The 144179-nt window shown below is 40.7% G+C and overlaps 1 protein-coding gene across 1 annotated transcript; it reads right to left on the reverse strand.

The window, feature by feature from the left end:
- Positions 1-39765: 39765 nt before the first annotated feature.
- LOC147434166 (lysine-tRNA ligase) lies at positions 39766-88083 on the reverse strand. Its single transcript, XM_086490742.1, has 6 exons — positions 87547-88083; positions 86835-86984; positions 50447-50705; positions 50114-50332; positions 49897-50039; positions 39766-40485 (listed from the first exon to the last, which is right to left on the reverse strand). Exons 1-6 carry the CDS (start codon positions 87913-87915, stop codon positions 40186-40188), a joined length of 1440 nt encoding a protein of 479 aa, XP_086346868.1. The 5' UTR covers positions 87916-88083; the 3' UTR covers positions 39766-40185.
- Positions 88084-144179: the final 56096 nt, after the last annotated feature.

The following is a 144179-nucleotide window of genomic DNA, read 5'->3' on the forward strand; positions in this document are numbered from 1 at the left end:
AACATATTGGTGAGAACTAGAAGAGAATCATGGAAAGCCAAATGGGATAAAATGAAAGCAAAGAGGATAAAGGAGAAAACAACTTTAGAAATAGAATTGAACCAAATAAAAGAATTGCTTAGACAAGAGCAAGATAGCAAGAAAAATGCAAAGGGACATGAAGAATCAAAGACTGACTCAGGTGGATTGATCGTCAACAACACTATACGAGCAAAAGAACTGAGTGCAGGGATAGAGAGAACCCAATGCCTAGAAGAAGAGGTAAAACAAAATTTCTAATGTTTACAAAATCTAGAGATTGTGTTAATGATAAATTTTTAGGGATATTCTCTAAATCCAGGATCCTCAACCCTTATATAGACTTATAATAGTCTTCAAATGGACAGAGGAGTGTGAAGAGTCATTTCAAAAGTTGAAGAAAGCACTCACATACACTCCAATTACTGTATTCAAAGCACCTAATTGGGAAAAGATCTTTCATGTTCACATGGATTCTTTCATTTGGTATAGGATGCATCTTGGCTCATCCAAGAGAAGGAAATATGGATTTCCTAGTCTATTATGTCAGTAGATAGCTTAGCAAGACCAAAAAGAACTACACATCAAGTGGAAATTTACTTTGTGAAACAATGCTATTGTTATTATGTATTGCGGCTCAAAGTAGATTGGAACGATCGTCCCACTACGGGAGGCGTCAGCAAAGGACGCCCGGTCGAGAAGATTCATGCACCAAAAGCCAATCAATAAGGCCCTCCTCTCAAAAGAGATTACACAATTTTTCTAAAGAAACCGCAGTCATTGAGTAGCTCACAACCCAAGGTGTGGATTTGGCAAGTCAAGGAGAGACCCTGGCCATGTTGCACGCTCGTATAGCAGAGCTACAAAGAAAGTTGGCATGGTACGAGAGGCAAGATATGGGCCTATAATCGAAGAAGAGATAGGCAATGTGGGTCCAAGTGATTCATTCAAAAATTTAGAATTTCATGTATTTGATCTTTTACGGGATCCAGCCTATGATTTAAATTAAATCTCCCAAACAATAATGACCTCTTTTTGTATCTTAAAGTAACTAAAACCTATTTTTGATATGTAAAACTCTATTTGTTGGAACAAATAAACATGTTGGATGTTGTTGCAATTGTGTAAGTTTTATTCTCTCTCCCTCCCTCTTTCCAACAATGATAGAAAGAAGATGGAGAGAAAGAGAGACAATGAGAGAGAGAGAGAGAGAGAGAGAGAGAGAGAGAGAGAGAGAGAGGGAGGGAGAGGGAGAGAGAGGAGAAGAGAGAGAGATTGTGAAGCTAAACTCTACACAGCTTTTGCATCACAAATTTAATTGAGAATATAGTACAAACTTTATAGCTTATTCATCAACTCAATCACAAGTACCATGTCATCAATTTCTTTGACATCTGAAAATTCCATATCAATATCTTCTAGGTTCCATTCCATTTCATCATCAGAGTTGAGCTCATTTGCAATTGCTTCATGTGTTTGAAAGCGTTCAAAGCTTTCTTCATTGTCATGTGTGGCTAACTTTGCTGGCTTATGCATAAGTTGCATGTTACAAAATACATACACCAAGTTTGCAACTCGTTTAGGACTTAATCAATTTTGTTTTTTAGTATGCACAAAAGAAAATGAAGACCAATTTTTTTCACAACTACCACTTGAGGCGGCAACAAAGAATGCTCTCACAGCCACATGTTTGAAGTTCCACTTTTTATCGACCATACTTTTTCCACCAAACTGGTGCGTTCATCCTCTTGATAGCCTCTATATACCAAGGATCCCTAAACATTCCTTCTCTACTAGTATGCATCGTCTTCTGTGTGTATGCCACCTATCCATCCACAGTGCCTAGTAGTTGGCCACACACTCGCTTAAAATCACTGATCACTTTATTGTTTGAAGATTGATTGTGCATTCGGAACTTGGGATCTAAGATGAACCCTACTCCATGTAAAGGAGTATGCAGTTTCTCCCATCGTCTTTTGACAAACGACATCATCATGGCTTTCTCTTTTCCTGCATAATATGTACAGTCTTTTAACTTGCAAGAGTCTTCATGCATGTACCAGAAAACCCATCCAAATATAGAGACTTCTTTGTCCACTAATCGTATCAGATGAGTGAAGGGTTATGTGACAGTAACAATTTTGTCTACATTTCTCCAAAAAATAGGAGAGTTTTACGAGATGATAGAATTTGGAAACAACAGGTTTATACTTGGGATATTTATCGAGCCAAATGTCCATCTTCTATCTACCATTGTTTCAACAAGGGCTGCTTTAACCTGCTGTAGTGTAGAGAGAACGTAACACGCTGTCGCAAAACAAGTCACACAAGAAATTTGTAAATTTTTTGTTGGGTACTTTGTTTTAAATAAAGCGTAAGAAAATAAATGCTCTCTTATAAAATTCACCAAGTGGTTTGCATCTAGAAGAGTTTGCTTAATAGAAGGACCTTTTCCAAAGTCCTTTAAGAGCACATTCAAAGTGTGAACAACGCATGGAACCCATGTAATCTCTGGATACTTTGCTTCAATTGATTTTCCAAATGCTTTGTAGTTAGATGCATTATCTCTAACAATGGTTGTCACAGTTTAGATCCCTCTACTCTTCTAATCGAACGCTCATATACACTAGTAAGATATCCACTCTTTCAAGGATGTGTCGATCGCTTCAAGAAAGATGGAACCTCTTGGACAAATCAACATCACATTGATCAATGGTTTCTTCTGACAATTTTTCCAACCATCTAGAGCAATTGTGCATCCATACTGTGATACATAATTGAGAGTTGTGCGCTTTAAAATATTCTCTGATGTAGTTTTCACTTTATCTAAATATTTTGTACGCATCTTATTCTAATCAGGTACCACAAAACCCCTCTTTGTTGTGCTCATTAAAGCATCTTTAAGGATAGGATTTGAATGACATTAAAAGGAATTCCACATGAAAAAAATTCTTGCACACCACTTAACATGGAGTTCAAGCAGCCATTGTTTATCAAATGCTTGATGCAAAGTAGAACCACTTGGTGCAGGTTCTCCTCCAGTCCTTGCTTCACTTTGGCTTATGTTAGCTAAGATTGCAGTAGGATTAGAGCTACAATCCGCAGCAAAGGATGAATGAAAACCTCCTTGACCTTGAGGAGCGGTCGAGGGAGGATTTTGACCATTCTCAAGTGTCATCTCCACGTCCCTAGCCATAGATGGAGCCATCATTTTGGGACCTCCCTTTTTTTTGCCCTCAAGATGTGCTCTCCTTTCCCTGAGTGTCCCATTCAAGAAATTTTTCTGCAATACCTCTTGGTGGGGTTTTGCAAGCTGCCACGTTTCCAGGAATTTTGAACACGTGTTCTTTTATCCTGTGAGCATTTTCGCTAAAACTATGGCCGCAGGTCTTACACCTGAACTTTAATGTATCTTTCCACTGACCACTTCATCTACGTAGTTCCACTTATATCCTTTCACCATCTTCTTAAGATCTGCAAACTCAAGTAGGACTAATTACTAAATACACATCTAAAATTAAACTCTTATACCACTTACATTACTTTATTCGCCATCATTTTCAAATAAAACATAAATTTTCAACCTCTTTAAATTATAAATATTAAATTTAAATTTTTTTTCAAGTATGAACTTTCACTCTATACTTGAATCGTGATAAATAAATCGGTTAATCTATCTCAATAACTTCCAAGTGTGAGCAAACTCTACACAAAGCTAGATACCTTTAGAAATAGTTGTTGAATTACCTCCAAGTGTGAGTGTAACTCCACACATGACAAGTAATCAAAATTCACTACTTATCTAAATCTCTTCTAGGTGTGAGAATACATCTACCCAAAGCAAGAGATTATTATTTAATCTACCTAAATTTTATGTAGTGTGAGTATTACTCTACACATGGCAGAAAATCATTAGATAAATCTAACCTAATTTAGTTCCAAGTGTGAACATAATTCAACACACAACAAGTAACTCCTAAATTTAACTATCTAACTTAAGTTACTTCGAAGTGTCAACATAGTTCAAGACAAAGAAAATAATTGCTAACTTTAACTATCTTAAATCACTTCCAAGTGTGAGTTTCCTCTACACAAGGCAAATAAGCACTAACCACTTTACTTAATTTACCTCCCAGTGTAAAATATACTTCACACAGAGCAGATAAATTTTAAACTCAAAACTCCATAGCCTAACAAAAACTACATTTAACTAATTTTACTTTTTATTCTATGCTCTAACTTTTTACTAAAAAGAATATATAACTAAATTTTAAAAAAATTTAATTATTATCTTTTATGTTGTAAAGCTCACCTATAGATGAGATAAGGGGGAACAGAGATCAATAGAATGAGGAAAATAGTCCGTTTTCACAGTATACAATTGACTATATTTTGATCAAAATTCTAAGAAATTATACGGTACGGTGTTTTGGTTGAAGTGGCACCGTATAATACGGTTGAATAAAGATAGGTGTCGTATAATACACCCATTTAAAGTGTATTATGCATACACCGTATAACGTACAACTTAGTTTGCCACCAAACTTCATGAGAAGCATCAACATACCTTCGATAATCAAGACATGTGGTCAAACATCAAGAAAAGTCACTATCGGAGCATCAGGACGCTTTCAGAGCGACAAAGTGTCATAAAGGACATCTATAAGCCCAAAGGCTACACCAACAGCATGGAAAGATGCCCCATAGCATCTACAAGCTTAGGTGATCAAGCTCAAGTGAAATCATTGTGAAAAGTCATCTCCAAGAGAGGAAATCAACTTTAGAGTCTAAAGTACCAAATAGGGAATTTCTAAGCTAAACTAATAAATTTTAAAGTTGAACCAGAGCTAAAAGGCTTAGGGCACTAACACAAATCTTCCCCATGCATTGAAACCAAAAATTTGCATCCGAGACATCATACAGGTATGATGTCTAGAGAGCCTTTTTACACATGAAAATGCTAAACTTTTCACACTAGCCTCTTCATCATGCTCATTACAGCTCACATACCAAGTCTCATGCAAATTGGACCACATAAATCCACCATTTGGTCAAAAACTGCTAAGTTGGTGTCCTCAGTAAAAGCATGGTCTTATCCATAGGAAAAATGCTCCAAACTCAGTGAAACTTGAAACAAGGCATGCAGATAGCATATAAAACCTACCCAAATGCTCACATTTCAATTTTCAAAGAATAGACATTATACATGTATGATGTCTAGACATGTCAAATAGTGACTCTATAAGCATTTTGACTATCTAGAATTCAATATCATGTCACATATAGCCTCTACACCAAATTTGGGCATGTTTGGACATGTTCTGGTCAATATACACCTCATTTTACAAGTTCAAGTGTCGAAAACACCTTTTATGGCCTTGGGAACATGACCACTTTATGGCCTTTTATGGCCTTGGGAACATGACCACTTATCCAAATTCAAATCTAAACACATCAGATTGATGCACACATCATGAGAAACCTATACATCAAGTTTCAGCCAAAAATTTCAACCTATACATCATACACGTTGATGTCTAGACCCCTTAATGTGACATGTTGCAGGGTTCTTGAGATCTCTAGTGCCTTTATCACATCTTTATTAGCTTGCCAACAAATGTTTGTCATATCATTTGACCTATTTTCACCCATATGAAGGAAATATAAGTGTACAAATCTCATTCTTAACTTTTGGCATCCATGTTCAAACTCAATTTCAATTTTGATGCTATAGGCACTATACACATGTTGTGGACATCCTATCATATGAGTTTCAAGATATTTGTAGACAAGAGACACCATACACGTATAATGTCCCACAATTGGCCCACAATGCCAAATTTGTCATTTGGATTGGTTTTGACCTATCAAATGCCCTTACCATATGCTCATGAGTCCATGCACCAAGCTTCAACTCATTTGAACCCCATATATCCCAATTCTAGCCATTCTACCATTTTAGAGTCTGAAAAGAGCTCCTATTGCAAAATCTTTTTCATTACATGTTCAAATCCAATTCCAGGCATATGTGTGTGACGTACATGATATGAGTCTTACAAGTTGGTGAGCGAGTTTTTTTGAGCAACGAGAAAAACAAGCGAGTCCCTCAATAAAGTTATTTGTGAACTAAAGAGATTTTCAAAAGCGATAAGAGAAAATCAATTTTTATAGGAGTCGTCCCTAGTCCACGAAACATTGGGGGTGCACTATTTGAAATGTAAAGAGGAGGGAGTGGTCCGCATCTATGAAATAAAAACATGATATAAGTATCCCACTACAAGAAAAAAAAAAGACATCAATCATCAAGTTAACTTTTGTCATTGAAATGTGAACAAGCTTCAAAGTAGTTTCTTGCCCAGTTTCTTCTCGCCCCTATGCCTTATTGTAAGTGCCTTCCTTGCTTTCTTCTAGGCCTCATCCATGAGCACTCAAAGACCCTCCTACGATGCGGATATGAGGATTTGATTATGTCACCAAGTGCTTCAGTCTAACAATGTCTTTGAAGGTCGCAGCTCCTCTATGCCTGAAAGAAGGTTGGATGGCTATTGTCCTCGCATTGTTATCTCTCTTCTCACAAAACTACATTCTATCATCAAGTCCTCTTATGTCCTCAATCTCTATCCCTCCCCCCTCAGGACTCTCAATCTTCTCATCATCTAGTAAGACCACATGACTCTCAATCTTTGTCTCGTATAGACCTTGAAGGTGATATTTGGAGGTGATTGCATTTGGACTAAGAGAGATACATAGTCTAGCAAAGAGAGCTGCTTGTGGCTCTTGGCACAAGGGTTGCATGTGTAATGTAACTCTAATCCAACTCATACTCTCTATTTTCCTCTTGACAATCCTTCAACTTGAGTACATTAATCTTCATTGTCTTCAACACATAGAACATACACTCTAAAGATTCATGCCATAAAAAATGATTTCTTGCCCTGACAATAAATGGCATGGACTTACTTGATTAAAAGGGGGGGGGGGCATGGGCCTACTAGAGCAAGGATGTGGGGATGGTGACAACCAAAGGTCGTTGGTTAGGTTCTCTTGCAAGTCAACCACTGCAAGATTTTGGCCCACTACATTTGGTTTATTGGCAAATATTCCTTGTCAAGTACTTTTTTCCGATTATTTTCTTAGTCCCTTAAATTTCTTTATTCCTCCTACGTAGTTGCATTATTATGTAGGAGAGAGAATGGGAGTCGAACAGATCTTCTATCCTAAAGTTTCCCTCAAATGACCTCTAAAAGGATTCATTGATGGACACACGATTATCTTTGGTTCAATTGCTCTAGTCATATTTTCCTGGAATATATGGGCACTTCACCTGTGCAACAATGACAAACATATGAATGCAAGTCCACAGCATTCCACTACAATTGTGCAATTTCATCTAAGGTTGTGAAACTCCAACAAAACCCTTACCATGTAGGAACCAGTTCACGCTGCATAGATTGGTTTGAAGTGGTTTCCTGGTCGTAGGAAGGCTGCTAAAGCCAGTTTTATTTTTTTAAAAGCAAAAAATCTTGGCATACACATCATTGCATAGTTTTGTTGAACCCGCTCTTATTGTTCCACATCAACGCGGACTGGTTTTGATAGCTTCCTGGCAGGGGCTTTGGACAAGTGGCTTTCCATGTTAACACTCAACTCCTTTCTCTTTCTCGACTAACATCTGCTACGCAACTGTCAACAACACACAAGGTACTGCAAATTAGAGTGAGTTGAAGGGCAAGCGACGGAATGAGTACAGTAAGCTGACCAACGAACGTTGCTGGCGGACAAAGCAATATAACTCACTAGTGACGATAATTATGCTGAGTAGCGGCAGTCACTTGTTGATTAAGATAGTGAGGTCGGATTTCAGAAGGTCTAAGGGAGGGTTCAAATTAAGCACTAGTGCAACAGTGGTTAAATATCGGACTGTCTCACTACACGAAAGTCACAATGAGCTACTTAGTCGATGAGAAGTATAATCGTGCACACTCCAAGGAGGTTTAATCACAAAATGGTTTGAACACTCCAGTAGCTCAAACATCCCGTGTAGGCAAGCTGGTTAGAGCAAAGCTCTTGCTAAGTGCAAGTCTCGGCCCATGCAGTCGACATGGGCAAACAACCTTTTGAATTGATCAAACATTTCTTATGTTTAATCATTTGTACTAACCAGGTGACCTGGTGGAGACGGCCTGCCATGTCATCTAGCAATCCGATATCTATCTCAACCCCATCGATGCTGAGGGCGGGCAAGAGGGGACTACCTTGTACTAATACACAATTGTCATGCAAAGGAATCGGCAGATCGTGGCATTGGGAAAAGGTCAAGGAAATTGAATGCCAGGATAGGAATGAAATTTTCATGAAAAGGTGTACATAGCCTAGGGGCAGTCAAGATAGTGTTATGAGGGTGTGAGGACGTGATTGAATTATTGAAATCATGGAAGAGATCTGCCACAAGCACGCAAGCAAAGAATTTATGAATATATATATATATATATATAGAGAGAGAGAGAGAGAGAGAGAGAGAGAGACTCGTCTGCACAAGTAGCTGCTAGTATTGCACGGCTCGATACACATAGACACACCTTGTACAATTAAATTGACGTTACATTATATTTTTTAGTCTACATATGTATAAATATGTCGTCACTCATGTGCCAATGGCATCATTGTCTGAGATCGAGATGGAGAGAGAGAGAGAGAGAGAGAGAGAGAGAGAGAGAGAGAGAGAGAGAGAGAGAGTAAGGTTTTCAGTTTCTGAAACCTTAAAGATTTTATAAAGCTTAATCAAACTGATATGATTATTGAAAAAGCAATGTAGAATTGTTTGACAGTGGCAAATATTGGTATTTTTGGAATCTTAAGCATAGCAAACCCCGGGCTAGAAATTTTCAGAACAGAATTCCAATAAAATCTGGAAAAGTTACGGGCTCTGAAAGGTTACACTATGAATTTAATTAGTTCAGTAAAATTGGATGGTTTCAATAATTATTATTAATAAAGACTTTCTTATCCTAAGATTCTAGAAATTACTGATATTTCCAATTTTCATCATTAAAAATCAATGAAATTAGTAAAAATCGATTTTGGAGGGCTGTGTGGAGCTGTGGGGAACCTGCTCGGGACTAGATTAAGCAGCAGGGGACGTTTTTGGAGCTGTAGGGCTGCTTGGGATGCAAGTTATTGCCATTTTACAGCCTGTGAGAGCTTGTGAGTGCCCAGCCTAGAAATATGAAACTTGCTTCACAATTTCGGACAGACTAGGAACCTTGGCATACTCTCTCTCATCTAGAGAGACCGCTACGCAGAAATCACTAGAGATCAAGCTCTAGTTGGTTAATTAAATGCTAATTAGCCTAATCCTTCTTAATTAGCAAAGTTAGGTTAACCTATTTTCTTAATAAATGAAAGATTAATCCTATGTATACTCAAAAATCCTCTCTTAATTAAATATTCTCTGCTGATTATTGTGATTAAGCTTAGGGATATTAAGAAAATTAATTATTATATCATATTAGGGTTGAATTTATCCATTTTAACCATAAATTAATGGGAATTATAGTAATTAAGTTTAGAATAAGTTCAGATAATTATCACAAATGTGTTAGACTGTCAATAAGCTAGGAAAACTATCTTATAATTTTTGGAGTAATTTTCATAATTAATTAAGCAGAATTACATAGTTTTTTAGAGAAGAATAAGGTGGAAAATAATCAAATGGATTCAAAATGTTTAAAGATAATTATCAAAGATTAATTACATCTTAGAAAACCCGTGATAATTATGTTGACCTCAGATAATCAATTTACCTAATTATCTTAGCAGAATTACACTATTTTTGGGAGAAATTAAATGGAGGAAATTAGCAAATTGCTTTGAAATGCTTTGAGTTATCTATCAAATGTTAATCACATTCTAGGGAACCATAATAATTATGTTAACCTTAGATAATTAATTTACTTAATTATCTTAGCAGAACTACACTATTTTTAAAAGAAATTAAAAAGGGGAAATTAGCAAATTGATTCAAAATGCTTTGAGTTATTTATCAAAGCTTAATCACGTCTTAAGGAACCCATCATAATTATGTTAACCTCAGATAATTAATTTACCTAGTTATCTTAGCAGAATTACATAATTTTTGGGGAAAAATAAAAGGGGAAAATTATCAAACTGATTCAAAATGCTTTGATTTATTCATCAGAGGTTAATTGCATCTTAGAAAACTCGTGATAATTATGTTAATCTCAGAAAATTAATTTACCTGATTATCTTAGCAGAATTACATAATTTTGGAGAGAAATTAAAAGAGGAAAATTAGAAAATTGATTCAAAATGCTTTGAAATATTTATGAAAGGTTAATCGCATCTTAGGAAACCCGTGATAATTATGTGAACCAGAGATAATTAGTTTACCAAATTATCTTGGCAGAATTAAGTTGTTTTAAGACAAATTAAAATGGGGAAATTAGTAAATTAATCCAAAAATCTTTGAGATGATTATTAGAGAAAAATTACATTTTAAATAACCTGTGATAATTATCTTAACAACAAATAATTATTTTAGATAATTATCATAGTAGAAAAACATTATTATTGAGGGTAAATTAACAGGGGAAATTAGTAAATCATGTGCTATGATTACATGCTATTTATTAGAGCACAATTTTAGGATAAAGAGGCCATGATAATTATTTCAAGGTTAGAAAAATAGTATGGGTATTTATCCAAGTGAAATTATACTAATTCTAGCTTAAAACTAAAGGGAAAAATTAGTAAATCATGCTATATGAATACATGCTATTTATTAGAGCTATATTACATGATGAAAAGGGTGTGATAATTATTTCAAGGTTAGAAACTTAGTATAGATATTTATCTAAGTCAAAATATACTATTTTGGGTTCAAATTTAAAGGGAAAAATTAGTAAATCAGATTATATGATTACATCCTATTTATGAAAGTTAGATTACATAACAAAGAGGCCATGATAATTATTTCAAGGCTAAAAAAGTAGTATAGGTATTTATTTAAGTCAAATTATCCTAATTTTAGATGAAAATTGAAGATGGAAATTATATAATTAAGCTAAAAAATAATAAGATAATTACCAGAGGTCAAAAATATTCTTATCTACTTGTGGTAATTATATCATAGTTAATTAGTGAGGTGAGAAATTATAGTTGACCAAAAGTCCTATTTTTAGCAAAAGATTAATTAAAATAAATAGACTTTGTGGTCAAACGTTTTTAAGAAAATTATAGTAAGTGTAAACCTATGATATCAAGTTGAAGAAATTAAATTTTTAAGAGAAAATAAATAGAATAAATATTAAGCCCAAAATAAGTAGATTCCAAGCTTAAAAGTCGATGGAAAAATTAGGAAAAAGATATAGAAAATTATAAGAAAATTAGGAGAGCTTAGAAACCCCTTAGGGAAGCGATGGAAAAGGTTATCATGCCTATATAGACAAATAAGAAATTACTAGGTCAAGAATTTACCAATTACGACTATAAATTTAACCTTGGATGACCTTGGATGGGTTATAGTTGAATACAAAGGTTAAGTTTAGATTTTGAATTATTTACCTAATGGTTAGACGTCCTTTTTATAAGGATAAGAAGTTATGGCACCTAAAAGGACCGAACCCAATCCTACATCTGATGATGACGGCAGAACTCTAAAAAGAACTACAGCGTCACACGACGATGAAGCTAGGCCTAGTAGTAGGCCTATAGAGGAGAGTCTTCAGGAGCCAGCGCAGCAGCGGATGGCCGATCAGTCTCAAGTGGGTTTCCCATTATTCAGTTAAGTCTTTAAACAGTTTAAGTTCTTTTATAAGTTAGCATTGCATACGTAAGGAGTGAGAGAATCAGAAAAGGAATAATTGACCGAAAACGGAAGGTACATTCCAACGTGCATTTGTTTATAATGTAGGAAAGAATTGTTTGGGTTAAAATTGGTTGAATTAGGAAAGATATGATTGATCATCCTTAAGCCAGCTTGTCTCAAGACACCTCCGACTCCTTGGTATATTTTGATGATAATGATGGCTTTCCAGACACGGATACGTGGGTTGCCCCCATGAACGTTGATTTTCTACTCCGTGTCATGTCTTGATGTTTCTACATAAGCTAGGATGCCAATTTTTTAATCCTAGGGGAGCCGCCCGGTTGTATGGGCAACTGGTTTGGTGTATGGGCACCCGGAACCTTGGGTGGGGGTTTATCCACTCCGGATTGTGAATAAGGAATGGGTGCCGTCTTTTCACCCTTAGGTGGTCTTGAGACAAGAAGAGTACTAGTCATGGTTATTATGGACAATGTTTTTATTGACAGTACCATGTCTTAAGTTTAAAGATGTCTGTTTGCTAAAAGAATGTTTTCAATACTGTTTTCAAGGGTTGTTTTAATAAAACCCTGTTATGAAGGATAAAAGGAATCATTTTTTAATTGTGATAAGAACGTGGTAGTAATTAAAAAATAAAAGAATCGTGTGTAAGTGTGGGGTGGTAAGTGGAGATTGACTAAGGTTGTCAATCATGGACGGGTGGACCTGATTAGTCAGGTAACTATCCATCCCTACGCACTAAAAACATTTAGAAAACTTCTCCCCTTGGAAGAGGAGTCCACCAGCGGCAGCTGTGCCCTCACATATGTTTGGGGGGGGGGGGGGGGGGGGGAAGCATTGGTTGAGGATACCTTAGCCCAATTTGTGGAAGTTATAGGGCCAAAATAGTCTTTTGGGCTATTAATACGTTGTCCCGTTTCCGCTGCGCAACAGGACTAGGTCTTCTTCTAAGGCTATAGACCCAAGCCATTGTCAATGGTAAAGGTCTACTCCTTGGATTTTTCTTGTTTAGAGACTGTGATTTTTTATCAGACCTAGAGACTTGTCAAGGATTCCATCCGATCTTGGTATAGGCGGGTTGGGGATCTTACAAGTGGTATCAGAGCGTGTGTTAATTAAAGTCTTGGACCTAGAGAAAAGTTTAAGGTATTAGGTTGAAATAAGTGATCTCTGACAAATTTAAATTAAAGACATATTTAATTGGAAAGAGGGAGAGAAAGAAAGACAGAGAATTATCCCCATCTTTGCAGGAAGATTTCCATCAGGCCTACTGCAAATCCATGGATTTTAACACTAGGTTTATGAGAGCTTGCCTATCCCGACACTATTCAATGCAAAAAAGCGTAATGAAATGGCTAGATAAGATATTTTCTCCTTCCACTTGGAGGATCAGCTGGTCAAGATCCGGTGGAATTTTTTTCATCGATGCGGGAGAGTTAGAAGGTTTAGAACTAAATATAAAGAGACTCAAATGGGCCAAAGATCTTCAAGTGATTGAAGTATACTTTTTCGTTGGAACGGAGAATCCAGAGGAAACCCTTGTAATAGATGATGTCCAAGTATCACAAAATCAGTGGATGTTTGATCAAGTGTCTAAAGTAATCTACCCATGTAGAATTAGACCCATAGGTGTAGGCCCTAGTTTTAATGGACCAAAAGATGTTGTATATTTTGATCCTATATCTGATCCACCCAAAGTCCACAAGATTCTAGTATAGGGTTGTCGTCACCCTTGTACATAGTAGGAAGAGCAAGAGGAGCAAGAGCTTATGCAATCATGGGAGAACCAACCTTATGAATGAGGAAGATAAAAGAGCCACTCTCTTGGCCATAGTTAGCAATCCTAGAGCTTTGTAAACCACTATAAATCAATAATGTGAAAAAATTGAGTTACTTATATATTATAATGGTATACATGATTTTCTTCTCCAAAATTACTTAATGAATCTAAAGTTAAGTTAGTATTCAATCAAGAAATTAAGGGTAGATCTAGCAAATGATAAAGAGATTCTCGTTAGAAAGGAAAATTTCGAATCTTAGAAATGAAGTAGTTATCAAGAAACCAACTCACATTCTTGTGCACACGATAACCTTCCTTGGAAAATGACCTAGATATGAAAGTATTAAGGTACGAGATTAATAGGAAGCCAAAAAGAACTCTTGGTATGATACTTGTTAAAACCCTTTACATATTGTTGGTCAACCAGGTTAGAGCACAGAGGGGGTACCTCTGGTGCAATGGTGGGAGCTTGTGCCAAACGCAGATTGCTCAGAATGGCAAGAACACGCCAAGCGCGTTCAGATTGGCAAAGCTGAAATACATGATACTTGTCGAACGCTAATTGCTCTGAATGGTCAGTTAGACCGGCGCATTCATGTTGACAAGATGGATATATGGATCTTTTATGGATTTGATTTAACCTGGTTTTTGAAATGATACGAATGGTTTGTAAAGGTTTTTAAGATGGGCTCAACACTAAGAGTTTCTTGAGGAAAAATTGGCTAGCAAGTAACTCCAACCAGAAACTAGAAAGAACTCTTAGAGTAATCAATAACATTTGGTAAAGTGGAAAGGTTATCCCTTCGAAGATGCCACTTGGGAGGATGAATTTCTCTTCTCAAAGATTTTTTCAATTTTGGTTGAGATGAGGGCATCTCAAATTCTTAAGTTGGGGTGATTGTAAGGTTTCCAGTTTCTGAAACCTTAAAGATTGTATAAAGCTTAATCAAACTGATATGATTATTGAAAAAGCAATGTAGAATTGTCCGACCGTGGCAAATATTGGTATTTTTGGAATCTTAAGCATAGCAAACCCCAGGCTAGAAATTTTCAGAATAGAATTCCGATAAAATCTGGAAAAGTTACCGGCTTTGAACGGTTACACTATGAATTTAATTAGTTAAGTAAAATTGGATGGTTTCAATAATTATTATTAATAAAGACTTTCTTATCCTAAGGTTCTAGAAATTACTAATATTTTCAATTTTCATCATTAAAAATCAATGAAATTAGTAAAAATCGATTTTGGAGGGCTGTGTGGAGTTGTGGGGAACCTGCCCAGGACTAGATTTAGCAGCAGGGAACGTTTTTGGAGCTGTAGGGCTGCTTGGGATGCAAGTTACTGCCATTTTATAGCCTGTGAGAGCTTGTGAGTGCCCAAAAACCTATAAATATGACCCTTGCTTCACAATTTCGGACAGACTCGGAGCCTTGGCACACTCTCTCTCATCTAGAGAGACCGCTACGCAGAAATCACTAGAGATCAATCTCTAGTTGGTTAATTAAACGATAATTAGCCTAATCCTTCTTAATTAGCAAAGTTGGATTAACCTATTTTCTTAATAATTAAAGATTAATCCTATGTATACTCAAAAATCCTCTCTTAATTAAATATTCTCTGTTGTTTGACAACCTTTTCATCCAAATTTTTGCGTTGTGTTTGTGCCACAAAGTATATGCCCAACAGCCAAAAACACGCATGTGCTCAATAGAAGGCTCTCTATCATGCCATTCTTCATATGGAGTAATAAACTACAAAGCTTTCATAGGACACCTGTTAAGTACATAAGTGTCACACATGATGGCCTTAAGCCAAAAAAAATGCAGCAAAGCTTGACTTTTGACCATACATCCTGTCATTTTCGTAAGTGACGTGTTTTTTGTCTCAGCAACACCATTTGTTTGAGGTGTATAAGACACTGTACATTGGTGTTTTATCCCACAACTAGCCAAAAATGCCTTAAATTCATGAGACATATACTCCCCCCCCGATCGGAATGTAGGGTGCCCATAGTACAATTCGAGACATTTTCAACCATAGCCAAAAATTGTTTGAAGCACATAAAAACTTTGGACTTCACTTTAATTGCCCAAGGACGGAGTTTTCATGGGCCCACAAACATTACTATGCACAAGCTGCAACCTGGATGTGGCCCTAACTGAACCATCCTTTGGAAACTTCAAACGCTGCATCTTTTTCAAAATACAGCCTTCACAAACATGTTGGACAGGTGCTTCAAGAGGCAGTAAAGAAGCAACCATATGAGATTTTTGCAAACGTAGCAAACTAGCAAAATTCAGATGTCCAAAACGTGCATGCCAAAGTTTTGAATTTGAAATAGCCTTAGAATCCACAACTGCATTTGCAAAATTCTTTCCACACTTGTCATACAAAGGTATCTTATACAGCCCAGGGCATAAAATGCCAGATGCAACAATTTTATCACCAAAACTTGGATCATGTACAGTACATCTGACATCCACAAATTTGACTACAAGACCAAGTCTAGCAAGTGCAGATACAGACAAAAGATTCTTCTTGATCCCAGGTACATAAAGTGCATCAGCAAGTGTGAAAGGACTACCATTTGCAATAGTAAGCACAATCTTTCCAACACCCTGAACCGAATAAGAGGCATTGTTGGCACAAGTAACTGAATTCCCACGAGGGACAAACTCAAGAGAGGTGAACAAATCACGATGTGAGGTAATGTGCTTTGTAGCACCATTGTCAAAATACCACACATGTGAATCTGCAGCAATTGACATGCATGCATCATGGACAGCAGGATTATAGTTACACTCTCCACTAGAAGCCCATTCTACATCAACATCAACATCACAATCTCCTTTCACAAAAGACTCAACAATAGCTGCATTTGTAGTGGAACCAACATTTTGCAGTGGAGCAAGCCTCTTTCTTCTTTGCCTCTTTGGCCTTCAACTTAGAACACTGCTTGATCAAGTGATGATTAGCTTTACAATAATGGCAATGCATCTTGTTTTTTCCCTTATCACCAAAATTTCCAGATGAATTGCTCCCAGCAAAAGCATTAGGAACATGTGATTTTCCACTCGTAGAAGAACCATGAGAAGTGGTTTCATTACTGTTACCACCTTTTCTCTAAGTAGCAATAAAGTCATGTTCAGTTGCATGTTGTCTAGTCTTGTTTTTTCTGGAAAGTGATTCTTGCAATAGCAATGTGCATAATGCATCAAACTTGATAAATTTAGGATTCCCTTGGGTCATAAGTCTCCAAGTACTAGCGAAAGTCTGGTCAAATTTTGGCAAAGCATCAAGAACAGTCTGCACAAGGGAACTGTTTGAAATGACTTCACCTACAGAAATAAGTTTCTCATTAATATGCTTGACACCAGCAAGGAAAGTGTCCATATCATCTTCCTCATGCATAATCTTCGACTCCAGCACTTTACACAGTAATGCAATTTTAGCCTCATTGTGACTTGCATAAAAACCACCTTGAATATCCCAAGCTTGTTTTGTAGATTTCACGAATGTGAGGAGTAATAATGTGCTTCACATACAACACAATCAATGCATGAGCATGTGCATCTTTTACATCCACAACGAGCTTGCTTAGTTGTAGGCAAAACAACTCTAATAGCTGCAATCCTTGTAGCAAGACCTGCAATATCCTCAACATCACCTACATCCTCAAAATTAGGAGGTACATCAATGCCCTACACAATATTCTAGAACCCCTTCAACACGAGAACATGTTGCATCATATAAACCCACATAGGGTAATTGTCCCCATCCAATCTGTCCTCAATAGCAAACATCTTGAACACATTTGTGTTTTTGTCAGCCATGGTAAATGTTACACTTGATGTGAAAAATGCCCAAAAAGAGGAGAAACAAAACAAGAACAACATGTGCTATATAGCACAAACCGTAGAAGACTGTAAGAGACCTGTTATGCAAAAACCAGCACTGACAAAAATTTTGCACAAAATAACAAAATAGCCTACACAGTACTGTCTGTAGTGTGAATGAAGGCCAAAATGAGACCAATATTTTTGTCAACCTACGAATGCTTGTCAAAGCTCAGTGAAATTGGAGAAAGTGAGCAGATGTGTGATGGAGTTGTTGGCGACTAAGCCAGGGAGGATGAAACTTGCTCTGAAACCAATTGTTGGAATTAGGGTTGCAGGAAAACACACACATCTTGGAGAAGACGTAGGAAGCTCAAGGCACACAACCGAGAGTGTATTGCTTAGTGTGCAATGGAAAGATTGATAGCCCTAGAATGATGGGCGTATATATAATGCACGGAGGAAAAAACCTCCTAAAGAAGGAAAAAATGCCCCGGCGGTCCTAAGTGTGTTCATACACATCACTACCACATGTATATGGTAACAACACCTAGCATTGGGCGAAAAACTCAACAAGACCATGGAAATCTAGGAAAGCTAGAATGAAAGCTAGGAAGGAACGAGAACAAACTTCCTTAGAAGACGAAATGAACGGGAACCCCTAATGTAGCACCAATTCCTGACAGAGTTGAAATTCCCAAGAGAGCTAGTTTGGGAGGATCCATACTCGTAGCAAAAGTCAACAAGCCATTAAACTCCCTCCTTAAAGCTTATGAAAAGCACAGCTCAAAAACAATCAAACCAAAGAGCAAAGGTGGATGATACATCCCCTACGTGGAACTTGAAAATAAAAGACTGAAATGTGTTAGAAAATGATTCAACCAGCCCAAGCATTCCTAGAACCACTAGTTGGAAAACTTGAGGATGTGATCCCCATTCCGCAGCACCAATAATCCCACAAAAATAGGAACAAATAAAGCTAGATCCTAGCCATGAGCACAGATTAAAGCGTAAGGATCCAGCATTAGAACCAAGGATATTACCTAATACCACGGATAACTCTTTTGAGGGATTTCACTTAGCTATACCAAAGGGTTGTAGAGAAATAGAAGGTCTCGACAACTATGGAAGCAAGTCAGAGAGGCCAATGAAGCCAGTGAGCTAAGCAAACATGTAAACCATACCAACTGCGACGAAAGAGGAGTGTTTCTTCCACTAATAGAGGAATTTGAGGTTGGATCCCAAATGAATCTAGAAGTGCAATCATATTAGGGAAATCAAGGATCTGTACAATCTATGGACAATGAGCCCCATTCATTACAAATGCTATCGTCTCATATAGGAGATCACGAGGCCAAGTCACATATTGCTGCAATCCCATCACAACGACTGGCTTCCAAGAAAGGCATTGACTTTAAAGGGCTAATAGACATATTGTCAACACCTGTGACATGCACAATAACGCTAGCTCAGCTGCTACAAATACGACCAAACATGTGGATGATGGTAGGAAATTGTCTAGAAAAATCTGGTGGAAAGGATCCTTCATCACAGATTCAAGAAGGGGTCTAGGAAATCAAAAAACCGCACCTCACTACCAGACCGGTATCGCTGAACAAATTCATGAATATTGTGAAGGAGAAGATGGCAATATGACTCTTCTTGTGGAATTTTAGGGTGTCACCACCATGGAAATTCTTGACAATGGAGTGGGGGTAGCCATTGCTACAAGAGAAACATGGAAAAAATGGGGAAAAACGGCTTTAAGAGCAACAAAAATGAAACTGCAGCTTGCAGATGGGTATATGGAGAAACCCCTAGGGCTTCTAGAGAAAGTAATTGTTACCTCTTGCAGAATTGAATATGAGCATACATTTGTTGTTGTCGATTTTGGCAAGAAGAACAACAATGACATCATATTGGAAAGTCCATTCATGAGACAACTAAAAATGGTCTAGGATTGGGGGTATGACCATATCTACCTAAGAAACATGGAGACAACAACCAGGATTAACCTAAAGGACCATAGTTACAACGATGTAACCAAAAAATTGGTTGAGGAGTTTGATTTAGCTACATTGGTAGGATCTGAACTTCTAGCTTGGTTAGGTAAGCCCAAGCAACTATGGATGTGCAGAGCTTCATAATGTGCGAGCTTAAAGAGAGAAGAGTGTGTTTTAGAAGGGGTTTTAGAAGACAAAGATTACATCCCAGAGACCTTCCCACAAGAAGAATTAGAGCCTCTAGGATGGGAACACATTTTGGCAACCCTCAATGTTTGGACCATGGCTGATGGTCCCACAACCAAGTTTTGTGACAAGGATGGCTATGATGTGATCCCATATTACATGTCAATGTAGTTGAGGAAGAGGAAGTGAATCAAGCCTCAAAAAAATCCAAAATAGAAAAATAGAATGAGGACGGGGAGAAAGAGTTATTTTATGACTCTTCAAAGCAATTCAAGTGTGAGAATGACGTGGATGAAAAATTCTCAGACAACCTAAGCAACCAACAAGAAACCATAATGGATGTCATGTTTTATGGTTTTCCAAATCAAAAACCTAGATGACAACAATGCTATACAGAGAAGAAATCCTTAAACATGGCCATAAGAAATCCAATACCGAGATTAAGAGGGAAAACACAATTTTTTATGCTTGTAAATGTAAAAGATTGAATAAAAGACAAAATCTTGGGTCAGTTCACAAAAGCATGAGACACAAGAACAAAAGAGAGTGCTGGGAGCTAGAGAAAGCCAGCTCAAAAGTTTTTTGGCCAAAAGATAATGCCAAATTTCTTTACAGCATATATCATCCCTGACTCTTCTCGTTTCGTGGTAGTGTAATTCCTTTTCACACTGTTTAGCTGTTGGGTAGCATAGCAGACTAGGAAATCCATTTTTCTTCTCCTTGTTGACCTAAGATACAACCTATAGCAAATGCCAAGGTGTCAATGTGAACATGGGATATTTTATCCCAATCCGGTGCCTTGAGTGATGGGGACGATATAAGCGCTTTCTTGAGTTCAGAAAATGACTCCTCGCACTCCTTTGTCCAATCAAAGACAACTATCAACCTGTATAAGGGGTGTGCAATGACAACATCTTATCAAGATCCGTAGAGATACCATTCTCCAAGACAATGTGTCCCAAGATTCTACCTTATCTTACCAAACCAGTTGTCCAAATTAACCATGCAGGGTGGCAGTAGACTCTACACACCAAGGGAAATCAAAGGGTATCATTATTGCTAAAATTGGGCACAGATGGCATGTACCACGGTTGTTGCCACATGACTAGGAAATTGCACTTGAGCCAGGCAAGTTGACAAACTATAGCATGTTGTCGTTCCAAAGAAGCCATTTTAAGAGAAGGATGCAAAAATAAAGTCATAAAGCATATCAAAAAGTCAAAAGTTCCAACTTAACCCTAGAAGGACCAAGTCAGAAGGAGTCCAGAAACTTTTTTAGGCCTATTTTGAAGTTTTAGGTGTCCAATTTGATCGTGCATAGCATGGATGGGATCAAGGAGAGGTGAACATAAAAAATATGGGGGAAAATGTCAGATTTGGCACAGATGACACCTACCGTGATTGTTTCCACTTGTCATATTTTGGGGTTACTTTGACAAGCAAACCACATATACAAAGCCTGACAAAAATTTAGCCTCTACATTCCACAAATTAGTACCACAACACAAGCATACGCTTGTAGCAATGGCTGAGAAAAAGTAGTGGGCTAAACCATCTGGCATCCCACACCTTGAGGGAGCCAAATTCTTAACCAAAATTGCATTTTGCTGAATCGAAGAGCAAGACTCACTAGAAGATACCCCGAACTCAAATGAATGGGCAGAAAGAGTACGGCAACCAAGAACCAAGAAGGGGGCATCACCATCCACATATGCATGACCCACCAAAGCTAAAAGGACAACTCAACCATAATATGTGAGAGACAAAGGGGGTCAACAGCTCCAAGTCAGTCAGATCATAGACTGAGATCATAGACTGACAAAGAGAAGATTGAGCTCCAACAATTGGATCTGACTACTCAAGAAAGGAAGCCAATGTTGGTGTATACTAGAAGGGTAGATAAAAGAGAACAAAATGCCAAGGCTGAGCAAGAAAAGAAGATGAAAGCACAAGGAGAGAGGAAATAAAAACAAAGAGAGGCCTTCTAAAAGAAGAAGAGATGCAAAGAAGACTAGAAAGGAAGAGCAGACCCAAAACCTATCGGATATAATGAGGGTCAATATTAAAGAACAAATTGGCCAGACATCAAAAAGACCAACAAAAGAAGAAGCGGAAGGGGAGGAACCAAAAAGAATGAAGACTCAAGATCAGCCTGAAGAAGATACATCCACAAGGGAACAAAGAACATAAAGAAATTTGCACCGACAACAACCTGTTGAGACCACTACAGGAGAAGAAGCTATGGATCACGACAATGTCATAGATATGATGGGTCATATCTACCAACAGGAGGAACATGCAAGGCAAGGTCAAAAACATGAGAGCACAACAAGTAGAACCCAAAATATCAAGCCCTGTGTCTACAAACCTAGTTAACATGGAATCTTCACCTACCAATGCAGGATTTCAATTAGAAAAATCAATCCAAGACACCCTAGAAAGCATGAAGGAGTATACTCCATATGGACCCCTCATCAAAGAAGGACAAGCCAGAAGGACCATCCAAGATTTGTTAGCAGCAGGTTACAGCCAAGAAGAGGCTTGGGCTGCGGTAGAACTACCCTGTTCCTTCTTAAAAGAACCCAATGCAGAGCCGAAAACACCCTAGCAGACAACAGGTGAAAATGATCAATCAGAGGGCTTGCAAAAAACACAAGAAAATCCCATGACGATTGATCAAGAACAGGGCTTAAAATGTGAACATGTACAAGATAGAGTGAACCAGCCTGAAGGCTTGCTAAAATGCAAGAAACCTTGGGATGATTGGTTCACCAACTTTATCAAAATCCCAACAATAACAGGTGAACCATGCACTTCAAAAGATATAGGAAATTTGGAGTAAATACCAGAGGGCATGGCTGAAGTCCTTGCCCAAATATTCTCTTAAAGCGACCCCACATGAAGAGAAACTAGTGCAAGGGATCAAGGCTTTCTCTCCATCAAAAATTACACTTATCAAGAAAAGTGAGGGCAAGGAGTCCATACCTGAAACCACTACCGAGATGACACAAGCTACTATTCAAGGGCCAATCATCAACAAATCAGTGTCTAGTATGGCCAAAGCAGCACTAATATCTAAGCTATATAAGGATTTAAACAAAGAGATCAAACAAATAACTCTCAGGCATGAAAGGGAAGAAGAAAACAACGCGGATCTCAGCTTAGCAATGGTCAGCATACAAGAAGAGATGGACAAAACCAGGAATGAAAACAAGGATTTGGTCACGGCCAACACTCTCTTAGTAGAAGATCTCCACCAAAGGGACTCCCAGTTAGAGCATGTGAGCGGAGAGCTGGCCAAATATAAAGAAATGTATGAAAAAGAGAAGATGTTCAGGCAGGTACAAGTAGGCAGGTACAAGAGGGCATAGTGCAAAGCAGTAGCTTGCCTTGGCTTGGAGCAAAAGGAAAAGCAATACCAACAGGCCCATCAAAGTGCTAAGGAATCTATAGCATTAGATCAGAAGCAAAGGATCTCACTCAATGTATTAAAAGGTCAAATAGCTAATTAGAATCGACAGCCACAAGCATTCACAGAAAATCCATTTCTCATTCCAACAAGCAGTTTTGAGAAAATTGATATCTATAAACAGAAGATAACATATTTACAAAAGGCCTTGGAAGTTTCTCAAACAACAAATTACTTTAGAATTAGCTCTACACACCAAGAGCAAGGCCATGGCAGAAGAAAGTAGAGAAAAGGACGAAAGCATCCAGATGTTGCGATGAAGGAAGTGGAGGAGTTGAGGAAACAATTGTTAACAGTAAAGCAATTCCAAGACCTCCCACCTAGAGAGAAAGGACCCTTGGAAACAGGGTATGAGTTCAAGCAAACAAAAGAGGAAACAGAGCAAGAGGACAGGCAATATGAAGGCCTGGTAGATGTGAGTACTTCAATTGAACCCCACAAATTTACTCAAGAGTACTCACATCTACCAAAGGAGTATTGGACAGTGACTAAGGAAGTTGTGGGCAAGAAACTCCCCTACCACCATCATCTATTACAATCTAGATCTAGGTCATCTAGTGTGTTTAAGTGCTCTTTTTGTGTTGTTAATGGTCTTTTAAGTGAAACTAAGCATGGACAGAGATTAGTCAGCCTTAGAAGGATCCAAATGACCCCTCATTTATCATTTTTGGTAGTTGAGAGGTGGCACTAGCTGCGGTTGCTCATCTATCCTATTGTGACATTTGTAGGTTTTAGTCTTGGGAACCTATTGCCTATAGCCTAGAGTCCCCCAATCTCAAGTTTCATGTCATTTGGAGTTCAATTGAACCCTATACGACCATTTGAGTGTTAGTTAGACCACACAAGAGACTTAGGCATTTTCTACTTGATTGCTTTCTTGCTTGAGAGTGACACCTTTCTCCTCAATGCTTTGTCGTTTGGGCATTGCATTCAACGTTTCCATGCACTAGTTGGGTCAGCGACATCCTCGGATTGATATAATTATGTTGGTTTGAGTTCTCGCTAGGTTACATCGTCCGATTGCGGCGGTCCACCAATACCAAGCTTGTGGACATGACAAGCTTCACATTGCTAAAGCTATCTCACACTTCCAAAAACAAGGTTGGGCATGACAAGCTTCAAGAAATTGATGTACCATATGTCCAAAATACCATAGCTAGTCATGGAGATTCCACTAACTTTAAAATATGTGGGGACACACATTGGCCACTTACAACAAATCTCTCATTTTTGAGATCTCATTTTCCTACCATCTAGCTTGAAGAAAAAGTTTGGTGGTGGGGTTAGCATCATGAGATCAATTTCTTGTCTGATGTTGGACAATGGCCAGTCATCCTCTATTTGCGACAAGAATGGCTCACATCCTTCACATATAAGATTTAGCTCGACAAAAGTGCTATTTTGTGTATCTTGATTGATACTAATCCACATTCTAGCATGCATTCTCCATCGTTGATACCTAAATAGAAAGCAAGGTGTTTGACTCCCTATGAAGTACCTGAGAAGAATATGGATAATTAGAGCATCAAAAAATGTAGCAAATATGCCTACTAAAATAGCATTTACTTGCCTAGGAACAGCATCCATTGAGGAAGCCCGACATTGTATTGTGTCCATTTCTAATGATGTCTTGCATTGCCAACTCTTGCCTAAGGCCTTGCACGACCAGTCTTCACTTGGACTCTTTATTATGTAAATACATCTAGTTTTATGTAGGCCAGCACATGACTTGAAGATGCTCGCAAAAATAGAAATTGGAATGTGCCAGCTCAAATGCACATTCCTAGAACATGTTCTTGGATTCATGGCATTGAGTATGTATGTACATAGCTTATGAGTATAGCTACGTTGGATGGGAAGGCTAGATGGAGGCCACTCTAGACTTTATAACTTTGGTATGGGCAAGAGCTCCAAAACACCATAGACTTGCTTTTCCTTGGGCAAAATGTATTTAGAACTGTAGAAGAAAATCATGTCATTTGCGAGTTTTTGTGAATACTTTCATTCATAAATGAGCTTGCCAATGTCAGTATAGAATACTTACAATATACATGTGAAGCATTCTACACTCTACCATTCAATACAGTCAGAGGGATAAACCCCTGCAAGGACAAAGAAGTTCAACATTAAGCAAATCAATAAGTCAAATTCACAAAAAAAAGTTCACTTTATCATAGACTTACTATTGGGCATGCAAAGTTGCACTTGTGTTTTGGGATGCAAATGTATGTCCTTATGTAAGAATACATGTTGTATTAGTGCTTCATTTAAGAATCAAGATCCAATATCTTGGCACCTAATAGCTAGTATTCTCCCCTTCCAATGCTTTTTCAAATTCAACACATCTCGAGCATGCACTTTGATTGTCCCCTTTTGACTGGAATGGATGGAGACCCAATCATAGCAATGTAAGGTTTTTATTTTCCATTCACCTTTATCATCTTTTTTATTTTTAAGCTCCATAGATGTTACCTCTGACCTTCTCTCCATAACTAAATCAAATTTACAAAAAAATCCCTACCTTTTGATTAAAAACATGGAACATACCTAGTGTGTTTGAATAACATAATTGATGCAAATAACCTACGAAGAATCAACGAGAGGCTATAACTAGCAGTTTGCAAATGCCAACCTACTAGAGGTCAGTGTTGGAGGTGTCAAGCATCAAGAGGTATGTCAAGTTTGGCAAGAACACAGCTTTTCCCTTTGATGAAGGGGACATGTTTCCAGGTTATATGGGAGCACTTGAAGGCCACATTATGACCTTTGTACAAGTCTCTCTCTCTCTCTCTCTCTCTCTCTCTCTCTCTCTCTCTCTCTCTCTCTCTCTCTCTCTCTCTCTCTCTCTCTCTCTCTCTCTCTCTCTCTCTCTCTCCCACGACAACCATGTCTTTCATGGCTGCCTCTCCATCCCGTCAAAAGCCATCAAAGAAAAACAAATCATGGAGGTGGAGTCAAAAATTTTGAAAACAATCATATGCTTCAGCTTGTGACATGGTTTTACAGGAAGATTTGTGTTACTATGGTCAAAGAAACTGAATTGAGTATTCAACAACCATCTATTGAAGAGGAAGAAGAATGTATAGCATTGCAAGCTCATTATGAGTCCTCAAGTGCAAAGGAAAATTATGCTCAATGGTTGGCAACATGGACACAAGAGGGAAGTAGATGGCTACCAAGGTAAAAAATTTTGAAGGATCCTTGCACCAAAAACATATTTTTGTATGGGACTACTTCCCCATTGGAGTTAGCTAAGATGTCTTTACTATGTAAAATGATGGCATGTTATATAGGTGCTGATATACGCTACCTTGTGGTTTTAAATCTCTCATCTTGATAGGGGCCACTTTCTACCAACTTTGTTACAAAAAAAGAGACCCATATGGCAAATAGAACAAAGTCTTGAGTTGTAGGAGTCGTGATAGAGTCATTAGTCAATTTGTATGTTTGGCAGATACATGTAACTCTTTCCATAATCTTATATGAAGGACTTGAAAGCTATGTAGTTTGTAAAGAGATGTGCATTGTGTTTGTTTGAGTGCTTTCTTTTTTGTGTGTGAGTGTGAGTGAGTGAGTGTGTGTAGTCGTTTTAACTTATATAATAAGACATAATTGAACTTTTACATTCAAAAAATAGCTAGCTTCAGAGAAAAGGAAAAAATTAGTACAAAAAAAAACTCAGGGTTAGAATTACTCTTGTACATGCCATATGATAATGAAGCCTCATTATAGTATACAATGATAGTGATCGAATAAAGAATTACTTCCCAAGTGGTAGGAGTAGGTATACTATCTGATAGACAATAGCTTTAAGCCAAAAAAAAAATCCAAGAAAGGATAGAGTCCTCACTTGCATTCATCCAAACAAGACAACAGATTTGTTAGCCTTGGATGTGTATTACAGGTATTAATGGACTATATCAGTTATTATCCATGTCCAACTTACAACTCTTTTTAACTTAAAACCATTGTCCATAGTGTTTCTGTCTTTTAGCTCTTCAGTTTTTTACAAAAAAGATTATTATCTCATTTATAGGCAGTAATTGTATATATGGTTTCTATATAGCCCAATGTTCTATAGATATTTAGCCTATATATCAATTTGATCAAAAGGCCATTACCCCTTTTGATCCAAGTGTCCTACTTTAACCCATAGGTTAGTTTTTCAAATTTTGTTTTGCCATATTTTTAGGCCAAAAATTCCTAAGTGTCATAAAGCATAAAGTAAACTTTTTAACAACTTGAGATAGGCACCATAGCATTAATTTTGGCTTAAGTATAAACCAAAACTTGCAAGCCCACATGGGCATATCCAATCCAACTTACCTCTTTCAGTATGTGATTTGATAGAGCAAGAAATCACCAATTTCCATGAAAATGACTTTAAAAATTACATTTTTTAAGCAGCAAATTAGCCGGATATGATCTATTATCAGTCCAAATTCCCCACATCTTCTTTCTTAGAATAGTCGTCCTTCGGGGCCATCTTAACCAGTTAGTAAGTTACAAAGGGGAAAAAGAGAACCTAATTTATTAGCTATATTTATCAAGATACATGACAATACCTCAAAAAGATCTTCTTTTTGGTGTTCACCCACGGCATAACATAGCCCCAGGATTATGATTATGCAAGAAAATCTATAAGCCTTACCTAAAAAATATTACACAAGCTAAACGACTGTTTTTTAGTCTTCGTCTACAATGATGAAACCACCAATATCCAATCATAAAAGAACCAAAAAACAGCGTGATTAGTTAATAAATTACAAGGTTTGTAAACACCTCAATGAACAATACCAATATTGCAAGCCACATATATTTTTTTTTTCCACCATTAACCACCCTCAGTATGTGGTCGCTATACGATATCAAAAAAAAATCAATCGGTATCTGCTTGGTTTAGCAAAATAATAATAACCCATCCTTTTTTATGCTCGGTATGCAATTGCGGTACAATAAGAAAAACTTTTTCAACAGTCAATCGGTTCATGCATAGTATCTAGCATGATATTTCAACAAAAAGCAGTAAAAAGCCAGTCGGTAGTTGTGCAAATAGCAGACAATACCAAGGAACATGACTGACCCATGTTGGTAGTTCAACAACCTCCCTTGAGGCACAGTATCAAAGCTCTCACACCTTTCACATGCAAAGATGTAATACCCACAGACTAACTGAGAGGCTTAAAGCGCCCTCACCTTTATATAGTACATTTGAGTTGCTCAGCAATAGTAGACACCCCACAATCTATTTCATTATTGGCTAGAAGTACCCAAGCGGCTTCATGGCCAATCCTGGTCTCGTACTCAGTTATGAGATGGAGAGAGGAGATGCACTCAGTATGTTGCGGTGTGTAGTCAAGCAAGACAAATAGAGCAAGGGCATGGACAAGCTAGGTCCTGCAGCATATGAAGTTGACAAGGCAAAGGTGATGATTGACCTTAAAGGGCCAATTGATGAAGAAGATCTTGATGATGCTAGGATTGATTGCATTGTAGGTGTGGAAGTGAGCATGGAGCCCAAGATGGAAGAGTTTTCCAAGCAGCAGGTATGTTCCATGGTGGATGAAGTGGAATCCCAGGTTGTGGACTCATCCAAGCTTCCCAAAGAGGTGCATGAGTCCTAGTTAAAAGGTCTACTTATGAGTGCAGCACTGCAATGTGTTATCCGTCAGATACGGGGTTCTCTTGAGGAGATCTTTGCTTTACATGGTTGGGAGGGAGGGTCAGATGATGTGCTGGTAGAGTTGAATATGTTTGTGGAACAAGATGGTATGCATGGTGGTGCTCTTTTTGAAGCACGAAGGAGGCAGGGTGATGCTTGGAGGGGTGCAAAGGTGTTATGGGCTTATTGTGTGCATGGATGGCCACGTGCTTTGGTACAATACTATTGGAGATTTTTGCAGACGGATGGAAGTAAGCAAAGTCAGGTATTTGGTCTATGAGGTCATACTATGCAGGGGGGGTCGAGAAAACCACTTGAGGGTTGATAACAGAAAGCAGGAATAGGGCTTTGTACATATGGTTGTGGTTTTTCTTGTTTGCTCACAGTGTTTGCTAGTTTTGCAAATTCTAGGCAAATAAAGGCTTTTCTTTTGTTGAACTTAAATGTTAAACAAGGGGGTTGGACCATGATGGTGCAGTTAAAGTTGGCCGGTGCTACAAAGAGTGCATTGTGAGGTTGTCTGGGTTCTCAAGGGCATGCCAAAGTGATTGAGCAGCTGGGAAGATCAAGAGCAGGCAAGAGGCAGTGGATATGTACGCTTTATGTGGTTTTCAGGGCCAAAATTCTCTACTATGGTGCCTATCAAGGTGGAAGTTTGAAGGGTGCCAAAGGTGGCCCTCAGGATGGTCTACAGGCTGGTCCAGATAGTTCCTCAAACGGAGCAACGGGGTGAAGGTTATGGCCACTTGAAGTTCAAAGTGGTTTTCTCATCTATACTGAATTGGACAATTGAAAATTATGGGTCAAAGGTAAAGTGTGTGCATGGGCCTGAAGTGCTCGCCTTACGGTGCATGTCAGTCTTTTTGGATTGGCAATCAGGGCTCGAACGACCAAGATATGATCAGTTGAAGTTCCATCACGGGCAAGTTATGTGCCACTTTGACCGCCTCAATAGATGTTCCATATGGGGTTTTTGTAGCCTTGCCAGGGTTTGTATGAGAGCTATGTTGTATATGAAGGCCATAGAAATCAACAACACGTCAATGGAAGTCCGGATCGTGGTGGAGATATGCAAGATTGAAATCGGTGTCAGTTACCGGTAGGGTGGTGTCATATGAATTTTGTAAGATTTGGGGCCTTGGATTACAGGTTCGGGAATATCAGAATGTGGTGCGAATTCAAGGGATCAAAGCGAGGGACTGGAGCTTTCAAGTGTTTTTTGCATCTTGATGATTGGAGCATTAGCCAAAAAATGGAAAGCATAGGAATTGTGGGGGGGCGGGGGGCGGGGGGGGGGGGGGGGGGGGGGGATCTTTTGATGGTTTTTTAAAGAGCTTTTGGAGGCCTTGGAGGGTTGGGTGAAGTTGAGTACGCCATGTGGAACCTAGGTACAATCCCACATGTGCGGCTTTGGTGCAAAATCTTGTGGTATTTCTAGTGGGAGGTGAACCCTCATAAGCCAAGCAAGTGAGGAGCTTGGAGCTCCTTGGCCATGGTGCATGATGCGGGCATTTCTGCAGGGGAACCTGGCAGCAATTTTGGGCGAGGACGGTGTTGGAGGCCATTGATGGCATGGAGATGGGGATGATGATGTGGAATCTTGGCGGGGAAGTTGTTCCCACGGCGCCCAAGGACCCAATTTTCTTTTAGAGGGAAGAGAGGAGTCCCACATAGCCTTGTCACGAGGGTGTGACAACCCCTCTGTGGAGGTGCCTCACATGGGGGCATGGAGTCCAAGTAAAGACGAAGTTAGAGGGATTGTTCTCATGTAAGGAAGCTAAAAAAAGGGTTTGACTAAAATAGGAAAGTGCTAAAATTGGCATGCACACCCTATAAGGGTAATTTTTTTGTAGTTTGGAGGGGCTCTTCAACAAGGAGGAGACTCTGCACAGAGGGGAACCCAACGAGGGTTGCCAAAGTTGTTTTTGCTCACCAAGGTTGTGCCAAAAATTTGTGAGGGCGGATTGCATCCCTCTTGTGTAGCAAAAACAATGCTTGTACATGGTTTTTGAAGCAAACGGAAGCTATTCATTGCCAATTTTTGTGTCATCTTTTCCCCCATTCCCCCTCTCCAATGCATCAAGGGTAGGACTTGTGCTCCTACGTGCACGGACCCTCATGTGTAATAGAAAGGCCTATCGACATCCACTCACTAGAGAGCCGGTGAGATAACAATCTTGGTCTCTTTGTTTATATGTCACAACCAAAAACCTTGTAACTAACTCACTCATTCTCTGAGTTATTTTAAATGTTTATGCAGGTACTTGATTTACCATGTGTCTCTGGTATCGTGTTGGGCATCCCGTGCCGTGCTATGATAGAGAGGCAGGGTAGAGATTGTTAAAAGGTTGTTTCCACAGCGGACTGTAGGTACATGATGGATGATTGTGTCTTCCCCACAAAGATTGATAGTGTTATTGCTAGAGGCACAGCAAAGAGGTCTTCTTTGTTCTTTCAGTAAGACTAGTTTGATGTATGACACTAGTCAATGATGTGGTACATTTTTGTTTGCAATACGTTCTTAGTTGACTTTTTTATATGGTCAGGTGGTTGTTGGCTACATTTACATAGCCTTACAACTATGTTTTGGACTTAATTGCGGGTGTGGTGGTCTAGGCCGAGCTTGTGCAGAAGATATGAGGCATTGCATGTAGTAGATGATGTGCTCTATGAACGATGTTTGTCCAACGTGGAATGTGGACCAATGATATGGGGAAAAATTTCTTTTGGAGATTTCTCTAGACATTGCAATTTGATGTTATGATTTATGTGTTTTATGTACTTGGTGGCCATATGACATGGACATGGCATTTTGGTGATTGTGTAGTATGAGATGCATGACACAATAGCACTTGGAATGTAGTTCGGTTTTGAGGATTCTTAAGTTGATATAGTTTGGTTTTGATTCCTAGGATAATATAGACGTAGCTAGGGCATGAAAAAATATAAACTGGCCCATTTTTCCCTCTCTACAAAGCCATTTTTTTGAGAGCAATATGGCACTATGCATTGGTGTTTTATCCCACGACTAGCTAGGAATGCTTTGTACTCTTTAGACATATGCCCCTCTCCCCTTGGATCAGAACAGAGAATGTCCACACTAGAACTAGATAAATTTTCAGCCATAGGCAAAAAACTTTTGCCGGAGCAGGGAGCAAGGGAGGAGGCAAGTGGGAGCAGGAGCACACACACACACACACACACACACAGAGTCACGTGCGCACTTCACTTGCACTATGTGGACATGTTCTACCACAGTCTAGCATGATCCAGTAGCTTAGGACTGAGCGTGGCACCTTTGTGAGCCTCTAGAAGAACGTGCATGTCCAGGCCAGTCACTGTTGCATTACCCTCTCTTGCACAGGATAGCATTTCATCATGCAGGCATTTTACCGCGTGAACCACCTCTTATAGGTCATATTAATAAGTGACTTTGAGGATTCTTGAGTTGATTTGGTAGGGTGCTCTCTCTATACATCGCATTTTTATGTTTTAATTTCTATGTTTTGTGTACATGGTGGCCACATGATGTGTACATGGAATTTTGGTAATCGTGTTACTAGATTATGTGATTCAAGGTTTACTATGTAGTATGATATTCATGTCACAATACCACTTGGAAGTTTGTTAGTGCTTAAGTTTACATTTCCTCAAGCATAGACTTGCAGGCATGTCATATATAATCGTTTGGTGATTGGAGGAATGCACTATCCAGTATAGACTTTTCTCTTATCACATTGATATTTTAAGAAATCATTATTGTAATGCAATCGTTCAAAAGCTCAAAAAACAAGTTTCAATTGCAAAAGCTCGAATGCTCAAGCTCACAAATATAAAACCCCCTTCATGGAGCTACATGGAGGTTCTATTGCAACCTCTAAGCAACAAAGAAAAGAATCTAGTATCTCATGAAGTTGTCCCTACTTCTAGCCTTTTGTGAAGAGCAAACAAGAAGCATGGAATCAATCACCAAAGCAGAGGCACTCTTTGATGATGAAGAGTCATCAAAAGCTACCATTAGTTGGATATACAAGTGATTTTGTAATTGATTGGAGTGACATAAGCTACATTTGTGCTGAGGATTTTGGGATCTCCAACGAGCTTTTAGATGTGGTATCCAATGGAGCACATCTCATAGGAGATTAGGACATCGAAGAGGATGATATATGTCCAAATTGTGAGCGGCATGTGGAGGTGTATCATGTTCCAAATTGGTATGTTGCTGTGAGGAGGTATATCCGGTAATAGACTTTGTGGGGACTAATAGATATGCATTTTTTGAGTTCATGTGTCGAGGAGGAGGAAACTTCCACAAGTGCACTCAAAAGAGAAAGCATTGGTTTGCAAGCTAGTAGAAGATCTACCAAAGCAAGGGGTTGGCGACTCGAGGAGTAAGTGGTGATAGAGATTGAATCTTTAGTAGAAGAAATATCTTCTAAAAAGGATTTGGTGTTTGTACATGAGCTTGCAGATGAGAACTTTGTTGCTCCTTTTGTAGATTTAGAGCTTTTGAATGTGTCTGATGGAAAGGAGAATAGGGCTATGGATGATGAATGGGGCTTTGACGAACTTGATGCTCAAATTGACCCTTCCTTTGAGATTTATGTAAACAAATCTCTTAACAAGATTTAGGCTATGAAAGTCTTATCTATTCTTCATGAGTCTGAGGAGCAATAAATGTAGCAATCAATGTTAAAAGACACCTCTCTATGCACTCATGAGGTCGAGGAAATCCATCAAGGACATATCTCCCTCATATAGGGTATATGCTCTCATGGGGTGATTGTACTTTACAATGGGCTTATGATAGCCTTGCAGGTATAGTTTATGGCATTCAAATGGATAGCATAGCATGTATGTGTACCTTGTTTTCATATTCATGTTTTTGTTTTAGGCCTTCCTGTTCAAAATACATGCCAAAAAAGCATTTGTATTTTGTTTGGGATCCAAGAGGATATTGCTCTTTAAGCTGGGAGGTCGAGAGTTGTCCTTTTGATAAAGGCTCGGCTCTTTTTATAGTGTCTAATAAGTGGAGGCAATAGAAGTGGAGGTGCTTTTTGAGCTAGTTTTAGTGTATGGTCTTTTTTTCATGTCTTCATAGCTTGGTATATAAAATATTCCACAAATTTCTTTACAGCATGTGTACATAGTTGCTATCAACTAGATATTTGACAGGTGTTACATAGCCATAAGGCATCATTATGTGTCGAAAAGATACCTACAACCTATTAGCTTGCTATTTGATAGCAATTATCTTGCCATAGCTATCAAGCAGCTACTATCTCACTAGTAGATACTAGGTAATTTTTAGATGTAAATGCTAACACATAGCTACCTAGTAGCTATGAGGCTCTAACACATAACTATTTGATAGCAATTGTTATCACAATCAATCTTCAATAGAAATCTAATGGCTATCAAATATTGATGTGTTAGGTACCTAGTTCTATCATATAGCTAGAAGATAGCTATTCGACTACTATTACATGGCCACTATTTGGCAATAGATATATCGGAAAGCTATCAACTATTTATCTACCACTTACCTCCACAACATCAAATTCACAACATGCATGTGATATTGCCAATAGACGAATCGGATTTGTGAGGTAGTCCTTCCACTCTATTCTTTTTCGACATAAGTTCTTTTTTTCAGGGGACACACGAGTCTCAACAGTCCAAAAGTTGACCACCAAATCCTTTACCTTTTGAGGTATGTGGCTTCTTTGAAGCGTCCAATGACATGTGGAAAAAAACAATGTGGAGTTGTCATGTTTCTAGAGTAGCCAATATCTTACTCCATATAAGTTCCTTCTATGAATGGATACTAGCTTGGAGGCAACATTGACATTAAGCCTCCTGATTCATCTAGTTCTTTGGATTTTATGAGCATCATCATGGTAGACCTCTTTGAGGCATTTTTCGTCCTCAGTTCTCGTGGATTCTTCAAGATTTGTAGTGTGTTGCAAATATTTTCTATGAACATGTCTAAACATGGCGTTGGTGCCCTGTTGATTTGAAAATCTTTTAGTAATGGATGTTGAATTAATTGATTGAAGGTGTATATTTTACTATCTATGTCCATTCCATTTGTTCCTTGAATAATATATCTCACAATCTTTGGCTATCTTTGCTCTTGTGACATCATCAACGTGCTTTTGCTTTCGTTGTTTTCTTTTGATTTTGACTCTTTTCTCCCTCTTGGGTTGTGATTATAGTCCCTAATGAGGTTGTGCTTTTGGGATGGGAATCAATTCACCTGTGGCATACAAGTGTGATCGCATATAGCTAAATGCCCAATTTTCAGTACTTAAAAAGAGAGGGAGAGAGAGTAGAACCAGCAAATAATCAGAACTCCCGACAAGGAAGAACAAATCCCCGAGAATCGCATGAAAGTCAACCTCAAAGGCCTCGTCTATAGAGAAACCCTGCTACAAGAAGGCCGATGATGTGAACGTTTTCAAACCGGGTATACTTTCAATATTGTCCTCAAAGAGCCTCAGCGTCTTCAAAGCAACTTCCCGCTCCAATAGCAGATAGATCCCCAAGGCCACTGACTAAGAGAGCTATTCCAGTTATTGGACTAGTACCTGATATTTATGGCATGAACCTCTTCCAATCATGCAATTTTTACCATTTCTTCTTTTTAGCTGGAAAGAGGAAGATGAAAAATGAGTTAGATATACATAGGAATGGTGATGAAGAGGCTATCATCTTAATAGATACACCCTTAGGATAATCAAAGAGCCACTCAAAAAAGTATTAAACATACTAGTGCATTAACATTCTAATTTCCTCAAGTATAATGAAGTTTACAAAAAAGATAAGAAAGCTCTATGAGCAGTTGTTCATGAAAGTTCTAGAACTCTACATGGAGTGCCTCTTCATATGGTGTATCTTCCTTTGTTGTTTGGCAAGTGAGCTATTTATTGCTTGCTAAGCACACAAGAGAGAATGCTCAGTCCTTGCTAAGATAGAGAGGGAGTAGAACAAAGCTCTCAATTCTTGCCTGACAAAGAGAGAGAGAGAGAGAGAGAGAGAGAGAGAGAGAGGAGTGGGAAAAATGGGGGCTATTACGTTGTGATGAGTTTTTGTGGAATAGTGCGGAGCACCCTAAAGACTTTGAGAGATGTTTTTTAGTGATCTTAGACATGTTAAATGTAAATAAAACATGCTTGTACGATGTTTATGAAGCCGATGTATGCCAGTTGTCTCGATGCATGTGGGCCAATTGAGCCAAGTACACACTTTTGTTGTTTTTGTACATAGAAGTGTCCAGACTTTGAAGAGTGAGAAATTACTTCAAAATATAAAGAAAGCTGAAACTTTTATCAACTTTGGATCGTGAGTGAGTTGGGGTTTTCAACAGTGAAGAAGAAAGCCTCTGTCGATGTAGTCTGTGGTGATGCATGAGGGATTGTGTAGTTGAGGTGTCCACGCACGTGTGTGTGTGTGTGTGTGTGTGTGTACATGCGCGGGCACGTGCATATGCAAGGGCTTGAAGCTTTGATTGAAGAGTGTGTCCCTCATCAAGAAAGCCACTAACATGGGTGGTGGCCTATGCAATTTCACCCCTCTTCTTGTTTTTTGGTGATGGAAGCTGCATGAAGCGGAGCTCCCTTGTATGCATGTGTCTGCGGCTATGTTGGACAGTGAAAGACTTTTGTTATCGTTGCAAATGGGAGAGTGTTTCTCCATGTTCCCCATGGTTTTTTTAGCTTTTTTTTTAAACATTGTGAGTTTTGTGTAGCGCTTGATCGGGATCTTTTTTTATGGGTTTATGTGCACTGTTGGAAGCGACTATGGAATCCCATCTCGTATATGCAAGGGCTATTGAGATAGTGTGAGTCTGTGGTTTTAATGATCAAAAGTGTAAAGGTTTTTTTCTTGGTTTTTGTTGAGTTCTTTTGTGAATTTGTGAGTAGATCTCGGCCCACATCTTCTTGTGAGAGCTAATTTTCTAATCCTCATCTATCTTGTGAAAACGGAGGTGCTATAGAGGCCACCTCCAAGTCCTTCACATGTTTTGGTGTCCCCCTTTTACTAAGGATATATTTTGGCTCTTTGATTGAGGTTTGAATCCTATAGGTAAGAGGGAAATTAAAATTGGTGAGAGCATCTACAATGGATGATGGATGTGATGTGCGTTGTGAAGAATCTTCACTTAAGTATGAGAATGCATGATCTACAAGACTCTCATGCTATTCTTGCTATGGTTGATGAAGACCTTGTCTCTACATATGGGTTGTTTGCGGAGCCGCCCATGGTTGTTACTAGTGATGAAAGTGCTTGTGCTACACATATGATGTTTTGGTGTCCCATGACTCTTTTGATGAAGTGCAAGTGGAATTATTTGATGATTATTAATATCGCATTTGTATGCATGAGATGATGTCACATGAAGATTTTGTGTTTACGTTTGGCTTGTTTAATGAGGTAGATAATATTTCTCTAGTGATATTGGGCATAAAGATGAAGAGCCTACATCCATCAAGAATTTTGATATGGTGAATGTTCTTATGTCTAGATGCCAAAAAAAAAAAAAAAATCTATGAGAAATGATGTTGGTGTGGATGGTGAGAGACAAGGCTTTGATGATAGTTTGCCTCTAGTTATGCCAAGCAAGGATTATATGTATTGTGTCATGAGTGATTGTGTCTTGATGTTTCTGTGATGAGGATATTGGGTACCTTGAAAAATATTTTGATGCATCCTTACCATGTGTTTATGATTGTCAAGCCAATAGCTTATCAGAGAAGAATAGCTTTGATTGATATTGCTATGGACATGGAAGCCAAGCTGTTCTATGGTCCCTATTTTATGATGCGATGCATGATAGATATGTGGAGAGGTATAAAGCTGATATATTTTGGTAAAAAAGGTATGCAATCCTATGTGTTTGATAGAGGTAAGTGGTATATCCTTGATATGATGAGTACATGCGTTTTAGCTTCAAGAGAGGTAGCTCTTGGTATACCATGTGTATGGTTGTTAAATGAAGCATGTAAATGGATGGTGAGAGAAGCCACACTTTTGGGTGCTTGTGATGAGCAATGATGCCTTCTTACGATGCAAACTATATAGATTGATTAGTTGATGCTAGAGGATGTACATGAAATACTTGAAAGTGTTCCATGCTTGTTGACGGGACAATATAAGACATGTTTTTGCGGAATGGTACAGACCACCTAAAGACTTTGAGAGATGTTTTTTAATAATCTTAGATCCCTTGGATGTAAATAAAGCAACTATGTACAAAGTTTACGAAGGCGGTGTATGCCAATTGTATCTACGCATGCGGGCCAATTGAGCGAGGTACATAGTTTTGTTGTTTTTTACATAGGAATGTCCAAACTTCAAAGAGTGAGCAATTGCTTTAAAAATATGAAGAAAGCTGAAACTTTAATCAACTATGGATCAAGAGTGAGTTCGGGTTTTCAACTGTGAAGAAGAAAGCCTCTATTGTTGTAGCCTACGGTGGTGCATAGGGGTTGTGTAGTCAAGGTGTTCGTGTCTAAGTTGAGATTTTCAGATGTGAAGAAGAAAGCCTCTGTTGTTGCAACCTTCGGAGGTGCATGGGGGTTGTGTAGTCGAGGTGCCCGTGCGTGTGACAAGGCCTAGAGCTTTGATTGGAGAGAGTGTCTCTCATCAAGAAGGCCATTACCATGGGTGGTGACCTATATACTTTAACCCCTCTTCTTATTTTTTTGGTGATGGAAGTTGCATAAAGAGAAGCTCCCTTGTACACTATGTCTACAACTCAAGTTTGATAAGGAAAGCCCTTTGTTATCGTTGTGAATGGGAGAGTGCTTCCCATGTCCACCACGGTTTTTTCCGAGTAATGTGGTTGAACATCATGAGTTCTGTATAGCTTTTGATTGAGATGGTTTTGGATGGGTTTATGGAGCTTCATCTTGCATATGCAAGGGCTATTGAGATGGTGTAAGATTATGGTTTTTATCACCAAGTTTTTCTTGTTTTTTTTTCAAAATTTAATGGTTTTTTCTTTTTGGCTTCCTTGAAGCCAATTGCTCATAGCTGGAGCTGATGGGAAACTAGTCAAGTGTAATTAGGGTTTTGTGTTTGCAAGGGCTAGCAAATTTGTGAGTGGAGATCGGCTCACATCTTGTGAGAGATAATTTCCTATTCCTCATCTATCTTGAAAATGGAGGTGTTATAAAGACCACCCCCAAATCCTTCACAACGTATCCATTCAAAAGAAATGTTTTTGAAACATTTTACTTCTCAACTATTTAGAAAACTTTTACACTCCCCTAATAGCTACGTCTCAGACACTCATGCTTCCACCCTACAATCTTTTCAAAGGATAGCCCACAAGTAAAACATCCTGAACGGGCCACGATACAAAGTTCTGCATCCCCAATGTTTGCCACTAGTATCCTAGCATGCCATATAAAGTTGCAAATCAAGAGCCTGCGTAACCGCATCAAGCTATAGTCCAGCATATCGTCACCTCTTTACAAGGATGAAGGTGCAGCATGCAATACAAAAACTAGAAGAGCATGATGCACATGTTAATGATATCTTGCACTAGCATCAGCTCCATGGTGGGAGATAGTAGGTGAGGTATTATCCCAAGCAATGACTTTCCTTCAGAGAGTAAATGACCTCCTTTGAGATAAATACCCACGACTTGCATTGACATCCATGCAATTCGAAGCCAAGGGAGAGGACCAGTACTGGTAACACAAATGAGCTCCTTCAAATCCTACGTAATATGCATATTAGTGGATTACCCCCTTTCTGAGTACAATTCGCATTGCCAACACTCAGGTCTCACCAGATCAGAGTTGAACCGCGAACATAGTGAGATGGGATATTAAGCATTCATATGCCTGTCACTTTTTGGTTACTGAAGGTACTGGTAGATACCATGTATGAAACATCTTGGATAATACCGACACTAGGCAACTTTAGAAAGCGAATACAATCATTACAACTAAATTAGAGTACAAAAAACACATTCCTTTTGAGGTCTACATTCTTAAATAATCCACTATTCCTGATTTACATGCTCTTCCATCATCCATGAGATTATTTAAAATACACAATTGCACCCTCCCGAGCTTAGCAGCAATAAAAGACTCTGCTTCTGGCTAACCATCAAACTCTAGGAAACCTCGCCAATTCAGAGGGGGGTGGGGTGATGGCGGTGGTTACCATCTGGCATGCCACATTAGGTTCCTTGGTAAACCAGCACACGGGCCTGGAGGTCGAGAGCCTAACTCCTGGATTTGTTATCTCCCATTAAATAGACATTATGCCAGTTCTGGCAATATAGACTTTATATCTCTGACATCCAGCCAGGTGCCCAATGGTGTGATCCCAGAGCTATAGAAACACGTAACATCAAAAAAGAGAGACTCAACGCTTCTTACTAGAGACTGTCTTTTTAACAGCACCCACAGAAACCAAGAACTCGTCCAGGGAAGACAAGGTTTTCATATCATCCGGAGGAAAATAGCTGGCGGCCTTGCCCAATAATGAGGATAAAGAAAACTCAAAAGCCGAAGGCAACTGTCTATCCTCGCCAATAAGTTCATTGAGAAAAGCAAAGGCTGCCTTAAAATCAGACGGACCTGCAGCTACAGGTCCGTCAAAATGGCAAGGTATGATTCGCTTAAAGGGCCAATCTCTTGCGATGCTATCGACCCACAACCTGACCTGTACATAATAACTTAGCGTCAGAAAGTAAACCATCAAACTAAAAAGGTCTATAAAACTTGCACAAATAATGCCAACAAGCGACACAAATATACCTAATATACCATCAAGGTTCAAAATTAATTAGTAATTAGGAAGTCTACTGGTAACATAGAGAATAAATTACCATATTCTGACAATACCACGCTCTATGAGCTCTCCCGAAGATTGTGTCGCCCCACAAACACTCACACCTCAATCTGAGAAAGTGAGCCAAGAGGGTGAAAGCGATGCTGCCCAGGATGTTGAAGCCTGCTCTGATACCAATTGTTGGAAATACTACTGCAAGAATGCACGCAAGGATGGAGAAGATGAAGGAAAAGCTCATAGCACACAATACGGGAAATAGTATTACCAGTGTGCTAATACAAAAGATAAGGCTTACCCTAGAGTGATGGCCGTATGTACAAGCCAGAGGGCAAAAACCTCCTAGCGAGGTATTCACTGCTCTTAGTCAGGTTTTGATTGGTGGCAGGGCCCGAGATTTGAAATTGACGAGATCTGTCAAGCAGGGCTGCTCATTTGCACCCTTCTTGATTTTGTTATTTGTGGAGGCTTTGAGAAGCTATCTCAAGGCTTAGGACATTCGGCTAGGAGTTACAGAAGCCTCTACAAGAGGAATTGTTGGATGCACACTTTGCTGATGACACTGCATGGTATTTAGAGGGCCAGGAGGCCAATCAGAGGAGAGGCCAGTAAGCTCTTGAGAATTTTTTTACAGCTTCGAATACGTTGATCAAATGGGTGCAAGACAGTTGCATGTTAGATTAATAAAGCATCCACTAACTAACCAGTCCCCTAGCGAGGGCTTCAGATGCATTGCCCCCAGGACAGAAGTGTGATAACAAGCATCACGAACAACTCAAATACTTGTAATTGGGCCTAGACTAAGAAAAACAGAGAGCGTAGCACGATTCACAGTGCCTCTCTGTGTGTTATTCTACCAAAAATTGAGGAATTAGAAGGGATTTTACCAAAAAAATGAGACTCCTTGAAAATATCTCATGAGTTTCAAGAACTAATTCACTTTAGATGTGCAGAGTCAAAATTCTAACGACTTAAAGATCATCAATTGTATCAGACTGCTCTGCTTGGATAAGCTCTATAAGTGATCTTCGACATAAAATGGTTGATGGCATGTGTTCCTTTATACTATGAGGTGGAGACCACCTTAAACTGTATCCGAATACTTTTCTGCTTGGATAAGCTCTGTTAGTGAGCTTTGACATAGTATGGATGGACAATCGCATCCAAAGAGACATCAGTTGGGACATGGCCCTTTAATGACATTTCTGACACCATGGATGTGCCAATCAACTCATTTCATCGTAGTGTATTGTGCGTAAATAAAGTAACAAATCACGAGAAGATGTCATGTGCTTGGTAGCAATGTTGTCAATGATCCAGTCACCCTCCGAGACCAGAGGAATCTGAACCTGGGAACCATTCCTTCTAGATCCACAGCACTCTGATCCTGAGAATCCTGCACAATGGGCACCGTCGCTGAAGAAGAATCTTAGGGTATCATCTCCGATAGACAAAGGCTAACGATTTTGCTGTTGTCAAATCTTCTCCTGTGCAAGTAGGACATTTTCTCCAGTAATGACCCTTATCCCACAATGATAGCAATGTCTATGTGACTTAAAAGCTTCTTGGTCAACACTTGTCTTCGAAGTACTTGACCCTCCCTGTTGTCCAACCTTCTAATTCCTTTATTGATTCCTCTGTTAAGCGTATCAACCATAGCTTTAGTTGAAGATGTATGTCTAGCTGCAACGCCTATATCTTGAGACTTGTTGATATGCTCCCTCATGGAGTTCGCTTGAGCTGGATTCACTGTAGCCAGCTTGCAAAGGAACACGCGTCATAGGAGTATGATACTCATAGATAGAGGGAAAAGTTGGCATCTTCATTGGGTTTTGAGATACCTCAGTGGTATTTCGACCCTTGAGAAACTTTGAGATGAATCACCTTTCATACCTCCTCCATCCATGGTAGCTGGAGCACGTCGCGAACCCACCTCCCCCAAATCAACATTAAATCTGAGATACGAATTACCAACCAGCCAACCATCTTACACCGGACCGCCTAATAATGGTCCAAATCGTCATAGACACACAATCAAGATGACCACCCCAAATATCTAAAGATGCAGCCAATACGTTTCCACTCCAACCTTCCTGCCACCACATTAGATCCTCAAAAATGCGTACGGAAGATAACAAACCAGATCGAATGCAACATTGGCAATGAGTCTCCTCTTTTTAGACGCTACACAGGCACGGCAAAGACGTATTAACATGATCAGAAGTAAACCCACGGTCAAACCTCTCCCGATGCACCAAACACGTTACAGCGCAAACTCCAAGACCTGTTCAAAAGTGGAACTCTCATGCTATGTCTGAGAACCACCAACTGGACAGCCAGATCACGGATGAGACAGATTCAAGGGAACTCCTCATGGACAGACTCGACACAAACCTCCACTGGTCCCCCTCTAATACAAAAAAGTTAATGAAAGAGACATCTCCATGATGAGCATACGGCCATAAGTCACCCGACTACTGGCTGAAAATTATCGGCAAAGGACAAAAGTACAAAGTAACAAAGTATTTGGGTATGAATGCACATCTTTATGCTCAGGGAAGTACAATCATGAAGTGCATCAAGCTGACTAGCTCCATCCTATGTAAAACTGCATGTGTAAGATCTGGTACATGGGTAGTTGAGGTGTAAGGGCTGCACGTATAATCATGGTTGGGTCTACAGCATCTGAGCAAAACTCTCTTGGGCTGCCTGCTGATGGTGAGCCTGGATCTCCTAGATCTATATGCGATGGAGTCTCAAATCTTTGTATCCTACAGCTGGGGCATCCCCCGGCTCTTACCGTCTCAGCCTGCTGTAGGGTGATCCCTCTCTATGTGAGTGTGACGGGCTGTCACAAATCAACCCTAAAAGTGAGGTGCATAACACAAATCAGCCCTAAAAGTGGGGTGCCCTTCTTTTTATAAGCCAAGGGATTGCATAAGTGAAAAACCAAAGGTCGGACGGTTGAAAAGCCAAAGGTCGAACAAATGAAAAGTCAAAGGTCATACAAAAAAGGCTAAATGAAAAGCCAAAGGTTGGACAATTGAAAAGCCAAGGGTCAGGGACGTCCAAAAGGCTAGGCTAGTACCTATATAAAGACCTCTTGGAGGCATTGGTAACTATCATCACTTTTTGGACGATCTCTCTCTTTGAGCATTTGTGAAGACGACCAAGGCTTTGAGCTTTCATGAAGACGATGAAGGCTTGAGCACTTGTGAAGATCAAGAAGGCCTTGAGCACTCGTGACAACAACTTGTAATGGCCATCTTTTGCAATATAAAAGAAATACCTTTGGGAGCGCTCGTCTTCATGGCCAACGTTTCTAGGGAAGGAACTCCCCCTTCCTATGTCTCCTGTGTTGGTTTCTCTACAGATTGGTCTCATAGGTTATTTTGGCCTTTTGAAAACGTTAATGTAACATTTCATATCTCTCTCAATCTCTCTCTCTCTCTCTCTCTCTCTCTCTCTCTTGTTCTTTTGTCTCAGGTTGTCCTCCCCTGGGCGAGGGGCGGCCCTGTGGGAGGGCGTTTGGATGTAGCCCTGTCCTACAGACAAGCCCACAGACAAGGAGTTCATCGCCGGCAGCAGGTCGTGGTCTCGCGAGTCCACAGGCTCTCTGCTAGGGTTTCGACAATGTCTTGGTGGCCTCCGCATGTTGCAGCCTTGCTCCACAGGCAGTAAGGGTTGGGGTTGGGGCTCTCAACAGGGTCTCAATAGGAGTGCAGGTTGCGACCTTGCTCCACAGGCAACAAGGGTTGGGGTTGAGGCTCTCAGCAAGAGGTCGTGGCCTCTATAGGCCCGCCTGTAGCAGGTCGTCAGGGCTTTATCTTGCTATGCAAAGAGTCTGCAGAGAGGGCACACGATGTCTTGAGCAATTACAAAGGTTTCCTTTGACATTTGCACATTCTCTTTGTTTTCTCAAAACCGTCATTGGTTCCTCTCTACCTCCCCAAGCATAGGGATGACTACCCCAAAGGCCCCTTCCAAAACACAATCGAGTTTTGCAACGGTGCTAGCAACCCCTAGCAAATTCGATCGCATCACTCAGCTTCAAGCAGCTCTCGATCGAGTCTTGGAAGAGAACTTTGAACTCAAATCTCATCTCAGCAAATTAGAAGAACGGTTCAATTCTATAGTTGACCTCACCACCGACAAGGTAAAGGAGGTTGAGGCTAAGGCTAGCCAAGCTCGCTCAACAACCATCGCCCAAGTGAAGACTTGTATAACGAAGGAACTTCAAGAAGATAATGCCCTCAAGGTCCACATCGGTGGGCTCCCCTCGCAGTGGTGCACCGTTGAGGACACCCTTGAAGAGGCAATCACCAAACTCAACGACATTATTGAGTGAGTCAACATCAAGCCAGAGACCGTCGCTTGGATCAATGATACACATCAACATGTGCGTCCCAAGCATTGTGTCCTTACTTTCAAGAACCAAGAGGAGCAGGTGAAGCTTCTACGTCAATCCCGCCTCCTCAAAGGAACCAAGCTTGGATTACTGAGGAGTTGACCATGAATCAACTTCAAATTAAAAAGGACGAGCTCAAGAAGATGTCTAAAACCCGCAAATAGGGTAAATGGGCAGTCTATCAAGGCAGTAAAACTATCATCCAGGAGTTTCGAACTTCAAAAGGGGCTCTCCCCTCAACTGCTCCCCATTAGGTTTTGTTCCTTTCTTTTATCCTCCCAATGGACCCTCAGTCCTTTAATTGATATGTATCTCATGTCTTCACGTATAAGCATGCCGCTGTAAAGTTTTGTACCCGGTCCCATGGGTCATATTTGACCTCCGTGGACGATAATACAATCTCTCTCTCTCTCTCTCTCTCTCTCTCTCTCTCTCTCTCTCTCTCTCTCTCTCTCTCGCTCCAAGTTGTAATGTCTACTATTGTCATTCACCATTTGTCTTAACATTCAGAAAGGTTTCATGGGTGGTTGTAGTGTTATTCCCTCGCCGGATCCATCTTGCACACAAACTCACACCTAAACATACGTAGTGAGCGGACATCTGACTCACCTCCCAGCCATAGAGCCAATATGGGCTCACCCTCGAGCCTGGGAGCCTGCAGCCAAACGGGTTAGCCTCTACCCCAAGAGTTGGTGTCCCATACCACCAAGCCCACCCCAGTACATGTGTGCGGGTAGAGCTGCCAAGGGGCCTTGAGTCCAAGTGTGGTGATCACACAACATACCCTCACAAATGAGACTCAAGTCCTATTTTATCGATGTTGGTGAAATAACGAGCACCTGAGAGTGGATCCATAAGGTCATCCATGCGAGGCAACACATACTTATTCTTGACGGTGACCATATTGAGACCTTTGTAATCCACGCAGAAGCGCATTCCTTCGTCCTTCTTTTTGGCGAGAAGAACCGGAGCACCCCAGGGAGACTTACTAGGTTTAATAAAACCTTTGGCAATCTCGTCTTCCTCTTTTGGGCTGAACCTATAAGGTTGCCGAAAGACGGGATGGCTACCAGGCAAAAGCTCTATCTTATGATCAAGATCAGGCCCACAAGATGGTGGAAGCCCATCTAGTAAATCCGACGGAGAGACGTCCGCAAATTCAACCAAAACAGAATCCAAATAACGCTTAACAGTTACATCATCATTAGACAGAGACTCGGGAGTTTCCAATGCAGTAACGCGGAGAAGATCATGTGGGCCAAGCACAATCTTATTAACGCGACAACCCGGGCAGCTACATGCATTAACATGACAAATCTCTGAATCAAAAGAAGACAAAGTACCTGGATTATCGATGGCGCTTACCAAAGTATTCGCTTGTCCATGTGGCATGTTTTGTGAATGAACCCCTTGTCTAGTATGGTCGAGAAGTGCTCATTGCAATACATCTTTGGGGCAGAGGTTGTCTAGGTGCGATCCATGTCTCTCTGATGTAGAGCTGCCATAGATCCTCTCTTAGTATTGTGTTCCTCTAACTATGTGAGAGTTGGATGAGGGTGTGTCCGAGTGGTATTAGAAGAGTCGTAACCTATTCATGTCTGTCCATATGCTCCAAACCACTCTCTCACCTGCGAGTACCAAGCATCCTGCTCATCGAACTCTAAAGTCTGTCTGGAGACCTACAAGGCTCTGCGTATGAGTCTATTTGATGGCATCTCTCTCATCCTTTGAATGAGGCAAACTGTCAGGAAAACTACTCCACCCTTTGAATGGGTGGACTAGCTAACTTTGCTTGAATAATGTCATGTGGTGTTCATGTGGTCTTAAGAGCTTGTTGCCAAACAAGCGCAATATCATACATATTTGTGGTCTCTCAATGTGTCCATGAGGTGGCTGATAGTCGGGGAGCCCATATTGCTACAGCATACATCAAAAAGCTCGCATGACCAAAGTGTCGAAGAGCCACCCCTTGGTGCGGGGTGTGCCTGATGACATCTCCTCTCTAACATGGCCAAAGCCGCATATCGTCTAATGAGTCTATCCGGATTCCGTAGCCGCCCTTGCTATGCTGAAGCGCCTGGGTGGGCTAGCAAAGGTGACTCCCAAGTATACATAGGACTCCACCACCTCTACCTATCTACCTGCAGCCATAAAGACTCCTGACTGCCTTGGAAGTATGAAAGATCATGACCTTGGTTTTCCCAAGGTTCACTGTCAACCCTCTGTGTACAAAAGTCGTCAAGAGCCTCCAGGTGTCGCTATAAGACTTCCTTTGATTCAAAGATCAAAATAATGTTGTCAGCGTAAAGCATGATATGTACTAGGGTACCTCCACAATCTGCACCTCGCCATCAACTCGTAGTATGTAATCTGAGATCTCATCAGTGTCGATCTTGGAGAGTGGGCATCCTTGCTTCACAGAAATGGTGCTAGTAATAGGGTCTGATAAGCCTCCGGGGTAGCGTACTCTCCCTCTCACCTACTCATAAAAAGCATACATAGCCCAAACATCTGGCCTGAAAGAGCCTCTCACGTGGAACTATATGTCAAATGCTTTGTGGAAGTCCACAAATGGCAGTCTAGTCTCTTTACCCCCGCGTTTGCCCCATCAATGAGGCAGCGCAGAACGAAGATGTGATCTATAGTAGAGAAGGCTCGTCCAAAACCTGCCTGGCCGGGGGCTCTCAATCCCCCTTTCTCTGCATATGAGCTAAGCTCTGTTTCAAGTACTGCTCCATAGAGTTTGGCCATGGTGTGGCCAATCATGTTGGTCCGGTGATTCCCTGGGTTCAAGGTGTTGCCACACTTGTGGATAGGCACAATAGTGTGTCTAGACCACTCGTTTGAGAAGCGCTCCGTCAAAGCCCTATTGAAGATGTGTGCAATCAATGAGACTATGGTGTTAGCTGTGTTAAGAAGGTGCTCACTTTGTAATTCTGTGTAGTTTAAGCAGATCTGCCGTGTTGTAGTCAGAGTATGGCTCATATTACCATATCCGTGGTGAAAAGTGGAGATGGGGGGGGGGGGGGGGGGGGGAGAGAGAGAGAGAGAGAGAGAGAGAGAGAGAGAGAGAGAGTATGGAGCCACCAAACTATGGTTGCATATAAGAACATTCAAGCGACACAATCATTTGAGGATGCCCTAAATTCAAATGGGTGTCCCCTGCCCTCTATCTTCAAAGGAGCAGGGTGGTCGCCTGACTTATCCTAGAAACCCCATAGGGTACAAATTTTGACCAAAGCTGGCCCTCACTGGAGACGAACCAAGAAAAAAAATAAAATATAGCCTTTAGGCCTTGGGCTACTATTATTTCTTTTTTGTTGTCCTTCCTTGCACCGACCCTTTTACTATACCCTGTTCCCTGTCCCATTCTATGCTTCAACGGCTAGGTCACTAATTTAATGTTCAAATCGTCCTCTACTGTTAACCCTCACGGCTCACGGACACCCTATCACCTACGACGGATGTTGTAACCTACAGCGGACATTGTATTATTTATTTGGTAGAGTCAGGTACCGGGCTTGTCGGTCCAATAGGAAAAGGGTAAGAGTGATCGCCGATGAGAGGCGCACTCTAACTGGAACATTCAAGGGATTAGTTGGCTAAGCATGGGCGCCCAAGTGTGAATGGGGCGAGCTCATATAAAAGTCAACTAAACCTAAAATTCACTCATTCTCTCATTTGTGCAATAGAAGAGTGCTCTTGCTCCATCTCCATCTCCATCTCCATCTTCTTCTTCTTCTTCTTCACCTCCTTGTGTGTGTGTGTATGTGTGAGAGAGTGAGAGAGAGAGAGAGAGAGAGAGAGAGAGAGTGTGTGTGTGTGCGATCGAGCATTGCGGCGGCACGGCGGCGGTGAGGCGGTTGAGCGCGGCGTAGCAGCGTCTCCTTCTTCTTCGCGGCAAGGAATCCTCCACGAAGCAAGCGTAGAGCGGTGAGTGACACACCATCGCCTTCTTTGAGCTTACTAGTTTAGGCTTGTTGTGTGCTTGGAGCCATTTGTGGCTCGCACACGGTGTATCGGCAAGTTCCTTGCATTGACACGTGCGACATACGCCCACATCTACATGCAGTTTAGTTAAAGCCTCTCTTGCTTTCTATATATGTTAAGACCAGATTATCCGACTTGAAGCTCTATACAAGTAGGGGTATTGCCCTAAAAAGCCAAGGCTTGGGCATGACTAGACTACCACCCTCTGAACATTATCTTGAATGTATAAGTGGGTGCTCTCAAAAGTTGCTTGACATATTTTTAGTCTTTCTTTTTGCCCATGAAACCGTTCCTACATGTTTGTGAAGCCAGCCTGGTTCATTAAGGCTCCAAATGCCTGGCATTGTCTTGAGTAGGCCAATCTTGAGCAGGCCCTGAGAGCATCCCAAGCTTGCACAAAAGACACGTGTAAAAGTAAGACCTGAGACAACTAACTGAAAATCCAGCTCTAAGCCAGGTTTGCCAAAGACCAAATCTCGCATGACCAAATCTCTCAATGGACATGCAATTTCCAGTACAAAACACATCCTGTACCCACACCTTGCTTGAAGAGGTAGTTTTCTAAAAACAAGCTGCTACCCCTCCTAGCTTAAGTCATGGACTTCTGGATACTGCTTCACAGGGAGTAGAAGTTCCACAGTCATTTCTGCATGCCACTCACTACCCGCAAATTCCGATACAAAGGCCTGTAGCATCATCAGCTGAAATACTCTATACTTAAACAAGCATTATCAAGCAGCCCTCTTAGGGTATCCCCTTGCTCAAAATTTTCATGCTCATTCCCATGTATATATGCAACTGGGACTTTTTGATAATAAGTATACATGTTGCTTCATATTTTGACAACCTAAAGCATTAAAAAAAGAGAGATTGAGTTTGATAATCACCTTCTCTGGGACTTTGTTAAAAACAAGAGTTTTAATGATAGGTGAGACAATAAGTTTTTGAGACATTTGTGCAAATGACTTTTTGGGCTCCAGTAAGTCAGATGGACCCAAAAACAAAATTTGCAGTACCATCCGCTCCCAACCTACAAGAAATTAGCAAAACATGAGTATTCCAAACCACAAAGGTCTGTGCACCAACTACAAAAACATGCTTCACCTATTTGTCTGGTTCTCTCATTGTCGACAATTGGATCATCAGGGACTTCCTTCCCTTTACTTAGTAATTTAACGGCAAGACCATTCTTAGCTGCCTCCAGAAGAGCCTCTTTGCTTACTACCTCTGGTGGTTTCTTTGGAACGAATATAACAGCATCAGTTATAAGCAGCGTGCGAGAGGCCTTGTGAAAAAAGGCAACCTCAACATACGGTCCAATCCCTGTTAAGGTAAGTAAAATGCATATGCTTAGAGTAATAGTGACCAAAGAAACTAAAATAACTAGTCACGTCGAGCTCAGTATTTGAAGACATTATGTGATGCCAAAAATCTTACCGACTTCTGGCGAGCTCAAAACCTTTTGGTCTATTTCTCCTGCCCATGGTGATAAACTATCCACATCTCTTAAAATTTTGGCAGAAAAAATGCCAAAGAACTCGAGAGGTAAATTAAGAGGCCAACTCCATTGCCTAGGTGCCACCCAAATTTGAGCCTTAGGAAACTTTCTTGAGAAAGGACCCACAAAAATTTTGTGCTCATATGCAAAAGTAGGCAGAATGATATACTCCACAGGGGCCCCCAATTCCTTTAAAAGCTGGCACTCTCCAAAACAACAAAAAAGCAAGTGAATGAACAAGGATACACACTACATATACACAAGAGGATGTTCAATTCACTTTGAGAAATGGCATAAACACTACGTCCCATGGTAGTCATGAGAATTATTTTTAAACCTTCGACTCCAGCATGCATAGCATCAACTAGATCCTAGAGTACCACATCCCTACTGAACTCATTTACAGGGGATATAAAACTAGATTTCAATCTATGCTTCAACACTCGCCCCTTTACATAGTTCAATGTATTGATTAATGCCACCAACCAGGAGGTACAAAAAACCTTAGCGATGATGCAATAAAGAGTTTGAATGTAGAGAAAATTACAAAAATTCCACTGAAATTTGTGGAAAATCCCAACCTACCCATCAAATTTAGAAAACTCCTAAAACACCCTTGTACCAGCTTTGGATGGATTTCTCCAACTTTTGCATAGTTTAATCTTTTTTTTGGCTAGAGATTTAGTGTCAAAAACAAAAAAAGTTTTCCCATAAGTTCACAAATAGTTGCATTTGTGTCTACAATTGAGAAAATGTTTCATCACTAGAGCCCCCAATACCATCTAGAATCCCAGTTCTATCATCTCTTATCAAGAGACCAATCATTGAACAATGAACAATTAAGAAAATGTTTCATCTCTAGAGCCCTTAATACCATCTAGAATCCCAGTTCTATCATTTTTTATCAAGAAACGAATCATTGAACAATAAGCAGCACATTGTTTTTAGAGATATTTGTGATATTGAGAAGGCACATTGGGGAACTTTGGAGAAATTGAAAAGGAATTTTGGGAACTTTTGGCAAACTTTGCCAATAATCGGGGGTAATTTGGAAATGTTTGATATATAAGAGGGGTATTTTAGGAATTTTAAAAAGTTTCAAGGGAATTTTGGTAATTTTCCCTTGAGGCTTAAACGTATTGAAGGGAGAATTCAATGCAAAAAAAAAAAACTTTGATACAGACCTTGCCAAAGGTCCACACCTCCGATAGTCATACGACCATTACAAAGGCATTTGGCAAGGGATGAATTAAAAACCTTAGTTCTTGTGATACAGACCTTGCCAAAGGTCCACAACCTCCGATAGTCATATGATCATTACGATGGCATTTGGCAAGGGATGAACTAAAAACCTTGGTTTTTGCCAATTACTTGTGTGACAGCTGACCTTGCCAAAGGTACACAACCTCCAACAGTCATACGACCATTATGATGGCATTTGTCAAGGGATGAATTAAAAACCTTAGTTTCTATTGATTACTTGTGAAAGCTGACCCACAATATGTGGAGAAAGAGCACCACACAAGGCAAAGAATACATTTTTCCACATGTAGACAAGGTGGTCGTTGAGTCAAATTCAAGTGCACTTCTCCCCAATTTATTCACAGGTCCATACATATGTTGTGTACAACTAACATGATGCAACACTTTTTCCCCTCGCTCGCTGACGTGGCAGCCATGCTATATGGACGACGGATGGCTTGACTTTACAGACGCAACCGATGTTGACGTGGCAAGTTGCACAGACATTGCATTGTACAGGTCAACTGAAGTGGCAAGCAGTATGGATGGACGTGGCATCCTCATCACACATGATTTTTGTGTTAAGAGTTTTGAGGGTCATGTCGTGGGTCTCTATCACAAAGTCATGACGTGTCTAGACCGTGCCCGGAATAGACGAACATGCCTGGCTCTAGCTGGCTCGCTGGCTGGCTGTCCGTACAGTGATGACATGGCTGCCTGTATATTCCCATCATTTGCAGAGCGAATCACGTTGCTGACGTAGTAGGGTGACGTGGCATGCTTTTCGCTTGCTGGGTTGTGGGCATCAATTTTATCATTAGCAGTTGCTTTTGGGCAGCGCTAGCTTTTGTATCAGCTACTTTTCAAGCCAGAGTCTTTATAAGTGTGCCCAGGGAGTCGAGCCTCGCAAATCAGCTTGGAAGCAAATCGCATAGTGGAACCCCCGACAGATATACTCTGTGGTTTATAAATATTAAAGAAGTACCAAAAGGGCCACTATACTTTTAAGTTTTGGGCCAATGCCTCTAGAAGTGGAACGTCGCCACTCCGTGTTACGAATATTGTCTAATTTCAAATTCACATGTTAAAGTTTTCAGTTTTCTTCATGTGGTGTTGTTCGTGTGTTGCTATGATTTATTAATATAAAAAAGTACCAAAAGAGGCGCCAAACTTTGGGGCAAATGCATTTGGAAGTGGAACTCCACCACTTCATGTCGCAACTACTCTTTGATTTTAAGTTCAAGTATTAGGGTAAGGCATCAAAGCCAATGTAGTGCTGGGCTCCAAGCAACAGGGAAATTTTCATTACAATTTTCATTTCCTAGCCTAGTTAGAAATTTAATGTGTTTCTGTATCGATCGGACTTGAACCAAAAGCTTCATGCTTGCAAAACACGAATTCTACCGATTGAACTATGCCCCCGCCCTCGTTTCCTGTGCAACAATTATCATATAGGCAAACAAAACCTTTTCTTTTAAAGCAAAGAGTTAGCGTGGTTAGCAACATGTGGTCCTTATTCCACCGATGCTCGGGCGGAAGAACCGAAGCTCTAAAAAAAGGTCGGCATGCATATATCGACTAACTGCTTCTCTCAGAACGAATCCAAAAAAACACATAGATTTTTAAATTAAATAGAGAAACCCTTTTTGCTATAAAGTTATCAGTTTTGTTCATGTGTTGCTGTGAAAGTACTGCCTTGTGAGTGCCAAGCCTGTTATAGTGGTATCAAAGCTTCAGTCGATTCTTCTTCTACGGAGCATCCCATCCAACTTTTGCAGCACACGCCATGGATTATGTCAGAGAATCCGATCCGGAACGGGAAATCGCCCCACCTACAAATTTGAGGGATGAAGAACCCAACGACAATGAAGATTCGAATAACCACAAGCCAGCTAACAATGAGTTGGATGACCAACTTGAAGAACATGTACTCAAGGATCCACACCTTGCAAACCTCCCACGGAATGGCCTCTCGTGTATGCACGCATAGCCGCCGTAGCAATGATCAACTGGAAGAGAAATGGCCGAATTGTAAGGTGCAGCAGAATGAATGTTGTATTTTCTCAAGATTAGTGATCCATATTTTGCTCAAGGTTCCTTTTAGTTCTTATGGAAGGGAGAGCCTTCCGTTCTTTATGGAGAGTGCTATGATCACGAACAAAATGAGTGCATATTGTGCGTGCAAGTGTATGAGACTGAGAGAAAGAGAGAAAAGAGATACGACACCAGAGACGTTGTAAAACCCTCCTCCGAAGGCCCCACTCTCGTCAGCGAGAGTGGTCTACTTTTGATTGCACAAAGGTGTACAATGATGATGCATGGACTGATGCAATTCGTGACTATGTCGGTGACGACGATGATGACTTTATGGCTGAAATCGGTGCTCTTCTATCTGCTGTCCACAAATGGGTAATGGCTGAAAATCTGGGACCAATTTGGGGTGATGAAAATGACTGGTTTGCTCCTGTTTTTGTGGCTGAAAAATCCCTGTTGTCGCAAGGCTTAGGGCTGATAAAAACGCTGAAGAATAGCAGGTTAGGGCTGCGTTTTTATGGCTGCACTGGAAGGCTGAAAACGCTGATATCTGCTGCGACAAAGGGGCTGAAAACGCCGTCCCTTTGGTCCTCTATGGCTGCAAACAAAGGCTTGCTGCAGATTCTTGAAGGCGATCTCAAAACGCTAGGGCTTGCGGCTGAGGGCGATCCCAAAACGCTAGGCTTGTGCTCTGTCGGCGAGGAGTTGCTGTGAAAAACGCCAACTACAGGGAGGTGTAGTGTTAGCAAAACGCTAGGGCTTGATGGGGATGGACTCACCAAGGGAGGCTTGGAGAGGATCTTCTTGAGTACCTGTTGCTTGGGGGCCTGTTGTGCTCCTTGCTCATCTACCCAAGAGTGCTAACTTGGGTTTGCTTATATATTTTCTTACCCAATTTGCCCTACCTACTTTTGTTGGGAAGTCACTTAAATTAATAAGTGAAAAATGTCAAAAATAGGGAAAATAGGATAAAGTCACTGGAAAAATCCCCAAACTGACTCTGATGGAATCTGATGTAAATGCTTATACTTATGCAGTGTGCAACCAAAGGATATGCATCTATACTAAGTGACTAGGCATGCACGGTCTACGAATAGACTCACAAAAGTGCCAGATCACTTCTAGTCTAGACTGACTGGACTGATGGAAACCCTGCTATGGTGTAGCTTGTCCACGGACACATAGGGTTGGATGTGTCACGTGACATCCCCTCCTTTTAAAAGTGAGGTACTGGTACCTAGCTGCATGGCTTCCTTGTAGTCTGCCAACAACTCTGGATAATCTTTGAAGAACTCTTCGTCTGCCCACACCGCTTCATGGGTTCCTCGATCTTTGAAAAATATTGTCGTACTTGTTTCTTTGAACCATGGCGAAACCGATGCAACAAGACTAGCTCCGGCTCCATGATTTCAGCTTCATCAATGATCTCCGGTTCTTCTTCTTCCGAAATGTCCGTTGGAGGTGTTCCCTGAAACACTTTCAACCAAGAAACATGGAAAACGTTGTGCATTGACCATGAGTTAGGAAACTGCAATTTCATTGAAACCTTATTTATCTTTTTAATGACTGGAAATGGACCATACATACGAAAAGACAACTTAGGATATTTCTTTCCAACTTGCTTAAAACGTTGTTTCATGATTCTCAGATATACCCAATCTCCTTCCTTGATCGAGCCTCCTGACGATGCTTATTAGCCTGCCGAGAATAAGATTCCTGAGCCTTGCTTAGCCAAAGCTTCACACTCTCAGAAATTTCATCCAATGACTGACTCTCAGCATTGGCATCAAGCATTTGATTGACCGATCTAGTCAAAAGTGATTAGAACGGACGGCCAAAAGCTGCCTCATACGGAGTTCGACCAATAGCAGAAGAAAAGGAGTCATTTAGAATAGCCTGAACCAATGGGAGATAGAGCTCCCACTGAGACTGCTGATCATGAACATAAGATTTTAACACCTCAAAAGCCAACTGATTATAAATTTTTGTTTGACCATCTGCTGTGGATGAAAAGCCGATGAAAAATTCAACTTTGTGCCAAAATTTTCAAAGAGTGCGCGCCAAAAGTTGGACGTGAACTTAACATCCCTATCTAAAACAATGGACTTTGGCAAACCACAGAGGGAATACCAATGCTTAATGAACAATCGTGCTACATCTTGTGCAGTAACTGTGGCTTTGCAAGGAATCAACATGCAAAATTTGTTGAAACAGGGCTAGCTTTTCCAGGCACATACTCAACGTATCTGCTGAAGGGAAAAGCTAACCCTCCAAGTACCTCACTTTAAAAATTTGTTGAAACAGGGTTAGCTTTTCCAGGCACATAGGGTTGGATGTGTCACGTGACATCCCCTCCTTTAAAGTGATGTGTCAATGCATCTGCAACAGGGTTAGCTTTTCCAGGCACATACTCAATCAAACCTCCAAATTGCTCAAAAATTTGTGACCACCGCGCTTGGCGATCACTCCAATGTGCACTAGGCATAGACTAGAGCCACTTGAGGGCTTGATAATCTGTGCGCACTGTACACTCTCTACCATACAAAAAATGCTTCCAATGCTTAAGAGAGTGAATGACAAACAACAGTTCTTTATCATAAACTGAATAATTCTTTTCCGCACTATTGAGCTTCCGGCTAAGGAAAGCTACAGGACGACCATGCTGCTGAAGCACAGCGCCTATGGCGACATTGCTCGCATCCGTCCATACCTCAAAGGGATCATCCCAAGAGGCAAGGATGAGACATGGTGCTTCTGTCACCGCAACCTTGAGAACTGCGAAAGCCTCAATGGCTGCCTTGGGCAAGTCTACGCGCTGACGGCGAGTCTTTACCCCTTTCAAAACATCAGTCATAGGTGCAGCAATGCGTGCAAAATTCTCTATGTGCGAACTATATACTTGACATAAACCAAGAAAAGAACGCACATCATATGCAGTTTTGGGCAAATCCCAATTACGAACCTGTTCCACCTTCGCGGGATCTAGCTTGACGCCTTCTGCAGAAATGATATAACCCAGATAAGTGACTTCAGTAAGAAAAAATTCAGACTTCTTAGCTACAATGTACAACTGACACTCATCCAAACGAGTTAGTACCCTTTCAACATCTCTTTCATGTTGTTCCCACGATGGAGAAAAAATGAGAATATCATCTAAAAAGATGAACACACATACACCGACTATATCACCGAAAACCTACAATGAGACGATTGAATGTACCCACGGCACCTGTCAATCCAAAAGGCATAACAATATACTCCCATTGCCCTCGCTCGATGCGAAAAGCAGTCTTGAAAATGTCGCCTTTGAATACCCGTACCTGATGGTATCCACTTTTGAGATCGACCTTGCTGAAAACCTTTGCCCCATTGAGCCTATCAAGGATATACTCAATGCGAGGCATCGAAAACTTGTTCTTGACGGTCATCTTGTTTAATGTCCTGTAATCAACACACAAACGAGACGAACCATCCTTCTTGCGAACAAACAAAATAGAAGCAGCAAAAGGACTTATACTAGGACGTATGAATCCTCTAGCCATCAACTCCAACTTGTTCAAACGGTAGGGAGCCTTACTGACACGCTGTGCTCCCTCCATAAGCTCGATGCGATGGTCCTCCGGCCACTCGGGTAGGAGACGAGATGGAAGATCATCCTGCAAAAAGAGATGTTTAAACTTCATAAAAAACTCTGAATACTTAGCTAGAGCTTGAATACTCTGGGAAACTGGAGCAGCATAGATGAATGCCGCTTGTACTCCTCGTCGTAATTCACGCTTTACTTGCACATGAGAGATGAGAGGCAAAGAATGCAAGCTCTCCTCAACACGAATGATGAGGGGGGAATCAGTGTCGGAATGTAAAGTGGTCGTGTTAGCACCAAATTTAATGTGAGCGTCGAGTTCACGAAACCATTTAATGCCCAAAATCATATCACATTCTGAGAGGAGATACAAGAAATTTCCTACGAAAAGAAGCTTGTTGAACGGTAAACATCACATCAAGGCACTCCTTCGTGATGAGAGAGTCCATACCAAGAGCGAAGCCAAAAACCTCGAGAGGAGCTTTCTGACTAACCTCTAAGCAGGCTCTCTCAACAAGAGAGGGGGACTAATCACATCATGCATACTGCCTGGATCAAACAATATGATAAAGCGTTGCCCCTTTACATGACCATAACACTTCAAGAGAGACTCATCAATGTGTGTGTCAAAGTCTGAAGAAGATGCAGGTTGTGTTGTGATAGTGCTTGTGGTAGCTGTGGGTGCCTTTGGTTCTTTAGGTGGGACTGTCTTAGGACAGGCCGTCTTAATGTGACCCTTGACGTGACATTGAAAACATCTACCTTCTTTAGCATAAATCACTTGTTCTTCAGCCGTGATGTATCCTCCTATAATTCCTTGTGAAGCTTTTTCATCAAGGTTAGCTTAGGTTTTGCAGGTGCTTTAGCTTTACCCTTAGATTCATTGTTAGAGTTCTTTTCCGAGGAATTAGAGGAAGAAGGGCTAGGAGAATTACCATTCTTATCATTCTTACCGTTCTTACCATTCTGCTTGTTCTGAGAATTCTGCGGGGTTCCTTGAGAAGTCTTGTTTTCCTTAGGCTTTCCTTTGTTGTGCTTCATCTCGTGTGCGAGAGCAATCGCTACCGCTTTGTTGAGATCGACTGGATCAAGTACCTCGACATCATACTTGATATACTCGTCCAATCCGTAAAGAAATGCCTCCTTGCGCTCAGAATCCGATTTGCGTAATTGAGTACCTAGCTGCAAAACGCGATTAGAAAAAGACATAACCGACATACCATTTTGCTTGAGAGCGCGCCAATCGTCCTTCAATCGTGCAAGGTACTGAGGTGGCATAAACCGCGCCTTGAGCTTGTCTTGGAAATCAGTCCAATTGAAGGAAAGGGGCGTGAAGTCGTCGGCTTCCTCTAGGTGCGCGGCTAGCTGTGCCTCTTGCCATGCGTGGTACCAATTAATGCCATCACAGGCAAGGTACATAGCTGTAGTCAAAACTTTGCTATTGCCTGTCTTCTTAGTTGTCGCAAAATAAGCATTAAATTGATGCAACCAAGAATGAATAACCATAGCATCTATCTTACCGTCATACTTACTGAAAGTCAACTTCTCTGTGACCGGGTTGTTGGGATCCGTATCGTGGCTTGCGCCACTTGATGAACTCCCACGATCTTTGGGTGGTTCGATTTTCGAGGCTAGCGCTTGTCGAAGCAATTCTTGAGTGCGTAGCTCTCTTTGAGCTTCGCGCTCGGTCTCCAAAGCCAATCTTTGAGCCGCCTCGTCCGCCTTTCTTTGTTGTTTTCATTCTTTGTGTGCGTCGCGCTCGCGTTCTAAAGCAAGGCGATTGTCTTCTTGTTGTGCGGCAAGTCTTGCGTTTCTTTCGTCGCGCTCACGGTCCTGAGCAAGGCGATTTGCTTCTTGTCTATCCATCATGGCAATCATCTGCTTGACCATTGCCTCCATAGGGTTTGGTACACTTGGTGGCGTAGATGGAAAAGAGGGAGGGTTGAAAAAATCTCCTGGTGGGGAAAAGTCTTCGTCACCTCTCTCATGCTCATCACCTATATGCGAAGTATCCATTCCGCTTCGGGTGACGACCATGCACTATGATCTTTGGTCCTTAAGTTCACGAGGAACTTGGGTTCTTGAGGGTCTTGGGGTTCTTGAGGGTCTTGGGTTCTTGAGGATCTTGAGGTTCTTGAGATTCTTGAGGTTTTCTTTCGCTTGCAAACCATGTTGGAGAAGGATCTTCTCTTCACCCGAGTTCTACTCTTTTCCGCGGGCGCACCACTTGGCGGCCTTGCGCTCATACCAAGGTTGCTTTTTCCCACCTCACGTCGATTGGCCGGCCGCTAAATGCACGGTCCGCTCTCAATGAGTGAAAAGAGACACAAGGGGAGGCTGGACAAGCCCTTCTTTCTTGGGATTCCTGTCACTCTTCAACAAAACACGATTAGGAATCGACACGCCCAAGCGAACTTGGGTTCGTGCGACCGCAACAAGCAAAAAAAAATATTGTGGTTCTTTCCTTGAGTAATACAGAACACTTCCAAAGCTCTGATACCAATGTAAGGTGCATCGGAATGAATGTTGTATTTTCTCAAGATTAGTGATCCATATTTTGCTCAAGGTTCCTTTTAGTTCTTATGGAAGGGAGAGCCTTCCGTTCTTTATGGAGAGTGCTATGATCACGAACAAAATGAGTGCATATTGTGCGTGCAAGTGTATGAGACTGAGAGAAAGAGAGAAGAGAGATACGACACCAGAGACATTGTAAAACCCTCCTCCGAAGGCCCCACTCTCGTCAGCGAGAGTGGTCTACTTTTGATTGCACAAAGGTGTACAATGATGACGGATGGACTGATGCAATTCGTGACTATGTTGGTGACGACGATGATGACTTTATGGCTGAAATCGGTGCTCTTCTATCTGCTGTCCACAAATGGGTAATGGCTGAAAATCTGGGACCACTTTGGGGTGCTGAAAATGACTGGTTTGCTGCTGTTTTTGTGGCTGAAAAATCCCTGTTGTCGCAAGGCTTAGGGCTGATAAAAACGCTGAAGAATAGCAGGTTAGGGCTGCGTTTTTATGGCTGCACTGGAAGGCTGAAAACAATGATATCTGCTGCGACAAAGGGGCTGAAAACGCCGTCCCTTTGGTCCTCTATGGCTGCAAACAAAGGCTTGCTGCAGATTCTTGAAGGCGATCTCAAAACGCTAGGGCTTGCGGCTGAGGGCGATCCCAAAACGCTAGGCTTGTGCTCTGTCGGCGAGGAGTTGCTGTGAAAAACGCCAATTGCAGGGAGGTGTAGCGATAGCAAAACGCTAGGGCTTGATGGGGATGGACTCACCAAGGGAGGCTTGGAGAGGATCTTGTTGAGAGAGGGGGAGTACCTGTTGCTTGGGGGCCTATTGTGCTCCTTGCTCATCTGCCCAAGAGTGCTAACTTGGGTTTTCTTATATATTTTCTTACCCAATTTGCCCTACCTACTTTTGTTGGGAAGTCACTTAAATTAATAAGTGAAAAATGTCAAAAATAGGAAAAATAGGATAAAGTCACTGGAAAAATCCCCAAACTGACTCTGATGGAATCTGATGTAAATGCTTATGCTTATGCAGTGTGCAACCACAGGATATGCATCTATACTAAGTGACTGGGCATTCACGGTCTACGAATAGACTCACAAAAGTGCCAGATCACTTCTAATCTAGACTGACTGGGCTGACGGAAACCCTGCTATGGTGTAGCTTGTCCACGGACACATAGGGTTGGATGTGTCACGTGACACGTGTTGGGGGTAAAGGCCCCTTGTGGCCCCCTTTCTTGTATAGTGTACACATACTTTTACTTAAAACTCACTTATAAGTGAGTACACACATTTTTTATTAAGTGTCCGGCCAAAGTTTATTAAGTGTCCGACCACTTTGGCCGGACAACTTATAAGTGTACTTAAATAAAACAAAGAACCCTCAAAAGAAGCATCGTGGGTTTCTTACGCTTGAGCTCTCTCTCTCTCTCTTTCGATCTATTGCGCACCCTACTTCCTACAGTGTGTGTCCATCTCCTCCTGCTCTCGCACACTCCCTGCGCTTAACAAACTAGTATCAGAGCAAGGCAACGTGCCTTGGGCGAATCTCTCGCGCGTAGGAAGGAGTTTCTCTCTCCTGCGCAGATTTTCTCTCTCTAGAAACAGCAACGCAGCATCTTTCTCTCTCTTCTCCAAGTACGGTACGTCGACTACCGTTGCTTACACGCTGAAAACAGGGAATTACAGGTCCAAAACAGGTGTTTTTGAGCTGTTTTTGGCTAAAAACAGGCCATTTTCTGCATATTCAGGTGTAAAAACAACAAAAACAGGTTTACAGGTTGTCACAGAGCACTTTGGGAATCCAATTTCATGTTTGGAATTGGGGTTTTCTACCACTTTGCTGAAATTTGTCAAATTTCAGCAATTATTCGCGACAAAACTTGGGGCTTTTGCTAATTTCAGCAAAAACTACCAAGTTTACTCTTACAGGTGCAGGTGGCAAAGCTACAGTGGAGAATTGAGCAGTGAGAATTTGGGGGTTTTGAAAATTCGGCAAAATTTCACTTATGTACTTCCATTTGTGGTCAATTTGAGCAAAGAGATTGAGGCTTGTGAAGCCTACAGGTGTTTATTTAATTATTTGAGCAACTTTCACCTCTTATGTGTATTGCCAAATGTACTTTATGCACTGAAATTGTGGCATGTACAACATTGGGGTCATTGCAAATGCATTTGGTTATGTATACTTGATGTGAGGTTGTTCTATGCGTTGAGTTTGACATGCTCAATATGTTATCTTGCTGAAAATTTTACTTTTGAAGTAAATTACAACATTATATTTGCTCTTGTAGACACTTTTACAGTGTATATTTGCATTTGCTTTTGCGGTACAATGATTGTACTTCTTGGCTGAAAATTATCAATTTTTGTTTTGCCTCATTATGGATGACACTTCGTCATCCTCGGACTCTAAGAGCCTCTTTGAGATCCGTAGGTTTGATGGTACAGGTTTTGATTTGTGGAAGGATCGCATACAAGGCATTCTTTTCTTGAAAGAGTGTGATAATGCATTGTCTGCAAATAAGCCAGAGGGTATGTCAGATGCAGATTGGACTAAGCTTAACAGGAAAGCCATTACTTACATCAAGATGGCTGTGACTGATGATATCCTCGTTGACATCAAGGGACTTGACACAGCTATGGCTGTGTGGGATAAGCTTAAAGCTACTTATGAGAATACAACTCCTGTAAATCAGGTCCATCTCATGAGGAAGCTTGTAAGCTTAGAGCTTGATGAGTCCAAATCTGTCTCTGATCACTTGAATGCTTTTGGTGGCATTTTGAGTCAGTTGAGTGATTCAGGTTTGCAGGCTTTTGAGGATGATAAGCTCAAGGCTATCTTTCTACTTATGACACTGCCAGAGTCTTGGGAAGCATTGGTTGTTTCTTTGAGTAACAACTCCAACTTGACCTATGATGGTGTGCGTGGTTCTATCCTCAATGAGGAAATTAAACGCAAGTCAAGTGGGAGTGGCAGTGGATCAGCCTATAATGTGCGTGGACGCAATGAAAAAATGCAAAATGTTGCAAATAAGCAAAGAAATCGCAGCAAAAGCAAGGAAAAACAGCAAGACATCACTTGCTATCAATGCGGAAGAAAGGGACATAAAAAGCCCGATTGCAGGTATTTTAAGAAAGAGCAGGAGCGCAAGAAGCAAATGAATACAAAAGGCAAGAAAAATGACAAAGAGGGCAGCTCTACCCCTAAGGAAAGTGAGCCTAAAAAGGCAAATGTGATCTCTAGTGTTGTCATTAAAGAGATTGATGAAAATGAAGACACTAGTGATCTTTATGTTGCATCTTTAGATCCACATGTCATGACTGTTGAGGATATGCATATCACTAAGCATGATGTGATAGATGCTTTGCTCTCTACTCATGATGGCCTGTCACAATCTTGGATTGTTGACAGTGGTGCCTCTTTTCATGTAACTCCCTCTTTGGAGTGTTTTGCCTCATATACTGCAGGAAACCTTGGAAAAGTGTATTTGGGCAATAACTATGCTTGTGACATTGAGGGAGTTGGCACCATACACCTGGCACTTGATAATGGCCAAGAACTCACTCTTCATGATGTTAGATATGTGCCTGGTATCAAGAAGAGTTTGCTTTCAGTTGGGCAGTTGGATAGCAGAGGCTTCTTCACTACATTTGGTGGTGGCATGTGGAAGATCCAAAAGGGATCTATGCTTGTGACTAGAGGCAGTAAGAAGGGTACTTTATACCATCTGCATTGCAAGGCATTACCTGGTCGTTTTGTTGCAATTGCAGAAGTGCAATCACACATGGAGCTTTGGCATAAGCGTCTTGGACATATGAGTCATAAGGGACTGCAGACTCTTTCCTCCCTTGGTAGGATTGATGTAAAAAGCTCTAAACTTGATTTTTGTGATGATTGTGTACTTGGGAAGCATGTAAAAGCTTCTTACTCTCATGGAGCCTCTAAAAAGGCTAGTATTTTGGATCTTGTACATTCTGATGTATGCACAATGCCAATAAAAACTCATGGTGGTTCTCGTTACTTTGTGTCTTTCATTGATGATTGTTCACGTAAGCTATGGGTTTATTTACTCAAGGACAAGAGTGAGGTTTTAAATGCTTTTAAAAAGTTTTATGCCTTTGTTTGTACTCAAAAGGGTTTGAAACTTAAATGCATACGTACAGATAATGGGGGGGAGTATGTTTCTAAAGATTTTAATGTTTTTTGTGATGAGAATGGGATTAAAAGGGAGCTCACTGCCCCTTATAATCCATCTTCAAATGGTGTGGCTGAGCGTATGAATCGCACGTTATGTGAGAAGATTCGGTGCATGCTGTCTACAGCTAATCTCTCGCAATTGTTTTGAGGAGAGGCACTTAAAACCGCGGTGCATATATGCAACCGATCTCCACATCGTACACTTGATGGAGGCATCCCTAAAGAAGTTTGGTCTGGCAAACCGGCTTCATATGACCACTTGAAAGTCTTTGGTTGTGAATGCTATGTACATGTGCCTATTGACTTGAGGACCAAACTCGATATGAAATCCTTGAAAGGCATCTTCTTGGGTTATGGAGATGAAGGTGAAATGGGATATAGAGTTTGGATTCCGGGGTCACATAAGGTAATTCGCAGCCGGGATGTGGTATTTAATGAACCTAAGCTACTGAAAAATGCCACATCCAGTGACTTTGATAAGAAAAAGGTGAAATTTCAGCATGATCAGTCACTTTCACAACCATTTTCTACTTAAAAGTCAGCTCCTTTTGATGCTGGTCATGAGGGTCAACGTGTTATCATTGAGCCAGATGATAATGGACAGCAAGGGGATGCTGAAATTCAGCCTGAGGGTCAAAATCAGCATGCTGAAAATCAATTACAGCAAGGTATAAATGCTGAAAATCAACCTCTAATTGATGGGATTAATGTTCCGCATGATGTAGAACCATTGCCGGTTAATGTAGATCATTGTGTGAGGCGGTCTACACGTGTAAGAAGACAACCAGAGAGGTTTCAGCCCTCTTTGGATTGTGTCTTGTTGACGGATGAGGGAGAGCCTCTTACATACAAAGAGGCCCAATCATGTGAAGATAAGAGTAAGTGGGAGCTTGCTATGAAATCTGAGATGCAATCATATGCAAATAATACATGGGAGCTTGTGCCTTTGCCCAAAGGAAGGAGAGCTATTCCTAACAAGTGGGTTTATAAGGTCAAATGTGTTGATGACAAACCCAAGTACAAAGCACGTCTAGTTGCTAAGGGTTATGCACAGAAGGAAGGCATTGATTTCCAGGAGATTTTTTCACCTGTGGTGAAGATGTCCACTCTCCGTGTGGTTTATAAGGTCAAATGTGTTGATGACAAACCCAAGTACAAAGCACGTCTAGTTGCTAAGGGTTATGCACAGAAGGAAGGCATTGATTTCCAGGAGATTTTTTCACCTGTAGTGAAGATGTCCACTCTCCGTGTGCTGTTTGCTTTAAGTGCTATCTTGGATTTGGAGCTGGATCAAATGGATGTAATCACTGCTTTCTTACATGGTGACTTGGATGAGGAGCTGTATATGCAGCAGCCTGAGGGTTTTGTCATTCCAGGGAGAGAGCATTTGGTATGCAAATTGAAATGTAGCTTGTATGGGTTGAAACAATCCCCTCGACAGTGGTACAAGAAGTTTGATACTTTTATGCTCAACCATGGGTTCAAACGCAGTCATGCAGATCACTGTCTTTACACTAAAAAGGCTGAGGATGGAAGCCTTATTGTGTTGGTCCTTTATGTGGATGATATGCTACTTGCAGGAAAGCATAGAGCGACATTAGATGCATTGAAGAAAGAGCTGAATTCAGCCTTTTCTATGAAGGATTTGGGTGCAGCTGAAAATATTTTGGGCATGCGCATTAAGCGAGATAGAAAGAAACGATTGTTGTTTCTCTCACAGGACAAGTACATCAAGAAGGTACTTGAACGTTCTCATATGGCTGATGCTAAGCGTCTTGGTGTGCCTTTACCGCCACACACAAAGCTTAGCAAGCTTGATTGCCCAAAGATGATGCTGCCAAACAAGTCATGAAAGGGATTCCTTATGCATCCGCCTGTGGTTCTTTGATGTATGCCATGGTTGCTACACGTCCAGACATTGCTCATGCAGTGGGAGTTGTTAGCCGGTTTATGTCCAACCCTAGCAAACCACATTGGGAGGCAGTGAAATGCATCTTTAGATATTTGAAAGGTACACAAGACATATGTATATGCTATGGTGGGAGTACACTTGCGCTGCGGGGTTATTGTGATTCGGACATGGCAGGTGATCTTGACACTAGGAAATCTACCAGTGGGTATGTCTTCACACTTGCTGGAGGTGCTATTTCTTGGTGTTCAAGGTTGCAAAAGATTGTCGCACTGAGCACTACAGAGGCTGAATATATTTCAGCCACAGAGGCTTCTAAGGAAGCCATATGGCTTGGCACGTTGGTCAGGGATTTTGGTCTTCCTGCACATGCTTCAATGCTTGGTTGTGATAGTCAGAGTGCTGTATGCCTGGCTAAGAATGCCATGTTTCATGCTCGTACCAAACACATAGATGTGCGGTACCACTTTATACGATAAGTCTTGGATGATGGTCTTGTCTCATTGACAAAGATCAAAACACGAGACAACCCTGCAGATGTCCTCACTAAAAGTCTTGCAAAGTCTCAACATGAGCATTGCATACGCTTAGTGGGAGTTGCTTAAAGGTACCACATTGGGCCTTTAAGTGGGAGGTTGTTGGGGGTAAAGGCCCCCTGTGGCCCCCTTTCTTGTATAGTGTACACATACTTATACTTAAAACTCACTTATAAGTGAGCACATTTTTTATTAAGTGTCCGGTCAACTTATAAGTGTACTTAAATAAAACAAAGAACCCTCAAAAGAAGCATCGTGGGTTTCTTACGCTTGAGCTCTCTCTCTCACTCTCTTTCGATCTGCTGCGCACCCTACTTCCTGCAGTGTGTGCCCATCTCCTCCTGCTCTCACACCCTCCCTGCGCTCAACAACACGAATGGACAAGAAAAACTAAACCGATCAACTTGAAGAACTTACGAGCACCGGTCGTGGGGCTCGAAACCCTAAAAGACAGAAGCTTGCACTCTGCTAATGTGGCAGATTGTACGGATGCTAACGTGGGAGATCTGTACGGATTTTCCGCGTTTTGCGTTGGCTGTGCCATGTGACATGCTGTACTGATTTCTGCAATTTTTGCTAGCTTTTGGGAGCAGATGCTTTTGGGGAAAAGTGCTTTTAAACCTGATTACTTTGGGGGCTTTGCTTTTGGGCATCCCTTGTAAGTTTAAAAGAGCCATGGGACCTCTCACTCTGCAGAGCATCTTGACGCAAAGTCTAAGAGCAAAGGGTCCTCGGGAGTTACAACTTACACTTTGCTATGAGCAATAATAAAGAAATACCGAAAGGGACGCCAGCCTTTGGGGTTAGTGCTTCTGGGCGCGGAACTCCGTCGTGCGGTCTCTCTCTCTCTCTCAAACTCTTTCCAAGTCAAGACACAAACACCCTACATGCTCTTACTTCTTGAGTCCGGATTGCTTCCCATTGAGGTCTTGGGCATGCAAAGGGTTGTGGAGTACATGCGTAAGACACAACGTAGCCCTTTGCATCGACTTCCTAGAATCGCATATGAAGCAAGTCAAATGGTTCAAAAGACATGCAAGAGCAAAATACTAAGTTCGGGGTGGATGCTTGATATCAAGAAATGGTTTGAAAGATGGGATGCATGTCACTTGGTCAAGGATGCGTCGATCGACTCCCAAGTTAATGAGGCCTTTTTACAACGCCAATGTATCACGGCTTGGGAGAAATCCGGAGGTTCTCGCTTCAGCCAATACACCACACACGTTGCCCCAAACTACAAATCTCTCTTCTTCTCGGAACGAGGTAACCGAACCCATTCCTACATCCTTGAGCCCATCCCGTTGAGTGCAATCCGCACCATTGCCTCCATTCGTCTTAGCTGCCATTCTCTACGCTGCGAGACAGGACGTTGGGGCACTGGCGAGGAGTGTCATCGACTTTGCACCTTATGCCCTCGTCAAGTGCGAGAGAGTGAGTACCACACACTACTTGAGTGCTCAGCTTTTGACCACATTAGGTCCTCTTTTCCCCATATATTCAGCCATGATCTCTCCCTACATACCTTCCTCTCCCAACCACGATGTGGAATCTCTATTGCGACGCTCATTTCAGCCATTTTTGAGTATCGAGAGTCACTTATGAACTCCACTCACACCACGTGACATGTTCATTTGGTCCCATAGGTCATATTTGACCTCCCAGGACGATAATAGAACTATCTATCTATCTATCTATCTCTCTCTCTCTTTCTCTCTCTCTCTCTCTCTCTCTCTCTCTCTCTCTCTCTCTCTCTCTCTCTCTCTCTCTCTCTCAAAGTTCAGTGATTTTTGAAGTTTTGTTTGTGTGTTGCTATTAATTTCTTGCTTGGACTGTCCAAGCCTGTAACACCATACCACACTGCTCTTTTCATGGATGACTTGATCTACTATTCAGTGATTTTTGAAGTTTTGTTTGTGTGTTGCTATTAATTTCTCGCTTGGAGTGTCCAAGCCTGTAACACCATACCACATTGCTCTTTTCATGGATGACTTGATCTACTAAATCTTGTTAGTATCAGATTCATATCTTTTCATATCCACATCGCATGCAATCCACAAATCACACACTTAGTTCACATTGAACATTGTGTTTCAATCATTCAATCTAGCCATCATATTCCGCCCAGCACTCTTGATGCACCTAGATCACTGTGTAGCCATCGCAATTTTCCGGAACTCTTGATGCACTCGCAACAGAATCCAGTCATCTCATCCAGATAAACATCTTGACGCACTTGAATTTCATTCACTTAAGCATCACATCCAGATCTCACTGATCGCTAACAGATGTCGAGATGCACTAAGTTCAAACCACATTCATTCTTCATTCACTTAGCCATCACATCCAAACCTCACCAATGTCTAACAGATGTCTAGAGCCACTAAGTTCAAACCATTCATATTTTCCTCTTTCTCTACATGTCTCTAACAATACACACATAAAAGAGCAAATGTTTTCACTTCAATCAAGGAAATTTCCAATTCAGTGCACACGGTTCATAAAGTCATTCCGCAAAATACTCTCAATCCGTCAATACCCTAAAATCTCAAAGAGAAATTAGTGACTTTATTCAATCTAGGCAATCTGTGACAAAGGAGTCGAGTGGCTCCCCTCTTCCGAAGTCCACACAGCACCAAATTCAACCTTGCTTTGACATAGATACTACTATCAGCCCAGAAGCTTCAAGGTATAGCTCTCTCTGAAGAGAATTTGCAAGGTTCCCTTTCTTCATCCATTTTGCATCAAGGGCCAAAAAGTATCCTTGACCAAATTATCCAGTGGACCTAGCTTACCTTTCTGTTCTTACCTTGTGCTCTTTTACCTATGGTAGCCCTTCTGGCCTCCCTGTCCTTGGCACCTCAATCTGGATCTTGGGAATTCTCTAATCTACCAGCTAAATCCCTTTTCCTTCTTTCCTTGTGCCATGGGACCTGTGGGTCGCTTCGCTAGCCTCCCTTGTCCATTGGCACGTCAGTCTCAATCATCGAAACCCTGAGACGCACTATCATCTGATCCCCTTTCTTCTCCGGAATCCTCTGATGAACTTGCATCTAGTTCCCTTAGTTCGTCGGAACCCTCAGATGCGCTACCATCTGATTCCTTACTGCTCCAGATCCTGTGATGAGCCGTCATCCAGTTCCTCTAATTCATTCTCTTCACTAACAGACTCTTGCCCTGTTGAGGTGGATACTATCCTGTCTGTAGGATAAGTTAATGAGTCAGCATGCATTCCAAATCCTTGCTTAGCATGTTCCATAAGTCTCTGAATAGAGTTAGAATTCTGGTTTAGACAATACTCTCGAATCTCTTTCGGCAAACCACAGGAAAACCGCTCAATCTGGTCTTCCTAAGTAATTTTGCAAAACGAAGACACTGGCAAATAAGTATTCCAAAACCCCCGTAGTAGTCATCCAATGTATCTTTCTTAGTCATTCTCAAGCAATGCCAAGCCGTGATGACATCGATTTCATATTTGTCTGATATCCAAGTTGACATGAAAATTTACTTGAATTTTAACCACGTCGCAGGTGCTTCTCTGCGTAACAACACAGTAGACCGCCATGTCTGTGCATTTCCTTTTAAGCAAGATGCCGCCCTTCGCACCTTGGAGTGTTCCGTGAACCAACCTCCAGAGAAGGCGTCGTCAAACTGTTGTACAAACTAAGGACGGGTCCAAATAACCGGGGAAATCCACCGATTTTCTTTTCTTCCGAGAGTGCTTTAAGCCTTTCATTATCTGGTTCATCTTCTTTTCAAGACCTCTATCCAGCTCTTTCTGCGAGTACAACTTCTGCTTTCCTGCACTCGTCTGTCCTTTCAGCTTTCTCCCCAACCTAGGAGGAGAATCAATGGTCTCGCCATCTCGGGAGAATCTCATCCATCGGATAAGTCTTTAGACACTTCACATATTTCAGGTTTTGGGAGTACTTCATTAATTTTTTCACACACGTGTCAACCTGCAGTTGGCGTTTGTACTCCGCTCTTGCACGCTTGTCCATCGAAAATTTGCCCAATTCTTCATTCTTTTCTTCAATTCCCGCGCCGGATTTCAACTTTTCTTTGCCTTCCTACCAACCGGTGTTATCTCTTTCAGATTCTCCACGAGGATCCATGTGTATTCTTGGGTTGTTTATGGTTTATGCCCCTTAACACAAAGCCATGGAGACGGGAGCGCGTCCGATGCGCGATGGACGAAAGGTGGGAGCGGCTAAAAAGTCCGGGGTCGGGACAAAAGATTCTTTAACAAACAAAGCTATTGACTGCTTTGTGAGATTCTCCTCGAGAATCAATGTGTGCTGCTAAAGGAATCGGATCCTCCCAGAAACTTGAAAATCACTCAAATTTACTAGAGAGAGAGTCGACACGGCACGATGGAATTTAGAAGCACTGGCACCCCTTTCAGTATTTCTTTATTATTGATCACTGCAAAGTACAACTCCCAAGGGTCCTTTGCTCTCAGACTCTGCGTCTAGATGCTATACAGAGTGAGAGGCCCAAAGCCTCTTTTAAACTTACAAGGGATGCCCAAGAGCAGAGCCCCAAAAGCAATCAAGTTCAAAGTTCCCCCAAAAGCATCTGCTCTCAAAAGCTAGCGTTGGGCTCTCCAAAATAGCCAATAAAATTTATGGAAATGCGTACAGCTTGCCACATGGCACCAGTAGTGCAAAACACAAAAAAATATGTATTCTCCTGCTACATCATCATACGGACTGCCACATCATCTTGTCAACGCATTTTACGGAAATCCTCCTCAGAGCTCAAGCTTTTGGTCTTTAGGGTTTTAGGCCCCACACTGTGCTCCGTAAGTTCTTCAAGTTGGTCAGTTTAGTTTCCCTTGTCCACTTGGCCATTTCTCTTCCAGTTGGTCATGCCACGTCATCACTTTGTGACATGCCTTGGGCAAAAAACTAAAAATGCTGGCTGATCTGATGCCTGGGCTGAAAACGCTAGGGCTAATCTGGTACTGTCGGTGGATGGTGCAAAAATGCCATGGATGCTCAGGTACTATGGGCACTGGGTGCGGGTACTAAGGGTACTGACTTATGCTGGAGAAGTGACCCCTAGGGTAACTTATATAGGGAATGAAAGTTGGATCGGACAATGCAACTAAAAACTCACGATTTCTAAAAGTGATGCTAAAATGTCACTTATTTATAAATTAATGAACTACTAATAAGAGGTGATTCACATGCAGATAAATAACTAGGTTGGGTACTCGTGCAACTATATGGGAACATTTGACTTGTGGATCAAACTCATGAAACCACTTCATGCCAAATATCACATCACATCTAGACATAGGAGAGACAACAACTTAAGATAAAAACCTACATTTTGAACTGATATTGTTACTTTAGGACATTCATGCATAAGAGAGAAGTGCATGCCAAGAGAAAATCCAGAGACCACAATGGGATCCATTGGGATAGCTTCTAAACGTGTGCTCTTCACAAGAGAATCACTAATCACATAAAGCATACTGCCATGATTAAACAAGTCACAATGCGCTGACCATTCACATGACCATAACACTTTGTGAGAGACTCATCAAGATGATCATTAGAAACTTGGGCACATTAGTTTTCGCATTATGACACTAACACAAGATATGGGTTCTATGGATTCTTTTGTGAGTTCTTTCTTAGGACAATCTCTTTTCATGTGACTTTTAGTGTAACACTTAAAACATCTTCCTTCTTTTCATTACTCGCTTCGTTCTTCTAGACTTAACCAACCTCCTACCATTCCTTGAGCAGATTTTTCATCAGGTGTCAACTTAGCGATTTCCTGAGTTTTTGTCTTTCCTTTATTATTACTGTTACGTAAAGACTTTTGTTCTTTAGGTGTAGTGGAAGATTGAGAAGGAAACATATTGTGGTTCTTACCATTGTTCTTACCATTCTGCTCAACATGTTAGTCCTGAGGGGTACTTGACTTGTTCTCCTTCGGCTTACCTTTGTTGTGCTTCATTTCCTGCTCGAGAGCAATCCTGACGACGTCATTGTAGTCAGTAGATCGCAAGACTTTCATATCGTATTTGATGTACTCGTCCAAACCAGAGAGGAAAGCCTCCTTACAATCCTCATCCGACTTACGCAACTGAACACCTATCTGCAAGATACGGTTTGGAAAAGACATAACAAGAGTTTCATTTTCTTTGAGGCCTCTCCAATTCTTTTTCAATCAATCAAGGTATTGCGGTGACGTAAAACGAGCCTTGAGCTTGTCTTGGAAGTCAACCCAACTGAAAGACAGGGGTACACCATCCGCGCCACGCGGCATGCTTAAGATCCTTAGCCAATTGTGCCTCTTGCCAGGCTTGATACCAATTAATGGCATCACCCGATAGATACATGACGACTTTCAAAAGTTTATTGTTATTGTCTTTCTTGTTAGTCGCAAAGTAAGCATTAGATTGATGCAACCAAAAATAAATCACAGAAGCATTCATCTCACCATCATACTTACTGAAAGTCGACTTCTCAGTCACTAGATTGTTGGAATTGGCATATCTACTTGGGCTACGTGATGACTCGCCAGCCTCCTTTAGTGGGTCGGTCTTCAAGGATAGCACTTGCAGAACCAAGTCTTGCATGCGTTGGTCTCGTAGCGCCTCGCGCTCTAGCTCCATAGCTGCTCTCTTTTCTTCAGCCGTTATGTGTTGAGCTTCGGGTGCCTGCTTCACGGTGTCTAGTTGAGCCTCTTGTTGTAGCATCATCTCCATCATAGACTTTACCTGTCACATGACACATCCCAACCCTATGTGTCCGTGGACAAGCTACACCACAGCAAGGTTCACTCAGTCCGATCAAGTTAGATTAGCAGTGATCTGGCACTTTTGTGAGTCTATTCGTAGACCATGCATGCCCAGTCACTTAGCATAGATGCATATCCTCCGGTTGCACATAGCATGATCATCGGAATTCCCATCAAAATCCATTAGCATCAGTTAGGGGAATTTTCCAGTGCATTTAGCCTATTTTACTATTTATTGGGATTTTCACTTATTATTTTTAAGTGACTTTCCAACAAAAGTAGGTAGGGCAATTTTGCTAAGTTAATATATAAGCAAACCAAAGTTCACACTTTCTGGCAGAAGAGGCAGTAGGAGCTTCCCGCTCAACAGGCAACTTCTCAGCAGTACCCCCCCTCATGACCCCCATCGCCATACCTCCCATCACCCTCGGTGTTTTTTCCCATGACAGAACCACCCCAGCATTAGCGTTTTGCCTTTCCTCAGCCATCGCCAGATCAGCCATGGCCTAGCGATTTCCTACCCCATGTTCAGCCAGCGTTTTCTCATGCAAAAACGCCAACAAACCTCAACTCTTCCCAACGTTTTTCAGCCCATCAAAAACGCCAGTAGATCCTCTGTTTCAGCATAGAAGAAAACGCAGATTTCAGCCCTTACAAACGCAGGTTTTCAGCCTTATGAACAGTAGCAGATTCCCCCAAAGTTGGTTGCAGATGCTCCCCCATTTTCAGCCATAAAAACGCAGCCAAAACAGTCATTTTCAGCCACCGAAACAGTCCCAGAATTCATCGATTAGAAGATCCCAGATTTCAGCCATCAAGTCGTCGTCGTCATCATCGTCGTCGTCGTCGGCATAGTCCCATTACATCAGTCCTTTGCATACGCATTGTACACCTTTGTGCAATCAAGTAGACCACTCTCGCCGACGAGAGTGGTGCCTTCAGAGGAGGGTTTTACAACCTCTCGGTGTCGTATCTCTTCTCTCTCCTTCTCTCAGTCTCATTCACTTGCACGCACAACATCCACTCACTTTGTTCGTCACCACAGCACTCTACAAGACGGAAAGCTCTCTCTTTCCCTAAAGAACTAAAAGGAACCTTGAGCAATAAAGATCACTAATCTTGAGAAAAAACAACATTCATTCCGTTGCACCTTACATTGGTATCAGAGCTTTGGAAGTGTTCTGCATTACTCAAGGAAAGAACCACAAGAAATTTTTTGCTTGTTGCGGTCGCACGAACCCAAGTTTACTTGGGCGTGGTGATTCCTAATCGTGTTTTGTTGAAGAGTAACAGGAATCCCAAGAAAGAAGGGCTTGTTCAGCCTCCCCTTGTGTCTCTTTTCACTCATTGAGAGCGGACCGTGCACTTAGCAACCGGCCAATCGACGTGAGGTGGGAAAAGCAACCTTGGTGTGAGCGCAAGGCCGCCAAGAGGTGCGCCCGCAGAAAAGGGTAGAACTCGGGTGAAGAGAAGATCCTTCTCCAACACGATTTGCAAGCGAAAGAAACCCTCAAGAACCTCAAGATCCTCAAGAACCCAAGAACCTCAAGAACCTCAAGACCCTCAAGAACCAAGTTCCTCGTGAACTTAAGAACCAAAGATCCTAGTGCATGGTCGTCACTCGAAGCGGAATGGATACTTCGCATACAGGTGATGAGCATGAGAGAGGCGGCGAAGATTTTTCCCCACCAGGAGACTTTTTTGACCCTCCCCCTTTACCATCTACGCCACGAGTTGTCCTCACTCCTATGGAGATGATGGTCAAGTCTATGTTGGACATGATGGCACAACAACAAGAAACGAATCGAGTTGCCTTGGCACAACTCGCAAGCAAAGCAGAAGAACAAGCAGCAAAGGACCGTGCAAAAGAAGCCAAGGACCGCGAGCGCGATGAAAGAAACGACAAACTTGCTGCAAAACAAGAAGAAAATTGACTTGCTCAGGAACGTGAGCGCATTGAGCTTGCCGCAAAACAAGAAGAACAACGACTTGCTCTCAAACGCGAGCGCGCTGAACGAAAAGAACGCAAAGCAGAAAAGGAGGCCGAGCGTGAAGCTCAAAGGGAGCTTCGCAATCAAGAATTTATAGCCCAAATCCTAGCCTCGAAGACCGAACCACCCAAAGATCGTGGGAGTTCGTCAAGTGGCGCAAGCCACGATGCGGATTCACACAATCCAGTCACAAAGAAGTTGACTTTCAATAAGTATGACGGTAAGATGGATGCTATTGTTATTCATTCTTGGTTGCATCAATTTAATGCTTATTTTGCGACAACTAAGAAAACACGCAATAGCAAAGTTTTGACGGCAGCTATGTGCCTTGCCGGTGATGCCATAAATTGGTAACAGGCATGGCAAGAGGCACAGCTAGCCGCGCACCTAGAGGTAGCCGACGATTTCACGCCCCTCTTTTAGTTGGGCTGATTTCCAAGACAAGCTCAAGGCGCGGTTTATGCCGCCTCAATACCTTGCACGACTGAAGGACAATTGGCGAGCTCTCAAGCAAAACGGTATGCCGGTTATGTCTTTCTCTAATTGGGATTTGCAGCTCGGCACTCAATTACGCAAATCGGATGCGAAGCGCAAGGAGGCATTTCTTTACGGATTGGACGAGTATATCAAGTATGATGTCGAGGTACTCGATCCAATCGATCTCAACAAAGCGGTAGCCATTGCTCTCGCCCACGAGATGAAGCACAACAAAGGAAAGCCTAAGGAGAACAAGACTTCCACAAGTACCTCGCAGACTTCTAAGAACCCGCAAAACGGTAAGAACGGCAAGAATGGTAAGAATGATAACTCTTCGAACCAATCTTCCAACAGTATCTCATCAAAGAATTCTTCCAATGAATCTAAGGGTAAGGCTAGCGATTTCCTACCCCATGTTCAGCCAGCGTTTTCTCATGCAAAAACGCCAGCAAACCTCAGCTCTTCTCAGCGTTTTTCAGCCCATCAAAAACGCCAACAGATCCTCTGTTTCAGCATAGAAGAAAACGCAGATTTCAGCCATTGCAGAAACGCAGATTTCAGCCCTTACAAACGCAGATTTTCAGCCTTATGAACAGTAGCAGATTCCCCCAAAGTTGGTTGCAGATGCTCCCCCATTTTCAGCCATAAAAACGCAGCCAAAACAGTCATTTTCAGCCACCGAAACAGTCCCAGAATTCATCGATTAGAAGATCCCAGATTTCAGCCATCAAGTCGTCGTCGTCATCATCGTCGTCGTCGTCGGCATAGTCCCATTACATCAGTCCTTTGCATACGCATTGTACACCTTTGTGCAATCAAGTAGACCACTCTCGCCGACGAGAGTGGTGCCTTCAGAGGAGGGTTTTACAACCTCTCGGTGTCGTATCTCTTCTCTCTCCTTCTCTCAGTCTCATTCACTTGCACGCACAACATCCACTCACTTTGTTCGTGACCACAGCACTCTACAAGACGGAAAGCTCTCTCTTTCCCTAAAGAACTAAAAGGAACCTTGAGCAATAAAGATCACTAATCTTGAGAAAATACAACATTCATTCCGCTGCACCTTACATTACCAAAGCCTCCATAGAATTTGGTGCAATCCGCGGCATAGATGGGGACAGAGGAGGATCCGGTAATGGTCCTCATGATGTAGGACTTGTTTTTCTCCAATTCCACTTTCATCACCTTCATGCAAAGTATCCATCCCGCTTATAGTGATGACCATGCACTGAGTACTTGGATTCTTGGGGTACTTGGGTCCCTTATCCTCTTCGACTCACGCTCCATGCAAAATTTCATGTCCCCAGAATTAGCGACAAGATTTAGTTTTGAGAAATATACCAAGGGGACACAAATTGAAGCACAAATGGCTAATGGAACCTAGCACATTATTGAAACCATTCATCGGATCACTTCGACTACAAATTCAAACATTTACGAATCTAGTTGACTTCTACATTATGGACCTGCAAGGATGTGAGGTTCTACTAGGCATGCCTTGGTTCTACAAGTACCATGCCCGTTTTGATGCAAGAGAACGAACCATCCAATTTAAGCATAAGAACAAAGAATTGGTGTTGAGCTTTAGTAATCAAGTTACTCAAGGAGCGACAACAGACTAAGAATCATGAATTAAAGAAAAGAAACTATGGATCAAGATTAATGATGGTCAAAATTCTTTTGTACAAGTTTATGATTAATAAAGATTATAATTATGATTATAATCATGAGCTTGGGTGTGTGCATGCACCACAAGCAAGATCCAACGACCTTTTTATAGGAATTGGCTAAGATCTTGGGTGTGTGGTCGACATCCAAGCAAGATCCAATGACCTTTTATGGACGTTAGCTAAGATACCGGTCATAAGACAGATTTTCAGACCCACCCGAGGTGTTTGCAGCTAGCTTTTATGTGTGCACGGCCATGATGACACAAGAATGCATGACTTAATGATTGGAAGTATGATCATTTTCTCACTGTCACCTGCAATCAAGAATGATTGCTTATTTTAGAAGGCGATATGTGACAGGTTTTAGGGTTAGGATTTTTGTGTCGAGGTCATAAACGCACAAGTCCAATGCGTTCGTTTGACCCGCCTATTATGTCCCACTCACAAGAGAGGGGATCCAGTCTAAGAAACCGTCGGGATGGGCGTCCGACGTAGTGTGAACTCGGCCAGTGTGGCCGACCACTATTATAAAAGGGAGTCCAAGGCCTTATTTGTAGTTATGGACCCCCACTGGCAGAGTGCCAGTGGTTAGCCCGTGAGGCTAGGAGCGCACAAGGTCGCCTCGAGGAGGTGAGGCCAGGCGGTATGGGACGCTGTATTACAAGTGCACAGCTACGTCCTCGAACGCTGCCTCGGCACGAAGGTGCTACCAGATGATGGCTATGGTTTGCTCATGCTCCAAGGCTAACCGTCTTTCTTCGGGCTCCTGATCCAAGTCTGCCTTTCTTTCCTCACGCTCGCGATCAAATGTGGCACATTGCGCCTCTTGTTGTAGCATCATGTCCATCATCGATTTGACCAAAGCCTCCATAGGATTTGGTACAACCCGTGGCGTAGATGAGGAAGGGGGAGGGTCGGAAAATCCTCCTCACGGGAAAAATTCTTCTTCACTACCTCCATGCTCATCACCTTCATGCAAAGTATCCATTCTACTTCAAGTGATAACCATACACTGAGATCTTGGGTACTTAAGTTCTCGAGGAACTTGGGTTCTTGAGTTCTTGAGTTCTTGAGGTTCTGAAGTCCTTGAGGTTCTTGAGGTTCTTCAATTCTTGAGTTCTTAGCTTGCGATCGGTGTTTGAGAAGACTTTTCTCTTACCCGAGCTCGATTCTTCCCTTGCGGGGGCGCACCCCTTGGTGGCCTTGCGCTCACACCAAAGTTGCTTCTTCCCACCTCTCGTCGATTGGCCGGCCGCTAAGTGCACGGTCCGCTCTTAATGAGTGAACAGAGGAACAAGGAGAGGCCGGACAAGCCCTTCTTTCTTGGGGTACCTGTCACTCTTCAAAAACACGATTAGTAATCGACACGCCCAAGTGGACTTGGGTTACGTGCGACCGCATCAAGCAAAAAAATTATGTGGTTCTTTCCTTAGAGTGATACAGAACACTACAAAAGCTCTAATACCAATGTAAGGTGCAGCAGAAGTGAATGTTGAACTTTGCTCAAGATGAGTGCTCCGAACCGTGCTCAAGGGTTCCTTTTACTTACGGAAGGGAGAGCCTTCCGTTCCTTTAGTGAGAGAGTGCAATGATCACAAACAAAGTGAATGACACTGTGAATGAAGGTGGAGAGAGAGAGAGAGAGAGAGAAGAATACAACACCATACGGTTCTCAAACCCTCCTCCATGGGCCCCCCTCTCTATGGCGAGAGAAGTCTATGCTATTGATTGCAAAAATCTGGTACAATGCTCTAGATGCAAAGGACTTGCGACGACAATGATGACGACGACGAGGACGGGCTGAAATCTGAAAACGCTAGGGCTGAAATCTGCAAAACGCTGGCTTCTGCTGAATTCTGACATTGTGTCGGCGAGGCCGACGATGGCGACGACGCGACGACGATGCGTTGAAAACGCAGATGCTGAAATCTGCGGACAGCGGCTGAATCTGAAAATGCTGGCTGATCTAACGGAACGGCGAGAATCTGCTACGGGTAGGTGAGATCTGCGAGGCTAGGGGCTAGATCTGCCGTGTCTAAATGCTGAAAACTGAAAACGCTGATGTGCTTGGGCTGATCTGTCGCCAGAAATTGCAAAACGCTAGGCAATCTGCAATTTGCTGGCAACGCTAGACTGATACTGTAACAGAAAACGCTAGGCTGATCCGTAGCCAAAAACGTTATCTGCTCTGCTGTTGCCTGGAAACGCTAGGCCTCCTACCGATCTTACTGAGAAGGCGCACTGCAAGTTGCTGGAACTTCTGCTGCCTCTTCTGCCAGAAAGTGCTAGTGCTAGGTTTTATTTATAGTCACTTAGCAAATTTGCCATACTCAGTTTCCCAACAAAGTCACTTATTCAATAATAAGTGAAAAATGGATAAATAGGGAAAATGGGTTTTGTGCACTGTAAAATGCTCATGATGGGTACTGAATGTCATGCTGATGATCATACTGTGTGCAACTAGAGGATAAGCAACTACTCTAAGTGCCTCAACATGCACGGCCTACACACAGGCTCACAAAGGTGCAAAAACACTTCCTAAGCTTACCTGATCCCTAGACCTGAGATAGCTTGTCCACGTGCACATAGGGTTAGATGTGCACGTACATCTAGTGTTGCATATCTCATTGATAGAAAGCATCCGCGATTAATACCTCCTGTAGCAGCTCACAAAAGCCAAGGGATTGTGAAACCCCTGGTTGTGCCTCCAAAATCATCCACGTCCACACTAACATTTCCTCACATACCCCAAAAAAGGATGTTGATCTATGATACGACCATACTGTAGGGAGGGATTCAATCATTGTCCACCACAAAAGCAAAGGGAAGGTACCAAGATACACATCTCTTTGACCAAACCAACTTCCCCAGGGCCCTACTAAATTAACTCTACAACAAAACTACAAACTCTTTGATTTTCATAAAGTAGTTGGCCTCAACCATTGTCTCCTCATGTATAAGATCATAAACAACCACCCTTGTCCAAACGGAACCCCCTTGTAAAACCTGTACATTGAATCTGATCATGGGAGACCAACGAAAATGTGACGTATTCTTGACAATTGCAAGAAAAACATGTCTACACGTAGTGGCCCACTCAAAGACACTTGAAAATCTTCATGGACCATTTACAAAGAACTCTCAATGGGTGTAAAACATACTGAATATTGAAACTCCTCTGCAAACTGAAGAGACTCACTCTCCTACACACCTTCAATATTGCCTATTGTAAGAGGCACATGCGACTAAGTCTCCAAGGGACCCAAAGCCTATTGAACTGGCCTATCCGAGGTCAAATTAGGTTGCTTCTGAACTGCCATCGACATCTAATCCTCATGCTCTATCCCTCTGTCCAACAACTCTTGGACCTCCTCTCGATCCTGATCTGGTAACCTCTCCTCAACAGGTCTACAAGGGGCTACTCTGCCTCAACCAACCTCTGCCTCACTACTCATTTGAATCTCAAAGTGCTACTAGCTGGAACTTTGGGGTATGTGTGACCACTAATACAATCAGTACCCAATACAAGAGGGTGATATAATGGGTGATGAATCCATCCTCTTCTATACTCTAGATGAGAGAGAAGAGGAGAGTCAACAGGGAGCGGCGGTGTCACGTGACACATCCCAACCCTATGTGTCCGTGGACAAGCTACACCATAACAGGGTTCCCATCAGTCAAGTCAGTTTAGATTAGAAGTGATCTGGCACTTTTGTGAGTCTATTCGTAGACCGTGCATGCCCAATCACTTAGTATAGATGCATATCCTATGGTTGCACACAGCATGATCATCAGTATTCCCTTCAGAATCCATCAGATTCAGTTAGGGGAATTTTCCAGTGCATTTAGCATATTTTCCCTATTTTTGGTATTTTCACTTGTTATTTTTAAGCAACTTTCCAACAAAAGTAGGTAGGGCAATTTTGCTAAGTTAATATATAAGCAAACCCAAGTTAGCACTTTCTGGCAGAAGAGGCAGCAGGAGCTTTCCGCTCAACAGGCAACTTCTCAGCAGAACCCATCAAGGACCATCAAGACCCCTTGGAGTTTTTGGATTTCCCAGCCTCGCCTACCCTCAGACCTGGTGTTTTCCAGCATTGCTTGATCGCCAGCCTCATCAGCATTACCTAGCGATTGCAGATCCCCAGCATCGCCATCAAGTCCCAGTTTGCTAGCGTTTTTCCATTTCAGCCTATTAGCATTTTTGGTCTCCACAAGCCCAACGTTTTTGGAAAGGAAAAAGGCAGCCGAGAGTTAATGATTTTCAGCCCAAACCGCATCAGAACCACAGCGTTTTTAGCCCTATGGTACAGTAGCAGATTCATCCCCATTGGTTGCAGAAGTTCCCCCAATTTCATCCCATAAAAACGCAACCAAAACAGTCATTTTCAGCCACCGAAACAGTCCCGAAATTCAGCAGTTAGAAGATCTCAGATTTCAGCCATCAAGTCGTCGTTGTCATCACCGTCGTCATCGGCATAGCACTCTCGCCGACGACGAGAGTGGGGCCTTCGGAGGAGGGCTTTACAACGTCTCTGGTGTCGTATCTCTCTTCTCTCTATCTATCAGTCTCATACACTTGCACTCACAGTGTCCATTCACTTTGTTGTGATCATAGCACTTTCCATTAAGAACGGAAGGCTCTCCCTTCCATAAGAACTAAAAGGAACCTTGGGCACAGTTCGGAGCACTCATCTTGAGCAAAGCGCAAACAATCATTCCGCTGCACCTAACATTGGTATCAGAGCTTTGGCAGTGTTCTGTATCACTCAAGGAAAGAACCACAAGAACCACAAGATTTTTTTTGCTTGTTGAGGTCGCACGAATCCAAGTTCGCTTGGGCGTGTTGATTCCTAATCGTGTTTTGTTGAAGAGTGACAAGAATCCCAAGAAAGAAGGGCTTGTCCAGCCTCCCCTTGTGTCTCTTTTCACTCATTGAGAGCGGGCCGTGCACTTAGCGGCCGGCCAATCGACGTGAGGTGGGAAAAAGCAACCTTGGTGTGAGCGCAAGGCCGCCAATGGGTGCGCCCGCGGAAAAGAGTAGAACTCGGGTGAAGAGAAGATCCTTCTCCAACGCGATTTGCAAGCGAAAGAACACCTCAAGAACCTCAAGACCCGCACGAACCCAAGTTCCTCGTGAACTTAAGAACCCAAGACCCCAAGAACCCACAAGAACCCACGACTTCAGAATGATCATCACTCGAAGCGGAATGGATACTTCGCTTGGAGGTGATGAGCATGAGAGAGGCGAAGAAGAATTTTCCCCACCGGGATGTTTTTTCGACCCTCCCCCTTTTCCATCTACGACAAGGATTGTGCTAACTCCTAGGGAGGAGTTGGACCAAGAAAGCGAAGCAGAAAGAAAAGCCTACGAAGAAGACATGGCAGCCATAGAGCGCCAGTACCAAGAAAGAATGGCAGCCATAGCGCGTGAGAGCGAGCAAGCACACTTGGAAGCCAAAGCAAGAGAAGCAGAATTTGATCGAGCGAACAAACCAAAACAAGTAGAATTTGATCGCGAGAACAAAGCCCTCAAAGAAAAGAGCGACCACCACAGCAAAGAGTTTTGGCGACTATTCTCAAGTTCAGGCACAGATGCAAGAGATTTGGAGAAAGGAGACTGTCTCAGTCTCTTCTTCTCCAAAGCATGATACATAGGATTTGCATGATTGTGTGAAGCATGATGATGTTTTGATTGACAATGATAAGCACAATGATTTGCATGATGATTTGAATGACAAGCATGATGATTTGGATGACAAAGATAAGCATGATGATTTGAATGATATTGCTAAGCATGATGATTTGGATGATAATGATGAGCATGATGATTTGCATGATCAAGATGTGATTTCTCACAAGCATGATGATTTGCATGAAGAAGATGTGATTGTTCACAAGGATGATGTGTTAGTGGATGCTTTTTCTAGCGAAGCTAACCTCGTTGTAGATTCGATCAATCACGAAGAACCGATCTTGGCTTTTGTGTCGAGGTCCAAAGAACCCCCACAGGACGATTCGATCATTCAGGAAGAACAGATCTCGGCTATCGAGCCTTGGTCCAAAGAACCCTCACAGGAAGTATTATGCGTTCGCATGATTGATATGCACGCATTGTTCGAATGTTTCATTCGTGATCGTTTCCTGTATTTTAGTCAACATCGTTGTGTGATCCTTTTTTCTAGGCATGACAACTGTATGTTGAATATGTTTCTCTCATGGATGAGCACGAATGTATGCGGATTTTTCGTGAAAAGTTGAAAAGAATGTATGTAAGGAAGTCACATTCCATGTTTCTTCCTTGGAATGACACAGTTTCCAAACGAGCATATGAATGATGATAGTCTGAGCACCACGCATGGACATTTCCATTGTGATTTGCCGCAGTTGATTGATTTCCATCAAACAGAAAAGATTCGATCTCATTGTTTGCATGTGTTTGATGAACGGTTTGACATTCCGTCTCTATGTTCACCTACATTGCATACACAATCTTTAGAGAAGACAAGATTTTTTTACTTCACTTTACATGGAATGGGTATGTTCATGGTTTTGTGTTGGAAATGGTTTCAGGAATTTTCAGCGGTGGAAATTCTTGAAGAAGAAAGAAGCAGGTCTCTAGACGAAGTTGAAGCATCGAAGGAGGCACAAAAGACTGTGTCGCTTTCGGCGCGGCCCAAAGAAGCAAGCGTTGCAGACCTTTATGAAGTTCAAGTACCGCACGACCCACACATCAGAGTGGGCCGGCAAAGAGTCCCTTCCAGGATTCCGGATGCTGTTGGCGATCTCTCTCGACGCCATACAGTTTGGTACCAGTACCTCACTTTGAAAAGGAGGGGATGTCACGTGACACATCCCGACCCTATGTGTCCGTGGACAAGCTACACCATAACAAGGTTCCCGTCAGTCAAGTCAGTTTAGATTAGAAGTGATCTGGCACTTTTGTGAGTCTATTCGTAGACCTTGCATACCCAGTCACTTAGTATAGATGCATCTCCTCTCGTTGCACACGGCATGATCATCAGTATTCTCTTCAAAATCCATCAGATTCAATTAGGGGAATTTTCCAGTGCATTTAGCCTATTTTCCCTATTTTTGGTATTTTCACTTGTTATTTTTAAGCGACTTTCCAACAAAAGTAGGTAGGGCAATTTTGCTAAGTTAATATATAAGCAAACCCAAGTTAGCACTTTCTGGCAGAAGAGGCAGCAGGAGCTTTCCGCTCAACATGCAACTTCTCAGCAGAACCCATCAAGGACCATCAAGACCCCTTGGCGTTTTTGGATTTCCCAACCTCGCCTACCCTCAGACTTGGCGTTTTCCAGCATTGCTTGATCGCCAGCCTCATCAGCATTACCTAGCGATTGCAGATCCCCAGCATCGCCATCAAGTCCCAGTTTGCTAGCATTTTTCCATTTCAGCCTATTAGCATTTTTTGTCTCTACAAGCCCAGCGTTTTTGGAAAGGGAAAAGGCAGCCCAGCGTCAATGATTTTCAGCCCAAACCGCATCAAAACCACAGCGTTTTTAGCCCTATGGTACAATAGCAGATTCATCCCCATTGGTTGCAGAAGTTCCCCCAATTTCAGCCCATAAAAACGCAACCAAAACAGTCATTTTCAGCCACCGAAACAGTCCCGAAATTCAACAGTTAGATCTCAGATTTCAGCCATCAAGTCGTCGTTGTCATCACCGTCGTCGTCATCGGCATAGTCCAAGTTGCATCAGTCCATTGCATACGCATTGTACCACTTTGTGCAATCAAATAGTAGACCACTCTCGCCGACGAGAGTGGGGCCTTCGGAGGAGGGTTTTACAACGTCTCTGGTGTCGTATCTCTCTTCTCTCTATCTCTCAGTCTCATACACTTGCACTCATAGTGTCCATTCACTTTGTTGTAATCATAGCACTTTCCATTAAGAATGGAAGGCTCTCCCTTCCATAAGAACTAAAAGGAACCTTGAGCATAGTTCGGAGCACTCATCTTGAGCAAAGCGCAAACAATCATTCCGCTACACCTAACAGGTGGAGTTCCAAAAGAGGAGAGTTGACAGGAAGCGGCGGAGTTCTTTTCAAATGCACTGGCCCCAAAGTCTGGCATACCTTCCAGTATTTCCTTCTTTATTACTTGATCTCAAGGTACAACTCTTCAAAGACCTCTGCACATGCTATCACGCCTTCCGTGTCTGATACTTAGGCATTAGGCACACTTATAAATAGTACTAGGGGTCTAAAAGCAGAGTCCCATGAAAAGCATCAAAATCTAAAAGCTCTAACTCCAACTCAAAATCCTTGCAAAAAACCCAAAAGTAGTTGTTAAGCAGACTATTTTCTTATTTTCGGAGTAGCTTCTGTTTTATGAACTTAGGATCTTTAAATTGATACACTTGAGAATTGTTAAGTTAGGAACTGTAGATCTACAACAACTGATAAAAGCCATCGGGAGCGGACATCTCTCATGTGTCATATGATGGGTGACATTAAGCATCACGAAGAAGTTGTTCCCATTAGTTCGGTGGGAGAGACCAGGTAACGGGTATTCTCGATGTGTCACAAGATGGGTGACAGGAGCATCAAATAGGGAATTCTTCGTTGGTCTGAGGAGGAAATCTGAACGGAGTAAAAGTTACGTGTAAAGATGCAAGCACATGAATAAGATGGGTTCTAAGAAGCTTTAGGATGTCTTTGAGTGCTTTCTTGGAAAGCAAATGCTTTCCCTTGAGTAAGTCTATGTCTACGTTGCATCTGTGCATGAGGTTGCATCCACAGACACCTTAAGTGTGTGGTATAAGCATTGTTTTCAGCTCATAAGTCTTTATTGAGTTTTTAAACAGGTTCACACCATTTATAAAACTGACCGGCCGCCCACTTAATAAGTGGGCCGGCCACGAATTAAAAAAAGAGCACAAAGCCAAGGCACCCCATCTCCTGCTTTTTTTGGCTAAAATCGACCCCCTCCCCCTCTGCTTGGCTTGCACTCCAAGGCACCCTATTTTCAGCCCTTCCCCCAATAAAAAGCAAGGCGCCCCCCTTCCCCTACTATTCATTCCTGCTGGGTGCACCTATAAAAGGGCAGTCAGGCGCCCAATTTCAGGACTCTACCAACGCTAGCAGAAGGTAAGGCTCTACTTCTGCAAACCAGCCAGTTTTTGCGACAAGTTTGCATACGGAGGTTGCTTTCCATGCCCGGAGCAATAGGTGATGAGTTGCATGAGATCTACCAGTGTTTGCTACTGTGTTTGTGTTTTGCAAGTATTCCCGCTCTGAGAACGGAGCAAGGAGGCTTTGGCCTATGCTCGGAATTCCAGAAACGGAATCCAAGACGGTTTCCTGAGCTTCTATGCTCTAAGAACAAACTGGAAGGTATAGTTGAGAAAAAAATTAATGTGCTGACTGCATAGACCATACCCGAATGCATTCTTTGGTGGGAGCGATGGGAGCATGAACCCATAAACCACCAGATTTCAGCTTTATGACTGTCATGCGTATGTTGGTGGTTACACTGCTGAAACCAAGCGCTTGCTCTTGCTCAAATATCCAGATTCTCTCCCTGTCCACCTGCAAAAACAGAGAACCATGTGGAATGTAGAAAATAAGGGCCCTCGCAATTATTGGTTCACTGCTCAAAAGAACACTTAGCATTATCCATACATTTAAGCATCTCACTGAAATAAGAAGTGGTAGAAAGCAAAGCATGTATAATAAATGTTTAACTGCTCCCACACCACATCATGATTCAGCATAGCTAGGGCAACATGTTATCTTCTTGAGCATAGGCAATACTTCACAAGACAGTTGGCAGGAACTATGGCTTTAAAAAATCTATGCATCACATAATGTGGCTTGTTGAATCATAATCTGGACTCTGGAGGCAGTGTCCCCGATACACAAGAGGCCCAAAACCAGACCAAAAGCATAAATACTAATTCTCCCTATTCAAAGGCATACATAGCTTCATGTGTACACCCTGAGTTACTATCAGGAAAAGAAAACTTTTGAGCCCATTGACAGATGCATCTAAAAATACGCCTACTATTCAGCTTAAATCTTGAAAATTTATACAGGCATGATGAAAAACAATGTCAGCCTGCACTAAAATGTATAGACATGCAAGTGCTACCTCTTTGCAAATGGTGCGCCGCTCTAGGAATGGTCCGAGAGGGAAAGGAAAGCCCGTGAAGTTGAAGTAGAAACGGCCACGGCTACTACCAGAATCATTTGAGGGAGACGCTGAAGCAGAAACAGACCGACTGGATGAAGAAGGCACTTGCAAGTAAGTATGAAATGGTCTTCCTCGCCTTGCCCACACATGGAGCACCTTTCCGTATGTTGGATGTGATCCGTTGAAAGAAATTGAGCATTGCCCGTACGGAGAGTAACTAGCTGTTGGTGGGATAAAGCTCCCCAGCTTCTTTGCAGAGTCGAAAGTCTGGAGGGAGTGGGTGCTTAAGGAAGCAGTCGACGAAGTAGCTGCTTTTCCGCAAGTCATCTAGGTAGTGCGATGTGTGTGTGTGTGTGTGTGTGTGTGTGTGTGTGAGAGAGAGAGAGAGAGAGAGAGAGAGAGAGAGCATGTGCGCGCGCGCGTATTGGAACTCAATAAACAGAGATTGACTGATGAGCCATGCATCACCTTACATGGCACAAACTCGAGCCACATTTTCCCACCTAGGAGGCTAGGCAATCCTTGCACCTCATAAGGGTTTGTTCACGTGAAGGGAAAATACGCACACACATATACGTCAAAGTGATGGAGCAAATTGGAGGCCACAACCATCAAAGACATTGTGTGGGCATCATGGGTTGCAGGCACAGGGTTTCTTTTCAACGGGCATTTTATCCGTTTTGCGGTATTTTGCCTGTTTTTAACGAGTGAAAATGTGAGTGTCCTTCAAAAAATACACTAAAATGTCAATAAAATCATAGAGTCTTGCCTCGCAGAAATCTACCCAAGTAAAACAATGAAGGGAACAAACTTTTCTTTTATGCCATAGCCACCCATAATCATTTTTAGCCAAAACCAAGGTGGCCTCAACTCACAACCGTAACAAAGTGTCATAAGTTGAGGTCATCCCTACCTGCTTTCTTCTTTTTTTACAACACACCAAAGGCCCTGAGAGGGAGGTGCTTATCCCTTCCAAATATTAGCCATGAAACATGGTTAGGCAAGGGTAGTGTACCATCGGGCAAGAGCTACACGTAGGCATCAGCATGGCCACCTAATTGATGCAACCTCAATATTTGACATGGACCCTTATTGCACTCATTCATTTTGACCACCATTGTGGAGCTCAAGGATGTTTACATGTGAGGGCGCTAACATTTTGACTTCTACATACTCATACTTTTGGGTTTACATGAGCTCTTCAATCATTATTCCAATGATCTTATTCATTGTATGATGGTTGACAATAGATATTTGATGTGAGTGTGCTTATTGCAATCATGTTGTGTGTGGTTGTGGAGTTGTATCATTGTAAAGAAGAGAAGAAGATGGATAAGCATGAAGATTGCAAGAAAGAGGACAAGGGGAAGGTAAGATAGAGGAAATTAACGCTACCATTAGTGATGACAAATATTTGCCTCTTCTCTATCTACATGTTTCTTGATAAGCAAAGATGGCTCATTCACCCAAGATTGGATCTTGGATTTTGATGCATCATTTCATGGTACTCATGATAGGGAATCTTAAAAATGTTACTTGCCAATTTTTGGCTTGCCCAAAGGGCTAAGTCCATAGTGATGTGTTCTCTTTTTCCTAATGAAAAATGAGAGGTTGTTTTTAAAAAAATACACATTTTTTTGATTGGTTGGTGGCCAAGCACACACTCATTATAAAGATAGAGCTTTGCAGACAGTCATTAAAAGACGATCGATCTCTCAAATTTTTTATTGGTTTCAGGTAATAGTGGGCACTACGCATTGTGGATGTCAGGACACCGGCAAGGCCGGACTAGACAAGGGCAGGGCAGGGCTAGGCGGTGTGGAATGGGGAGTCCAACTAGGGCAAAGGGCCAGGGGCTTGCCTATATAATGGGTGGTTGGGTGGTGGACTCTCAGGCTCTAGCTTCCCTTGTCTTACACTAGTACCAGAGCTTGTGTCTATTTTGGGAAAGGAGGAAGGGTGTGGAGCTTTCTAGCCACTCAAGGCTTGCATGTCGGGGTCTTACACAGTGGGGATCACCCCTTAGCAAGGTCGTTGACGAAGAGGCAGTCCGTGGGCACGCGACCTTGGCAAGGGAGGACTGTCGGGTGCAGGAGCACCAAAACGCAGGCGCTCGGGCTCGTTAACGGCGCAAGGCTGTGCTGGGAGTTTTACGACACAAGGCCGAAGCCCCTCGGGCTTCGCATCGTCCACCCCAGGCTCTCAAAGCCTCTGCGCGTTGCCCGTTGGGCGCCATAGCCGACTGTGAGTTCCTTTTTCCCATTGGAAGGGTGCCCACCCCCTTAGGGATAGTGGCCATACACAATAATTTTAAGCTTAAGGGGTGGTACCCATAGTGGGTACCCCCCCCGCCCCCACTCCACTACGTGCGAGTACGGCAAGGCCGGGCTAGGCGGCATCAACGAATCCGGCACGCATTCTGACAACAATTTCCTACGTATTACGCAGAAACTCAAAAATTTCAAGACAACCAATTTGGCGAAGTTGCAGTACAAGTTTTTGTTGGCATCAATTATCGCTTTCAAGCCTAATTGATTCGACTATCAAGGGCTAGTGGAATTCCATATATGGCGGACGATTCAAATCATTTTCCACCGGACTACTCTCGATTTTGACGGAGTTAGCAAGGCTCCTATACTTTACGAGTGCTCTCAATATTAGGTATTTTTTATGAGTACTTCTTTCACCGCACTGTGTAGCCATGGATTCGGATATCAATATGACATTCGATTTTGAGCAAAGTACTCCTGATCCTACCAATGATGGCCCGCGGCCGGATCCTCTCAAGGAGAGTACCCGCGACGCTACGGCAGGAGAAGATATTTACAAATTGCTCGATATTCAAGAATTTCGTGCACTTCAGACACACATGACAGTCATGGATGAAAATTTTAAAGCTTTAAATGAAAATGTTACTAAACTATCCACATTAGTAATTCAATTAATGCATCGGTAGTCTAAGAGTCCTGCTGACACGCACATGCATGAGCACGTTGCCACACAAGGGCAGGGCATTTCTAATCTAAGGCAAGGCCCAAATGCTGATACATTGCATACTCTCACTGCCAAAGAGGTGGATGAATTGTTAAAGAACACTAAACCACCAATTTTTAAGGGAGAAGACCGAGACTGCAATAAGGATGCAGTGAATATCTTTCTCAGCAAGTGGGATGGAATTCACGCCTTACGGCGCACTCCGGATGCAGTCAGAGTTCTGCAAACGAGCTTAACTCTGAAAGGCAAGGCCTACAAATGGTGGATGTCTCTCAAGGAGAAGAACATCATACCACAAAGTTGGGCAGCTTTTGAAGCAATGTTTAGCAAGGAATTTTTGCCTACAAACGAGGCCGATTGGAATTGGACGGCTTGGGACACATGTTCCATGTGCCAATACCCATCACTCCTTGAATATATCTCTCACTATCGGGACATTATCCTCAAGTTGGAAGGCTTGGATACCTTTCAACAAGTACGGGGGTTCATACGAGGTCTGACACCTGAGCTTAAGAAGTATGTCACGACCCAAGACCCTAAAACACTTGAGGAAGCCATAGTGAAAGCACATATTCATGATGATCCTGATGAGAAGAAAACACATAATAGTCACGTGCCTGCTAGCATACATGGTAATACACGCACTCAGTATGGGCACAGTAAAAGAAAATTTCTAGTTGCTAATTCAGATGCATCTAAAAAACCCAAGGGGTCCAGGGGTCCTCTTTCTCCTGAGAATTTTGATAAAGCCAAGAAAGAAAAGTTATGTTTTCAATGTTTAGGAAGAGATCATGGCAAAAAGGATTGTCCCAAGGGAAAAATTCATGCTCAAGGAAAGGAGAAAGCAATGCACACAGTGCAACTGCTGCCTCTTGAGTCTTCCTCAAGATTCTCTAGAGTGGAAGTAACACACGCTGAGGTGGTGCATGAATGCTATCTCACAGCTTCCATGTAGCAATCAACCTTTGGACCACATGAGTTAGTACGTATGCACGGATATCTACAAGGGCACAATGTGCGCATCTTGGTAGATGATGGTGCTACTCACAATTTCATCAATTACGGATTGGTGAAAAAACTCAAACTGCCTTAAACTCCGAGTACCCACCGCTACAAGGTAGCAATGATGAATGGACATGATACTGAAATATGGGATACTTAATGCCGAGCTGTTCCATTGGAGGTACAAGGGTACTCTACCTGTTTGGATTTTCAGGTTATGAACATGGAAAGGGCTGATGTGGTTCTTGGTAGGGAGTGGTTGCATAGCCTAGGGCCATCAATGAAGCGTAGCTATGAGCACAATAGCTTGATGTTTGAATCCCATGGCGCACATGTGTTGCTATTAGGAGAGAAAGATATACCTTCATCATCACTGATTTGTACCGCTGAGCTTATGCAGGTCGTTTCTGATAATGAAATAGATTAGGTTTTCTTGTGTTACTCATTGTCTCATTTTGTTTCTAACATTGAGTCTGTTGAACATTCCTCAACACCGCATGCTTCTCTCTCCTCTATTCCACCAATTGCTAATTCTAAACAAGCAAACGTTGCTAGTCAATTACAGAAATTACTAAAGAAATTTCAAGATGTATTTCCTAATGATTTGCCATCAAGACTACCGCCGACACGATCAGTACAACATAGCATTGATGTGGCTGCAGGCTGTAAACATGTTAGTAAACCACCTTACCGTATGAGCTGCTGAGGTGGAACGTTAGCTTGCTGACTACCTTAGCAGAGGGTTTATACAACCTAGTTCTTCGCCATGGGCTTCGCCTATCCTCTTAGTGAAGAAAAAGGATGGCAGTATGCGCATGTGCGTAGACTACCGGGGCTTAAATGCGGTTACAGTTAAGAACAAATACCCATTGCCAAGAGTAGATGAGTTGTTTGATAAGCTCACTCATGCTCGTATTTTTACAAAAATAGACTTGCGGTCAGGATATCATCAAGTCCGTATTCGACTTGCCGATATACCTAAAACTGCATTCCGAACATGGTTTGGACACTACGAGTTTTTGGTAATGCCCTTTGGGTTAACCAATGGGCCCGCAACATTCATGACACTTATGGATAGTGTCTTGAAGCCATATTTGGGCAAATTTGTCATTGTTTTCCTCGATGACATCCTAGTCTATAGTGCTTCTGAAGAAGAACACTCACAACATCTCAGGCAGGTGTTTGAGTTGTTACGCCCAAACAAGTTATATGCCAAGGAATCTAAATGTGATTTTCTAAAAGATGAAATTCATTATTTAGGGCATGTTATTTCAGCTAACGGCCTATACATGAATCAATCCAAAGTGGATACCATCAGGAAATGGCCTCCTCCTAAAATCTGGAAGAATTACAGATATTTTTAGGATTTGCAGGTTTTTACCAAAGGTTCGTTAAAAACTATGCTGAAATTGCTGTTCCTATGACGGATCAACTAAAAGTCAAAGGTAAAGCTTTTCAGTGGGGATCCGCTCAACAACACAGTTTCGATACGCTCAAGGATGCATTAGCTACAGCTCCTATACTGGCTATTGTAGATCCTTTAAAACCATTCGGTTTGGAAATGGATGCCAATGACCGTGCTATTGGAGCAGTCCTGTTACAAGACGAACGACCGATTGCATTTGAAAGCAAGAAGCTTGATGCAGCTCAACAGAACTATTCTGTTTATGAACGTGAACTCTATGCAATAATGTCTGCCTTAAAAACATGGCGGCATTATTTGTATGGTGCTCAGTTCGAGATTGTGTTTGACCATGAAAGCATCAAATGGTTTACACAACAAATGGATTTAAAGGGTCGAAAAGCAAGGTGGGCCAAGATCCTTCAAGAATATGATGCCAAGCTAAGGTATCGCAAAGGACGATACAATGTAGTGGCAGACGCTCTAAGTCGAATGCCGGAAATCAATTCGCTCTTGTTCACAGAACTTCGTAGTGAATTTTTAGATTCTCTCAAGGGCAAATATGAGCATGATAAAGCATATTCCAAAGTGTGGAGCTATGTTCAAAAGAGGGATCCTTCTCACTCCAATGACAGTAGTGTACAGTTAACCTCCACACCTAGTTCTCCTTTATCAAGTGATGAACTACATCGATGGAAGCATTTTACCATCGACAATGGTACCTACTCCACAAGGGGAGAGTTTGTGTACCGATAGACACAAACATTCGGGGCCAAATTCTTTATGAATGTCATGATAGTCCAAGTGCAGGGCACCCGGGGATTAGAAAAACTTATGCTCTCGTACGATGACAGTTTTACTGCCCAGGTCTACATGGCTTTGTTCAAGCTTATGTCTTGCATTGCCAAAAATGTAAAGTTAACAAGGCAGAGCGCCTGAAAGCAGGAGGACTCTTACATCCTTTGGATATTCCCAATGAAAAATGGGAAAGCATCTCTATGGATTTTATTGTAGGTTTACCAACCACTATTACGAGGTCATGACTCAGTATGGGTGGTCGTAGACAGGTTGACTAAACTATGTAAGTTTATTCCGACCAAATCAACGATTAAGACACCAGAACTAGCCAAGTTATTTGTGGACAATCGATACAAATTGTATGGTTTGCCAAGTAACATTGTTAGTGACCGTGATCCCAAGTTTAACAGCCACTTTTGGAGAGCTGTATTTAAACGATTGCGTACACAATTAAACCTCAGTACAACTGATCATCCAGAAACGGATGGTCAAACGGAACGGGTTAACCAGGTGCTAGAGGATATGCTAAGAGCATACGTCAGAAAAAAATAGTCAGACTGGGAAGAATACTTAGCTATTCTCGAGTTTGCCTACAACAGTGCTAAGCATGTCACAACGCGTTCTAGTCCTTTCATGCTCATGTACGGGTTTCAACCTAGGTCACCAGTTACGGTGGGGTTAGCAACTGAAAAACTCCAACAGGTTAAGGATTTTCTCCAAGACCACATGGATATGTTGAAACTTGCTCGTCAGAATGTTCGGCAAGCACAGGATCGGTATAAGAAGTATGCTGATGAGAAACATCGGCAAGTTACCTTCGAAGAAGGGGAGGAAGTATTTTTACGTGTGCCAGAACATTTAGAAAGTCTGAAAATTGGGCCGACTCCTAAATTATCTCCCCGATATTGTGGGCCTTTCAAAATACTCAAGCGAGTAGGTGATCGTGCCTACAAATTATTACTACCTTCACATTCTCACATTCATCCGGTGTTTCATGTAAGCTGTTTACATAAGCTGTCATTGACCAATAGGTTTTGGTTGATTTCATTGAGCCTCCTATCCTACCGCATGAACCTGAACGTGTTCTTGATTATCATGAGTTGCGTACACATCATCACGTACGTCAACAAGCCTTAATCAAGTGGAAAGACCGACCTGGAGAAGGTGCCACTTGGGAAAACATTAGTGTTCTTAAGAAGAAGTTCCCCACTTTTGTTTTCGAGGACAAAAACTCTTCTTAAGGCGGGAGTAATGTCAGGAAACCGGCAAGGCCAGACTAGACAAGGGCAGGGCCGGGGCTAGGCGGTGTGGAACGGGGAGTCCAACTAGGGCAAAGGGCCAGGGGCTTGCCTATATAATGGGTGGTTGGGTGGTGGACTCTCAGGCTCTAGCTTCCCTTGTCTTACAGTAGAGGTCTTTATTATGTGCTCGTTTTCAAAAATGCTTTGAGAAGAGAGAAGACATCACGTGTGAGATGTGGCCCTGGAACTTTGTGGTGGGAGACACACACAGACACAGATTTTTGGTGTCCCGATGGAGAGCAAGCCCGCCTCCCAAGTCCCTCCCCCTTCTCTCTCTCTTTCTCTCTCTCTCTCTCTCTCTCTCTAGTAAGTGTCCAACCGACGAATGCATTGGTAGCCATACCTGCTCTTTGGAAAATTTTGTGAATCTCTCTGCCCTTTTCAAGCTCATATGCACACTGCCACAAGCTCAAAACACAGCCACAAAGGTGCGTTTACTTGGGTCCACCTTCTCCTCCCGCATCAGCTTGTACAACTGCAAAGCCTCTTTAGGCTCTCCATAATCCACATACATGAAGATTAAAGTTGTCCAACAGAAAACACCTCTGTAAGGCAGTATAGGAAAGGCATCAATTGCGGCTTCCACATCTCCAAGCTTTGCAAAGATGCCCACTAAGCAATCTACAATGTAGAATCTATCTATGAGCATCTTTTACATGCCAGTAGGTGGTGCCTACATTGGTGAGAGTGAAGAAGGAGAACTGTCTTAGTTCAATGCAGGAGTAAGAGTTGGAGTCGGAATAGGGTTGGGATTATGTCTAGGAGTTGGTCTTGGAGTTGGGTTGCTGGGAAGACCTTTCAAAAGGCGGCTCCTAGGAAGCTCTTTTCTTCACCAAAAGCCCTCAGCGTGGCTTGTGGGCTTCATTTTTGCAGGTAGTAGTTTTGATGGAATAAGTAGAAATTAACATGGATTAACTAAAAATCATAACTCTTCTAATTACATGTGTTAACTGCTTGGAATAATTTTCTTTTTCTGTTAGGGCAACTGAGCTCAAGAAGCGCTTCATGCTGATCCGACATATTTGTATGACGTCTCTTTGTACTTCGATGTATATATGGGTCTTGTGTTGTATATATTGTCTTTTTTAGCTTTGAGAATCATGCTTTTTGCCTGCCTTGAATGTATGCGTGAAAGTAGAGGAGTGGACTACTCTCATATGAGTAAAGAGAGATTGCACACAGTTAATCTCATGGTACTAAGTTAGAAACTTTATGGCTATATGTGATTGCTTTGATGCTATGATAGCCATGGAGAAGTGGAATGTTCACTGCCAATGTGTTTTTTGTATCACAAACATTTATGGTGGTTTTTTTGTTTTGGGTGTTTTTATGGCTAGCATGTCAATTTGAAAAGCAATTTCTTGGGGTCTAATGCACTCATCGACAAACGTTGTGCGCCAAATGTTGCATCAATCGGTTGAGTCGTGTTTTGTTTTAGATAACAAGCTTGGGAGCAAAAACAAACATTATTCATCACAAGCTGTCCATGTTCTTCTAAACTTCTTAATCTTCTTGCACTTGTCGTGGAAAGATTTCTTGGTTCCAGCGTGTCTTTTTGTGGAAAATGTCGGGTAAATTCTTTAAATTGTGGAATATGTTGGGTAATTTCCTTAAATGTGAAGGTTTTTATGCAATCTTCCTTGGACCTTATAGGTGTCTTTGGCCTCTTAATGTCAATCATAGCCTTTTTCCTCCTCTTGTCAATCTTGTAGGTAAATTGAGGATTTGTAGTTGGGATTAAAAATGAGAGGCGGGTTTTGTGGAGCATTTGTTTGGGTGGTTCAGGCTGCCTCTGGTTCATTAATGACTTATGCTTGATATGAAGTATGTCTCTCCATGGCACCAATTTTTTTTTGTTCATTCAATTTGATGATGCCTTTCCAATGCTGGTTTTTGCATTCAAGGCAGATAGTGGTTGACGATTGTGGTGCCTAGATGTCGAAAGACCCGCGCGGGTGTGAAGGTTCTATTTGTTTTTGCATGCTTATGGTTGTGATTTTTGGTGTTGGAGCGTCACTTATTTCTGGTTCCAAGTGATGGGAGCCCAATTACCTTATGAGAAATGGGCAGCCCAACATCTCTATAAATGGAAAGTTGATCTCTTCTGCACTTCTTGGAATCAGCTATTGATGCAATGTTTTGTAGTGGCTGGAAGCAAATTAATGAGGCCTTGATTAACATCCTGTGAGTGTATGTGCCTATCAATGCATGGATGAGATTGGGCTCAGGTGAGCAATTTTTTATTTATGGTTAGCTGTGGATGTGCGCATCGTTGGTGGGGTTTTAATTATGTAGAATCTATTGTGGGAAAAAGTTATTTTTGAGCACGGCTTTGCATGTCATGGCACAATAATTGTCATTGGCAGGCCTTGTGATTTTATCACTTGTTAGAATACCGTTCAATTAGCCTTTTTCACAAATCCAGACTTTGTGTGCCTATATTGCAAGGCAACATGCCATCAATATAAACATTTTTTCACATTAATTGGTTGGTGTACAAGTGTGATATAGAACTTCAAACTCAAAGCATGCCTTAAATTGAAGAAGAAAACATGATGAGACGTCATGACTGTCATTATTGTACTCCACAAATGCCAAGCACCATCACATGCATTAAGAAAAATTCGGAGACCGTTTGTTCCCCTCTCAATATCCCATAATTGACTCCATGCTCTTTTGCTCCTTCCTACAAAAATGCTTGCAATGAGTCTCATCACTAACTTCCTATTACAAACTTTGACTTTGAATTAAATTGACTTACTTAGGTGCACCTTGTGTCAAACTTTATGTTGGAGCTCAAATGTTTGAAGACTCAAACAACCTATATGAACTCGGGGTGTTCACTATATGTACAACTACTATATTGCATGCATTCAAGAATATGATCAAAATCCCTTATATTTGAATTTTTCCATGACTGTAACATGCTTGTCTCATTGAGTAATGTATTTTTTTAAAAAATGTTCTTCAAATGATACCCATCTGTAAATACAAAATGTGAAATATTTTGGAACTAAAAATTACATAGCTACATATATTATAGATGACCTACCCAAGTATACAAATGAGAGAGCATTGGGCTTAAGATGCCCATAAGAATTTGTTAATAATGGAATCATTGATCCCCAAGTCAAGGAATGTAGTGAATTTGATCAATATATTGAAAATGATCTCACAATTTTATCGAACTTAGAGCCTACCTATAGCTGAAGAAACACAAGTTGATGATACATCATGAATTCCACCACCATGCTCTATAGATGCCCATGTAATACGTTCAAAAACTTTTCCAATGATGCACACTATTTTTATATATCATGTCCTCTACGCTCTTTTGTACAAGTGAGATGAGTACCATGCACCCCTGGTGACCAAAAGGGGGTGCAAAGTGGAAAAGCAAGAGGTAAGAAATGCACTCTTTGTATCGCTTCTATTATTTGCTTAGCTTGTTGCCCGCATTGTCTCCCTCATTAGGCTTGGTCCCCGTAGCCATTTACTACAAGTAGGACAATACAAGGCCATGATATCATTTTGAACCCAAGCTATACGTGGCAATAGCTTGACTAAATACAAAAAATCATGAATAGTGTGAGATACCCCTCATGCTAATGGATGTAAAGGATGATGGCTAGCAGTTTGGGTCTTGAATGCCTTGAAAACCTATTTGGGAAACCTTGCAATGCAAATCTTTGCACATATGGGGATGTGATAAAGGAAAAGTTGTGTTATTTTGGCCAAACCATGAGCCTATGGTTTGCACCACGAACATTGGGTGCTTGTGCTTTCCTATATCCTCAACCATACCACGATAAAATTGTTTGACATTCACACAACTTGATTTCAAAAAGTCAAAGCCATAACTATAAGCAAAATGCAAAAAGGACAACAAAATATTGGGATGTACTCTGCAATTTTTGTGCTCCACCAACCCTTGAGCAACATTATGAGGACAAGCTCCTTGCTGTGAAATTCATGTGGCTTATCCAAGAAAAAGGATGCTTGGAATTTTGTTGAGATAGAAGAAGCTCGTACAATTTGGAAATGGTTTTACCTAGGTCGCAAAGTGTGGCTTAGTCCAAAAGCAAAGAGATAGCAGAGATTCCACCATGAACTATCATTCAACATGCACAAGCTTGCCCAAAGGTGCTCAAAAGAACTCCTACAAGCATTTCTTTTAATTTACTATCTCAACATTCAACCATAGAACACCTTGTATACTTAATACTCTTTGCACTTAATTTGAATGTGTCAACTGGTTTAGCACCTTTCTCATCAAGGGGAATCATGGGGAGGATTTATAATCTATTCTATGCACAAACACAATTTTGTGTAGTATATTTGAGATAGTAGGTAGATTGTACTCATATGCCTGAAAGCCACCACAAGGAGCTTTGGACGTGTTTCTAGATCACAAGTTAGACTACATGCTAAATAATTCCTAGTTACAAATAGGAGTTTTCACATTTAATATAGCAAGTAAGCTAGCAATCTATAAAATCCTATATAGCAACCTACTCTTGGACGTCTTCATATAGTAATTTCATCTAGTAAGTCATAAACTCCTATATAGCAACCTGCTCTTGGACTTCCTCATCTAGTAAGTTTAGTCATAAACACCTACATAGTAGCTAGCTCTTTGGCATCTTCATCTAGTAGTTTATCAACTCCTATACCCGGGGAGTCCACTTAGACATATGTAAGATAGCACGTGTGAACAAATTAAAGGATTTATGATTAGGTACATTTACAAAACTAAAATGTACTTACATAAAGGTTTTTTAAAATCTAAAAAGTGAATATTTTCATACATAAGGGCTAGTTTTTATACAAAAACGCATACAGAAGGGGTACATATAACACTTGAAAATATATAGATAAGGGATTATTTAAATACCTCTTGTTCATAAATGCTATATGCAATTTTTACATAGTGGATTCCCCGGGCTCCTAAACAGCAAAGGGGTGTTTCATCTAGTGATTTTTCACGTATTATGGATCGATCTACTCCTAATTTCATTATAGCAAAAATTCATTAAGCATAGCTAACCAACTAATTATTGACAAATATCTTGGTTACTTAATCATCATCCAAGTTTCTTAATCGATACATTACTTTGCTAATATAAGTGAATAAGAAAACAAATTAAAGTATCATAGGTGTAGACAAAGCTATAAAAATGAAGGGATTGAACCATCTTATATCGCACACACTGAGCACTCACTCAAACATTGATTGGAAAATACCACAACTGCATGTCGTCTTAAAAGAGTAAAATAATTTATAGGATGATGGAGATTATTGTAATTTTTTTGAATAATCTATATTATATTCCCCCAAAGAATATTAATGATACAATCCTAAAGACAAACTAGATCACAATCTATACAAAGAATTTGAATACACTACAAGTCCACGTTGTGTTGATTGTTCAAAAGTTTCATTGAATTCTCAAAATATGACCATAAGCTTGGAGCACAAGAGTCAAGTTAAAAGTTTATTAAATCCAAAACCAACAATTTTCATATTATGCCAAAAAAGTGAACAAGAGGTCAAAACATCAATGTGGGAGTGCATTTAAAACCTATACCTCTTCAAAGTTTTCAGCAATCTTAGTTGATCTTCTATTGTGGTAGAAACTAGAACAATTGGGTAAGAGTTTCTGATGAGTCAAAGCTCTCGAACTATATTTGTTGAGAGTATGTTTGTATATCTAGAAATACATATAAGTTTTAACATTTACTTGAGTGGAAAGGTAAGTAAGTTTAATCCAATTATAGAAATAAGTGAGATTTTCTCATAGAAATGTTTCAAATAAAATCACTATAAGTTTATCAAGTTGAAACATCTACATCATTCATATATGTATGACCCCCAATTATATCTTCGTAGACCTCAATTAATATTAATTGCATCCAAATGCATTGAGCTGCATCGAATCCCCATCGAATTAGAATATATAGATCCTTTTAGACTAACCAATTAGGTTTTACTACACACAATTGCAGCTTCTTACGTTTTACTATACCAAAACCAACTCAAGTAGATCCAATGCCACTTAGTTTGACATCTTTGAACTCATACCAATCTTTGTTGTTCAAACTCATTTCGATGGAATTAAAGTTGATTCACACATTAGGTCCACTCATCTTCAATAGTCACATATGAATGAAATCATATACATCCAATCAAATATTAAGGTCATATACCCATGCTTTATCAATTGTTACTTGTACTTGTTACGCTTTTTTGCACCCAATTTAACTCATTTAGGATCAAAGTTCTATACATGTGTTGGTCACAATTGAAATCCAATCTATTTACTTGCATGCTATTTAATTTGTTTCAATGCCACTCATTTGATGCCTCTAGACCTAGTTGTAATGTACTCAATTTTGGTTCTAGATAATTTTAATGGAAATGCTATTGATTGGAAGCATTTGGTCTAGCATTTAACTTGAATTGAGTGATCTAGTTGGATCCAATTAATTTGATTTTCACTTTATTGGACTCAATTGCACTTAGCTACCCTTATCACATCTTGGGTTGAACTTAAATGCTACTTGATTGTACTTAATGGGACTCATTTTCATTTTAATTCCTCATGAGATCTTAATTACACTCAATTACTCCTAACCGAATTAAGAAAAAGTCATGCTCTATATATTTTTCATTCATTTACAAATGGATATTCCTTAGAGAATTAAATAGGTAAACTAAGTGCAAAAAAAGAAGAATTATTTCATTGCATAAAATCATAACCCATAAATAAAATAATTTAACAACTATAGGGTTACCTCGAACTCGAAAGGGAAGTGTGGTTTAGTTCAATTGGGCATAGCTGAGTTTCAAATGTCTAGCATTTGAGACCAAATTTTATTCAGTTAAGTCAAACTAAGCTCAAGTACTATAGTAGAGATTAAGTTCAATTTAATGGAACTAAATTACAAAAAATTTCATATGAGTGCAATCAAGTCCACATAAGATCAAATTGCATGTAACTAGGTGTAATTGAGCCCCAACTAATTTTGACAAAGAAAAAACGCTAGGGCTGAGAAAAACGCTAGAGAGAGAGAGAGAGAGAGAGAGAGAGAGAGAGAGAGAGAGTGTACAAGGAGGGGGGGTGTATATATAAGCAAAAATCAAAAGTGAGGCCCCACGATGGCTGCACGTAGCAATGAGCAGAGAACCTTGAGGAAATTTTTTCACTTTTTGTGAAAATTCACACCTATCCCTTCAAAACACTCATTTCTTCTCACTACCCACATCCAAGTAGTGTTTGGAAATGCTAGTTGAAATGGGTCAGTGAGAGCTATTTCTTACCAAACCTTTCCAAGTAGCATTTGGAAACGCTAGTTGAAATGTGTTGGTAGAGATTGTGCATGAATATCATGCTTGCAAACTATTTGGATATGTATTCTAGTATCATGGAAGAGATAGGAGCACAGATGAAGGCGAGAGAGAGCAGCCACTCCAGCAACCATTGCATTAAGCAAGGGCCTATTACAACATGACCGCCCTTCCTTCGCTTATGTGAACGCTTGCACTCCTTACCTTTGCACTTGGCCCTATCGTGCTAATGACTTGACCTACTAATCATCAATCACAAAAAACATGGATGAGGGTACATTAACTAGCGGATCATGTTGCACAATGGATGTAGAGAGAGATCGGTCTGTTATTACTGATGGAGTGATATCATAAGGGGCATTTTTCCTCAAAACACTCATAACACTGACCCTCTGTGCCTGCTCTATATTACGAATCGACCCTACTCTTTCCTATGAGGACATGAGTGGCGAGTCTGTGTGTGTGTGTGTGTGTGCGCGCGCGCAGAGGCAGTGGAGGTGCAAACTACCACTCTTTACTCCAACAAGGCATGGTTGCTGCTAGCTTGCAAACCTGAGCATGGAGACCACCTCACGCGTGAATGACTGCGTTGGCTCGAATATTTTAGTGCCGATGAAGACAGATGTCTAATTTTTTTTATAGAATTTTTCACACAAGCCATTGTCATGTTCATAAGTGCCTGAGGTCGGCTTGTAGATATCCATGGGCTTTGTAACTTTTCTTATTTTGTTTTTTCTCTATGTATATGTGTCTTTTTGAGGTGGGGGTTCTTTTTTTGGGGGGGGGGGGGGGGGGGTCCAAGAATTCAAGGGGGGGGGTGTCGTCCAAGAATTCAATCACTTAAAGACTGTGACTCAGCTATTAGATCACAAACATTCACCTTTTGTGTGATTAGGTCTCCCCAATCTCATAAAAATGAAAATTCTCTCGGAGCATTTCAAATGCATAAGTGAAGGGTGAGTATAGAAAATAAAAAGCCCCATGTAAATGAAAAGTCGAAAAAGTCAAAAGACATTTCATCTCCATATAAAAGAGATGGGCGAGTGCACAACATATACATTTGTGTTTTCCTTCTCTTATTTTTCCCTTTAGCATTTTCTTAGTGGCATTGCACCACTGCATAAGCGTTTCTTGGTGTGCTTGCACTACTTATGTAGTGAATATTTTTGTTTTGAAGCCATTAGGTAAACCTTTTTTTTGTGTGAATATGTTTGCCAGGGTGTCATAAATGCAAGAATCAATCGAGATCCTTTTCCAAGGTAAAGCAAAGCACGGTGTGTCAAATGTTTTACTGGCAAGAATCAACGGAGATCCTTTCCTAAGGTAATGCAAAGCAAAGTAAATTTAGAAAAGGAAAAAACGCGGGGGAGGGGGGGGGGGCACGTGGGGGGTGGAAGTCGGTCAGGGATGGAGCGCATGGGGTAGGAGATGCATGAGGCAGGTAGCTGCTAGCTATCACATAGATGTGACGAGGCCTGGAGGAGCAATAGTTTATCTCTTTGTTAATACATCTAAACTCGTGCTGGTAACAACAATGATCGTGGCATTGAACTGACACAACTCAATGAACTTCTCTGTAGTGCCAGGTTTTGAGCTCAACCATGAGGCACTATGTAATGAATTCAAAATCTTTCATTGGACGAGAGCATTTTGTAAAGAATGTCATGTAAATTTTAAAGATTGTAATATCATAATCTTCCTTTTAGGAAACACCCTAGGTATGCTTAGATAGCTATGCTTGGCAAGCTTTGGTCTACAACACCCCCCCCCCCCCCCCCCCCCTCTCGATATTTTGGTGTACAACACATCACCCTAGGCTTAATAGTTCTCACAATATGATTATGACTATAGATAAGTTTCCTACACCTTGGATATACGTGGCTAGTTCTAGTTGGCACCGTCTCCCCCCCCCCCCCCCCCCACACACACAAACAAAACAAAGGGTGATGCTAATTTTTGTTTTGAAAGCACTCTTTAATGTGATTATTGTCTCCAAGGTAATGTGAATAAATGTACACACACACACACACACACACACACACACACAAAATGAAGGGTGATGCTAATATTTGTTTTGAAAGCACTCTGTTTCCCCCAAGGGAAATGTTAAGATCTAGTTTGAAACCACTTCGCCGTGTTATTCATGGTTTTGGTCTATTCTTCTTCCATTATCTAGAATCTTTATATATTCCATTTGCATGTAGTGGTGCCTTGTATCAAACTATAAATCTCTCAACAATTTCAACTAGGTCGAGCTTGGATGGATGATTTTTCCACTCTATCAATGTTTTGTTATCCCACTAGCCCTAAAGCTCTCAGTATATGGATGGTTGTCTTTCTGGTTTAAAAATAAAAGTTGTATGAAAGCCCCCCCTCCCTAGGGTGTGCCAATGCTGCCATCTGTCTTGCACACATCTTGTGCCTTAGCCATGTCTTGCTCCCTACCTCCTATCTGTAAGCTCTTGCTTGATTTTCACTTGATCAATTGCTGCCAAGCATTGTATATTAGGCCAAGATGCTTCATACATGTCGTGCTCGTCACAAGCCTTTGCCTTTCATTTTCATTTCCCAAAAGGTATCTACTAGAATACTCACTAATGAAAATTGTTGTAACAACCTTAGTGGCTAAAACCTATCGTTGAATAAAGGTTCCCACATTCTCAAGTAGTTATTATTATGAGCTTCCTCTTGGGTGTGGCTAGATCATAGTCTCAAGGGGGCAATGCTAAGTGCTATATGATAAACATCCCTACAAGTGAGAATGTGCTAAACATCTAGCGATGTAGGTGGGCATGCAGTAACTATTGAAAACGTCTTTTGGATAGTAGTTAGTTGTTTTACATATAAGAATTATGAGAAAATTATTCCAATTTATTCTCAAGTATTGTACTATAGAATCTTCTATCTCGTGAAATGTACAGTGCCTAGCTTTTTCTTTTGAAAGCAAGAGAGAGAGAGAGAGAGAGAGAGAGAGAGAGAGAGAGAGAGAGAGAGAGAGAGAGAGAGATTCTTTCCAACAATTCCAATAGTACATGACAACCCCTTCCAAGGGAATATTAGAACCCCTTGACATGTCTTGCTCACATATGGGTTATCCTTACCACAAAATTAATTTTATGTAGTATATAAAACCTAGTTGTGCTCATGGCGCATATAGACACAAAGCAAAATTCTTCCATTGCACACATTCCAAGAGCACCTTCACCAAAGTCTATAACTACTTTCAGCAAGTCCTATGTGCGCTGTGTCAAAAATTTATAACATCATGTTGGAGTATCTCTATTGGAACTAATCCTATGTAGCGTTTTTGTTTCTCTTGTCTTTGATGCTTCATATTACATCAATGGACCCTAATTTTATGCTTTCTTAACTTTAATTACATGATGGTTAGAGTTTCCTTTAAGATTGTAGTGTCACTTCTTGGGTAGCCAGTTGGTGTGATTCTTTCCAACTGTTTCCAGCAAGTTGTTGTTGGTAATCAAGCCATTGGGTTACTCATTGCCTGTTTCTCTCTTTTCATCATTCAATCACTTTTCATCGCTTGTTAAATGATAGCACCCTAAAAAAGAGGGGCTTTGGAAGCTCACATCCAAGGAGAAACCACCAATGGTTTGGAAGAAAAAGGATCGAGACCAAGCCTGATTAGAGTCCTCAATTAGAGTCATGAAGTAAATATAACCAATTATGAAGAACTTGAGGTCCTAGCTAGATGAGGCATTGAGAAAGGAAAAAAAGTGATACTCAATGAGCAGTAAATTCAGCTATTGGAAGCTCTCAAGGTGGACAAGAAGCAAAAGTTGTCGTAGTCATTGAGGAAGCAACAATGGAAGGTTGGCAGGCCAAGTTGATCATCACCAAAATAGTATTAATGGAGTTTGAGGATTCTAAAGGAGAAAAAACTCATTTGAGACTTCAATTGAGGTACCTTGTACAAACATTTCTAGCGCAGTCACTAAATCAAGTGTTGAATTAATAAGACTAGCTCAAGCCCTACCTCTTAAGGAGAATGAGTTTTATGAGAACGGGTTGGCAGCTTCCGTGTTTGAAGTGAACAACACAAGTATTAGGGATGATAAGTCTCCCATTTTCCATGTCAAATGCAAAATAAAAAAGAACAAGAAAATCATGGTGAATGCCACCATAGATGGAGGAGTTGTATGAAATGTCATGTCCAAATCTACCACAGTGAATAGTTGTTGTATTGTCATGTCCAAGCATCCCAATCAAATCTCTAATGTCCAAATCTACTATTATGAGCATAGTTGTTGTATTGTTTATACTCAGAGTGGTTGAACAACCCATGGCCCAACCCAAGGGAATGTAGATTTAGTACCCATAAAGATTAGAGGAGTAAACTTTTTGGCCTCTTCATGGTGCTAGATGTGGAAAATGCTTATAGTATGTTATTAGAAAGGCCGTGCTTAGAGCAGCAAGGGTTCTACATGACTCACTAACAAATGAGCTCACTATGTGAATAAGAAAGTAGGGGGTAAGCTTTGTCTTGAGAGATCTGATTGGGATGTTAGGAATAGGTTTGCTTGAAGAGGTATACCCCATCAAGTGCACAAAACAGGTGTTAAGAGAGCTAAAGCAAAGAATATCATCCCAATGGCCACATTTGATTTAAATCAATTACGTTCTAATTTTAAGTTACAGGATTAGTAACAAAATCAATTGCGTGCTAATTTTAAGTTAGAGGATTAGTAACAAAATTTTCCAACTCATCTTATAGAATGAGGAAGGCACCAGGAAGATGAAAAATCCTAAATAAACAAAAGAAACTAGCATTAGTGATATTAGAGGAGGTAGACAAGATTGATGAGATAGAGTTGGCCACAAAAGAGAGCTCACAATCAGTCAAAGTGAATAATTAGTTTCCATGAGAGTTTAGAGAAACACTAATTTACCTATTCAAAGAATACACGTATTTGCATGGCATTAGATGGACCTGAAATATATAGATCTTAATGTTTTTTGGCATACAGTTTTGTTGAAGATTAATGCCATGCCTATTATGACGTACAATGTGTAGGATGAATCCAAAATATGCATTGAAGGGTCAAGATGAATATCCTAATTCTAATATATCAAACTAATATGGGCAAAAAACTTGGGACAATATTATGTATTTCTTGAAGACATTCAAGTGTCTCACATGGTGAACATGAGCAAAGGGGAAGGTACAAGTTATCTAGTCATTATAGTTTTATCAATAGAGAGTTTGAATTTTTTTTACAACACTGCCAAGCATGCATTTACAATGTCCAATCCCTTTATGATATTGTATGGTTATCAAACTTGCTCATCAATTTTGATTGGGTTAGCCAATGAAAAGATCAAAAAATTTGAGGACTTCTTACAGGATCACATGTCCTTGTTACATGATGCTCGTTGTTACATGATGCCTCATCCCTTACTAGTCGGTTGAGAATGCGATCTTCTTTTTTCAGACTTACTGTGGGTCAGGGGATCCATATTCTCATGTCTCACTCTTCAAACAAGTTTTGAGAGCTGAACAAACTGCGGATTTCCATACTCAGTATGAGGGATTTGGATTGACATTAGAAGGAACGGCTTTGATGTGGTTCCAACCACTAAACAGAGATGATCTTCAAAGCATAGCACAACTCTTACAAGAATTCACAAAAGAGTTCTCAAAAAGGGGAATCAAGCACAACACAGTGTCACAGATGCTCAAGCTACGAAGCTACTCCAAATTATAATCAACTTTTCTAATGATTGGGTAATTAGTTTTCAATTCCAAAACTTGCATTGTGTTCCTCTTTCCATGCTCCTTCAATTAAGTGTAAGCATTGTGAATTTTGTTGCCGTTCGCGACTACAATGACTACATGTTAGTGAGCCTAATCTTCATATTTGAGTTCTTAAATCACTGTTTTTTGTCATTTTGACCATAGGAGAGCGTTTTGACACCATAGAGTGACATTTTCTGGCATATTTTGTTGCAGTTTTTAGGACCTTTTTCACGATGGATTGTGATTTTGGTACCTTGTTGGATTGCAACTAGACTTGGTAGGATAGTGCCCCTAAGTGGCCTAGACCTCCTCCGAAAGTTTCATTGCATTTTGACTCCATTCAAGTGCCAAAATGGCGTGATGACCTAGAGCGGTGAGAAAGGACATAGGCAAATTTCCCCGATCATTGAGTGTTGGTTCGCTTGTTGAGTTGGTGTGTTTACTTGTTAAGGTTTACTTCTTTGAGATTGAAGATCTCAAAGACTCTCCGTGCCCCATGCAAGTCACTTCCATGAGTATTGACATTATGTTAGTGTCAAATCGCTATGCTATAGACGTCCATCACGACGACTCGCTAACACAACCCTAAATGTGTGTGCTATTTCATGATAGAGTTTTGTGACAAGGATTGTTATGATGTAGTTCTATACTATATGGTTAATGTAGTAAATGGGAATGATGAGAAATTAGTCTTGGAACAATCCAAAAAGGATAAATTTGTGGATACAGAAGAATAGTTTTATGACTCTTCAAAGAGTCTTGAGCTAGATGAGTTTTTGGACAATCCTAGTGAACGGGAGGAAATGAGAACGAATGTCAAGTTCTATGATTTTTCAAATGAAAAAACCTTGATGTCAACAATGCTATAAGGAAAAGAGAACTAAGTGCAAGGCTAGAGAAAATCCGATGCCTAGAATAAGAGGCAATGCACAATTTTTGATGTCTGTAAAAGCTGAAGATTGTGTTAGAGACAATTTGTCAGGGAGATTCTCTCAAGCCCAAGACCCAAAGACACAAGAAAACATTAGAAACCTGAGGAAACAAACTTAAAAGTTTGAAACTGAAATGAAACCTAAGAAAACAAAAGAACCAAGACAGACAAGTTGGGAGAAACAAAATGGATCAAAGTGGAAAGAAAGAAAAAATACAAAGAGCTAAAGAAAACTCTTAAGGGACATATGGACAATGGAAATAGAAAATGGGGAAGGAGAGGATGAGAAAAATGAGTGCACCATCCTGCTACAAAAATTCACTAATTAAGATAGGATGGTAGTGATGACACAACCCATACGAGAGTGAAAGAACAAGGAGTCTTATGATGGGCCAGAGGATGCAAAGAAGATAGACTTGGCAAGACCAAGAGAAGAGCCTAAGCCGATCTATATAGCAACAAATCTGAGTCCAAAAGAGGAGGATAATCTTATAAATCTTCTCAAGGAGTACAAGGACGTTCTTTCTTGGTCATATGAGTAGATCCTACAATATGCCAACACACAATCCCATTAAAACCTGATACAAAGCCTAGTCTAACAGAGAACATACACGTATATTGATATGTTTGCTAAGTGCATCAAAGAAGAGATTGATAAACTCAAGGAGGCTAAGTTCATCTATGAGATAGAACACACTGGCTGGGTATCTCGAATCGTGGTAGTGACTAAAAATAAAAATAATGGTAAAGTTTGAGTGTGTATCAATCTAAAGAAGGTTAATATCGCCACAATAAGGGTTAACTATGCCTTACCTATCACTGACCATGTTTTGGAACGAGTGGCAGGCAAGCGAACATATTCCTTCTTAGATGGATTCTCAGGCTACAAGGAGCTTGGAATCTTTCTTGAATATTAATATAAGACAATGTTTGCCGCGGAAAGGGATATATATGCATATAGTGTAATTACGTTTGGATTGAACAATGTCCCAACAACATTCCAGATATTAATGTCACATGCTTTTAAATAATACTTGAGGATATTCTTGGAGATTTACATGGATGATCTATGTGTACACATTCTCTTGAGAGATGAATATACGGAACACCTCAAAGAGTATTCGAGAAGTGCAAGACATATAGGATTTTCCTTAACCCAAAAAAGTGTGTATTCATGGCTAGACAAGGCATAATCCTAGGACATATTGTCTCAGAAAATGATATATCTATGGAGTTGGACAAGATAAAATTAATTGTAAAAATGCCTAGACCAAACAACACAAAGTAGGTACAATGATTTATGGGACACTGTGGTTTTTACAAAAGGTTTTTATACATGTATGTAGTCACTGCTCAGCCCATGTATAGAATTATAGTAGTCTTTGAATGGACGGATGAGTGTGAGGAGTCATTGGAAAAATTGAAGAAAGCACTCATATCTGCTCAAGTATTAAAAGCACCAGATTGGTAGAAGATCATTTCATGTTCATATTGATGCTTTGGCATTTTCTATTGGATGCATCTTGGCTCAGCTAAGAGAAGGAAATATGGATTTCCTAGTCTCTTATGTATTAACTGAGTCAACATCAGTTAAAACGAGCTGCTAAAGATCAAAGACGTACGGATGCACATTGAAGATCAATAGGAAGAAGTAGTAAATATTGGAGTTACACATTTTTTACATTTTTCCAAAATGGTAATTATTATAAATTCCCGATCTATTTCAAGCCATTGTAGTATTTTAATGTGTTACGGGCTCATTGGGAGTTCCAAGCTATAAAGGACAGGTCAATCAGTGTGCCTAGATACCATATTCAGTAAGTGGTGGAGCCCTAAAGGCCTTGGGCACCCGAACATTGCATATTTTTACCCTAGGTATATAAGGCAGTGTGTAAAAGAAATTAAGGTTCTCAAGCTCATTTGTTGAGAGCACTCTTTGGTGAGAGCTCTTGAGGCATGTGGCTATGGAGTCCTTGAGCTTCTCCTTGCTCATGTGACATGATTAACACTAATCAGTGCTTAATTCTCTTTCACTATGCCTCTCTCATTCTTCTTGTGATTGCTAATGATGCTTTGATTAGCTAGATTGTAACTAATTAGTGGTTAATACCTCTCTAATATTGTGTGATTGCCCTCTCTTGCTTGTGTGTGAATGTAGGTTTGATTGGAGTTTGATGCTCGATAGATCTATGTGTGTGCGTGCTTGCAATTAGTGTGTTTTATGATAGGAGTAGTGTTGTGTGTGTCTTGCAATCATTAGTGTGTGTGATTGGGTTGATTGGAGGTGAAGAAAAGTGGATGTGGAGATTGCCCATAATTGTGGCTTAGCTCCTCCATAGGCCGAGAAGCGCACCTCGTAGAGTCACAATTCGTGTTGCCATGATTAGCTCACTAATCGTGAGTGTTTCCATGCCCTAGCCGGGTAGCTCATCCCTCCGGATTGATAATTTTGTTGGTCATGGGAGCTATACAACCATGGTACCCCCAACATTTGGCACCGTTGCCGGGGACGATGGCCTACGCTAGTGTAATTGTGGCATAATCGGATGTGTTTTCTCACTAATTTCACTTGTGTGTTTATGGTTTTGTGAATTTTGGATGTGTGTGCATAAGGCAATGTGTTCATTTTTTCCTAATTTGTCACCGTATCTTGCCAATTGTGTGTTTACACACTCTAATTTCACACTAACCCCTTGCTAAATTCACTAACTTTTGCTAACTTACACACTAATTTGATACCAAGGATTGGAGCTTTTAACCGTTCAATTGATCTTCATTGGAAATGTAATCAAGGTGGTATTCTCAACCTCCCTAGAATCTAAACATGTGTAGAGACTCCATGATGATGCAATGTCAATGCCATGTCGATGCCAATGCCAATGCCATGTTGATTCTATGTTAATTGCAATGCAATGTTGATGCTATGATGCTATGAAAAATGTTTAATTGTTCGTTTTCATGCCGTTGTAATGCCAAATTTTTTTAGATTTGGTGGCGTATGGAATTGACAAGTTCAATTGCTAATTGGTGAATGTGCATTGCTAATTGTGTGCTTAATTGATCTAATTACATGCTTGAATGGTCAATTGCAAGTGTGTGTGCACTAAAATCAAGTGTGTGAGCATTTTAATTGAGTGTGTGTATGCCTAATTTTAGGTGTGTGTGCACTATTTTGCCCTTGTTTGTGCACCTAAAAATCAATGTGTGCTTAATATTTGTTCAATTGTGATAATTGATTTGTGTTGTGGTCATGCCGAACTAGAGATTTGTGAAATCACATTGCAATTGCAACAAGATTTACCCTTTTGTGTGCGCACCTAAAAATTGGTAAAAACTGCCAATTATTAGTGTGTGTGTGTGCGCCTAAAAAGTGCGTAATGTGCATTATTAATTCAATTTTTGATTGCATATTTGATGTGTGTAATGGTTAATTCCTACGTTTTCGAGCTCAAAACAGGGATTTACACACTCCAAATGCGTCAAATTTTGACCTAATTTTGCCGATTTAATTGCTTAGTTTGGATTTTATTGATCAAATTATTTGGCAATTGAATTGATGTGCTTTTTGTGATTTTATTTGGCTGCACTAATCCCCTACGTGTGGAGAATTTTTAGAAATAATTTTTATATTTTTTGGATATTTTTTACAAATTTTTGGTAATTTTTGTTCATTAATTTTTGCTTAATTCCGTAAAAATTTGATATCGTGTGATCTTTACGAGCTATTTTGTGTGTGTATTTACGGCTTCGCCAAATTTTGAGCGTTTTGCTATTTTCGAGGGCCGGTTGATGATTTTGTCAAATTTGGCATTTTCGATAAAAATTGCTATTTTTGGTGTGCTTATGCATGTCGAAAGTGTTTGATTACGATCGTCGATGATATTCTAAGAAATCTAAGAAAAATTTAACTTTTTTTTGGATTTTTGGATGATTTTTAGTGTTTCGGCTAATTTTCGAACTAAAAATTTGGCTTCTTTCAGTTCCCGAGCGTGCCTTTCGGCCCATAAACTCTCTTCGTCGGATAGATCTTTACGGTCTCTTGGGATAGTTTCTTACGACGTTAAAATAATCTTCTTCTTTCTTCTTCATCTTCTTTCGTCCACCGCTTTCTTGCTTTGTGGCACGTGAACCCACCCCATCACACACACACTCCCACTCTCACTCTCCCCCCCGCTGCAAACGTTTATTATCTCTCTCTCTAACCCCTCTCACTCTCTCTCTAACTCCCTCTTTCTCTTAAGCGATTATTTATGCTCTCTCTCCTCCCCACTCTCTCTCTCTCTCTCTTAATTTCTCTCCCTATGTCCGATTATTTATGCTCTCTCTCCTCCCCACTCTCTCTCTCTCTCTTACTTTCTCTCCCTCTGTCCGATTATTTATGGTCTCTCTTCTCCCCACCCTCTCTCTCCCTCTTTGTCCTTTTCAACACACACACTCCCACTCCCCTCTCTGTCGCATACCCTCTGTCTCTTCTCTCTCTCCACTGTGCCTACAACCCCGCAATCGCCGCGCTCATAGTGCACACTACATGCGTACCTACTCTCTCTCTCTCTCTCTCTCTCTCTCTCTCTCTCTCTCTCTCTCTCTCTCTCTCTCTCTCTCTCTCTGTGCCATGCCTACCCACTCTCTCTCTACTGGTACTCGCGCCAGGCCCGCCGCCAATGTACTCTCTTCTCTCTTTGCCCCTGCCCACGTGGGTCATGCTGCGCGCCAGCTCGAGCCCTGCCTTCAACACCCCCGTAGGACAGCCCCTTCATCCCCGCGCTGGCGCTCTGCTGTCCCCCCTGTAAGTCAAGGCCACATGACCGCATTCAACGAGCTGCTGTCAGCCCAAGAGGTCAATGCCGTCTGCTGCAAACCAAGGTAAGCAGGTAATACAATTTTTATTATTTTATTTATTTTGCATTATTTAATTTAATTTTAAAATTTAAAAAAAAATTCAAAAAATCAAATAAAAAATTTGTAAAAATCACAAAAGCCAATTTAAAGGTTAAAAAAAAAACAATAAAAAAGGTTAAAAATCCATTAAAAAAACTTATCAAAAATAAAAAAAAACAAAAACCTTAAAAAATCATAAAAAATAAAAAATTGATCTGATAATTCACAAAAATGTAAAAATTTCATAAAAAATTCATAAAAAAATAAAAAATCACAAATAAACCACAAAAATTATAAAAATTTCATAAAAGCTCATAAAAAACCATAAATTGATTGAAAAAATCCCAATAAATCAAAAATTTCATAAAATCTCACAAAGATGAAAGAAACCTTCAATCCCAAGTTGGTCCTTCACTAATCCTCTTTTTGAGGATTAAGCTTACTTTTACCTGAAGAAATGTTTGTAGTAAGCACAAGAATGTAAAAAATCAAGTCGCCAGGGTGCAAAAACACTCTTTGGCATAGTCAGAATCGGGCTGTTGAGCCATAAAATGAGCAAAGCATTAGTCCCAAAACTTCAAGTCATATTAAACTTTGTGCTAAGAGTCATAGTTATTAGGCTTATGCTCAAGCTAGAGTTGAGCATATCTAAAGTCATGTTGCTCATGCTGGATGAGATGAGCATAAGAGTCGTCGTCTATTGACTTACAATTGGTGGAGTGTTGTAGAGTATAACACTCACACACAGTACACAGTAAGATGAGAGCACATATCCTCGACGACGAAAACCATTCTTAAAGGGGTGCCAGCTTGCAAAGCCATGTCATATGCTTTTATATCTACACCATCTTTCTAAAGAACCCCTCAAAATTCTTCTTGCACAGCATATTGTTTTCCATGCATTTCTGTGTGTGCATAAATAGGATGTCCCATCATTGAACATATACATTAGACACTCTTTTTTTCTTCCACCTATGCACCTTGAGTGGACTACAATAGGCAAACCAATGTTCCATCATGCTACCCTCTCATAGTTGTTGTTTTTGTAATTCCATATCTATCAGCAAATAATCCCTTGAGTACTTTATTAGTATTTCCAATGCTAATAAGTACCCCAACAATATGCGTATCCCGAAGGCACTTTTTTCCCACTGGGTCTTTTCCCTTTGGGCATCTAGGTATTGGACCCTAATTTAGAACCTCATCATTCTACTTCCCTTGTACATACTTTTCATAAATAGCCTCATCATTATGCTATTACAACGGACAAATGCAACATTATCTCTCACATCAAACATATTCGGACCAATGAAGATGTTGCACCAAATTGAACCTCATCAACAAATTCATTGACAAATGAAGACAATCAGCCCGTCAACAACCAATCAAAAACCTTCCACAGCCTCCACAGACACTTTTTGACAGTGCCCGAGGACGGGCACTAAAATCGAAAGGGGAGAATGTTACTTGAGTCAACGTCAGTTAACAGGAGCTACTAAAGATCAAAGACGTATGGATGCACATCAAAGATCAACAGGAAGAAGCAGAAAAGATTGAAGTTGCACATTTTTCCAAAATGGTAATGTATTGTAAATTCCCAATTTATTTCAAGCCGATGACTTGGGTCATTTGACTGTAGCTCGAGTTAGATGCGAGTTGTCTGTCTTTTTTTAAAAGATATTGACACCCTCTTGTAGCCTCCATGCACTAGTCGAGTCAGTTTCATCCCATGAATTGACAATTATGTTCTTGGTTCTCACTATGTCTGCAATAAGATAAGAGTGAGGTTTAATAGCCCACCCACATTTGGCACCATTGCCGGGGAAACGAGTAGACCTAAAGTAGGGAAAACAAGAGCGTTTAGTGTAGTTGTCCTTTAACTTCCTCTAGGATCACTAGAGTTAAACTTTCTCTTTCAAACCGCATAGCTTAAGAGTGTCGTCTTTTGATGTATAGAGGTAGCTTGGGAGTAAATTATACTTGCTAAGTACCTTGTAGGATTAGGTTAGGATTTTGAGAATGATTGATGGACAGGACAAGTCTTAAGATCAATGCTCAGAAAACCATAAAAACAAGAAAACAAGTATTGGTGGACACCTTTTACAACCCAATTACAGTGGAACCTAGGAGTAGGGTAAATAGACTCCAAGGTGGGATCTCAAATTATTTCTCACTCCAAAAGAATCATATGTGAGTTGTTTATGCGAAGGTATAGAATTTCAAGTCTACGGCTTGAAACAGCATCAAAAGATTGTCAACCATTGAAACCGGCTAGAGATTATGCTCAAAAATTGTATGAACCAGTGGGTAAGCATAAGGATGCTTTTGAGGTAAGTTTTCAAGAGTTGGCAAAAACTCAGATTATTTACAATTGACCCAAAATTTGACAAGATTTCTACCAGAGACTCTATGCATGATTACAAACATCTTTTGTGAAGGCTCATAGAGTTTGGATCCAAAAGAGACCAAAAACTTGGAAAAAATCGAAGTATGTATTGTTTGTCAAGAAATTGTGTTGACTTTGATAATTTGCTTCAATTTGTGTGAAACTTGACTCGGAGGCTTATCTTGAAGTGTTTCATCAGTGTGTAGCACATGCTCAAAAGGATGAACAAAATGATGAATAATATGGAGAAAGCTCCTATGAGGGGACCTGGCCAAAGCATATCTCAACAGGACAACCAATTAGGTCGCAAAAATGGTGTGCTATTGAGGGTAAATGGACAAACCACGAGACTAATGAGTGCTATTGCCGACCAAAGTACAATGGAAATGTTCATTATGTGCCTATGAGACCACAATGACAACCCATGTACATATACCAACCTAATATGGCCCCAACACAAAGACCACAACCAGTGTTGGGTCAACAACCTCCATTTCCTAGACATAATGAAGTGCGTGTAAAGTACATACATTCAAGAGGATTCATAGATGAACAAGCACTAGTGCCTGTTACACCTTATGTTGAGACTCGTCCATCTACAATAATGGTAGAAGGAGAGTGGTATAATTCACATCCAGCTTCAATGGAAGAGCTTGTAACTTATGCTACACTAGAGCTTACACCGATGTACTTTGTAACTAATCAAGGTGTTAGACCTCAAATAATAAGACCCATGATTAAGCCAAAGCTTGGAAACTACCATAATTGTGGTGTAGATGATCATTGGAAAACTGAATTCCTAGAACTTGACAAGAACATTAAGCCAGCAGAATCTTTTCGCACACAATGTTGCAAGAAGGGTGAACACTTCCTTGAAGACTGTCCAAAGAATCCGTTAAACAAAAGAAAAGCAGTGGTGAATGTAGTCCAAGTGATACCTAGTAGCTCTTTGGAAAGTGAACCTATTGTTCCAGTCAAGGTGGTCACTAGAGCCCAAGCTATGAAAAAGAAACATAACTCCTCTGATGAATCAAAGACTACTAAAAATTCCTTGCAAAAGACGAAGAAAAGAAGACGTCAAAGATATGAGATGAGAAAACAAAAACAAAAGGAAGAAATTGAGGAAAAATCCAAAAAGCTATTCCAAAAAAAATGAAAGAAACTAAGAGTGGAATCAAGGAAACTCCAATAGAATCTGGAGGATCAATTTTGGTAGAAAAACTTTTTGAGCGAATTTATGCATCCTTGGAAGCTTTCCAAGCGGGGCTTAAAGTAAGCCAAAATATGAAAAACAAACATAAAAACTATCCTTCTCTAGATATGGAAGCAGCTAAGCTTTAAGCTTATCAAAATTTGGTAAGAATTACTCAAGAAATAAAGAAGAGATAGAGAAGGTCAAGGAAGATGAATTCATTTATGAAATTGAACACATAGATTGGATGTCTCCAATTATGGTGGTACCCAAGAAAAATGGAAAATTAAGAGTATGTGTCAATCTCAAAAAAGTGAATGCAGCAAGAATCATACAGCTTTTTAGACGGATTTTCGTGGTACAATCAACTTTTGGTTGATCCAAAAGATCAGCATAAAACTGCCTTTGCAACTGAATGGGTATTTTTTCCTATAAGATTATGCCTTTTGGGCTAACTAATGCTCCTGCCACCTTTCAACGATTGATGAGCCATGCTTTCAAAGAATACCTTAGGAATTTATTGGAATGTCATAAAAACTAATATCTAATACTCCCAAATGATTTTCTCATGTTAAACAGATCATTTAATATGGGGAAGTACCAGGGGAGTAAAAGCATATTGGTAAGGCTACTAGATCGGTCTCTGTCAGGGATCCAAAGGAGGGAAAATACGGATCCAAAGGGGGACAGTTTGCAAAATAGCAATGTGTTTCAATGGGGCTTAAAAGACCTAAGGTTCAGGTCCATCAAGACTTCCATAGGCTAAGGTTCCAAAAATTAACTCATTAATCCAATGGCCAAAGCAAGGGGAAATTTGGATGGTCATGGGAAGACTAAAAAGTCTTCCCATATCCCTGAGGGGGCGATCCCTTTTAGTAGGGGATGAGAGAGAAACACACACATACACACACTCCAGGGATCCCCCTTTACACAAAGGGAATACTAGACACATGTCAAGTTCCTAGGCCAGTTGCCCCCAACCTCCCCTCAAATCGTATTGGATGGCCATAGAGGTGGACCATTGAGAATTAGGATAGAGTAAAATTAGTCTAATTATCTAAAAATGCTTGATAAAAGAACAAAAAAAAAAATCTCCCTAGAAGACTATTGGACAGTCTACCAAGGGGTCCAATGAGCATTCAGCAGCCCAATGGCTTGCCTGATTCCTATTGCCAGAAGACTAAGAGATCCAATGAGAGTTTAATTGAATTATTTAATTACCTAAAGCTCTCACAAAATGGGAAAGGGGGACACTTGTCAAAATGCTATCAATTATGATTCTAATTTGTGATTGGCTAAGCTTTACAGGAGCCAATGGGATGCCACCATGAGCAAATAGAAAGAGGGGTCAACCAAGATGAGAGAGAAGGCTGCATTTTACTCTAACTCATTGATATACACACACACACAACTCATGTCTGTAAGAAAAACTCCATCTCCTTCTCCAAGCATTGAGAAGTAGAGGCCTACACCAACAACTCTTGGCTATGGAATGCCAAACCAACCAAGAGCCACGCTTCAATGGCATGCTCATGTCCTCTACCATGCTAATTACTAAGCTAAGCTATGCTATTAGAGTGATTATGTGAGAAGAATACTTCTTTCTCGTTAGATACCTCTTCTTCCTCTCAATCTATCCTCATTCCCTGCTAGCTCTCTCCATTTTTGAAGGTGTGTGAGGTCTTGGGACTAAGGCAAGGGACACTAGGTGTGTTTTTCAAGCATAATTTGGAGCATGAAGTTTCCATCTTCATTGCACCAATGAGTTTTGTCAAGGAACACAATAATTGTATTGTACAAAAGTCTCCTTTGATGGGAGAAGCTATAATACAAGGCCTTTATGGAGGGGGACCGGCTCCATGTAGATCCGGTCCTCAACTATTGTCAATTGTTCTATCTCTCTATCTCTTCAAGTATTGTCAATGCCAAATTAGCTAGGTGTAAATTGCTAGGTTGCTTTCTCAAATTAAGTACTCTCTCTATGCTCATTAGGAACTTGTTCTTAATGATATTCTCACTATCTTATCAATTTCCGCTACACACAAGCTACTAGTGCATTAAATGTTACATTGGTATAAGAGCTATTGGTTTCTCTTTTCTTGCTCAAGAAGAGAGGTCCTCAAGCTTGGTACAAATGGTTGGTGTTATTAATTGCAAAAGAGTAAGTAGAATAGGGATTTTTCATCCTTGAAGCACACCTGCTTTATGCAGTTAACGAGGATACCGTTAAGAGCTATGGTCTTAATAATGGAGTTCTACGGGCTTGCCTATGGCTTAACCATTATTGAGATATCAGAGGCTTGAGAGGAACTGGTGCTATCTTGACTCTGTTGAACCCTCTCTTCTATTCGTTCCAATTAATAATATTTGAGCCATGGGTATAGATGCTTGAGTGCTAATCTTTGAAGGTAAAGAGGAGTAGCAACTAGGTCTTGAAGTGCCAAAGTACAAGTAAAAGTTTACACCAAAAATTTGTTGGTATGGATGACAAAGGAAAAGAGATTGAAATGAATGTTGATAGCTTTGATTTTGATCATGACAGAAACTGATGATGCCCCTATTCTTGTAAACTATCTTGTTTCTAGGCTTCAATAAGCCCTGGGCAACCCATCCCTCCAAGGTGAAGTGCTACAGCAATTGTGCACCCATGGTATTCTCCAAACTCCCCACCAAGAAGAGAGAGTACCTAGGAAGCCTCCTAGTGAGAGTTCCAAAAGAGGACTCTCTCCAATAAGGTAAGAAGAAGAGGATTCGTACAAAGGGCTCAAAAATATACTCCTCGATGACACATCTCCTCCCCAAAGGAGAACCAAAGTTTCAATGGTAGAGCCCCCATTGAAAGAATGAAAAAGAAGTGAGTCTCCTACCACCTCGACGGAGATGGATCCACAAAGACGGCCGGCAAAACGCTCTCCAACACCCCATAAAGGGAGAAGACCATCGCATACTTCTCTACACCATATTCAAAGAGGGACGAGAGAAAACAAGAGAAGAAAAAGGCGAGAAAGAGGTCACCCTCTTCTCCATCTTCTTCATTCTCTTCCTCTTTTGAAGAAAGTGATGGTGCAGACAAGGAGGAACAACGGAAGAAAAAGGCGAGAAAGAGGTCACCCTCTTCTCTATCCTCCTCATATTCTTCCTCTTCTAAAGAAAATGATGGTGCAGCTCTTGAACCACTTAAAAGAAGAGGCCATAGGAAATCCTATGCCGCATGGAAAAGGTTGTCCAAACTCAAAAAGTTCAACGAGGGAGGAAAGAACATCTCTTTCCTTACCTAGAATGGCACTTTTGGTGCTACGGACAAAGTCTTGGACTTTATCCAACAATTGGATGTGGCGTTTGGAGACGAGGGCTTCACGGAGTCCCCTAAGCTACGTCATGTAGCCATGCATTTTCAAAAGTCCACCAGGCAATGGTGGTCTAGCCTATGAGAAAACGGTGAAGCAACACAAACATGGAAAGCTTTAAGGAAGTGGTATTTGCGAATCCACTTGAGCTATGGTCATCAATGATACCATGTTTTCCGACCATCGAGGTGTCATTTCCACGGAGATTAGATATGCATCTGGTAGATCATCACCTACTCCTTTAGGTGGTTCCCCTGAAACAATCCTAGACAAATGATCTGCTCTTTGATGAGTATTGCTCTTTTTTACAACTACAGTGAAATCAAACTCTAGAAGAATGATGAACCATCTCACTATTGTTCCTGTGCTGCATGGCTTGTTGACCAAGTACAATAAGGCTTGGTGGTCCACAAAGAACACAAATTTGTTTGCTAATAGGTAATGTCTATACTTTTTTACAGCATAGATCATTCCTAATTCTTTCCTTTCGGTGGTGGTATAATTATTCTCGGCCATATTCAACTGTCGGCTAGCATAAGAGATAGGCAAATTAATTTTTCCGTCTCCTGGTTGAGCTAGTATACACCCAATGGCAAAATTGGAAGCATCTACATGTATGTGAAATATCTTATTTCCATCTGGTGCTTTCAATATTGGAGCTGAAGTGAGAGCTTGCTTAAGCTTCATGAAGGATTCTTCACACTCATCAGTCCATTCAAAGTGTATAATCAAGCTATACATGGGTTTTGCAATTATAGCGTACATGTAAATGAACCGTCTGTAATATCCACAATGTCCCATGATAACTTGAACCCCTTTGACTGTTGTTGGTCTAGGCAAATCAACAATAACATGAATTTTATCCATACCGGTAGCTATGCCATTTTTAGACACTATATGTCCAATAATTTTTCCTTGTCGATCCATAAATGTGCACTTTTTAGGATTTAAGAAAATCCTATAAAGTCTACATTTTTCGAATGCCTTTTTGAGGTGTTCAAAATGATCAGCTCAGATTGATGAATGTACACATAGATCATCCATATATACTTTCAAGAATTTTCTTATATATTCTTTAAAAGCATGGCTTATCAATCTTTGGAAGGTGGTAGGAGCATTAGTTAACCCAAAAGGCATAATCCGATAGGCAAAAATATCCCATTTTGTTGCAAAAGCAGTTTTATGCTGATCTTTTGGGTCAACCAAAAGTTGATTGTATCCTGAAAATCCATCTAAGAAGCTGTAAGCTTCTTTTTCTGCAACTCGTTCTAAAACATGCTCAGTGATTGGAAGAGGAAAGTTGTCTCTAGTGGTAGTTGCATTCACTTTCTTGAGGTTGACACACACTCGTAATTTTCCATTTTTCTTGGGTACTACCACAATTGGAGACACCCCATCTGTGTGTTCAATTTCATAAATGAATTCAGCCTCCCTTAGCTTTTCAATCTTGTCTTTGATCTTCCTAGCAAATGTTTCATTGTATGTGTATGGTCTTTGTCTACTTGGTTTCGCATCATCTCTCATCGGTATAGTATGTTGACAGATTTCTGGATCAACACCCTTGAGATCCTTATAAGGCCAAGTAAAGATATTTTGATATTCTTTCAGTAATCTTAACAAAAGCTCTTCTTCTTCTTCTTTTGTTAGGTCATTTGCAATATAGGCAGGCCTAGGCTCTTCTCCTAGTTTGGCCAAATTTATCTTTTTTGCGTTTTCAAGCCCTTTGTAGGACTCACCCTGTTTTCGTAGTTCTCTAACAGGTTGTTTGACTATGATTTTTCGATCTTGGAGAGTATATTTCTTGTAATGGGATGGAACACTCATTACATATGTATCCTCTTTTTTAGTGGTTTCCATTTTGGTAGTATATATCTCCTTTAGAGCTTTTTTCAACTCTTGATACTTCTTTTTCCGCTCAACTCGTGTCATGGTTGAACCCTTGTCCTGTTTTTTGGCTTTGCTTGAGTTTCCTTTCTTGTTTTTCTCAATGTTTTTGTCATTTCATGTTCTTCATTCAAAGGAGATCTACTAGTGATTTTGTCCTTGACACAATCATATGCGTCTATCTGCATCAGGAACTGTGTTCTATTGGAGATTGATGGCATAGGTCGAGCTTTCAAATTTCAAGTGTCTCGTTTTTGTCTATACCATTTCTATCTTCTTGGTTTCTGGTTAGGAAAGTCAGAAAACCTTTCCTCCCCTCCTTTCATGAGTAGCTTAGCTCTCATATGTTCTTTTTCCAACCCCGAATCATTTGAGGTAGGTGAATGTTCTTCTAAGTCATCTGTTGCATCATAATAGAGGTCTGAAAAGACTTGTTGAGCTTTCATCAAGTCCTTAGATTCTTGAATTTTGTCTTCAATGTAAAGGGTTGAAATCATTTGTATGGGAATTATGTCATAGCCATCCTCATTGCAAAATTGAGTAGGCATGGACGTATTTACACATACATCCATTGTTGCTAAAATTTGAGTCCACTCAAATGGCTCGAACAAATGCTCGGGAAAGGGTTCAGGTACATAGGCTTCATCTGTGCAATCCCTTTCTAAGATACAATCTTCTCGTTTTAAGATCCCGTTTTTTGAAGCTCCACATATCCAAATAGGAGTGTCTTTGTTCAACCAAGATGGAAGTTTAGTTTCAGTTGAAGAGACTAAATCGAATTCTTGTATGGGTGTTTTCATGACATCTCTACAAGTGTGATCCTTTAGGTTAACCCTGGTTATTGATCCCACTTGCTTCAAGTATAGATAATTGTTTCCCCAATCTTGAATGAGTTGTATTTGTTGTTGAGATGTCGAGCTCTACACCTTGAGCTGGCATCCACTACGGGTCTTGGCCGCTTACGGCATTTACTCACTTGCGCATTAGGTGACCGACACGGAGGATCTCTGCCAGTGATTCTACAGCTGGACTACACATATAGTGCCAGCCTAGTACGCTTCTAGCGAGTTCACACTTAGTGACCGCATGTACATATGTGCTACTTTTCAGCTTTAGCACTTAGTCATTTAGTACTCTCTTTTCTGTGAAGAAGAAGAAGAAGCTTTCTATCTCTGTGTGCTTTGTGCTTGTCTTGTGTAGCTCTCTTGCATCCTCATTCTTTACATGGTATCAGAGCCTGGTGCAGGCAAGAGAGGCTAAGAGAGCAAGAGCATCACAATCCCTTCGTTCGCAATCCATGACCAGATGCTAAAGGCGCCTCGCGTAGCGAAATTTTTTTTAGGGGTTTTTCGCACAAGTTTTTGAACCGGTCTCCAAAGTGCAGTATACAGAGATTTACTGTACAAGTACAGTGGTTGTATGTACGCTTGATTGTGGACACTCTTTGAGTGTAGAAAGCGTTACAGGTACCACGATAGCACGTTCAGCAGATTTGCAGGTTTTTGCAGATTGCAACTATTTTGTCTTAGTGCTTCAAGATGTCTGACGGTTTCAGTCAGATTGTTACTGAGAAGCTTGAGAAAAATAACTACCCTGCATGGAAGTTCAGAATAACAAATTTCCTAAAAGGAAAAGGTTATTGGGACTATGTAGAAGGAGACAATGAAAAGGAACCAGAGATTCCCGAGGCAAATGCTACAACAGAACAAAGGAAAGCTTTGAGGGACTGGCAACAAGGCCAGAGCAAAGTGATGTATTGGCTTTCTATGAGCATCACAGATGGCATGATCGGCTATCTACAGGATACTGAAACCCTCGCCATTGCATGGAGAAACTTAGGCAGAGTGTTCGAGGTGAACACCAAGGCCAGGAAGCTTCAACTAAAGTCGGAGCTAAATCAGGTTAAGAGGAACAACCTCTCAATCAATGATTATGCCTTGAAGATCAAGAGTATCATTGAGGCTCTTGGATCTATTAAAGTCTCAGTGGAAGACGATGACATTGTCCGTGCATGCTTGGATGGTCTAGGAGATGAGTATGTACATTTTAGGTCTTCCATGAATACAAGAGACGACATCCCCGTGTTCCAAGATTTGATTTCTATGCTTATTCTTGAAGAGAAGAACCTTGACACATCTTCTTCTCATGGCAGAAATAATTCTGAACAGGTAGAGGTAGAGGTAGAGGTCCAAGGGGTTGCAGGGGCCAATTTCTGGAAGGCCAATCAAATCAAAACAATACAGGTGGCAGGGGAAACCAGTCTCAAGGCAGGGGGAGTCAAACAGGTCGTGGTGCAGGATCAAGCAGGCAGCAACATACTCCAGATAGCAGAGAATGTTGGACTTGTGGTGAAAGAGGTCACATGTCACGTGACTGTCCAAAGGGAAAAGCAAGTGGAAAGAGAGAACATGGCAACTATGCATCTACCAGCAGAGATGCAGATGATAGCAAAAACGAGCGCATGTTTGTTATGCAGCATGTAATGAATACAATGACTGCAGAGAATTCCACCCAAGATGATGTTTGGTATGTGGATTCAGGTGCCTCTAATCACATGACGTCTCGTGGAGAGTGGTTTAGAGATATGCGCAAACCAGATGTGTTAGGCTATGTGCAGACAGGAGATGACACAGCTCACCCCATTGCTCATGTAGGGGACATACCTCTAAATACGAAGAGTGGGAAATCAAAGTACTTAGCAGATGTACTTCATGTCCCAAACATTACAAAGAATCTTGTTTCTGTTGGACAAATGGTTGAGCAGGGTTTGCAGGTTCGCTTCAATCCAAATGGCTGTTATGTAGAAGATTTCCAGAATGGCTGTAAGCTGATCACAGAGGGAAAATGTGTGGGCAGAATGTTTACGCTGAATGTAGACATGCCTGAGGTAAAAGCTGCATTATTTGCACAGGGCACAGGTGTTGTGGCTGATGTTGACATTTGGCACAAACGCATTGGCCATGTCAATGAGCAGAGATTGCGCAGCATGCAATCAAAACAGATTGTAAAAGGTTTGCCCAAATTCAAGGTGGATGGTATGAATAAAGTGTGTGCAGCATGCCAGTTTGGAAAACAGTCAAAGGACTCATTTCCACATGAGCGCAATGTATGTAAAAAGCCACTTGAGGTGGTGCACACAGATGTTTGGGGTCCAACTGATACTGCAAGTATACATGGTTGCAGGTATTATGTCTCTTTCATTGATGACCATACAAGGAAAGTATGGGTCTACTTCATGCGTAACAAAAGTGAAGTGTTTGGTCACTTTCAAGACTTCAAAGTCATGATTGAGAAGGAGACAGATATGCAAATCAAGACATTGAGATCAGATGGAGGGGGAGAGTACTTCTCCAATGATTTTTCAGATTTTCTGTGAATGCATGGTATACGCATGTAGTTTACATGCAGATATACTCCACAACAGAATGGGGTCGCAGAAAGGAAAAACAGGCACATTGCAGAGATTGCACGTGCATTGATGAATGAGAAGAACATGCCTCATCATTTCTGGGCTGAAGCCGTAAATACAGCTGTGTACATTATGAACAGGACACCTACAGCTGCGGTGCATGATGTAACACATGAGGAAAAGTTTACAGGTACAAAGCCTGATTTGGCACACTTGAAAGTGTTTGGCTACATAGCTTACGTGCATGTACCAGATGAGTTGCGTAGGAAATTGGATCCTAAAGCAGAGAAATGTATTCTTGTGGGATATTCACTTAAACAAAAGGGGTACAGGTGCTACAATCCTACTACACGAGAATTACGAGTGAGCAGAGATGTAGTCTTTGATGAGATGAGCAGCTGGTACAGTAATGCACATGGCACTATTGGGGCTGATGTAAAAGATGATGTGGTTGTACAAAATGTGAGGCCACAGGTTTTGAGTGGACCACAAGAGTCCTCTTCTTGTGGCTCTGTTGAGAAACCATGGAATGGTAGACTACGTACGCAGGTTACTCCACCAATAGGTACAGGGAATGTATCACGAAAAGGAAAGGAAAAGGTTGATGAACCTCCCTTTATGGCTGATGCATCATCAGGTTTTTCACATGTAGACATGGATTCAAATGGTTCTGAAAAAAGTCTTGATGAGGAATTTGGAATTCCGGCTGTCAGGACACCTGGTGTAAGGAAAGTACAAGAAGATGCTAGAGGGCAAAGGAGTGACCCAAGACCGCGTAGATCTAATAGAGTCAGAAATCCAGTTCAGAAATTGACTTATGATGGGTATCTAGCGCATCACAAAGCCTACATGGCTAAGGTGATACAGGATGTGGAGCCCACATGTTTTGAGGATGCAATTGGAAATGTGCATTGGGATGATGCAATGAATGAAGAGATGGCTGCATTGGAAGCAAACGACACATGGGAGTTGGTGCCATTGCCAAGTGGCAAGAAAGCTATTGGCTGTAAATGGGTGTATAAAACCAAGCATAAGGCTGATGGTAACATTGAGCGTCACAAGGCAAGGCTGGTCGCAAAGGGTTATGCACATATGTATGGCATAGACTATGAGGAGACCTTTGCTCCAGTGGCAAAGATGACGACTGTGAGAGCTGTCATAGCAGTGGCTGCATCTAGAGGATGGATTATGCATCAAATGGATGTAAAGAATGCCTTCTTGAATGGTGAGTTGCAAGAGGAAGTGTATATGGATCAGCCACCTAGTTATGTCGATCCAGGTTACCCAGATTATGTATGCAGACTTCTCAAAGCTTTGTATGGTTTGAAGCAGGGCTCTAGAGCATGGTATGACAGGATTGCCAAGTATCTTGTCAGTATTGGTTTTAGGAGAGCTCATGCTGATCATTCACTCTATGTACGTGAGAGTGATGTGGGGATTGTGGTCATTACCATATATGTAGATGACCTTATTATTGTTGGTGACAATGCTATGGAGATTGACCATGTGAAGGGTCTTCTCAAACAGGAGTTTGAAATGAAAAATTTAGGCGAGTTGCGCTACTTTCTTGGCATTGAGGTGATCAGGACTCCAGAGGGTGTATGGCTATCACAGAGACAGTATGCTTTGGACATGTTGTCAAAGTATGGTATGGCTGATTGTAAGCCAATTTCTATTCCCTTCGATGTGAATGCAAAGCTGAGTGCAGAGAAGGGTGATGTTGTTGAGGATGTCAACATGTACAGGAAGATTGTGGGTAGTCTAATCTACTTGACTATCACGAGGCCAGACTTGAGCTACACACTAGGCTTGGAGAGTCAATTCATGCAGCTTCCGAGGAAGCCACATTTGGATGGAGTACGACGCACACTTAGGTATGTGCAAGGTACTCTTGACTACGCATTGTTCTATGCAGCAGATGCACCACTAGCATTGTATAGGTATATAGATGCAGATTGGGCAGGTAGCATTGTTGATAGGAGATCTACGAGTGGCTTCATGTTCTCTTTTGGGAGTGCTGCTGTTACTTGGAGCAGCAAAAAGCAGCCTACAGCTGCTTTATCGAGCACAGAGGCCGAGTACAGAGGTGCAGCAGTTGCGGCGTGCGAGGTAGCTTGGCTACGCACATTACTTGAGGACTTGGGAGTGCAGGTGGAACAACATATTTTCATCCATTGTGACAACCTCAGCAGCATGCAGTTGGCTAGGAACCCAGTGTTCCATGCAAGGACCAAACACATAGAGGTCCATTACCACTACGTTCGAGAGCGAGTGTTGGCGGGCGACATCGACTTGGTCTACGTCAGCACAGAGGAGAAGATAGCGGATATCTTTACCAAGGCCCTCGGAGCTGAGAAGCTTCGACGTTTCCGGACTATGCTTGGACTCTGCGACATGCAGAGCTCGAGGGGGAGTGTTGAGATATCGAGCTCTACACCTTGAGCTGGCATCCACTACGGGTCTTGGTCGCTTACGGCATTTACTCACTGGCGCGTTAGGTGACCGACACGGAGGATCTCTGCCAGTGATTCTACAGCTGGACTACACATATAGTGCCAGCCTAGTACACTTCTAGCGAGTTCACACTAAGTGACCGCATGTACATATATGCTACTTTTCAGCTTTAGCACTTAGTCATTTAGTACTCTCTTTTCTGTGAAGAAGAAGCTTTCCATCTCTGTGTGCTTTGTGCTTGTCTTGTGTAGCTCTCTTGCATCCTCATTCTTTACATTTGTCACATGAAAGGTCCTCCCAATATGATTTTGTAATTGATTTTCTTTCCAAAGTCTACTATGAAAAAAGTGTGTTGATATTCAATCCCATAGGAATTAACTATCACTTTTTCAAGCAGTCCTAATGGTATTTCAATGTGTCCATCAATCAATTGCAATTTCATCCGAGTTTGTCTAATGGCTGGTTGTCCCCAGGATTCCCATACTGCTTTCGTGGCTATGGCTATGCCTGGTCACTATCCAGTATTGCCATGGTTTCTATGTCATTATATTTCACTGGAAGGGTCAGTGTATTTCCTTCTTCCTCTTCGTAGTATTCTCCAACTTTGTTCATTGAAACATATCGTATCTCTTTGTTGTCCATTTTGTGTTTAAATTTTCCCAAATTTTTTGCGATTAGCCCCGTTATTTTTCCCTTCTCTAGAGTTCTCTATAGATCATTCCATAGATATGGCCTAATTTTCAATAGTTTTCCCAAAGTAAGAGTGCATTGAATGGCTGTGGACATGATTGAATAAATGCTGTCTACTTGTAAGGTTTGTTTCTCTCTTTTTACTTGAGTGGTTTTACATACTATGGATTCATCTTCGTTATCTCCCAAGTAAGAGGGTAGTGTTTTCAAGGTGAATGGTTTAGACATCCCCGAAGCTTCAGATCCGCAATCCCCATACAAGGATTGTACATCCATGTCCATATCAAGAGGTAGGTTGTCTAACCAAACTTCCTCTATAGGAGCTGGCTTAAGAGTTAGGCTCCCATCATTGATCTCTCTAACTTTTTTCCATAAGTGTCCTGGCCAGTCTTCTTCTACAAATGGAATTCCGTCAAAGGCATCTTCGTTGTCCGGCACTATAAGTTCTGGCTCTTTTGTTTCAAGGTGGGGTTCTACCACCACTTCAGAATTTTCTTTATTGGCTCCTTCAACAAGCTCCTCAGGTTTTGTCATACTTTTGAGCTTGGGTTTTTGTTTTTCCAGTATCTCTTGCATGATTCTTACCAAATTTTAATAAGCTTCAAGCTTAGCGGCTTCTATGTCTGGAGAAGGATAGTTTTTCCATTTGTTTTCCATGTTTTGGCTTGCTTTAAGTCCCGCTTGGTAGGCTTCCAAGGCTGCATTAATAGGCTCAAAAATTTTGTCAACCAAAATTGATCCTCTAGATTTCATGGCGGTTCCTTGATTTCGCTTCCAGTTTCTTTCACCTTTTTCTGGAATAGCTTCTTTGCTTTCTCCTTGATTTCAGCCCTTTGTTTCTATTTTCTCATCTCATACCTTTTGCTTCTGCTCCTTTTGGAGGCAATTTTGTATTCTCCGAATCATCAGAGGAGTTATGTTTCTTTTTCTTAGCCTGGGCTCTAGTGATTACCTTGATTGGAACAATCGGTTCACTCTTAGATGAGCTACTAGGTATCACTTAGACTACGTTCACTATTGTTTTACCCTTGTTTAAAGGATTTTTTGGACAATCTTCCGGGAAGTGTCCTCCCTTTTTGCGACATTGTATGCAATAAGCTTCAACTGGCTTGAGGTTCTTGTCAGGATCTGGGCATTCATTTTTCCAATGATCATCTGCAGGACAGTTATGACAATTTTTAATTCTTGGCTTAATCATGGGTCTTACCATAGGAGGTCTAACACTTTGATTAGCTACATAATACATTGGTGCAAGCTTTGGTGGAGCATAAGTCACAAGTTCTTCCACTGGTGGTGGATGTGAATTATACCAATCTCCTTCTACCATTATTGTAGATGGACTAGGCTCAGCATAGGGTGTAACATGCACTAGTGCTTGTTCATCTATGACTCCGTCTGGATGCATGTACTTTATAGGCACTACATTATATCCCGGATATGGAGGTTGTTGACCCAACACGGATTGAGGTCTTTCCAAAATCCATACCCATCGGTGGTCTTTGAGCTAGGGCCATGTTAAGCTGATATCTGTACATGGGTTGTCCATGTGGCCTCATAGGCACGTACTGAACATGCCCATCATACTTTGGTCGGTAATAGCACTCATTGGTCTCATGGTTGGTCCATTTACCCTCAATTGCACACCATTTTTGCAGACTAATGGTTGTCCCTGTTGAGGTATCCCTTGTCCAGGTCCTCTCATGGGTGCTTTTTGCATGTTATTCATCATGCCATTCATCCTTTTGAGCATGTCTTCTATGGCTGAAAGTGGTGCTGGAGCAGCCGTTTCCACTTGTGCTGGTTTAGTGGATGTTGTTTTATCACTTTGGTTATCTTTAGGGATATCTTCTTTGTTGAAAATATCACAATTGTCTCCTAAGTCAATAGCATCTGACACACACTCTTCTAGGGTTGTATGCTTCTTGTTATATAGTATAGCATGAAGTTATTTGTTTAGCAGTCCCTCTAGAAACAATGATACTAGCCGTTCTTCTGCAGGTATCTCTAGCTCTGGGCAACTGGCAATGTATTATTTCATTTGAGTTGCACAATCCCTAACAGACTCACCTTGTTTCTATTTAAAGCTGTAGATTTGAGCTACCATATTGTGTTTAATCCTCATTTTGGAACAAGCAGTTACAAATCCCCGAGCTAATGTGTTCATGTCCATGATTGACCTTGGTGAAATGTTTTGGAACCATGTCAATGCTTTTCCTTCTAATGTCATTCCAAACCCCTCAAATTGGGTATGGAAGTCAAGTATGCGTTCTGCTCTTAGCACTTGCTTAAAGCTTGCTAAGTGGTCATAGGGATCCCCAAATCCATTGTATTTTCTGACCCATTTCTGAAAATCAGCAGGTCTGACACGTCTATTTGGTTCAACTCTCGATCTCCTGGCAGTTGGTCCTATTCCGAGTCCTTCAAACCAATCTGTTGGAAATAGTGACTCATGTAGCCCTGGACATGCTTTATTGTCACCCGATTTTCTTCATGATGAGGTGGTTTCTAGTTTTTTAACATTATTCTTAGAAGACCTCTCACGGTGTTCATCTCTTGCAATAATTTCTGGTCCTTGGCCCAATATCCAATCCCTTATGGAATACCCTTGGTATTTGATTTGTTCTACCTCCTCAGGAGTCATCATAACAAAGTTATTGTTATAACAATCCCTAAACAGGTAGGTTGGTAGATCTGATGATCCCTTATCTTTGATCTTGAAGATATAGATGATCTTCATGAGTGTTAGTTGTCCTGATTTGGTATGCAGATTCCGTAGGAGGTCCTTTACATTTCTATCCTCCCAACAATAGATTCTGATCCTAAGATTATCCGTACTTAGCCATTTCAAAGGCTTCAAATCAACTTGATCGTATCCCTCAAATTCTAAAGTTGGCGGTCCTTCTTTAGCTACCATATTTGGAATTATGGTATTGACTTCTAATCCCCATTTGTCTATCACGTCAGGGTTTTCAACTTGTAAATATTGAGTTCCATTCCTATCTATGTACATTTTTCCTTGTTTTTTTGCCCTGATTTCCTCTTTGAACTCAATACCATGGTCATCAATGCGAATAGCATACTCTTCATTAGGATCTAGGTAAACCTAAGCTCCATGGCGATTAGTCTTATAAAAGAGAGTATATGCTTATAGTGCACTGTCGTTCCGGTTTTTGAGTGAGTCGAATAGGAAGACATTTCAGATGTTGAATGTGAAAAAGTATCTGGAACTTCTTCAAGGATAGTGTGCAAGGGATTGCCTTGATTCACACTCTCTTTGGTGGATACTCTACTAGATGTATCTCCAAATATGCCTTGGTTTCCTAGTATATGACCAGACTTAAGGTTCATAAAGACTTGTGAAGCCCTGGATAGAGTACTTACCGTCGGATTAACTTGTTATCAACTTTTTCCACTTGACTTGATTGAAACTTCTGTCAAGCTACCGGTTCCTTGTCTGCAACCTGATTCCTGTATCAATTTTGATCAAGTTAGCTATTCTTTCACAAAGTCTAGGTAGTTTTTACTAACATTTTGATTGGTCTATGTGGATCACTTCAAATTGAGCTGTTATGGGAGTCAGAGATTGAGACTTTCAAATTCCCCTTTTGCAAAAAAAAATCAAAGGACTAATCTGCAATCTGAAAACTGAGTGAATTTGTAACAATTTGGATCCGATTGAACCAAAAATTTCTCGGTGGCCTTGTATTATGTGAGTCTAACACTATACAAGTTCTAAAGTCAAAATTGGTGTCTTTGTGTAGCAGTAGTAAATAATCACGATTATTTACTTTTGTTAGTTTTTTGCACTTTTTGGCTTGATTTGTCAAGTGTACAACCTGTTAAGGTCCTTGGACAAGCTTCACTAGATTTGGACAAAATTTGTTCAAGTTTGTCAACCGTTTCGTGTCCGCAGACTCTGATTTCAAGAATCTAGCTTAAGTCTCACTTTTGTGATCCAAATTTCACCAAAATTGATTTGTGTAGTCTACTTGATATGCTTGACCTTATGGTATACTCAAATGTGCAAAATTATCAATTATTGAAGCAGATGTAATAATCACGATTATTTACTCAAACTAAATTTTTTCAACTTTTTGTTCCAACCTTGACACAAGTCTGTTAAGCACCTCAACTTAAGGTCTCTAGCCAAGTTTCATCAATTTTGAACAATTTTTGTTCAAATGGACATCAGTTTTGTGTCCGCAGATGACTTTGCAATTTTGGCCACAATTTTCAATCCAATGATCCAAATTTGTTCAAATTTTGGTTTGTGGGCTTATCATAACATGCTAAAGCTAGGGGTATGCTAACTTGGTCAAAAAAGTTGAAAAATGGGACAGAACTTATGGAAACTTTTTGCATCTTTTTGGTCAAGTGATCATGTACACATGTCTATCACATCAATATAAGCTTATGAATTAAGTTTCATTGAGTTTGGACAATTCTTTTCCCAATTTACACTCAAGTTCCTAAAAATCAGTACAGACTTTAGTTTTTACCCAGTTTTTGGTCAATTTGGTGATCCAAATTCTATGTGCCTTTACAAAAGTTGTTTGTACACATGCAATGAGTCACTGGTATCAACCTTGGTTAGTTTTGAGCTGAAAGTAAATAATCGTGATTATTTACTTGAGGCCCAAAATGAACAATTTTTTGCACTTTTTCAATGGACAATCTTTTCATGAGCTATTTTAAGCCTATGAATCAAGTCAAAACTTAATTTGGCCTAGAATGTCATGAAAAAGTAAATAATCTAAGTTTTTGCAAAATCTTAAAATTTTTACCTGAATGTGTCCTTGAGCTTACCCACTGGTTCATACAACTTTTAAGCATACTCTCCAGTCACATTGAGTGGTTTGGAGTCTTTTCGTGCTATTTCTAGCCATAGACCTGAAATTCTACAACTTCAAATAACAACTCACAATGATTCCTTCAGAGAGAGCAATGTTATGAAATCCACCTTGGATCCTACTTACCCTACTCCTAGGTTCTCATGCAATGGGGTTGTGGAAAATGTCCACAAACACTCATTTTCTTGTTTTTTATGGTTTTCTAAGCATTGATCTTAAGACTTGTCTCCTCTATCAATCATACTCAAAATCCTAATCTAGTTCTACAATCCTACAATACTAAAGACACTCCGCAAGTACGATTACTTCCAAGCTACCTCTACACAGCAAAAGATGACAATCTTAAGCTATACGGTTTCTAAAAAGAAAGTTTTTACTCTAGGAGATCTTAGAGGAAGTTAAAGGATAACTTCACAAGAAAATCGTGTTTTTCCCTAGTTTAGGTCTCTTCGATCCCCGGCAACGGCGCCAAATGTGGGACGGGTGTCTAACCTCACTCCTATCTTATTGCAGATTTAGCGAGAACCACGATTAAATTGTCAATCCATGGGACGAAGCTGACTCGACTATTGAATAGAGGCTACAAAAGGTTGTCAATCTCTCGTAAAACAACAAACAACTCGCATCTAACTCAAGCTACACTAAAGTGACTAAAATCACCAAAAGCCAATCGCTCATGGGCAAACAAATCACATCCGTTACAGCATCAAATGACATCCAAATGTCACAAAATTCTAGGACAAGTTTATAAGACCTAAGCACACATTCTTATGGTCTCAAATCCCACTTTAGTTCAAGTGCAACAATCACGATTATTAACCGCAGTGGATTTTTGACCTAGTCGTTTTTGACCCAGAAGGCATCTAAATGCTTAGCAATGATGCCCAAATACCCTGCCTATGCTTAGTTTTTGATTTTGAAGTGTAAATTCCTACTTATGATGAAATTAGACCATGGGTCGGTGACATCAAAAGCTACGAAATATCGTGAAATGCTTACGTCAATGCGTAGAGCTCTTACCTACGGTTGCGATGCAACAGACGCGACTACAATGTGACAACCGTGGAGGGAGTATGAAGCGCGATAAAGAGAGAAGTGAACGTCGTTAGCTCAGACTGTGTATTTCATTATCCAAATCTTAAAAATAACTTACAAAAATTGGCTTTTATACCTTAGCCAAGGTTTTTGGTGGTCAAAACTAATAATTTGGGAGCTCTAACTAAAAATGGGTAAAGACAGGTTGATACAATCTGGAAGCTTGTAGCCCCAGCTCATCAATTACAAAGTTTATCCGTAAAATAGGAGTTACAATATTCCCAATTTATCAAAATAATAAGTGTTTTTACAATGAGAGCTCCAAAAAATGGTATCCGAGTTAGCTTGCTGCTAACAAAATGAGGTGGAAAAATTTCCTTTTGCAATTTCATTTTCATATTGATCACATTGCTGGAGCAAGCATAATCAAGTAGTCGATGCACTCTCAAGATGACCAAGAGTGAATGTGGTATTAGTCCTTGCACTAGGGAAGAAAGAAGAACCATTTACCCTACAACATGGTTATCTTCTCTATGGCAATAGACTATGTGTTACTAACTCACTACGTGAGAAAGTAATGTATGAATCTCATGCTCCTTCTTATGGGGGAATAAAGGGATTCAGTCTACCCTAAAAGAGATAGAAACATATTTCTATTGGCCTGCCATGAAAGCAAACAAACAAGAATATGTTTCAAAATGTGTGGTATGGCAAAAGACAAAGTTTGATAGAGGGAAGCAACCTGGATTGCTTCAACCTTTTCCAATCCCTAATTCACTGCGAAAGAGCATATGCGTGGATTTTATCTTGGTATTGCCCAAGTCTATCCATGGGAATACAGGAATATGGACGATAGTAGAAAGGTTTATAAAACAAGCACATTTTATTCCTGTCAAAAAGATTATCAAAATGGAAACCCTCTTTATATCACAAATCTTCAAGTACCATGGCTTGCCAATGTCCATAGTGTCAAATAGAGATCCTAGAATGACCAGTAATTTTTGGAAGGGTCTCTTTGAGAATTTAGATACAAGGCTAAACTTCTCTTCGGCCTATCATCCCCACCTAACAATTCTTGATCTACTAAAAACTTATGTCACAAAAGTAGATCAAAAGTCTCAATGGGAGAAGTACTTACCCTTAGTGGAGTATGGTTATAATAGCATTGTACATACTTCCACGGGAAAGGCACCTTTTGAGGTGATAGAGGGAAATCAAAAAAGTCCCCTGCTACTCAAGATACATGGGAAGATCTTCGCTGCAGATGAATATAGTTGAGACCTGCAAGAATATTTTCAAAAGATTAAGAATGCTATATCCATCTCTCAGCAAAAGCAAAAGGCTGCTGCTGATAAGCACAAAAGAGCCCTAGCCTTTAAACAAAATGATTAGGTCTTGCTCAAGTTTCCCAAGGCTCGATTAAGGCACACAACATGCAAGAATCCTACAGGACACCAAAAGTACTATGTTAAGTTATCAAAAAGGTAATATGGTCCCTTTTAGATTCTTAGGCCAATCAATGAGATGACATATCAACCCAAGTTGCACCATTGGCTCATGCACAATATTTCCACGTGAGCCTATTAAATCCTTACAAAGAAGAGCCACCTCAAGAAGCAATCATTAAAGACCCACCGCAGATCGAGGACTAAGAAAAGGTGTTGCAGTCCAGGTCCATTCTCCGACACGAAGACAAGGTATTGCGAGGCGGTAAGACTATCCGACGATATCTTATCAAGTTTAAAAATTATCCTTTTGAAGATGCTAGATGGATGCAATGCATACAATTAAAGGATAACCTAAACCTTGTCAATGCTTACAATGACTCTTTTTCTTTAGTGTGCGCGCATGCTAATGAATATGCATGCTTAGGATCATGTTTGTGGAGACGAAGTCTCTCGAACACCAAGTAGAGCTTGTCACTCTACTATGGAAGACTGATACAGACTAATGTGTGGACATGCTTGCGGAAGCTAAGGCTCTCAAGCACCAAATGGACTAGTCATCCATTCTGGAACGGTGTCTTAGGGTAAAATAGGGATCCTCTACCCGCTAGCAAATGGACTAATGACTAGGCTTTATCTTCTCGACCTCATAGTCGAGGACGACTATGATTTCAAGCGAGAGGTAATGTCATAAAAACTAATATTTAATACTCCCAAATGATTTTCTCATGTTAAATTGATCATTTAATATGGGGAAGTACCAGGGGAGTAAAAGCTAGAATATTGGTAAGGTTGCGACACCGGTCTCTGTCAGGGATCTAAAGGAGGGAAAATAGGGATTCAAAGGGAAACAATTTGCAAAAGAGCAATGTGTTTTAATGGGGCTTAAAAGACCTAAGGTTCAATTCCATTAAGACTTCCATAGGTTCCAAAAATTAACTCGTTAATCCAATGGCCAAAGCAAGGGGAAATTTGGATGGTCACGGGAAGACTAAAAAGTCTTCCCACATCCTTAGGAAGGAGGGGGAGAGCCCTTTTAGTAGGGGATGTGAGAGAAACACACGCACACTCCAAGGCTCCCCCTTTACACAAAGGGAATACTAGACACATGTAGGGTTCTTAGGCCAGTTGCTCCCAACCTCCCCTCAAATCCTATTAGATGGCCATAGAGGTGGACCAATGAGAATAGTCTAGAGTAAAATTAGTCTAATCAATTTAAAAATGCTTGATAAAGGAACCAATATAAACTAATCTCCCTAGAAGACTATTGGATAGTCTACCAAGGGGTCCAATGAGCATTTAGCGGCATGTTGTTTACAAGGTAATTTTTAGCCTTTCAAAGCTCTTTTCAAACAATTCATGCTATCTTTTTGCAAATTCATGTTTAAAGCTAAATCTAGGGGTTAAAACCAAGATACTACATATTTTTTGGAAACTTTAGAAAGCATAAATCCTCTAAATAAATTTGGATTTTGAAATTAAATGAGATACGCTTTATAGTTGATTTACTCTTTACATTTAGAAAACCTATTAAATGAGCATTCAAATGCCCCAAATGCCTTGTTATCAAGGAATTAGCTATACTTTACTAGCTTGTCAAAAATTTCAAGTATTACATGCAGTTTTCTTGCTACTATCTTCTACATAAAATATCAAGAATTTCTAGCGTGCACAATGTTACAACAAAGGAAAAAGTAACTCATTTAGTTTCTTCAACGCTCTTCAATTATAATCTCCCTGGGAATTTAGAATCATACATGTATATATAACATAGTCAAGACTTTAATGCACGGATATCATGTATTTTACTTTGTATATGGTCTAATTTATAAAACATGCCTGTTTGACCTACATAGCTAGGCATAATTAAATACTAATGTAAATTTTTTTTCTTTGAGTAAAAGCCTACATAATTACATAGCATTGGTATAAAGGATAAATCTAAAATTTTCTCCTAGGCCTTTGGATTTTGTTTTACGCGTATGGTGCCTATTCTTTGCAAAATTTGAATGCAAATTTGCGCAACTATAATTATGGGTCAACTTGGTTATCCTTGTAGGCTCAAATGTGTAAGGAGATAATTTTTAAGAACTCTATTACTATTGTGCAAATGATTCTTAAAGGGAATTGTATGAATTCTTTCTTTTAAGCAAATGGGATTTTTTTTTAAAATTAAGAAAAAAGGATGCTCAAGTGTCCTTTTGGTAACAAACTAGTGTTAATGAAATGCTCACTATGTTATCAATTTCCACTACACACAAGTTACTAGTGCATTAAATGTTACAGAAGTATATATGGATGATTTATACGTACATTCATCAATCCAGACTGATCATTTTGAACATCTCAAAAAGGCAAGACAAGGAAAAATTCTTGGACATATAGTGTCTAAAAACAGCATAGCGACCGATATGGATAAAATTCATGTTTTTGCTGAATTGCCAAGATCGACAACAGTCAAAGGGGTTTAGGCTTTCATGGGACATTGTGGATATTATAGATGATTCATTTATATGTATGCTATAATTGCAAAGCCCATGTATGGCATGATTACACTCTTTGTATAGACTGATGAGTGTGAAGAATCCTTCATGAAGCTTAAACAAGCTCTCACTACAACCCCAATATTGAAAGCATCAGATTGGAATAAGCTATTCCATGTACAAGTTGATGCTTCCAATTTTGCCATTGGGTGTATATTAGCTCAACCAGGGGAGGGAAATATCAATTTTCCCATTTCCTATGCTAGTAGACAACTGAATATGGCAAAGAAAAACTATACAACCACCAAAAGACAAGGATTAGAGACTATAGACATTACCTATTAGCCAACAAATTTGTGTTCCTTATGGACCACCAAGCTTTATTGTATTTGGTCAACAAGCCATGAAACACTAGAAGAATAGTGAGATGGTTCATCATTTTTTTGGAATTTGATTTCAATGTAGTTGTAAAAAAAGTCACAACGCACCAAAGAGAAGATCATTTATCAAGGATTATTTCAAGAGAACCACCAAAAGAAGTAGAAGATGATTTACCAGATGCATATTTGTTCTCCGTGGAAATGATGCCCCGTTAGTCAAAAAACATGGTTTCATCAAAATCCACTTCTTATTATACCAAAATTAATTGGGCAATTGACTATATATCAATTACTAGCTGGGAGGCTATACAAAAAAAATCAAGATGGAATATTGCTTTTGTGTATTAATTCTGAAGAGAAACCTAACACCTACCTCAAGCTCGCATTCCATAGTAGAACTTCACTTTGCGGAAGACCAAACTATGCAACGGATCCTCAAACTTGGAGTATTTTGGCCAACCATGAGGAGTGACGTTCACTCATTTGTAAATTCTGTCTTCAATGCCAAAAACAAACACCCGTACCTCATGTGACATATTTCAAATCTCACTTGTTCCTAAGTGGAGTAACTATATAGTTACTTACTTATCAAGCAGAACATTTTTTGAGGATATGATTAAACGCCACCAAAGAGCTATTGAAACTGAAGCAAGAGACTATGCTCTTATTGAAAATCAATTGTATTGGAGGGAGAAGGATCAACATTCGCATCTCTGTGCAAATGAAGATGAATATTGTTGGGTGGCGTTGTAGCAACGGCCTAATCGCAACCCACACAAAATTATCAAATATGTGGATCGGCAACCCAGTTAGGGCATGGAAGCACGAGCATTGGATGAATTGAAATAGAGGATTCAAGAGAATACCTCACCAATGCAAGTAGAGATTTTAGCCATGGCAAGACTAACTCTAATCATATTCTAGTCACTAATCAATCAACTCCTACACACATCAAGCCCACAAAAGTCCGAATTACCATAGACTAGAAACCCCAAGCATACTAATGGTAAGCACACTAATTGCATTGGTGTTGGCCTCTCCAATCACCACATGCCAATCAAGGCACTTCATCAATAGCTACACACACGAGGTGAATAGTGCTAGAGTTTCATAAAACCTATCCACACACAAGCAAGCAATAGGGCACACACACTAATTACAAGATTAAGACCCAACTTAATCGATCTAATTAGTGATGCTAAATATCGCAAACCGAGTGCTTATAGAAGAATAGGAGTGGTCAATAGCAAGAAGTCATCACACATACTCAAATCTAGAATAATGAGAAATGTGAAACTACTTCATGACATAATGAAATGTAGAGAAGATAAGACTATTGAGAAAGTAGAGATTAAATTAACCAAGAAGAGCTTACTCTAATTTCAATGGATTAGTACTAGCCTCTTAAGCATGGGCATTAAGCTCAAGGTTAGGCCATCCATAGAGTGAACACTCAAGAGAGAGAGAGAGAGAGAGCTCTCAAAAGTGGATCCTCAAGAGTGGATACTCAAGAATGAAGTCTCCTTGCATAAAGTCTTCCTTTTAAAGGCTTTCACCACAATCCCTTCTACTATGGGTTTAAGTTTGAGCCCTCTAGCTAGCATATACAACTTTGGAACTCCCAATGAGCCCAAGACTTATACAAAGTGAGTTGGAAATATTATGCACAACCATAGTATATCTTCCTCTTGATGCATAACCAGTGTAGCCTGTGTTAGCCACTGCTAACATTCCCCCCTTTCTAATTTGGCGCACGTCCTCGTGTGCCGGTGAAACAAGGCACGGTGACATGGTAGAAAGAAAGTCCATGGAAGAAATGTTGAGCTGCAAAACATAAGAACAAGTAATGAGCATCAAAGGCCAACAAGGAAAAAAACATGAAGTACAATGAGGAATCATGAAAAATGATTTTTTTTCTTCTAAAATATGGGCGAATCATAGTAAAAAACTAGACAAGATAAAGCAAAAAAACACTTAGCTATTATGAAGATTAAACCATTTTGAAATTTCAGTTTTATGCATGAAACATAAGCTATCAAGACCCTAGGCTAATGCAAGTTCATAAACTTACTAGCCTAAAAACTATACCACCCCAAGGCAAGTCTAGGTACGACTCTCGACTCCTTGAACCCTCAAGAAGGTGTTCCAAAAGCCTACTAGCCCACCAAGGTGACGACTAATCCCTATCAGCCCAGGGCATCGATTTAGGACCTTGATCAAGCAAGCCAAGGTGATTCCTCTCGCTTGCCAAGTGCCAATAAGGCGCTAAGCCTCACAAAGACACAACATAACATAGAAATTTTCTTTTCATGTGTCTAGTAGAATTTTTGCTACTTTTTTGGACACTTTTTTGCTTCATTGTTTCATTTTTTAGCACTTTTTTATTTCTTCCAACATAAGATGCTTATGGTGATTGGACTAAAGGACTAAAGCCTAATCATAGCCCTAGGTCATGTTAAAAATGAATGGAATATTAAGACTTTCACTAAGAGTCTAGGACTAATGAGCAATGAATCTACATTAACCTAAGGTCAAGGCCAATTACCTATGATTAACACCACATAAAACCTAATTTTTTGATGAGTTAATTTTCACAAAGCAAAGTGTTGAAACTTTAGTATGCTTAGCTTTTGAACATGAAAGAACCATAGCTTAGAAGCAAAAATTACTTAAGCCAAGCATAGAGAATGGAGAGATGAACAAAAGAGCAAAATCATGGAACGATTACACCTATTCATGCTCTTTTGAGCATCCTTGAGCAATCATCCACTTTGTGTAGAGAAGCCCCTTGATCTTTTATTTACAATCCAAGATTTTTGAAGCTAAGTGTAAACACAAGCTACAAAAGACTTTTATTGAAAGCCAAAAACATTAATGAAATCCTAATGCTAGGGTCTTGCATACCCGAATCTGCCAAAGGGAAAAAATCCAAGGAAAAAAAGTGCCTTTGGTTATGCACATGATACTCTTTGTATCAAATTTATGCATACACAAAAAAATAAGAGAGAAAAATGTTTCTTCATAAGCAAATTTTGCAATTTTTACAATCTCTCATGCATGATTCAAAGTTGATTACATTCTAGCTCAATGATATATTGGAATTTAAAACAAACCAAGAGCTAAAAATATGCAACTTTGATGAAATGAAGTGGCTCTTGAAAGCCGAATTTTACAATTTAAAAGCTCCAAACAAGTTGGCTAAATACTAGCTCACATGAAATTTTAAAATTTTAGAGCAATCTATGAGCTAGAGATGACTGCAACTTGATGGAATGAAAGTGAATGGCTCTTGATAGCCAAATTTTGTACTTGAAAGTTCTTAAAAAATTTGGGTAAACACTAGCTCAATTAAAAAACATTTTCACTTTAGACCAAGCAATGAGCTAGCATGTATAAACTTTTAATCCAAAGAGTTGGAATGGCTCTCAATAGCCAAGTTTTGCAATATTTTGCAATGATGACTCCCACTTTGGATCAATGAAAGTTCAACCTTGCCACACCCCTTCAAAAAAGACTCAAATCATTAGTGCTCTTTAGCATATGAACATCCAATACAAGAAAAATGGTCAACCATAACCCAAAAAATGCTCTTTTTTGACATTAAAAAAGGCTCAATTTTAGTGCTTTTAAGCATTTATCATTCAAAGTAAGCACTAAAAATGTTATGCTTAATCACAATCCAAATGATATTGCTCTCCCATGGTAAAAAAAAGGCTCAATTTTAGTGCTATGCAAGGTTTTTGCATTTGGATCAAGCACTGAAATGTACAGTCAATGTCAAGCCCAAATGTTAGTACATAGAATGTCTTGATCAAGCATTATTGCATGTGCAATGTAACTTTCAAAAGATGCCCAAATGCATATCACAAAGAGTTTTTTCCATTTAGTGCAATGAAAACTTCAATCAAGCCGAGCACTAAACCATGCACAAGTCAAATTATTGATGTAAGGAAGGTCATTTGTGCATAGACACAATCACAGTACACACAATCAATGCCCACATATGTCCTCTCAAACTAGAAAATATGGCATACATATCAAGTGACGAAGTGATTATTCATCCCTCTCGATTGCTCAAGCAAGGCCATTCATCATACCCCTTCAAAGTAGGGCTCAACCATTAGTGTATCAGAGAATTTAGCATTCAAAATAAGCACAAAAAGGAGGCGTGATCAATCACAAATGCTGGAAATCTAATGCAATCCATGCTAGAGTCATCTCAAAAATTGATTCTTTGGGCTCTCAGTTAGCAACATACAAGGTAAGAGAAAACGTTGTTGATCAATTAATGCACATAGCATGCTCAATAAGGTCATTTTCTACTATTAAAAAAGATCTATCGATAGATTCAAGCACAATGAGAGTCAATTTTTTTGGCACAAGAACGGCACCGTCTAGGCAAATGACCCTCGACCCCACACTTTTTGCAAAACTTGTCTTTGACATTGGTTTTTTGCATGTGAATTTTCCTTCTATTCCTCTCAGTTTTTATGAATTCGAACTGGCTTTTTGAGCTTAAGGGCATGACCATGTAAATATCCTCATGATCTCTTTAATGAACAAATTTATTTTTATTTTATTTATTTTATCACAGTATTTCGAGTATGCTATGGCGTGACTTACTGTG

Source organism: Adiantum capillus-veneris, chromosome 19, assembly GCF_014529385.1.
Source record: "Adiantum capillus-veneris isolate H3 chromosome 19, ASM1452938v2, whole genome shotgun sequence".
Taxonomy (NCBI): domain Eukaryota; kingdom Viridiplantae; phylum Streptophyta; class Polypodiopsida; order Polypodiales; family Pteridaceae; genus Adiantum; species Adiantum capillus-veneris.

Excerpts from the sequence above, each read along its gene's own strand:
- LOC147434166 (XM_086490742.1), bottom strand. The coding sequence starts at position 87,915 with ATGACTTGCGGAAAAGCAGCTACTTCGTCGACTGCTTCCTTAAGCACC. Across the intron at positions 86,985-87,546 it reads GGCGCACCATTTGCAAAGAG|GTGGACAGGGAGAGAATCTG; the intron begins GTAGCACTTGCA and ends CTGTTTTTGCAG. Across the intron at positions 50,040-50,113 it reads TGAGAGAACCAGACAAATAG|GTTGGGAGCGGATGGTACTG; the intron begins GTGAAGCATGTT and ends AATTTCTTGTAG.